This window comes from Anguilla anguilla, chromosome 7 (assembly GCF_013347855.1).
Source record: "Anguilla anguilla isolate fAngAng1 chromosome 7, fAngAng1.pri, whole genome shotgun sequence".
Classification (NCBI taxonomy): domain Eukaryota; kingdom Metazoa; phylum Chordata; class Actinopteri; order Anguilliformes; family Anguillidae; genus Anguilla; species Anguilla anguilla.
In genome coordinates this window covers 8484769-8628947 of record NC_049207.1, presented here as the reverse complement: position 1 = coordinate 8628947, position 144179 = coordinate 8484769, and the positions used below count along the sequence as shown (strand labels likewise).

At 47.8% G+C, this 144179-nt stretch overlaps 3 protein-coding genes across 8 annotated transcripts in view; 2 read left to right on the top strand and 1 right to left on the bottom strand.

Moving 5' to 3' along the window:
* Positions 1-25991, bottom strand: part of exoc4 (exocyst complex component 4) — a 149897-nt gene extending 123906 nt beyond the window's left edge. For both annotated transcript variants that reach the window (XR_004766012.1, XM_035424698.1), the window contains exons 1-7: positions 25857-25991; positions 23614-23803; positions 19626-19820; positions 16343-16536; positions 12511-12623; positions 10066-10303; positions 6138-6312 (exon numbers count right to left, since the gene is read on the bottom strand). Coding sequence is in view for 1 of the 2 variants with exons in the window: in XM_035424698.1 (XP_035280589.1) it covers positions 6138-6312; positions 10066-10303; positions 12511-12623; positions 16343-16536; positions 19626-19820; positions 23614-23803; positions 25857-25936 (1185 nt within the window). In the remaining variant the exon portion in view is untranslated. The remainder of the gene's footprint in view (positions 1-6137; positions 6313-10065; positions 10304-12510; positions 12624-16342; positions 16537-19625; positions 19821-23613; positions 23804-25856) is intronic.
* A 6078-nt stretch (positions 25992-32069) lies between these two features.
* On the top strand, positions 32070-110919 carry chchd3a (coiled-coil-helix-coiled-coil-helix domain containing 3a). Its single transcript, XM_035426178.1, has 9 exons — positions 32070-32309; positions 33377-34457; positions 48230-48323; positions 64590-64758; positions 85619-85633; positions 87664-87747; positions 97932-98002; positions 105658-105793; positions 109867-110919. The coding sequence occupies exons 1-9, from the start codon at positions 32229-32231 to the stop codon at positions 109888-109890; spliced, it is 1755 nt and encodes a 584-aa protein (XP_035282069.1). The 5' UTR covers positions 32070-32228; the 3' UTR covers positions 109891-110919.
* Positions 110920-135214: 24295 nt separating this feature from the next.
* The window catches only part of plxna4 (plexin A4), a 285129-nt gene continuing 276164 nt past the window's right edge, over positions 135215-144179 (top strand). The window contains exon 1 of one of the 5 annotated variants that reach the window (XM_035424686.1): positions 135215-135878. The gene's annotated coding sequence lies outside the window, so the exon portion shown is untranslated. Of the gene's footprint in view, positions 135879-136081; positions 136185-138256; positions 138406-138456; positions 138592-144179 lie in introns of those variants that run through there. The other 4 variants (XM_035424690.1, XM_035424688.1, XM_035424689.1 and 1 more) reach the window with 4 other exon arrangements.

The window sequence follows — 144179 nt, the reverse complement described above, 5'->3', positions numbered from 1 at the left end:
CTCCAGCGGATCGGGGGGGCCTTCATTATCACCACAGGACCAGGGACGACTTCTCCCCGACGAAACCGCTCACAAAGGCCTCCTCCCCGACAGAACCGAAACGTGTGGGAGGTCCCCTTTCAAACGGGGCGCAGCTGAAGTTTAAGGAACGTTTTATTGTGCGCTGAGCGCTGCCTGCTGATTACAGGAAGAATAAATTGGGTTCTCTCAAACGGCAAGAGCTGCCTTTCCGACCGCAAGCCGTTACCGTGGCCCTCAGATGCGATACTTCAGTGTGCAGTAAAGTTCCCTGTAGTATGAGGTCATGCCAGGATATGAGATTATCAAAAGGATTCAGAGGATCAATATATTAAGAAAGATATTTAATGCACCTTTTTTGCACCGCTGTAGTCACAGTCATGTACATCACTGCACTTATTACGTTAAAGAACAATCATAATTATATTTATAAAAGAGATGACAGGCAAGCGTGCATAAGAACAGCTTAGTTTTGCGCATACCTTCCTGTGAGTTCCTATGAGTTGCTTCCTGTATGAAACGTGCTATATGAATAAAATATCTGGTCCTCGTGTTGACAAATGCCAATAACAGACTGCAGGGGCAATCAAAAGCCTAGAATCAAGAGTAGACACTGAAAGCTCTCTTACACCTGCACTAAGGAAGCAGCTGAACACCCTAACTAATCAGAAACACCTGTGAAACCATTTGTCCCAAACATTATGGAGCTCGCAGTACGTGACAGCCACAGACTTCCAAGAACAGTTACAATTAAACTGCAGTGTTTAATGACAATTCAGATTTTGGATATAATAACACCCCATTTTAAACAGTTGAATAACAAATGCCCAGGTGTTCACAATTAACAAATATGAAAAATGGTCACTGGACGTTAATTGCCATAATTTAGACCACAATTATAAAGCAGTTTGAATTCTTTTGAAAAGAAAGGACTTCATTGGCTAGGTCTCAAAAGCACAGTTTGCATTTTTTTTTTTTTTTTTTTTTATCAATGAAACAAATTCCAATACATATGAAAACAAATAGAAAAATGATGCAATGAGTGGATAAAATTGGCGATGCCTGAGACATAAATTAAACAGTTATCGTTCCGATACTGCTTGAAAGCTTAAATAAGAACTGATGACATTTGCTTACGGGCGTTAAATTCAAACGCAGTGCTCAGGATGTAAGAAACCCACGCTATCGGAGCTGCACACGGTGCATGGCAAATCGATGGTCTCGGCGTTCCAGGATTAATGCTCGCGAGCCATAATGCCACGGTGTTAAAATGCATTTTAATTAAAGTGCTTATCAAAGAAAACATTACCGCCGAAGCATCAAGACCGCCAGATTTGAGCTAAAAATATCGTTTTTCGTCCGTGGCCAATAGGAACGCGCGAGGCTTCCATAAATAAACCGACTGAAAAGCGTATTATAGCAGCGTAACTCCGTCTGACAGGCGGCTGTTTGCGCTGAACCCGGATGCTACCTGCGCCGCCGCGAAGAGTGAGCTAATGTGAGCCAGCTCCGGGCCCTCCGGCAACAGAACCCGAATTTCCACGGAGGAACCGCCTCGGTTTACGGGCAGCCGTCGACGCGCCCCAACAACGGGAGAGCCCTGATCAAACGGACCTATCAAAGCGGATAGAGTCTGACCAAGAGGGGCGTCAAACCGGATCAAAGGTTCGATTTAACGTGCCTGTGCGTGGCGAAGGATTCCTACGCCTCATTGCGGATGCCGGTGGCGGGGGGGAGGGGCGGGGGCTGTGGCATTGCTTTTTAATGAGAAACCGTTATAAATCACGCCGAGGAAAAGCTGGAAGTAGGTGTTCATTTAACATGTAAATCCACTCAAAAGCGTGCTTCGCATTGATTACCAATACCGGCCCTTCTGACCCGGCCCTTCACAAGCAATCCCCAGCAGTGGTCAGAAATGCCACGTTTTCTACGAGGCAATAAATCTCCTTCCAGACAAAATATTTCACGATACTGGATTATGTTAACAAAATGAAAAAACCGACTCTGCCAGCGGACGTAAATCAGGGAGGAAGTGAGGTAATGGCAGGGGGTGGAGACTGTCTTACTTTGAATGCAAGTTTCTGTGTTCTTAGTTAAGGCTCATTGGGTCTGGAACAGACCCAAAATCAATTTTTTCCACTTACTTTGTTTTGAATTTGCATTATTAACACTGTTTCTCAATTACGCCTTTTTTATGATTAATACATTTTCTTACTTATTTTACACCAGTTTCAAATGAACAAAAGTTGTTATGTAACTGTTACTAATGCGAGTGATTCAATGTCTCACATTTTCATTGTCAATGTAAATCAGATTGTCGTGGACTGAACTTCAGGATCGAGAAAATACACAGCAAAAGCAGACAGGCTGCACGTGTTGCTATAACTGTGAGAGATCTTCATGTATATGCTAGTAACTGCTCCATGTGAAAATCAGCCCCAATAACACCATTGCGTTTCACTGATTTGTCAAACCCCTGTTGGAGGAAATGTTTGAGCGGAACTTAAAACAGTGCCGGAGACGTATGGCTTAAAAAGACCACATACACGCTCACGTCTCACTGTGTATGGAGAACAAGGGGGGGTGAGGGGGGCAGAACAGCAGTCCCATAACAAAGAATTAGCCACGGCTGATTATCAGGCGAAGCGTGCGCTGCCAAGCGCGATTTGTCACCCACGCTTTAAAAAAAAAAATAAAAAAAAAAAGAGGGGAAAAAAAAACACACTTTCAAAAAGATAAAATCGAGCAGGAAACAATAACATGAGTGACTGAAAAAGAAAAGCTCATTTCACATAATGAGTATTCTAATCAAGAGATTACATTATCTCGCATCTCGGTGACGGGAGATAGGGGCGCCCCTGGCAACCGTGGCTTGGCAACGCATCGGCTCGGCAACGCATGGGCTCTACGGCTCAGAACCTGGTAACTGACTACGAATTAACCACGAGCTCCACAGTTCAATACATGCCCCCGCCCCCCACAGGCGAGGTGTTCATGCTACGTCTTTCACTACCAACGCTGGAAGGAGGCGGGGTCTTTGTATGCGTGTGTGTGTTGCGCGACAGAGGTAACACCTTGGACGACCTTCACCTAAAATGTCCGCTCGTCACTCTAAGCGGTTCAGACACCGCCGCGTCCTTCAGAGCTGCGCGGAGCGCCATGAAACGCTTCTAAAGAAGAAGCCGCTGTAAGATCACAAAGCACAATGCCGAAAGGTCGCGTTTGAAACACCGGGGGGGGGGGGGGGGCATTAGACCGCTGGTTCCTAAAAGCTCGGGCGTCTACGGCGACTTTTTAGCTTCTGGCTAATAGCGCCATCACACAGCCAATCAGGAGTCCTTCACCCATACAATTCCACGGTCAACGAGACGGGCCGTAGTCATTGGCTAGCGCGCGCAGGGCAAGGCCCCGATCAGCGGACTGGAGGCCAGTTAAATGCCCCGCGTGGCCCTGGAAACAGCCGGTCGACCGCAAGGCCCGGTTCAGTCCGAGCGCTCTGGAGAAAAATAAAATGCGATACGGGTGACGGGCGGCCAGAGGGCGCAGTACCAGGACCCGCAAACTCAGGAGGGGCTTGTGCCCCTGATGGAGTAACAAGCACCCCATTTACTCCATCACAGCTTCCAACCCGCTTTCCAACCTGCCATACCCTCTCTTTTTCTCTCTCCGTCCCTCCTCTGTCTGTTTCCCTCAATCCATCTCAAAATCCATCTCTCACTCCACTCTCCGCCATTTATTTATTTATTCTTTACACAGAGTGATGGCACTTTATTTGTATGTCATTAAAAAGCACTTTCTAGAAAAAGAGAAGAAAAACAATGGATTTCAGACACCTGCAATATGACAAGCGCTGGGTGAGTGGAAGAAAATGAGCTGGTATTAATTGTACAACGATGACAATAAATGGTGAGAAATAAACAGACATCTTACCACCGACTATTCTTTGTGGTGGCATCTTGGTCGCAGTCACTGGGACCTCTAAAACTGGTTAATCTTTTCAGTGTATGAAAGAGTAGCGCTGTTTTAAATCAGGTTTTTTTTGTCCTTAAAAGGCCTGCTGAATTTGGTGCATTTACTGCAGAGCAAGAAGATTAAGACTCCCTGCCTCTTCCTATTTTGCTCTTTCTCTTTTGTCCTATACTGATCCTTTCAAAGAAAATTAAGGAAGAAAAGCGTATTCAGGTTGTAAACCAAAGACGAGTAGAAAACTGGGGTGAGGGAGGAGGGAGAGAAAGAGAAAGAAAGGAGAGAGGAAGAGAGAGAGAGAGAGGGAGGGAGGGAGGGAGAGAGAGAGAGAGAAAGAAAGAAAGAAAGGAGACAGAGAGGAAGAGAGAGAGAGTGAGAGAGAGACTTTTTGGGGAAAGCTTGGACCCCACATATCAGGCTGTGAATGTGCTCAATGCGATCAGCTGATTTCAGAGCAGATCCTTCAGTCGTTGGTATTCAGACGAACGGCAGCCTGTGCCACTGTGGGAGGCAGCCCGCATCGGAGCTGTCAATCACACCGCTGTCCCCGTCTCATTCGCCCCCTCGCGAGGCGCGCCTTCAGCAAGCCGGGGGACACGGAGCCAACCGGGGGGGAGCTCAGCGGGCGCGGTTAATTAAAGCCGCTTCTCCCCAAACGCAGATAATGCTAATTCTACAGGAGGCTCCTGTCCGAGAGCTCTGATATTCAAGAATTAGAGGCCCTGCAAACTGCGCAGGCAGACGTGAAGGAAACAGCCACTGCCGTACATGACATGACCTTCGTTCACACACCAAAGCATTACTGCCCGAGCAAGTGCAAGAGGTGCCGAGGCACCAATAGAGGGCGCTCTTTTCTCTGGACCGAGTGAAATCCGATGTTCCAGCTCAGCGATGGGGACACTACGCTAGAAGGTGAAGTCCTACTGCTGAGATGTTTCACCAAAACCCAGACTCACTGCTCTCATTAAAATGCCCTGGAGAAAAAATGGCTCTCGACATCTGGCCTGCAAATTGTCCCTGACATCTTACCGGTTACACAAGCTCCTCCATTTCCTGTTCACTTTGACACTGCTGACACTGCAAAGGAGAACTGGCCTTTTAGTTGACCATCCTGTTGACCAAACTATGTTCTTGAAAGTCCCTCTAGATGAGAGCACCAGCCAAAAAAATAATAATAAACTATTGATAAAAAAGTACAAAAAAACAGAGAAAAAAGCATCTTTGTTCAGGAGAGGGTATGATAGTGTGCTGAAAGATTACCTTCCAACACCTCAATTGCTTTTAAATGACATCCCAATAGAGCAACTACAAATTAAAGAGGGGGGGAAACTGAACTGACAACTGAACGCTGCTAAATGACAACGGCACTCTGGATCCTTCAGTGAAATCCCAGGGCTGTACCGCTGTGCGGCTTCGTTTCTCTTTTCCCCGGTAACCGAGCCTAAACCAATCAGAGCGGAGCCGCTTCACATCGAGTCGCTCCACCCCGGAGCCAAACTCACCGTCTCATTCCAGAAGAAAAGGTCTGTAAGCGAGCCCGTAAACAAAAAAAAAAGCTGCGGATAAGTAAACGCTCGAGAGGTTTTACAGTTTGGTGTGGTTTTATCTTTGCGAACGCTATACATATATATATATATATAAATGCACGCCATTAGCGTAGCGCGCTGACAGCTGGAGATGAGCGAGTGTTTAGAGTACGGACCCGCTGGGATCTGACACGAGTCACACAAACACCTGTTCGCCGCACCACAGTCAGGTAAGAAACCAAAACCGCCAAAATAAACGGGCTGTAATTAACGCTCTGAAATTACACACACACACACACACACACAAAGGCAGACTGCTGGCATTTTCTTTGCATGGATTAGGCGGGAAGGATCAACAATAGTGAATAAACAAAATGGCACGAGAGAACAGTAAGGCGTTATTCAGCCGAATCTTTCTATGTAACAGGGCAGGAAGTGAATGGCGCGTTTATTCAGAACGTTTGGTCATAAAGACCGGGAGAGGGAATCAGCAAAGAGCCGTTTTCCAGAACGTTCCTCAAACGCTCGCGTGCAGAAGCTCCTGGAGAGGCTTGTTACCGCTCCAGAGCGTCTGGCGAGAGGATGGGGGGGGGACAGTCTCGCGTGCCGAGGTCGCGGGAATCTCACCTGGAGGACGGCCTGGATCTTGGCGGACACATCCGCCTGCTCGTACAGCTTGATGCCCTCCCGGGGCCCGGTGGGGGACACCACGATCTTCTGCAGGTGGCCCAGGACCACACTGTGGGCGCTCGCCACCGCGTTGAACTTGTCGAACAGCAGCTCCAGCAGCTCCAGCAGCAGCCTGCAGAGGGCAGCAACGAGCAGAGGTGAGGAAAACTGCTTCAAGCAGAGAAGTTTCTGCAGTAGACCAACTCATTCTGACCTCTTAATACGGGATACACGGCAAATGATGATAACAGAAAAAACATCATCAACGCAGCCAGGGAGAGCCTGCTTCTTAAGAAAGTCTGCAGCTGAGGTGGGAGGGTTTAGGTGAAACATTCTGATTGCGGAGGTCGTGCGCGTCACTGGATTCCCGAACGCAGAGCGTTCCTGTAAAAGGAGAGCTGCTACAAACGCCTCATCACTCTGGGGGGGGGGGGGGGGGGGGACCTCCGGCTGCTCCGCTACCTGTGAGTGTATCATATCCACACACACACAAATACACGCAAAAATAAAATAAAATAAAAAACTACAAACTCACACACATATACACACACAAATACACAAACTCACACTCACTCACACACACACACACACACACACACACACACAAACTCTCACACACACGCACACACACACACCAAGTGTGGTGTCGTACCTGGGCCCGCCCAGCTGAGGTTTTTAATGAAGACCAGTGGGGGCCCTGATGCAGCAGACGGGTCTAAAACAGCCCGTCAGACGTAAGGAAGCGGTCGGCTCCGGAGAGACGGGAGGGGCGCGCTTCCTGGACTGAGACGCTCCGCCTGTTTTTTAATCTTCGAGGTTGTGGCTCGCGCTCTCGCTCTCCATCACTCTCCCAAAAATTCATTTCTCGCAAATGAATTTCCCTCTGAGGGTACGTCTGAGCGCGTCTGTGAGTATACTGCGCAACACTTTGCTAATGGAGAAGAGCCGAAGCAACGTGGATTAAGTATTTGAGGCTTGGGCAATGCTGTGCGGTCTGACAGAGTTTTATCTGCCTGATGAAGGAGACAGACACTAAAACACCTGCATGTACGAGACCTCACCAGAGGAGCCCCACCTTTAAAATAACACGTAGTTACCAGTTCAGCCATTTTGTGTCACAAAGCTATAATTACCATCGACAACACTGCTCTTCTGTCTCACGAGGCGCTGCGTATTTACAATCAACAGCAAAGCTCCGCTGTCTAATTCACCTCTGTTTACGGGAACATGAGTTTTTGATACATCATAAACAGTATCAAAAAAATAATAAATCCCAAGGCTGTCGTGTGAGAACGTTTTTTGTTTAGTTTAGTTTCATTTCTCTCTCCAAATTGTGAATAATTTATATGAAATGACCCTGTCATCAGTTTGACAAAACAAACAAATACTGCAACTTTTTTCCCCCCGTCAGCTGTCTACAGGCTGTTGAGTTTTCTCATAGAGGAGAACTTGCAAGAAAATTTCAGCGACGATGTTTTCCCCAACAAGAGAGAATAATTACGCCAACTTAACAAGGCTTAAAAGCTCCAGATAAAAAGCTGCGAGCTCTATGGTAACGGCAGCTGTAACTCCCGCATTCCAATTAGGGCACGTCTAACCTCTCGAGAAAGCCGTTAAAAGTTCTCTCTCAAAGACGTAATTCCGCTAAAAGCTATGTAATTGCCCCCCACTCATTTGTCAAATGTATATATGAAAGGCAGGGCTGCTGTGGCGACTTCCTCAAAAAAAAAAAAAACGGAGAGCGGTTTTTCCTTTACGAGGCAAATTCTAGCTTTCTTGATTGCGGTCTTATCCCACGCCGCGGACTGCTAGGAACAGTGGACGCAACACGTAGCGCGGTCTGAAAGACAGCGTGATAACAATGCCATCTGCTTCTGTTCACAGCTTCCGATTTCTCTGTGGGATTTATTTACTTTTTTTTTTTCAATCAACGATTTCGACGTAGAACACCGGCGGGGCGAACCAGCCCAAGACGAAAGGCTATGTTTTGGGGAAAACAAATGCTTTTTTTTTTTTAAAACAAATTTGATGAATGTCACAAGCTCCGTCAGCCTTGGGTCAGACACTTTCGTGGCGTTTTGATTTGATAACCAGACATTTTTCCTGGGTCCTAATTTTCAAATGCTAGGAAGGCTGGTTTTCATTAGTGAATTAGAAATTCTCCTAAAATGTATTTGGAAGGTGGAAAGGGGTTTGAAGAAGGAAAGTGTAGCCTACACGGCTCATTTCTAATCCTATAACACATGCAAAATTCCTACATCTACAAAAAGCTAGGACAGTTAGTGACAAACACAGTCCCAGACTCAGCCGTGTGAATCGCAGATCTATATCTTCACATATAAAGCCGAAAAGTGACAGTGAAATCAATACTGGAAATGCTTAAAAGGACAAAGGGTCTATGAAATTCTCTTATCACCTCCGCTGTGCCATCTCAGCGGCACAATCTTTCATCTGCATTATGCAAGACTGCCTCCCTATCTGTGAAGATGTTACCATAGCAACGGTCTCCTACATTAACTTTTGCACCAAAAAAAAAAAGACTTGCACCAATGTACACGTGCATACACACAGATCTACACACGTGCACACTCAGCTTAAAAACAGAAATGAAAGATGGTGAAACAGAGAACTATTTACATGTTTGGCCTTTTATGCTGAGGTAATGCAAAAAAAAGGTTAGCAGAAAACAAGCTACAGCGACTACGGCACAGACTTAACTTTTATCTCTAAAGTCTTGAATTCGGGTGTGCGCGTGCGCGCTCGCGAGTGCGTCCGCGTTCCTTCGGCATGACAGCTCGCGACGGACAGGAGAGACTTGCTAACTTCCCGCTAATGGCCAGGTGCAGTTTTAGAATCGCACGGGTGTTCCTGTTTCGACTGATTCACACTGGGTCTGATGCTTCCAGCGTACCCACAATCCCCCTCTGAGAGCAGCCAAGTCTGACAGCCCGCCTTAGCATTTACATGCCTCCACTCACAGGAGGGAAGCCTGAAGATGAGATAAAAGCGTGTAGTGTGAAGCCAGGGAAGAAAGATTGGTCTGGTACAGAGTAATTGCTCTCTAAAGTGCTCTCTCATTATTTTGCTTTTATTCTCTTCCTTTACTTCTGATTCAAAAAGAAACAGGCTGTAACCTTTGAATATCATCATTTGGAGGTTTCTTTTTACACCAAGGTGTTGAAATCGTGATACCAAAACAGTGGATGATAATCAAAGTAAATGTACAGAGCAAGAGTCCTTTTTCCAAGAATAATTAATCGCAAAAAACCTGGCTGCGGCTACTTGCAAAAGTCACACGGATGCATTTTTAGCATTTTTTAAAAATAACGGTTTATAATTGGTTATTAAATTCCGCACAGCCTGGTGCCGAATTCAGATCGTCCCGGCAACGGCTGTGGGTGGCGTGTAATTGGCTGTGGTGTTACCCGGGGAGGGAGGGCGGGACGTGTGTGCCTTAACTGCACACCAGCGACTGCTTCACGACAGGGACTCACAGTCTGTCTGTGAAAGCTACGCAGAGGTTTCAGGCTTCTCCAGGTCAACGTCTGTGAGCGCTTACCTGGAGAACCGAGCAGTGACCTGCCACCCTCTGGTTTGGAGAGCACATGCTTATCTGAGCTCTTGCTCATTGAAATGTGTCTGATCTGACGTACTTTCTGCTTTCATCATAATCCATTGTATCTGTTGAGCTACTATTAATTCTGCTTTTTATACAAGTACACAATCAGATTTGTACAGAAGAATCTAAAGAACGCTGAGCAGGCAGAAATTAAAGCATAAAGTTAAAGTTTTCACATAAGACAATAACATTCACCCAAAACAGAGTTAGAGAACCCTCCCTTAGCTCCCCCTGCACCCCCCCTCCCCATGGGACCCCATGGCCGACCTGGGCTGGTTATCCTGGGACAGGCTTTCCCCTCGCTGGTAGGCGTGGTCGGCGATCTGAGTGGTGGACCTCTTGACGATCTGCTTCAGCTCGGGCTCCAGGCGCTCCAGGATGGCTTTGATGGTTTCCGGAATCTTCTTCAGCTTGGCCAGGCCCTTGATGAGGATGCCCATGAACTCCCCGCTGTTCTCCTCCGGGTCCACCTCCAGGTCCTCCCTCATCTCATGCAGCTCCCGCACTGCAAAACAAAAAAATCACCGTCCCCATGACAACCGTCAGCGCCAAGGCTCGGGCAGGGGCTCAATTTGGCCCGTAACCATCTGGAACAACGCTGCGGCACCGCTGGAAAATAAATAAATAAATATGACGAAATAATGAAATAAAACAAACACATTTGCGCTTGAAAAATACAAAAATGTATTTTTAAACTTGCGCATCCAGTCCATGATCCATATGCTCCTGTTCATGCATTCCTCGGGCCAGTTTACAAGCTCAGCCAATCAGGAAAAAGGATGAAACCAAGTTGTGAGCTGAGGCAGGAGAAACTCAGAGCGAAGGGAATACATGATACAGACAGAGCGAATAGTCTGGAAGCATGAGCTAATTTAATTGTCCATAATTAAAATGAGAGCACTGGTTTTTGCACCAAACCAATCACCCAGGCTTCATTTTATAAACAGCCTGACGCCGATGTGGCTAGCTGCATTTCACTAGTTTTTACAGGTCAGTGCTTTTCACCATTGCCCTTCTCAGGTGAAACAGCAGACTAGCTCGCTACTTCTGCCAGAATGGACTACCATGTGCAGTGACTTGTGTGCAGGTTGTTTATTCTGAAAATAATTTATGACACACAAATATTAATATTTAATTAAACAAGTTGTCGATAACTATTGACTTGTGTATAAATGGCCTCTGCTTTAATTGGCATCATCATCATCATCATCACCTCCTGTGGCTCCCGCATTGCATAAAAAAAATTAATTAAATAAATAAATCACCATCTCCATGACAACCAGCAGGACCATCACCACCCCCTGCTGCAGCGATGCAACAACGTCCCCATTACTGTGGCAACAAACCATCATTTCCAGCAGCTCCAGTTCCTGCAGCAACCTCACCGTGACGATCATCATCAGCAACACAACGGTCACAACAAGTCGAGTACTACACCACAGCAACCATCCCCTTTACTCTCAGCACCTCCGGCACCTTCGGTCATCCCTAATGCTTTACTTTCCAAATTAAAAGTCACTAGCCACGGTCCCTGCCCCCCTGTAAGCGGAGCTCTGAAATCTTCATCTATACGCGCGGCCTCTGATTCGGGGGGGGGGGGGGGGCAGCATACGCTCAGCGCCGCGGGTCAACCCCAGCGACACGCGGCACTGATCTAATGTTAATCTGACGCGCGGCCCCCGTCCCGCCCCGAACGAGCGCGGCCACAAAGGAGCTAATGTTTATGGCAAGTTAATGGACTTCGCTTTTTCAGCCGCGGCTCCCGCGCAATAATTACCACAATTACGGGCGATGAATGAAGTGCTCCCAGGCCATTAGCCAAAGCTGCACTTTAAAAAAAAAAAAACGAGAACGACTCTCCAACAACCGACGGGAGGAGAGAGAGGGAAAAAAAAAAAAAACGCGTCGGGCTCCGGTGCCACGGGGTGGCATTTAGGCCCGGTGGCCGCTAACCGCAAGCTTTTCACACAAAGCGGGGGGAAAAACAGCAATTAGCGCCGGGCTTTTATTAGCCAAGGCGAACGTTTTGCGCCCGTTTTGTTAAAATTCCACACGCGCAGGAATAATTAAGGGCGGACTAATACGGTAAGAGGTTCGCCGAAGGAGGGGGCGGCGGCGGCGATCTCTGGAGGACTGGCAGACAGCTCTGACAAGGGGGGGGCGATGGGGGCGCAACGTCATTAATTTTCCTGAATTCTATTTCGCTGGGAGAACGGTTCCCTGGAGGGAGCACGCGGGGTGGAAATCAAATAAACAACAAAGAGCTGAACCGCCTCTCACTGCCACAGAGAACTCACCTGAAGGGACAGGGCCACTCGCCCCTGGATATTAATTAATGCATCACACATCTTATGGAAAAAGACCAATACTTTAATGAGCATATCATCTGCAATACAACTGTAAGAGTGCTCAGTAATATAACAGCCGCTTGTGCTACCCACAGATGTTTTTTTCACACGTAGTGTTCAGGTATTATCTGTGCCAGCCTACCCCACCGTCTCCTGCCTCAGACACATGAAGGAGAGGGACGGGCGCGGAGTGAAATGAGCTTTGCCGATCGCAGGGTAGGATCGGCATGGAAACCGCAACTACGGCAGCCGGAGTGCCGCCCCGTTTACCCAGGGGGCCGCGGTGGACCGGCGGCACGCGATTAACATTCCTTTGGCTCCCTTTCAGGGGCGAGGGCGACGGACGGACGGGGGGGGGACTTACTGCTGGAGCTCCCGGGGGTGCTGAACTGGGAGGAGTCGGTGAACTTGCGAGGGGGGGTGGAGAGGGTGCCCACGTCCAGCAGGGGGAGGGCCGCCGTCTCCTTGGCCCCCGAGCTGCGAGGCGGGAAAGGGAGAGAGAACGAAGGGCATCGTCATCAGCCTTAAACATCAGGAGTGATTTATTTAGCGCATGCAAAACTAATAACACAACCAACGATTGGTCGTGGTATTTGCTTGGCACCAATCATTGGTCCGAAACAAAAATATAAGTTATTAGTTCTGCTTGTACTATAAGTTTTGCACATAAAACATACAAGTCTTAGTAAATCAGGCCCTAAGTGCAAAGTCTCCACGGTGTTGTCGCAATGCTGATCAGGGAATTCATCAGTCAAGAGGTGAAAAACCAGTGCAGTATAATCATGGTAAATCAATATTATTGTTTGCTGAGCAGATGGGATTGCACTGAGTACCTTTCAATGCATACATTTTTACCTACTGTCAATTTATATAGCTGGGCATTTTATGGAAGATTTAACGCCTTGCTTCAAGGGCACGTCGAGGGTCAAGATGCTTAAAACACGTGCAGAAATCTTAATCTCTTTTATGTGGGTCAACAATCACTTGTCTCTTTTCCCTTATGAGCGCTCTGTCTTTCAGCACGTTGATGAATGAAAAATGGATTTTACACACGTTTCACCCCACTTTCATGCCCGAGAGAAACAGGAAGTCATGGAAGGTCACAACCCAGCGACAACGGAGATTAACTTTTAAAAAGTACGTAAGAATATATAAGAATATTTGGCAGCAGTAATAATTGACATCTGGCTTTTTGGAAAATACAATCACTTGTTAAAAATCCTTTTTTTTTTTTCCTGAGCAGCTTTCTTAGAAAGAAATACAGCTCCCCCCTGTTTATTATACACCATTTCTTGTTCATCTTTATGCCGGATGCCAATTATTTTCCAACATGCATGTATATACAGTATTAAATATCACCAGGTCAGGAAATGGGATATTCCTCACGGGAAATATGTAATACTCATTTGTACATTTCACCAGCTGGATGAAGTAATATATTTTAAATCAGATTCAGAAAAAAAAATTCTATGAAACATTTTCATTACTCTGAAATATTAACTTTTTGATCTATGCTTTAATTCAGTATTTTCATTCAAGGGTTGCATGACAAAATGGCATATAGCCTACGCGAATATAAAACTCAAACATTCTCAGTTTCTATTGCAATCTGTGTATGAAAAGATCTCTACATTTCCTTGTAATAACTTCAGCCATACTTCCATGGTAACTGGGTAGTTGCACAAATAAACAAAACATTATTACTGCAAAAACAAATTAACAGAACATTAAATAGAATTTTACTAGTTTCACATAATTGAAAATGTTGTATGCTCACAAAAACAACAATGCAATAAAAATAATGTGTCTTTAAAGAAGCCATTACTTTACTGGAACAATGTTCCCCGCAGAAGGTTCTTCCGCGTTCGGGCCTGCGTCTTCCTCCGGGGTGCTCTAGAGCACTGGCACCCCCTCAGAAGTACGCTTCCTTCAAAGCATGGCGGTAACAGATTGGCCCAATCCCAAAAACCACTGCTCGGGGTCTCAGATAGCAGTAATGTGTGCGAGGCTGTGCACAGGGCACATTCACTGAGCGTGATGACACGCAGCGCGTTAGAATCCTGCACTATGGGCATCATGAGGTGACATGGAGCCCGTATGGGAGGGGAACTGTGTTTAGAAGCAGACCCAGGCTGATTCTGAGATCATGTCCAAGTGGCAGAAGTCATCAGCTGGGATGCATCGGCATAGCAGAGTCAGCACAGTGTGACTGTAACTGTGGGACTCCGCAGTGCTCTGTGTTGTGACTGTAACTGTGGGACTCCGCAGTGCTCTGTGCTGTAACTGTGGGACTCCGCAGTGCTCTGTGTTGTGACTGTAACTGTGGGACTCCGCAGTGCTCTGTGCTGTAACTGTGGGACTCCGCAGTGCTCTGTGTTGTGACTGTAACTGTGGGACTCCGCAGTGCTCTGTGTTGTGACTGTAACTGTGGGACTCCGCAGTGCTCTGTGTTGTGACTGTAACTGTGGGACTCCGCAGTGCTCTGTGCTGTAACTGTAACTGTGGGACTCCGCAGTGCTCTGTGTTGTGACTGTAACTGTGGGACTCCGCAGTGCTCTGTGTTGTGACTGTAACTGTGGGACTCCGCAGTGCTCCGTGTTGTGACTGTAACTGTGGGACTCCGCAGTGCTCTGTGTTGTGACTGTAACTGTGGGACTCCGCAGTGCTCTGTGTTGTGACTGTAACTGTGGGACTCCGCAGAGCTCTGTGTTGTGACTGTAACTGTGGGATCTGCAGCATCACAGCTATTACTGGGAAGGGCACCAGCTGCCACTCTGCTGTTCCACCTCCCTCAACACCACATACAGCAAAGTCATTTCACCTGCAGCCACAGACGAGTAGGGGGGAGGGGCTTCACGCTGCCACTTCAGCAAATGGGAGCGGGGCCTGTATCTCTTTTACCCCCGTCGGACACTGGCGCCAAGCGGTAATTAGCGGGGAGCAGACACGGCGACTGAAACGCAGGAAATGGGGGCCTGTGGTCTGGGACGGCAATAAGAAGGGCAGAAAAGCACTTCCAGCGCAGAGAGGTCACGGCTCGCGGCGGCCTGGAGCGAAGCGCGCGGGGTCGCGGTAAACAGAAGCGACCGTGGGCCGGCCGAGCTTCCCCTCGGACGTCGATAACCTCCGATGGCCGTCCAGGGAAAACAGTCATTATGAATCGAGTCTCTCTCGCCCTCATCCCCTGAGCAAATTACTTCTGTTGAACAGAAAGAGGGCCAGCAAGGCCAGCCTCCAAATCTTTAAAAAGTAGAATAATATCAGTGAATGCTAAAAGCCCAGCCATGTAACTGACTCCCCAGGCAGGGAGAAGTGGGGATTTACTGATGGGGTTGCTCCACGGCTGAAAAAAAACAACACACAGTCACCCTCCCTCCTCAGCCTTTCGCCCATCATTCATCATAAGTCCTACAGCAGTGGATCCTGGGTAAAATCTGACTGCTCACTCCCTCCCACGTGGTTGGCTGAATCCGCTTCGGAGGACAACACCATTTTGAGTTTCTTCCAAAACTTCGCTCGGCGAAATCTGGACCAGTCATTACTGGCTGAGTCAGTCTAAATGGCTTCATAATGGACTGTGGCTCCGCAATTTCGCTCCATCAAAGCAGAGCGTTATGGGAAGTGATCAAGCCGCCATTAGCGTGTGTTAATGTACTCCTCAAACTAATTTAATGCGCGCGGCGGAAGTCTAGGTGCCGAGTATCTTCGGGAAGTAAAGCGCGTAATGAGGGCCCAGATGAAATGAATACGTTAGCGCCGTTGCTTCCCTCCCCCCCCCCCCCCACCTGTTTTTCAGACCGCGTCACTCACACGCGTGTTCTGTACTGGCGGTGTGCCACGTTCGGTTTAAAATGACAGTTAGTAATTGCGAATAATTCTCCAAACGGAGGAGTACCTGGTGGTTAGCATAATGAACTTAAATTAGAGACTGAGTGATGGACGTGTCGTTAGCCAGGTCTGGCGCTGTTGGTCTTTTAACTCTGGAGAATTACGTCCTCACACATACTCCTGATTTACTGAGACCGTCAGCATGTGCAAAACCTCCGAGTACACACAAAACTAATAACACAACCGATGATTGGTGCAAAACAAACACCGTCGACCAATCACTGGTCATGTTACTGGTTTTGCGTGTGCTGCAGGTAACCCAGGCGCCCTGTGTGAACAGTGTATACTGAATGGGCGGGGCAGCTCACCCTACGTGCCGGCCTCGGTCCTTGTCCTTGCCCTTGTGGCCCACGCGGCTGGTGGATTTGATGTAGAGGTGGCGGTGCAGCTCGTCGATCAGCACCACGTGGATGTTGAGCTTCTTGCTGTGGAGCTCCAGACGCAGGTCGCTCAGTCCTTCCACCTGCAGGAGGGGGCCCTCCAGCGACTCCACCGCGGAGACCTGGGGACACAACGTAGTATCAATGGAGAACAGGCTTTAAAAAAAAAAAAAACCCAGAGGGGAACAAGAATCTGAATCTGATCGGAGGATTAATAAATACCATAAATAACACCGCATAATTTTACTGTACGGACGGCGCATCACATGACGTATCAGGCACACAAATAAAACCTCCCACACCGAGGAATAATTGGGAGTTTATGAACCTGAGCTCTGGGCATATTTGCACCGACCGGTTTCTTCCAGCGAAGCACTTCATTATGAGCCCACCTCCGAGCTCGCTCGCAGGCGCTCACGGTCATAGAGAGAGGCAGGACGATCGCAACGCAAAGAGACCCTGAGGGACGACGCAAAGGCTACTGGCAAGTCGCTAAATTGCCCAAATTATTCAAAACGCTCACACACACACACACACACACACGTGTGAAACTCCGACCAGGCGCCGCCAACGCTCGCCCAGAGAACTGCCCCCTGCTCCCAGCACACACTGGGCTTCTTATCACCATAGCAACAGGCTCCTTAACAACAAAAAAAAGAAGCGCTGACAACAGCTGCCCAGCGAAGAGCCCCTCTCCTCAGAACATTAGCCTCGCTAGCAAAGCTCGACTCTCTCGCGTTCCATTATTAGCCGCCATGTTTACATTTAATAAATCTTTATGGCGGTAAATGATTCTTTTTTTTTTCTATTAGACGGTACTAATAACCAAATGATGGTGCTCTAGAGAGCCATGTCAGCTTCTTGTTGCGTCTCTGTGGCTCTGTGGCCGAGGAAAGGGGGGGGGGGGGGGGGGGGGGGGGGGGCAAAGGGGGTCGCGGGAGGTGGTGGGGGGGTTAAGGGTCAAGTGTGTGCAGATGCAAATGAAGTAAGCATTATAGCCGCGAAACGCGCTAATGCGATACATCATCCCAAGTCCCAGCGCTAATGAAATAAGTGTGGCGCGTGTGCGTGCGTTTGTGTGTGTGTGTGTGTGTGCGCGCGTTTATGTGTGTGTGCGCGCGCGCGTGCGTGTGTGTGTGTGTGCGCGTGTGTGTGCGTGTGTGTGTGTGTGCGCGTGTGTGTGCGTGTGTGTGTGTGTGTGCGCGTGTGTCTCATTACCAGCCAGGCAGGACGAGGGACGATGGGTTGGTTAACATCGTTAGGGAGCCCATGCTGTCAGACTAATCAGGGAAATGAAGCCTCCTGCACATTAGAGACCCCTCATCAGCCCCCTTCAGCTGGGTAAGCCCAGAGCGCCAGGCGAGTGTGTGCATGTGTGTGTGCGCACATGTGTGTGTGCATATGTGTTTGTGTGTGTGTGTGCGTGTGCGTGCGGGTGTGTGTATGTGTGTGTGTGCATGTGCGCGCATTTGTGTGTGTCTGTGAGTGTGTGTGTGTGTGTGTGTGTGTGTGTGTGTGTTTGTGTGTGTCCAGGTTAGGGGCAGCACACCGCTCAAGCTAGTGTGAAACTTTGTTTTTGACAGTTTGTCACTCTCGTCTCTGCGGTGTGTTCGGCGAGCTCTCCTGGGCCTCCCTCACTGCGGCCGAGAGGGAGGGAGGGAGAGAGGGGGAGGGAGGGAGGGAGGGAGGGAGGGAGAGAGGGAGGGAGGGAAAGAGAGAGAGAGAGAACCCAGCTGACAGATCAGTGCAGTATTGAGTGATGGGTTATTTACAATGAGGAGGGAGAATGGGGGAACAGGAAAAGAAAGGAGAGTAAAAAAAGAAGGAGCGAGAGAGAGTTAAAAAGTTAGAGGAAGGGAAGAGAGACGGAAAGACAGCATGAGAAAGACAGACGGGATGAAGCAGCTCAACCTTTTCCCCTGAAGACACGGACATGGCGTCCAGCCTCCTGTATCTTTAACCTTTCCATCCATCACGGCCCAGAAGTGCTTAGAGCAAAAACGATCTGCCTCTTCCTGCTCAAATCACACCCGTGATTTATCATCATGTTCAAACCACAGCTGTGTGTGTGTGTGTGTGTGTGTGTGTGCGTGTGTGTGCACACGTGTGCATAAATAAGTGTCTTTGACCGTCTTTTTCTGTGTGTGACGTTAACAGGCAATAAAGCATACTCCTCTGCACTGCCAGGGATATCTAATTTAGGCCTGAATCCTCATACGTGTCAATAACCAGAGGAAAATCAATTTGAGCGTTCGTGCCGGTTCCCCCGCGCGGCATTACGAGACGCGCTCTAAAATAAGAATACCTGCGAATTAATTAAAAGGAGGCTCGACTGGGATTACAAGCAACGCTCGGAGCGGCTACACGCGGCGTTCACGTACGTGCGAAACATAAACACACGTTTTCTACAGGGAGACGCAAGACGCGTCGAACGCAGACAGCGGATAGCGCTGTGTGTCCGTTACACGCAAACGCAGCCGATCGACGGCTCCGCCGGCAGCCTTCTTCACGGCAGCCAATCACAGGCGCCCGCGCGAACGCACGCGCGGCGTCGGCGTTCGCGGCCGCCGCGTTAAATATTCACGACCCAATAATCTCGGCCCCGGATCGGAATAATCTCTCCACCGCCGCTGTTGTTTAATGCCAGGCGAAACTCCACGCCACTCCCCAACAGGTCACCTCGTCGGGGGGGGGGGGGGGGGGGGCAGGAGCGGCAGTAATTCCCCCACCCCCCCGTCCCCGTCCCCGCCGAGTGGATCTTCCTGCATTAGCAGGAGCAGGTGGAGTGTTGCCGGGGCGATAATGAGACCGGTAACCAGCTCCATCTTTCGCCGTCAAATCAACACAAAGGAGGGAATCATAATTTCAATTTAAATGCAGAGACCTGAAGCATGCAACACTGTCAGAATTACATCAATTAATCTGAGCGCCCAACAGAGATAACATTTGGGGGGGGGGGGGGGCGCAATGCGCACGGTGAGCGGGCCCAGTACACGGAATGTTTTAATGCATCAGAATTCATTAGGCGGAGGGGGCTTCAGTGGTGGGTGGGGCGCATTTCCCAGTTAGACAGACAAACACACACAAACGTATCGCATGGGTTATCATGGTGGGCAATGCTGTTGATGTTCCTGCATGTACACACACACACACACACGCACACACACACACACACACGCGCGCGCGCGCGCGCACACACGCACACTCTTACCAGCATGTCAGTGGCATGCAGGTAGTGCTTGCTGGACATGCAGGCCTCCAGCTTCTGCGGGACCTGCTTGATGTTCTCGATCTCGTCCAGCAGGTTGAGCACGTGCTTGTGCTCGATGCCCTCGATCCACAGCTTCCTCAGCTCGTCCCGCTTACAGTGGAGCAACATCTTACAGGACAGCAGGTTCTCCTTCACCTGCAGAGAGAGAGAGAGAGAGAGAGTTACTCACTCTGGGCCTCTCTCGCCCCACTGACCGCACAGGACAGGCAGTTCTGCTAAACCGCCACATTTAGGAGGACAGACAGAGGGGCAGCAGGAGATATTAGCATTCTTCTTTGAGGAGGCAAGTGGCACATACAAGCTCTCTAGTAAGCGTCAGTACAGTCTGCATTTTGTTATTATTACTGGTTGAAACTCACGATCGAGTCATTGGTCACGATTCATTTCTTGTCCGTCAGAGTGATGGACAACTTACTTTTTCGGTCAACGCTTCCAAAATTCGGTAAATCGCGAGTAACTGTCCGTAAATGGCAGCCTTCAATGAAGACGCTCCATTATCTCTTCAAAATAGGCGCCGTTGCAGAAGTTTAACTGCGTTTGTCGAGAAACGCTGACCCAAGCTCGAGACCAACAATAAGGCATCAGGTTTGTTATCCGTAGATAATTCCGGTTTCATGTCGGCACTGATGGTTCTGGAGAGCGTGGACAGGCATGAGCGCTCCTCTCAGGCGTGTGATGTCAGCGGCGGTTTTTCACCACGCCGCAGTCGGCGCGTCGGACTCGCGTGCGCACCAATCACAGGAAGACGCTTCGCGTGCGTCGTGCGGCAGGGTCAGGTCGGCCCAGCTGACCGAAACCTGGCCGTCCCCGTAACGCCAGAGCCAGCCGGGCACCGCCCAGCGAAGCTGGAGGTCACAGCTGGCACGGGTGTGGTCTGGATTCAGGGCCACAGCCTGGGGCCCATCCATGCTCTAGAGCAGCACCTTAACAGGATGAGCCACCCAACAGCCCCTAAGTACAGTTTCAGATTTCATTTTACAGTTACGCTATTCAACTGTCCATTTCATTTGCCAGTTGCACCACCTACAAAACATGGCAAAATTTTATTTGCAGCAAAGAAAATGGCTGAACACTTGCTGACTGTCTGAAATATCTGAGCAGTTAAAAAAAAAAAGAAAGAAAAAAAACTGGAGAACTCCATAAAACTGGGTCAAGAAAGTCATTTGTAATTCTGTTTTAATTGGCTTGTACGAATGCCAATCAATACAGGAACACTGCGATTGGAGTGCACATTTTCGACCCGCTCCATCTGCGCTGGGCATCGCCCTTGGCTCGCACGGACACTTACATTCAGTGAAACGCCAGTCAGCAGATCATCTCATCGTCCTGAAGCCTCGTCATCAAGCAAACACGAAGTCCCTGCCAGCCACACAGTTCATTTAGCACTTTACGAGCAGCCTAACAGGCGGAACGGCAGGTGCCCGATCGACTGGGGGGGGGGGGCCCTAAAGAACGGCAAGACGCAGATCCCCGTCAACCGAACCCTCCCTGACCCTGCCTGACGCTCCCGCCAACCATACAACCGCCCAGCAGGGCCTCCAGCCACAGTGAGCACCGATCCGATGCCGGACCGTGGGGGTCAGCCATGCGCTAGACCAGGGCCGCCCAATCCTGTTCCTGGAGATCTATCGTTCTGTAGGTTTTCACTCCAACCCTAACAAAGCACACCTCATTCAACAGCTAGAGATCTCATTGAGCTGCTAGGAGAACCAGGTAAATTAGGGTTGGAATGAGATCCTACAGGATGGTACATCTCCAGGAACAGGGTTGGGCAGCCCTGCACTAGAACAAGAACCCACCTTAACCCAAGCTAGCGATTCTAAAGCAGCGCACTACAAGTTCTGACTCAACCATGACTATATCTGACTATAATGGCTCTAATAACCGATCTGACAGGAGTAAGACTCTGTCGAAGGTCGTTGGACAGGGTGGAATTTTCCACTCTTCACTCCCCACGCTCGTGGGAAAGGAGAGCCTGAGACTGCGTCCAACTGCTGCCAAGCCTGGAGTGCCAGGGGCGACCTTCACGAGACCCTGACGCAGAGTGCGCCCCCTGGAGACCAGGATAATGAACGTGACATTTGGACGGCTCCACATCCTAACCTTTGGCCGAAATGGGAAACTGGTATAAATGAGGCACCGTTTTAAAAAAGCATTTCCCATTTCCCATTTTACACCCACCCCCCACCCCCACCCCCTAAATGGAAACCCCCGGAATGCGCCTTGGGAATTGCCACCGCCTCCAAGCAACAGGCACTGCTGCTGAAGCCTGTTTGCTCCTTCTGTGCAATCACCCTGTAACGTAATGTAATGTACTGTAATGGACTGTAATGTAATGTACTGTACTGTAAGGCAGGGTGATGTAGTGTAATGGACTGTAATGTACTGTACTGTAAGGCAGGGTAATGTAGTGTAATGTAATATCATACAATAAGCCCAACACCCAACAGGACAAAGTCTTCAGAGTCCTTCTGCTCCAGACTGGATGACTCAGCCCAGGAACCAGTCACCTCTACTGCTCTCCCAGCAAGCACCTTCACCAGCCACCTGTTACCCAGGAGACCAACTTATTCATATCTATAGTTTACAGTTAATTACAGTTTAAAGTGATTTAAATCTGAAGCTGTAGCAAGACGTGTGGTGCAGTCCGCAGGCCAGCAGACTCTCAGGTCACATGCGACCCCCCCCCCCCCCCATAGCCCCTCCGCACGGCCGGGGGTTTGATCACCCGCCACAGCGCTTTCTACGCTGTGATCCCTCCACTATCCGCGCGCTCTCCACTTTCTCCCCGTCTGAATAAAGTGAAAAAAGATAAGAAGGGCAGGCAGACTGTCTGCTGTCCCTTTAAGAAAGATAATGTTAAAATTGCATTGTGCAAAGACAGAACATGAGGCGTCCTCAGAAGAATGGCATTTTAAGCAGGCACGAAAACGTATTGCTCCAAAAGAGCTGGAAGCACTTTTTCTATCAAACACCGGGAGACCGTTTTTTTAAAACTCCATCCAAGTTCAACCAAAAAATGTCCAACAAAACTAATGGATCCTTCCAATACTCCAGCAATACTCAGGCAGTGCTATGGCAGGCAGGGTACTCCATCACCAAGTCTAATTTCAAAATGAGTGGGGGAGAGAGAGAAAAGCAGCACTCGGGCGAAAGTGTCAGACGGTTTGTAAATGATGTGAAATTTCCCCTCTCGGATGGAGGATTCTACGCAGGAGCGTAGTGGTTGTTTAGCATTTTGAATGCCATTTTTTCCATTCCCTTTTCTTTCTCCGACAAAACATCAATCCCGACGTTCATGCTCAGCTTGCGCTGCAAACCGCGACGCTTATCCACACAGCCTCTCGGGGTAATGCGATCTCGCTCACGCAAGGCCGAAAATGAACTCGCGCCATCAAGGCGGAACAAAGAGAACAGAGCTGCGTCAAGCACTGTTTCTGCTGCCAAAGAACTCCGCTTCAAAGTAAAGATGACAGCATGATAGAGCCAGAAAGTGATGCCAGTGTGCTTCAGAATTACACTTCCCTATGGCCTGTCAGAGGCCTCCTGTACGGCAAGCGTCCCTCAGATGTACTGTGCGATAGGTTAGCGCTACGTCCAGCTGGCTGGCTGTACCAGGACTGTACCAGGACTGTACCAGGACTGTACCAGGACTGCACCAGGACTGTACCAGGACTGCACCAGGACTGTACCAGCCTGCTTTATGCCTCCTGAGGTCGGGAAACACCAAGACTCTGAGCCATCCTCTGGGTGCTGCCTGGTTGTTTGTGAAAAGTGTCATACTGTGGTCTTTGGAGTTAGGTTCTGCTCTGGTAGGTTTGAACTGAGACGTTTTTACCTTGTTGCAGAAGTTTCTGAGGGCACGGACGTAGACGTCCTTGACCTGTCGTTTTAGATTCCGAGGGTGCGGGGCGTAGACGTTCCTCACCTGCTTGATCTTGTTTCGGGAGCTGGTGATGCGCTCGGTGATGCTCTGGTAGGTGCGGATGGCGGTGGTCAGCTCGGTGTAGTGCTGGACGATCTGCTCGTCCAGGGCGCGGTCGCAGTTCTCGTACGCCTCCTCCAGCCGCCCCTTCTCGGTCTCCCGGTCGTGGACGTCATCGCTGCTCGACAGGGTCCTGCGGGGTGGGATCGAAGCGCACGCCAAACCAGATCGTGAATTCTACGTTTTCACCCCCTGGCCACAGTGGCTTTTGGATCAGAAATAATCACCAGTCATGTTCAACACTTCACCAACCACATTACCTTTTAAAACATAACACAACCCGGGTGGCTACCTGACAAAGTACCTGCTAGAGTAGGAAATATTACCAGCCACAACCAAAATGTTACCAGCATTTGGCTGGTGGCTGGCGTTAATTTTATACCCTGCCAAAATATGACCAATCATGGCCGCAGATTTACTGTGCATCATTCAGGCAATGGCAGATTCCACTTAAAACTTAATGGACAGTTGGACAGTATGCAAAGGGAGAAGGAAAAATTATATTTTTCAAAAGATGAGACATTCAGTTGCAAATATATGTTCAAAACCCTTTACATTCAAATAGTCAGCTTCAGTTTAGCACCTTGTTCAGTGCAAAAGTTAACTGTCAGATTATTTTTTTGTTATCCACCTCAACTTAATAAAATTAACACCTTGTACAACTTGCAAACTAAGAGTACCAACTTCAACATTTTTTAACTTTAACTGGTGAAAAGTTGTCTACTCTAAAATGTGAAAAGCATGATATAATAAATTACAGGTTCTAATGGTTTTTTTTTAGCAAACAATCAGTATCTAAGACAAAGCCGAGCTGAAGTGAAGAGCAGAATGAGATGGTTATATCGCCTGATGATTCACAGAAGGGCGACTGTTCTGACAAGTCAGTAGAAGAGAACTTATTTTTGCACACATTATAATCACAAAGTGAGTCACCAAGAATGCAGACAGCATCAACAGTAGCAACAGCTAGAGTAGAAAAAACTACAAGAACAAGAGAACACATCCACCAAGGACTGGAGTGCACCCAACGAGGTACCTGGTCACCAGTGTTGACTGTTACCAAGTGAGATTACTCCCCTGAACTCTCAGTTGGAGCAAACATTTCTCCAACATTCATTGTGTCTTCATTAACAGCTACTAGGCCTATATGATGGGCTGATCATACCAACACAATGGCGACACAAAATATTCCAATTTTATAAAATCTTTTGAGAGAGCGCCTGGCAAGTCACAGACCACGTACAAACATCAATATTATACTTGATGAGGATACCCGAGGTTTTCTTTTTGTTTGTTTTTTTTTTGGGGGGGGGGGGGGGGGGGGGGGGGGGGGTGGTATAACACCATCTCTTCATTTTTTGACGCCAAGCAGAGAATAATGGAACTGCTGTAGCAGGGGGACTGCATTCAAGGACCCAGTTTATATCCTCAGAGAATTAACCAATCAGATGGCCAATGACAACACGCACGGGGAGAATCTGCTCTGAGGCTGCAGCTCAGAGCAGGATGTGGAAAGAGAGCAGCAGACGCTGAAATTAACAGCACACATGCAATTTCACGCTACAACACACTGGCGTCCTCAAGGCAAAATAAGACATTACAATTCTGTCAGCAACGAAATACAAACTCTGGGCAAGTAATAAAAAGTTCTTAAAATAGGAGGAACATGGAATGCACGGATCTACTACGAAGTCCTACGATTGTACTTCACTCTTAGAACTCACAAGTGGAAAATATTTTTTTTTTTAAATACGAGCTCAGCTTCACATTTAATACCGCGTTTCAGAAATAAAATAGAAACCAGAGTTTCCTCGTTTCAGTTAATTCATGTTCATTACACAAGCCTTTTAGCAAGCTAAGTTAGCAACCAAACTAAAGTGCGTTGCTACTTCGCATTCCGCATTTCAACATGACGGTGACAAATACTGTAGCTAATAACTACCCGGCATTTAGCTAAACTAACTAAGTGGATTATGCATCTAGGTGTTGCGTTTCCATTTCATCTTCATTAGTTAGCTAGCTAGCTAGAAATGGGTGTTCCTAGGCAAAAATGCTGGACACAACAGGATGTGATTCTAAATCCGGGCGACAACACAGCGTATTAAACGTAAATAGATAATATGTGGCTCTCTCAAACATCAAGAATGATGCACTTCAATCCATCCTTAACGACTCGTCCTTCATACCTGATAACGGAGATGAGCAATCCCGAAGGATCCTTGCTTTTACCCACAGCACTTTTGTATCTCCCTGTATCAGCTGCCATTTTTACAGCCGCTGCACCCAAACAGCACGACAACCGACCTTGTGGTTCCGACAGACCAATGAAAAAACAGAAGACTCCCCATCACATGCACACTTCTCTTCCGATAATCACTAGCAGGTGCGGTTGAGAAAGCAGCTCGTGCGTTCAGGGATTTGCCCTTGTAAAAGAGCTTTTTTTTTATTAACAAAGAGAAACATCATTCCTTTTGATCGCAATTTACAGTTACTGAAACGCACAATTCAGATGTGTCTTATTATCAAAGGAAGAATTTATACAAACATAAACGTAGAATTTGATATCGTTTTTGGAGCATGAATATAAACATAGAAAACTATTGTACTAAAAATGAAGCTGAACTTTCTGGTAATAAACACACATTTGGAAGGTTTTGTATAGGCTATATAAACTGATCTACAGTATCAGGTCAGAAGCAGTAAGCAATAGGTGCTCCTCAAAAATACAATTAAATGTGAAAACGCACATCAGCACCTGTCAATATATGAGTGATCTCTTAGACTTAACCAGACCAGAGGTGTCAGACTCCAGTCATGGATGCCAGCATATGCTTTATGGCTTTAGTGTGAGTGAAGTTGCTGGCTGGAGTTCACACACCTCATAAAGTTGCTTTTGTTGAAAGGAAACCACAAAGACAATGCAGCCCTCCAGGACTTGAGTTTGGCTAACTTGATAATATAACTATCATTTGTAATCAATTTTTTCATTTAGGAGTCATAAAATAATAATTACATAATAATAGAACATTACAATAATAAATATAGCCATAGGCAGTAATGTTGGGGACCAAGCACCAAGGGTGAGCCCCAGAGCATTGAGTGAAATTTCTGTCTTTATTGTATTTCAGCAAAAAAGAATAATAATCAACTAAACTGTGCAACTATTTGGTTGCCTTCATATCACTGTCGTTGGCTGGATTTATAGGTTCAAATATGTGCTAAAATATCTTGATTACCTTTAAGCATCTTTGACTGAGGGGGACATACTTCTGAGGACTGTTGGAGGAAAGCTTTCTGAGGGTTCCTACGAAGTTTTGCACAATTTGGCTTCAAGGAGTGGAAGAAATGTGGTGCATATACGTGAAATAGGATGGCCATAATCATTTTTTCAAAGTTTCAATTTTGCAGGTTGTGCAGCAGTGCCACATAGAGTATCAGTTGTATTGGTGTTATGCATGCTAAACATGCCTGTCAAATTTTGTAAGTTTTGAGCATGGGAATGGGGTGAAAAATTCTGAAGAAGAAGAAGAAGAAAAATCCTAGCAAAAACAATAGGGGTCATACACTCTCTAACTACTGTATACTTTCCCTTCTATTTGTGATTTGCATATTTCCAAATTAAGTGAAATTTGTGTGTGCGTGTGTGTGTGTGTGTGTGTGTGTGTGAAATAAATTCACAGTAGCAGCACTAGAAATATGGAGATGACAAATAGAAAGGAATATGCAGTTACTGTGACACTTGCAGAATAGTCTGATCCCAGCATTATGTTCATACACTGGGGGAAATCTGTTCAAGGATTAGTGTTTGGGCAATGTTGTGTTACAGTAGGTTTTGTGTAGGACAGGGCTCAGCATCCATGGTTTTCTCTGACTAAGGCTTTAGAATGGATGTAGAATTTCATTTACTGTACCAAACGGACACGCACAGGTCACATAGTACACACATACAGTATGTATTCAAATGCCCGCAAACAGAGAGAGAGAGAGAGAGAGAGAGAGAGAGATAGAGATATGGTGAAGGTGAAGGTGAAGGTGTTCTATTGGGAAGAAGATTCTGAATAGTGAACAGTGCTGTGTTTGGTGGCTGTCATTGTGTAACTGTTGGAAACTCTGTGGTAGAAGACGAAAGATGATGTCAGACACATCGATTAAGGAGGACCGGTCGATCTGGCCATCAGTATGCTGATTGATGTGGCCGCTGACTGCTGAGATAACATTGTGGCGAGCAGTTCTTTGTGTCCACTGTATAGGAGAAACAATCGCAATGTCACAGATGTCAACTTGTTTTCTAACCAAGGGGTGCTTTCCTGGCCCAGGTTTAATTTTGAAGTTCTTATCATTTTTCCCCCTGCGGTGATTGTCCCATCCTTGCTGATAATCCACCCCCCTTTTTCAATGACAGAGAACAGAGGTCATATATCAGACAGTAATACAACTGCGCTAGCAATTATTTGTCTGGGTATCAGAATTGATTGAAGTTACTAATCCGTGTGGAGGATATTTTTGGCTTTAATACAGTGGCTGCCAAATGGAATCAGCTGCCTGTGACAACACTTCCATTGCAGTCATTCAAATATGTAAATTTGAAAGCAGTGAGTCCTCCCCTTGTTATTTAATGGATTTCATCCCTGTATGAAGCACATGGATGCTTCCACCTTTAATGATCTGGAGGATGACACGTGCAAGTGGTTTAATCTATGTTGCTCAAAGCCTGAATAAGTCTGTCACATAATTCATTATAATTCCTGTCGCATGTAGTATCAAGAGCAGTCACGGCATATTATATCTCATTATATTTTCTCAAACACCACATCTCCGAATGATCTGGGAAAGACATAATTTCATAGATAAACACCTGATTTGAGTTTTCATTGAATACATACATAATACATTCATACAGATAACTACACTGCATACTTATTTTTCTCAACTGTACAGATTAATTACATGTGGTACCAATGCCAAATGACCAAATTAACAGTGATGTAACAATGTATCCTGCTCTGTGTCTTTTGATCTTGCTATCTCAAGAGAATGTGAGCAATTTTGTTGAGATTCATACAGCATATATGCATAGTAAAATTTCTCAATACCGTTCAAACCCCTGCACAAAAATATTTAAATGTATAAAGTTCTATTTTAAATAGACTAAATTATCAATGTTAGCTAAAATGCAAAATATATCTCTATATGGGATAGATTAAGCATTGCCTTGATTTATTCAGTGAATCTGGAAGAACACATTGTTATACCCAGTTGATTATGGTATACTTCTTTCACCCCAGCCCCCCCCCCCCCCTTTTTTTTCTACATTTCTCCCAGTGTTGTATCCTTAATCATATTTGCTGGAGCATCACACATAGCTGCAAACCTCCCCATTAATTTGGGAGTGCACGTATTAGAAATGTCCCTGCTTATTTTCACTCTACGATGTTTCAGCTGAAAAATCAAAAATCACTGCATTGGAGATCCACACTTCATATTGAGCAGGTGAAGGCAAGCTGCTGGAGCCCGTTCGACTTGAGGAATCGCTCTTTAATTACTGTGAGGAGGGCAACGCCTTGCTGATTAAAACCCTCCTATTCTTAGTGACTCCTAGGTCAGTTGCGAAAGCCAACCATAATCTTCGTTGATTATCAAATGTCACAAAGGCAAACTTAAAATTACAAACATTTTTGCTACCCTTAATTAAATTCCACTTAACACACATTTTGTTGCAATACATTTTTTGTAAAAGCTAGCATTTATGTTCACTGTGAACATGGTATAAAGCATACCACTCCATGAAAGTAAATGTACAAAATACTTGCCAACATTATTTGACCCCTTACTTTATAGTACAATGAATGAATCATAGAACAAGCTACTTCTATATAAAAATATGAGGTATGTCATCTGCGGAACAAACCATACAACCCATTGGTAAGCTGTAACCCCAAGCACCACTTTTCAAGTGTTATCTCAATTGGATACTGTTCTTACAGAATGATGACAACTCTCAGTCCTCACAAGCATTGACTGTACTCCTGACCTTCATTCAATACATAACTTAGATCATTATCTCAGCCACTAATAAAGTGTCTTGATCTTTCGTTTTTTTGTGTCTTTCTAGCCGTCCTCTTCTCCTGCTTTCTCTCCTCCTGCTTCATTTCCTGCCAATTACATCATAAGAAATGCTCCAGTCTCCCAATTATTTATTCTCGAGATCAGCCTATATCCACTTCAACCACTATTAACGTCTAATCAGTCCAGCAAATTGCAGGACAGAGGAGAAATAATTACGGTGGACATGTAAGGACGTGCACATGTGATGTTATTTCATTCAACAGAAAAATGTGAAAATGTGATGGCCTTCGTCTCTCTCATCAGTCTAACTAATAATGACCAAAGGATTAATATGATTGCTTTCAGAGATGTATAATTTCTTCACCCAACAAGAATACAGCCTCCAAAAGTACATTGAAATAAAATGCATCTCCTATAATTTCATATGTAAACCCTAATGAGATGTTTTATGATGCAGACAGCTAGTGTAACAATCAATTAGACAATCTGTGCCAATACATGACAGTATGTGTCCCCTCTCAGACATGTTTAGACCATAACATAGTAAGCACACAACTCCAGACTGCCATGCAGAGCGGCCGTTATTGACATACATTACTAGATCCATGTACAGCATGCGGTGATGTCACCCTTACCCGCTGTCATTTTCTGTTGTCAGCTCACCAGTTAAAGAGACTATTCACAAATTACATCAAAATGGCTGTTCGCAAGACGTGTGTTGCTAGCTGACTTTTTCTAAGTAATCACGTGGCATCACAGCTTGTTCCATTAATACTCCAAGGCTTTAGTATACAGCAGTGATCTCTGAATGTTCTCAAAAGCACTGCTTAATGCTAAAATCCTACTATGTAGGCAAGGAATCTTGAGCAATCTCAACATTACCATCATATACCAAATAATAACTATTTTCACCAGCAGAAACCCCCTCTACAAATGAACACATACGCACAACTGTATACTACAGGTGTACACGACAACCGTTGCTTTTATTGAGGAAGATCTGCATCCATCTTCTTAAATGGAAAAAATACAATCTACATTGGCTTTGAAGGCCTTTACACAGAAACCCATACTTCTCACAGAAAGTACACTATCAGAATTCAAAAGAGCTCCAATAGGCCCTCTGTCTCTTTCAAGAGTCTTTCCAACACTTTATAAGGCAAAGGTGTAATATTCAAGTGTTTATTCCGGCAGATTATTAAAAGTACAATTGTATTAGGGCTTTTCAGGAGTAAAGACTTGAAGCTGGCCAGAATAAGTAGTTTTGATATAATATCTCTTTACAAATCTGCAGGTCTGGAGCTAAGAGACTCCCCTGGATCAATGTGTCACAAGCTGTTTGTTATGGCTGCTGCTAAAACCTCTGCTTTGTGTCTGTAAAAAAAAAAAAAAAAAAAACCTATTTTGCAGAGAAGTAGAAAACAGTAATGTGTTTTGTGTTTCTGCTGTGTGTGAGTCAAAGACAGCTGCTTCCCAGCTGTGAGATAATATTTATGCTTCTTTTTTCATCTTCCCTACCTGAGAGTTATTTTCTGCTGGCACAACTTTTCCTGCTGTGAACAGAACAAAAGAAACATGCACATTTGAGCAGCAAAATGTATTCTTCTTCTCTGTACATTATAAACTTAACTGAAGTGATTTGGAAGGCTTGGTGTGTCCTGAATGTGTATACATAGGGTCTATTAATATAATTCAAAACCCATGTAGTATTTAAAAATAGATTGTATGTAAGCCTGTGTGTGTGTCCCTCTGTATCTAAAAAAGATTGTTACAAAATGCCTTGATTTTATTTACACCAATCCTCAGTCTTTGAATGACTTTGTCTTGAGTGAGATGACAAAGATTACTGCCAAATTCAACATTGATATATTTTCTTTTTATGCCTTCTAATATTGTGCTTTGTCACATTTCCTATCAATGAAGCTTTTTCAGGACTATAAATATACAAATACTTCAATCTACCTAATATATATATATAATATATATATATATATGTATATATATATATATATATATATATATATATATTGCATTATACATTGTAACAATATATAAGGGGAATGGTGCTGGTGTGGAAGCCGCCAGCTTGTTGACAGCGACACACGTACGCACGTTATTATTCATAATACAACGTTGGAGGAAATGTCCACAGCAGGAAAAGCGGAAACTTATTTTCCGAGAGGCGAGAACAAGAACACCGATCGTTCACGAACAGCTTGTACCATGGCTGTTATTTTTACTACTGCTTCCGTAACAGCTGGTAACTAACCAATAGATCGCAATGTTCCACAGGAATGTTACACAAACCGGCCAATGGGAGCAACGGTTATTTCATAGTTCACAAGTGGGAAGGGCAGGGACCGGTAGTGCTTTTATACTGTGTGCCGAGGCGTGAGGCCTTGGTGATTTGGTGCAGGTGTTCAAACTGTTTATAGTGTGGATTGATTAACATATTACATTTAGCCAGATAGCTTTCGCGTACTTCTGCAAGCATGGGAGGCAGCAACAGCACCCGCCGCGTCTCCTTTGAATCGGACGAGAATGACAACGTTACGATTGTGAAGGGCATTAGGGTGAGTGAGAAAAGATAGAGTAGACAGATGAAATTATTACTGTTCGGTGTTGTCAACTACACGATCAATACGTTGCATGCATTGGTCTTTGTTTGGTATACTAGCTACTAGTTTGGATCAAACGCTGGCGTCACCCTTTAAGAAATGGCAAGCGTTAGTTTACTACTCCGATACAATACCGCTGGTACTGTCTAGCTAGCATTAGCACATATCTTCTGTCTTGGTGAGCTTGGTTGTTGTCTCCATCGTGGTCACACTTGCTAGCTAGATAATTGGTATGGGAACCGTAAATACACAGGTTGTAAACGCAAAGCCGTAATAACCTTAATAACTGTTAGCTCGCCTGCCTCAGGAATGAATGAACTTGGTAGCTACCCCATTTCTATTATGTAAGCCAGTAGAGCTAGCTAATACTGCCTGTATATCAAAACAGCCCAGCTTTGTTCATGACTGAAATTGAAACGTGAAAATGTTTTCACGCACAGTAATAGTTCTTTCATCGTTGCATCCTGCCCGGGTGTTCCACTGTTGCTCTTACCTGGGTAGACACAAACTAGTTCGATAGCCGGCTAAGCATTGTCTGCTGCCAGCTTTTGGGAGCCGCAGCGAGTATGCATATGCGTTATACATATCCTTGAGCAGTGCCTTTCCCTGCTCCTCTGCTCCAAGGTCAACACATTATGGTTGGGGTATTCACCTACTAATCGCTGTCCCTCAAAAACAGCCTGGGCGACCTTGAAGCAGGTGTCCGCGGTCGTTCAAAATCTGCAGTTGTCACCTCCTTTAGTTTTTCCTCTGATCCTGGATAAATTGATCTGTCAGGGAAGGCATCTTTATTCACGTTTGGTCAATAAGTTTAACTTTGCAACCTGGAACAGTTTTTTGTCCAGCATTTATTTTTCTTTCTGAAAGGTGGAGCACTGCTGTATGAACCCCGCTCCTTGCGTTGTATACACTCGAGTAGCAGCTTAAGTTTAGCTTATACTTCTCAGCCCAGTTCACATCAAAGCTGCAGTGAGACTACATGGGATGGTAATGTTTCTTGCTTTGCTCTCTTCCATTGACAGCTGTCGGAGAATGTCATCAATCGTATGAGAGAGGCCCCCTTTGCGCCAGTCCATCCACGATCGCCACCAAGGGTCCCAATGACTCCACTGCCTGTGGAACCTGCTGCCCCCCCTCTGCCATTTCCTCCCATTCTAGAACCTGTAGCCCCCCCTCCTGCTCCCACGAGTGACATCGTCTCACCACCTCCACCAAAAATTTTGGAAACAGTAGCCCCCATCCCCACACCTCTCCCAGTGGAACCCGTGGCTCCCCCTCCTTCAGCTCCCCTTGTTGAACCTGTAGCTCCTCCACCTCCACCCCCTGTTGTTGAACCTGTAGCTCCTCCAGCTCCACCACCTGTTGTCGAACCAGTAGCTCCCCCTCCACCTCCCATTGTCGAACCCCTGGCCCCTCTTCTTGCTCCACTTGTTGAACTTGTGTCCCCCCCTCCGCCTCCACCACCCATGGTAGAACCGGTTGCCCCTCCCCCTCCCGTGGTCGAACCCATAGCGCCCCCTCCTCCACCTCCTGTTGTGGAACCAGTGGCCCCTTTAACGGTCCTTGTTGAGCCTGTGGTCCCTTCTCCCTCACCGAGCCCCGTGGTTGAGCCTGTTGCTCCTTCACCACCTCTTACCTCAGAACCCATTGTTCTCCCTCCTCCCCTTGTCGAAACCGTGGTTCCCCCGCCTCCCCCTGTTGAAAGCATCATTGCCCCTCCTCCCCCTGTTGAAACCATCATTGCCCCTCCTCCTCCTGTTGAAATCATTGCCCCTCCTCCCCCTCTTGAAACCATTGCCCCTCCTCCCCCTGTTGAAATCATTGCCCCTCCTCCCCCTGTTGAAATCATTGCCCCTCCTCCCCCCATTGAAACCATTGCCCCTCCTCCACCTGTTGAAATCATTGCCCCTCCTCCACCTGTTGAAATCATTGCTCCTCCCCATGTTGAAACCATTGCCCTTCCCACTGTTGAAATTATTGTCCCTCCCCCTGTTGAAATTATTGCCCCTCCCCCTATTGAAATCATTGCCCCTCCTCCTCCGGTTGACCTGCCTCCACAACCTGCCACAGTTGACATTTTTGCCCCGCCTCCACTTCCACCTGGTGAGTCTCTTTCGCCCTGTCTTGATTAATGTGCAATGGGCCTCAGAAGTCTGACGTAACACAGATTAAAACCTTTACCCATATATGGATTTCTGGATCAAAGGGTACTTTCTCTATGGAGGAAATGAATGGGAGTTTCACTTAACCGTCCCTGTCAGTCTGTGGTTTAAACTGCAGTTTAAAACATTTCTCTCTTAAATTGTACTGGATTCACTGAATTCTGATGCCATTTTCCAACTGATATAATTCTTTTGCTAGCAACAAGCTAACACTGCTGCGAATATTATTTTTTTAATTACATAGATTTTTTTTAGATTATAAAAAGTGGGTGAAAATTATTCTTTTTTTCACATACAAAAAACTTCCAAATGTCCAAATAAATTATTTTGAAGGAATTAGGAAAACGTCATTAATTTCTCCCATTGGCCGTCAAATTTTTTGATCCAGAAGTCCGGAAAATGCTAACAAGCCCGAAGAGAATGACGGCATGACTTCTGGGGCCCATGAATTAAACAGAAATGCGCATTCACCCGATAACACTTACTCTGCAACACGTGCTCTCCTAATCAGTTAGTCACACATACCCTTACTGTGTCAAACTAACTCATTCACTCTGACATGTGTGCATTTGCTGTGATAACACTTGTATTAAATTAAATAAACTAGATTTGTAATGCTGAAGTAGGTGGTGGAAAAACCAGTGGGTCACATGGGAACTGATGTATAGAACAATAACAGATGGCTCTGCTCTTCATAGCCCAAGAAAATTTGTCCTCCCTCCTTGGCTCTTAGAATGGTTAATGTAGCTAAATATATCCTGGCAATCACAGCAGAGGCATTCTATATGCACTGGATAACCACCGCTGTCCACAGATATATAGGGCTGCCTACTCCACTGTTGCTATGTCACAAGTGATAATATTCTATCTGCAACTGTGATGTCACTGCTGCTGTTCTGGTAGTTTGGATACTACCTCACTGCCCCCCCCCCCCAATATAAACATTTGCATTATCAAAAAGTAATATGAATAAGGAACGATCAAGTTGTATTTGGGAGCAATGTTGTGTTACAATGTGGCATAGCGGACTTTTGTTTTTAATCTTGTAGTTAATGAATCTCCCAGCATTCATTCATTCGTTTCACTATGCATTATAGAGACTCGTTCAGTAGAGTCAACAGGTCCTCATGGGGGTGGGGGTTGAGATTCTTTAGGCTTTGAAAATCATTTGCTTTCCAACAAAGAAAATAGCATTTTCCACTCAAGGGTAAAGTTTGACTTTTCCTAATGCAGTATGTTTAATACTACTCAAGCTGTTTGGTGCGGTTTAGCATCTGGTATTAAAGGTTACCCAAAAATGGTTTTTTTTTTTTTTTTTTTAAAGAATTTGCAAATGGCAGGTGTGCTTGCAGTCACACTCACTCATAAACACTCGCCCGTTGCAGTCACACGCTCACATATTCAGTGCCCTTCTGATCGATATGGACTGCTGCTCTGGGACACCCTTTCTCACGCCCAGGTTATGGAATTCAGAGCGCTCGAAAGCGTCTGACACGGAGCTTTTAGCAGACATTTTAAAAAGTGATCTGGCCAGTCAAACCGTCGCTTCACGAGAACTTATTTTTATTGCTTTGAAACTCTTACTTCCTGTCGCCGTTTTATAATAAATGGCGCAAGCAAAGTATCCCCTTATTGAGATAAGGTGGCAGATTAATCCAGAGGGTTCAATTGAATTGCATATGCCCTTAAAACAGTCTTAAGTTTGTTTGATCGAATCCGGCCCAGAGACTTTGCAATTAACATTTGGAGCTTCAGGCAAGGGAGATGTGGAAGGGGCTGCTCTCACTTTCAAGATAATGGCGAGAAGATGGGGACGTTGTTGCTCGATTGCTGCGGACAGGGAAGGGCACTCATATACATGATTGATTTTTGAAATCGCGAAGATAATGACTAGCTGTGAGCGTGAATGCTGATGTACATATGTTTTTCCACATTAAACAGGAGATTAGTTCTTCCCAACTGTCATTAAGAGTAATTATCCCAACTTTTGGGGCTCCTAGCTTCTGAAGTAGTGTATCATATTTACTGTGCGCTGCCGTGTTTGCATTGTCAACTAGTCAGATAGTACACACACAAAAAAGATTCTTTGGTGACCTTTTCCTTCAGTTGACCAGTGAATGCTGAGTAAGAGCGGAAAGGGGCGGGCCCTGCGGCTGACGGACACCAGGGCTGGGGACCCCTGGTCTAGCTCCCTCTCACGCTCTAGCCTGGAGTGATTTGGAGTGTTAAGGTTCTGATTGTACTTCCTCCGCCCGGTCTCGTCACCTGCCTCTCAGACAAATGACGTGTGGGACCGGGAGCACAGCGGCGCTAAACGGGTCAGAACCCAGGCTGTCGCGCTGTCAGACCGCGGGCCCTGTTAGAAACGGCGTGTCAGATTGCCAGATGACCTTACTTTGCGGCGCTAACTAGAAGGCGGCGGCTTTAAGAAATAACTGCCTTTTACGCAAGGGAAGGTTCATCACTTAAAAACCCAAACGTATTGGCCAGTCAGAGCGCAGTGAAATCTGATTGGAACAGAGTGCCTTTTTTTTTTTTTTTTTTGCAAAGACTGATGAGTTGGAGTGATTGAGGAGAAGCACCTCTGTCCATAACAGCCAGTAGCCTTTCGCTCATTGGAGATTTCAGAAAGCTAATGAGACTTTTTTTTTCTACTTTTGCCTCCCATTTTTGGCAATCTAAGCAATCCGAACTTTGATGGAGACCCTGGGACTTGCCCTTTATTACTCCTCCTACTCTGTCTTCTACACGGAAAAATGTCCAGTGTTAATTCAACTCTAACAGAGTACATACGAGTCGCATATGGATTTGGCACTAATCATGTATTGAGCTGGATGCCAGAGCAGCTCTCCACCTTCCTGCAATGTGCCTCCTTCACTTTAATGGGTCTTTCAGAATGTATATATATATATATATATATATTTTAAAGTGGAGTTTGCAATTGCGTTCTGAGTTTGCGTTCTGTTGCCTTGTCTGCTGATGATTAATATGATCGGGGTATAATTGCAAATGCCGCTAATGGAACAAATTAATTTGCGCTCATAATAAGTTACAAAGTTCATGAATCAGCGCTGTAATTAAGCGGTCCGTTTGGTCTGGGGGCTGACACTGTTGCACGTTCCCGTCTCTCTGGATTTATGTCCTGTTGGAAGCGGAGATTTACCGGCGCCCGGCTTTGTGCCTGTGCATATTTTACCCTTTGCGCTGATAACGGGACGCGTTTTTCTTCAACCCCCCCCTCCCCCCCCCCCTCCGTTTTCGCGAAAAGGGCGGCTTCACAACAGATTGTGGAGAGCCCTTTTGAAAGCGACGCATGCACGGAAATATGAATGCCTGTCGGGAATGGGATGAAACCGAGGTTTTCAGAGCTGTCGGATCTAATGGCATTTTGATTGCCAGACCTTCTTGATGATATAACCAGTGCATCTACTGCACTTTACGCCGGGCGCTTTGATATAATGTGGCTTTCGGTTCGACCTTTGATTGGTCCTTGATCTTCCGCCGAGAGATGCTCTTGTGTGTCATGCATGCATGTTCCGCCTTTGAGACGTACGTGTGTCCATTTGTTAGCTGGGTTGCGTCTGTAATGTCGCTGGAAATCGCTACCTCTGGACGCTGCCGCCTGCCTCTTCATCTAGGAGTGGAGGAATGCAAATGGTCGCAATAGACTTGATGATTGATAAGAGGGATATTTCCTACAGCTGGATGCAACTTTATATGCATTTCCCATGATTTAGTTTTTTTTTGTTGTTGTTTCTTTCTCTCCCCGTTGGTATATACCAATGATGGCATTCTGTGTATCGCACTTGTGAGTCGCCTCTGAAAGTGTTTAGTACCCAATGAGGGGAACCCTTAGACCGTAGACGGCACCGGGGTGGGACCAGCTTTCCTCTGCGTATGCGAGCCCACGTGAGAGCGTTCCTGCCACTGAAATGGCCACTTGAGGTCACAGGCGCCAGAGAGCGGGCGCCAAGCGAGCGGTACGGCGAGCGAGTGGGAGGTTCGCTTTGATTTGACGGCGCGTTCGCGGTTTTTCCATCCATGAAGTGGCGCAATTAGTGAGACTATTAGAAGCATCCAATTAAATGGGCTTGTGGAACGACTGTGTGCTGATCGAAACCACGGTACAGCGACTCTGCAGTGATTAAAACCACGCCTCCGCACTTTCGCAGGGGGGCTAAACAGTCGAGTGCTTTCTGTTACCTCTGAATTGCGATTTATTTTTTCCTGTTGACAACTTTGTCTTGTGGTTTTTGCCAAAGGGTTTTTTTTTTACTGAACTTCCATAAAAAAAGCCTTCTATTGGTTGATTACCTTCATTGGACCAATAGAAGACTGAACAAAACTTAATCGGAGAGAACAAAACGTTAGCTAGTCCTTTTTAAAAAAAAAAAAAAAAATTACAAATTATAGTTTGGCACATCCCTTAACAATCTCCATCTTGGTATTCTATTTCAATCCCAAAAATATCTGCATTTCAATCCCAAAAATATCTGCATATTTTAATCCAGTAATGTACAACATTGTAACTGTTTTCCTTTAAATTTGTGGTGTATTTGATTTTTTTTTTTTTTTTACAAAGAAAGCCACTGTACTGCTGTCACAGGACTGTAAAAGTGCTTTCTCAGTTCTCTGGCTGTTTTAAAGCTCTGTGAAGCTAGTGGCAGTAAGCCACGATAAAACTTTCAGTTTTAGGCTGTCGGTTTGTATTTGCTGACTTTTTCTGCCAATGTTGAAGTGAGTTCTTGTTGCGCTTTTTTAAGAGATTACAATTCAGACCGCAGCTGATCAGCTGTCGAGTTATATTTACGAAATTTAGAATTCTGAGCATATGCGACTTAGAAACTGTGTTTGTAAAACTGTAGATTACCGCTTGTTAAATTAAACCACATCGTACTGTTACAGCCAAAGAAAATGTGTGAGTTGTCAAAACTATTTTGGGAAAAAAAAACATAATTTTTGAATTCACACATTGGTTCAAAGGCAGGAGCAAACTGACACGGTCTGGAGCATACTGCAAATATGTAGGCCTAAATGCTTTATGAAGCTCTGGTAAATTTAAAACAGGAATAGTAAATTGTAAAATGATGTGCTTTGAACATTGCTAAGCTAGTTCCCATGTGTTCCTATAGACTGTGGGGAATTCAATATCTTACTACAACAGAGAAAAGGTTTGTGTGAGGTAAAGCCCTGTCAGGGATACCAATAACCTTCTGGGAATTTTGGCCAGTATCAGACATTTCCCCTTCAAAGCTTGCACTGTCTGTCCAGGGTTCATTCAGAACTTTTCTGCAGATTTTTATGATGCTGCAAATACCATCTTTTGACTTTCAATAAGTTGTCCTGCCAGGTAAAAAAGCAGCACTCCGTTAGTACAGTGTAGGGCATCTCAGGGGAATGCAAGAAATTTTCACAGGTCTGGGAACGAGTGTTGTAAACTGTTATCATTTTGTCATAGGTTAGCTTAAGTTCACAACTTCAGTTCTATCTTGGATGTGATGAAGCCCCTTTATAAGAGCGTAGAGTTTATCTGAACCTTCTGCATTAAATTCATAAAAGCAGCAAAGATGTTTCTCTCTCTTCATGCAGATTTCTACACTGGAAATGAATGTATTTACAGTGGAGGATATATCTGAAATGAAAAGGCCAAGACATTTTCTATTAAATGGAAAAAGTCAAGCATCTGTGCTGCAAAACATTAATGAAAATGACATACTGCACATAAACAATTTTATCATACAGTCTGTTCCTCAGAGAATTTTCACTTCAGACTTCAGAGATGATGAAAGTGAAACGCAGCGGCAAGCAGATTGCGTTTTTACTTGAATTGCAATTATGTTTTACTAATTTATCAATAGTCTGCAACTCAAGCATTATGAAGATGTAAATTAGGGTTTGAGCTAATTCATTTCTTTCTAAGATTTTTTTTTTTGATGAGTGAGGCACATCAGTTGTATCATTTGCAGAGGTATTTGAGAACATGCAGACCGACCGTCCAGGATAACTTAATTGTCCCTAAGCTTAATTCTTTTCATTGCTTTGATCTACTTTTCACCTGCTCATGTAGGCTTTAGTAAAGCATTCAGAAAGAGCTCTGGGCAAGTTCAGAGGTCAGGAGAGTGTTGGATGGATTCCACACATCTGTTGGGCACGGAATTTTGAATTGGGATTTCTGAATGCTCTGAAGAACGTCTGTTTCCTCAGATGGAACGTGGTGCATGTAGGGCCGTTTGACTTCAGCTTCTGCAAAGGCTAATTCTTGACATTCTGAAAAACGAGATGAGGATCTGCGATTCCAGGTTTATCTATTTGCATCAGAAAGCGTTCTTCACCGAGAGTACGGAACGCAGCGGTTCAGTCTTTTGTGTCCCCGCTCTCCAGTTAATTTCCCCCGTGCCTTTCCCGGCTGGGCTCTGTCGAGTGCGGTGTTGAAAAGCGAAAAGGTGTGTCTGGGTAAAAGCCTTCTTCCTGAATGCGGGCTGATGAGAACGTGGCCTCTCGGCTGAGCCAATCGCCTGGCTTGTTGTTGCGCGAGGCAGGGTCGCGCGGCGGCCGTCTTGATTTCTCCACCATCGCATCGGGGGATGTCTCTCTCTCTCCTCTCCTTCCGACTACGCTGGATCACGGAACGCGTCGCCGTGGCGAATTCTCGTCTTTCCTCCTCCTCCTCCTCGCGTTCCCGCCGTTAGACGACTGCGAAGGGATGACCTCGCGCTCGAGGGGCGCTCTCCGTATGAGATGCTCTCTGTACGACCGCCTGGCTTCAAAAGGAAGTGCACTGGCATGAGGTTGGAGGGGTTTCTCTCGCCAGCCTGTGAGAGGAATTCTTAAAAACTCTTTTGGTCATGTAAATAATCAGTGTGAAGATGTTGAGGCGCAGACTTGCTGTCCATCATGCCTCCGGGAGTGATGCGGGGTGCTCTGTCTCACCTTCAGCCACTCTTGTTTAAATGAGTTCTTCTCCAGTGCACACTACACCTGAAGACATAATGGGTGGGGCCCATTGCCTCGGCAACGACACCTTTGATGCACTATGGGTGGAGTCTTGTGTCACAAAAATGAAAAATCCAGCAGCAAGCTTCCCATTTCCCCATGGCACTTGTGTGCAGCAGTTCAGTTTGGGATTGGCAAACCGTGAACCTTCCGTGGTGTTAACTTAAGATTTGTGTTTTTTTGGGCGGAAAATGCAACAAAAACCATAAGCTACCACTTTTCCATGTGCTCTAATTGGCTACCTTTAATTCACGCATTATCCTAAACTTTGCAAAAGGGGAAAAAGCAAGCACAAGTGGGATTCAGTTGAGACAAAAGATTAGTTTCTCGCTCATTTGCTGTTGTAATTTTTCATTGCAAACAGCACATTGTGATTTATTGTTTTGACAAATGGAAAGATCCCTTCTCTGAATGCTAAGCTGATGTTATTGAATGTGTTGCTGCTCAGTTGGCCTCCAGACAACCGATTGGCGGTGCACAGTAACAACTCTTCAGGGCTGTGACTTGAACATTGAACAAAACCGATGGCTCGATTCTCCATTTTTCCCGGCCACGTTATTTCCTGTGAAGATTTTTTTTTTTTTTTTTTTGAGAGAACGTGCAAATGGGCTCCAATTCAAAGGTGCCTTCCGAGTTCAGCGGTCACAGATCTCATTAAGGAGTCGCTCGGAGATGCCCTGACGCCCGCGGGTCAGGGACCTCAATGCGCTGATTGATTATGCGCGCCCACGAGCCCAGGTATTGGGCGGGACTCTCGACGGCGAGTCCGTCTCTAAATCAGGCGGGAGTCGTGCGTGCGCTCCGACTGCTCCGTGGTCAAGGTTGTGCCTCCCACACGCCTTCTCCCCGAGGATATAAATATTCATACGCAGAGCCCACGCAACGCAACAGGAAGCGGCCGTCCTGCCTGATCGCCTTGCTTCTGGATCGCCGCGCGGGCCGCCAGCGGAAAACAAGGGAGAGAAAAACACCTTTTAAATGAAATCTCGACAAGAAGATATGGACGCGTTTTGGTCTTTTTTTACAGTCTCGAGTGGTTTGGGGGTGCAGCAGAAAAGGATTGATTCATCTTCCAATTTCTTGTTGAAGGTTAAAAGTTTCTAGGACCTTTGAGGCGAAAACCCATATAAAAGTACCAATGGTGCGCCCCTCCTCACTGAATTGGCTGCCCCCCCCCCCCCCCCTTACGGGTTTGGGGGTTGATGAGTGTTTAACCTCGCTCGTCCACTCCTCACACTCATTTCTCCTGCATCCCCCAGGAGGAAACCAACCCCAGAGATGATGTAATGTGATCTTTTAACATTTGCATGGGGCACCTGTGCGTGACGCTGGCTCGGCCTGTAAAGGCATCGTACCGTTATATTCCACGGCCTTTCTGCTCTTCAGGGGGCCGCTGAAGGGGGGGGGGGTTGGGGTTGGGGGGGGGGGGGGGGGAGCGGTGGGGTGGGGTGGGGGTTTATCACCTGTGGGTTTCCCCCCGACTGAAACATCTGCTAATGGAGGTGCTGCAGAACGTGACGCGTTACGGTGTGGAAGCGCTGTGGAAAGTGCCGCTTTTAGAAGCTCGGTATTGCGAGCCCAGGGGGGTCACAACAGCACACTTCTTACGGCTGTGAGCCTTCTCCAGACCGTTCGGTCCGTTCGTCGGCCCGGATTTCGGCCCGGGGCTGGAGTGTCAGTGGCCCACTTGAGCGCACGGCCTCCTGGGTAAGCGTCCAGTCGCGTAGCAGCTTGACCTTACCGCTGCCCCCATCGTTGCCGTCGGCCACTGCTCCAATTCAGCCGGGGAAGCACTCGGCCAGCAACTCGAATCTTTTCAATTCCATCACTGCGATGCTTTACAAAAAAATATATATATACTGGCTTTTATACGTTGCTGTGTTGCCGTAGTAATGCAGGCCATAACCATGCGTCTTTCACAAGACGTTTTATGTATCTTTGAGAGCAGGCACACCGGGTTTTCTCTCTTTTTTTCACTCACTGCACCATCTTATTGAACAATCAACAAGCGAAAGTAATATATAAAATCTGCCGAATTGCTGTCTGCGGTCGCTGTGTGGATGTTCTTTGATATATACTTGGCTGAATTGGATGTGACAGTTTTTTGTATGGGCTGGTTTTTGTACACCACTCCGTAATGTCGAAAAGTGGGGCCCTGTTGTAGCCTACATTCTGCCTTCCTGCGAGTGCTCTGACACGAGCATTCTTTCTGCTTGTCTCGGTCTGTCTCTGTCATCCATACCCAATTTTTTCCGTCCTCTTTTTCTCCTTCCTCTCTTGTTTTCTTTGCTTCTTCGCTGCCTGTTTCCCCCCCCCCTTCATCTCTCTTTCTATCCTCTTCCCTTTCCCTTTGTTTCTCTCCTTTCGTCCGCCCCCCCCCCCCCTCCTCCCCAAACGTTGAACCCACTGTCCACAGATGAAAGATTCAGCCGTGTGGGAGAAGTGCCAATGGCTGTGTGTCTCTCTCTCGGTTGGGGGGCCGGTGGGGGGAGAGATGCGATTGATTCGTCCTGCGGCCAGGAATCGTATGCACTGCGTTCTGTGTTCCATTTCTTATCGCACACTATCTTTTAATTCCCTTTTTCCTTTTTTTTTTTTAATCAAACATCAACGTCCCGAAGAAGACGCATGGAATAGCGCACCCCGGCATTCCTTACCCAGAATGCCGAGTGATTAATGCGCCGCCGGCCCCCGTGGTGAAATATACTATCGGCCGGGGCATCGTCGCGGTAACAAGCAGATATCCGCGGCCTTGGGCAGTGGCGGTGTTAAATATGGCACTCTGGCCCACGTCATTACTTAAAGGGCTATTTTTCACGCGCGGGGTTTGCAGGAAGCGGGCCGGTGACGTTTGGAGGGGAAGGTCGAGCCCTCTGATGGTTCTGACCATGCTCTGGGAAAGGCAGACCTGTGCTCTGAAGCTATGGTGCTGAAAGATAATTAATACTGTGGAGGATGGTGCCGACGTGCTGCGGTGTACCCATTTTAATAGCGGGGCCAGAATGGCATGTTCCCGGTCTGGGACACGTTCAGGCGCATCTCACTGCAACGTGGGTGTCGGGTATTTAGGTGCAAAGTTTATTTCGCCTCCCAGTCCCGTTGGCAGTGATCTTCCTTCTGGGTCGTCTTTTTCTTGGGTAACTGAAAACCGTAATCGCCATCACACCCTATTGCACCATTATATCGCATATCCCTCCCCCCCCAGTTAAAAAAAATTGCAAAAAATTTAATTAAGAACAGCCACCATTTTATATTCAGAGAGCCTGGATGGGTTCCGAGCCGTGGAGGCTGCGGTGACATAGGTTTATTTGCACACGTTAATTAATGTGTCAGATGATAATTCCCCTTTCTGAACCCTGAGTTAATGGGAGCTTCCGAATGGCGAGATTTTATTATTTTTTTGAGGTCGTTATCTTCCTTGGCTCCGGTCGAGCTCTGCCGTAAACGTGCCGGGAAGGAGCCGAAAACGGGGACAAGGTGATTACGCCGAGGCCACCGCCGCCCTCAATCTCCCGCTCCGACCTCCGACCCCCGCGCGCCGTGATTTGAATCGCAGCGACGCGCTAATGCATGTTGTGACGTGAGCCTCGGGGCCCTCAATGATAAAGGTTTCGGGGTGCGTCGAAGCTTCATTTAAATGCGCTGACCCCAGAAGCCCAGACAAATGTTTTCAAGTTCGCTAAGCAGTCCGTTCACGCTTTCCAAATAATTAAATTGCACCTTTTTGGTGCACCATTTGATGTAGTTTAAAAGCCTAGAGCTTTCGCTTTTTCTTGCAGTTACAGATATATCAACAATAGGAAGCGTACGTTCCAAGATCTAAACTCCTTGCTTCAGGGCAGGAATCATGCGTAGGTCAAGTTAATGGGGAGCCCCATGATGCCTCTGTGCATTCCAAATGCAAGCTTCCTTAAAAAGTTCAGTGTGATTGGTTGAAGATGAGCAGCGGGACACTATACTTGGTAATTCCCTGAGGCGCCCCTGCTCATGGTGTCACTTGGGAAATGTCGTCACCACTTGCACATCTTACTTCCAACATATGGACATTTTCCACCCAGCAACTGCAGTTAATTAGTTTTTTTGTTATTAATGGAAACGGGTAAATTACCTTACAACTAGAGATGCTAATGCCCATATGTTCAATGGGGTTGGTAACAATTTTCTTTACATTTAGTTTCTTGGCATGAAGAAAAATATTCTTTGTTTTGCAAATGCTCGGAGAACACCGTAAGGTGTCCACGGTGCAGATTCCAGTGCGACTGCAGCAGGTCGACCAGATTGCCTCAGTGTTGGTGAAATGCTGGGAGGGCTGCAGGACGGCTGTATTCCTGATTGGAAGTGAAATTAGCAGAGACAGCTTGAGCACCATGGTTTGAGAACATTGATCCAGGAGGCAGGGAGCAGAACAGAAGAAAGTGGAATCCGATGGCCAGTGCTCCGGGAGAGGAAGAGGAGCGCATCCATCATCCCCCGGCCACTTCTTTCCGGGGCTGGTCGGCGCGTCTGTTCCAACGGAGATGGTATTCCTGTCCGATATCGGACATGTCCATCTACCTGGGTGCGGGGGTGCCGGGGGGTTGGGGGTTGGGGGTTGGGGGGTGGGGGGTGGGGGGGGGGGGGGGGAGGGGGAGGAATGCCTGAACTGCCCTGGGCTCTGAGAACTGTGTAAGGCCATTGAATTTCCTTTAAAATCCATAGCTGATCTATGCAGCTGGAATTCAGCTGCTATTTTCAGTTAAAATAACTGTGTGACTGCGTTCGGTAATTGCAGTCGGCTCTTGGGGGGGAAGAGACGTTCAGCTGTGGCCAGCAACGTACTGAACCTATTAGTATAGAAGTATAGAGGAAAGTAGCCAGGCTAGGACATGTATGGGCTCCGGGAAAAAAAAAAAAAAATAGCCTCCACTCTCATTCTAAATCCGGTCTGTTTGTTTCCCAGCATTCCTCAACACTCAAGTCGATACAAAGATGTTTAATTGGGCTGGTGTGAGCGCAGCTCTGTGGGATGGTGTCATTTTCGCAGGCGTCTGAGTGGAGCTGAGTTGCCCTGCTGAAATGAATCGCTCAGGCGGTTTCCGCTTGTGCGTGGTATTTTACGACTTGTAGCCCTAGAAATAAAAATATTTTGGGCTTTGTGTGATTTTGATTCGAAATGGGTCTGGGCGATGAAGACCCCTGGCTTGTGTGAGGGTGCAGTAGGGATTCAGCTGGTGAGTTCAGTCACCTTCGTGCTGTTGGTCTGCTGTGAGTAGCCAACAACTCATCTGCTAGCTTGAATAATTGTCTAAGTTCACAATGAGCCAATTTTCTGTGTAATTTTAATTTTAATTTTTCCTGGTTGAGCCAGAACCGTAATTTCGGCTGTGTACAAATTCATTTGTGTAGCCTGGGGAAACGCCAGCTTCAGGTTGGCGACGATGGAGGCTGTATGAAGTACCTGTTTCAGAATCCATATATGTAGGCATTCAGGTGTGTCTAATGGCAGCATACCTCATACTTCCTGTAAACCTTTCACTTTCCCTAAATTTGCAGCTTGCGCAAGTATTGACTAACACAAAGTAAATTACAGTCAAGAAAAACCTATGCTTTAAGTGACAGAAAGAGTTGTCCGTGTTTAAAACTGGACATGACACTTCAGCCGTGTCATGACTGATCGCTCCAATAGCACAGGCTGCTCTTCAAACATGCATAATGGGTTTTTAGAAGGTGGCATAGCTCTATATCAACCTGACACATGGGCCGTGACTGTTTATAATGTATTCTGTTATAGTGTGTGTCCTTCATGTTAGAATCTCGAAGTCTATTTCCTGAAATTCTTGTTGATATTCAGCGATATGAAATCCTGTAGAGGTATGCGGTGGGACAATGCCATAAATTTACTTTTGAGCTTTACTGAAGTATGCTCCACTGAAAAACAGATTTCTTTAGATGGGGGGGGGTGTGAAGCACTCGGTGATATGACTCTGGTTCATTTGCTTTTTATCTTGGATAAGCTAGGGTTCTGAATTCAGATCTGAAATTCATCTGCATTCGACACTGATATTGGTCAAATGAGGGGGGTCGGGGGTTTCTGTCTGAGTTACCCTGCTTTTTTGGCATGGTGAAATTTTACTGTCCCTTAAAACTGTTTTTTTTTTTTTTTTTTTTGGTCTGTAATATGGCACACTTGCACACCCTCTTTCTCGAACTCTCACTCTCTTTCTCTCTCTTTCACTCGCTCTCTCTTTCTCTCTCAATGCCTCATGCCATACATGCAGTCTTAGAAAGTCTGGGCAGTGCAGTGTTTCAGTTAAGAGCACACCAGGGAGCACCTTTTCAGAAAAATCAGTTTTCCTGCGTCAGATCGAGGATGGGTGTTTTAACCACTCCAATGAAAGACTCCACGTGAATCGCTCATTATCGTCATGACTCTTTACATTTACAGAAGGCTTTCCGGACCAGATAATCTTGACAAGACGACCGATGGCTCGAATCGATTTCTGAGAAATGTAATTGCTCGGTTTTCAAGCAAAGCCTCACCTTGATTCAAAATATTCCCTTTGCTCTACTCCATCCTCACCGTCGGTACAATAAACAGTGTTTAACCTCCCCCTGCGACAGGTATGACCTTCTGTGCTCCCGCATAATGAGTCCTGGGTATGAACATTAATGCCCCCATTAGGGTTTTCTGGAACATTAGTTTCCCTGAGGAAATGTTTCTCCTTTCTTTCTGTTTTTAAGTAAACGAGGAGGACCTGCGGAGGAAGATCGCCGAGGAGCTGCAGCGCGAGCTGGACCAGGAGAGGAGCAACAGGGAGCTCGAGATGCTCCAGCGGTGAGTGGTCCAGGGCCCTGAGTTATAGAGTCAAACCACTCCGCTCTGAGAGAGTCCACCCTGAGGTTCAGCACAGAGTCACACACTCAGCCCAGAGTCACACACTCAACCCTGAGGTTCAGCACGGAGTCACACACTCAGCCCAGAGTCAGACACTCAACCCTGAGGTTCAGCAGAGTCAAACACTCGGCCCTGAGGTTCAGCCTAGAGTCAAACACTCGGCCCTGAGGTTCAGCCTAGAGTCAGACACTCGGCCCTGAGGTTCAGCAGAGTCAGACACTCAGCCCAGAGTCACACACTCAACCCTGAGGTTCAACATAGTCAAACACTCGGCCCTGAGGTTCAGCAGAGTCAGACACTCAGCCCTGAGGACCCTAAACTCTGAGGTTAGGTTCAGTACATAGCGACACTGACCTAAATATGGAGCATAAAGCAACAAAAATCCCTGGTCTTTGGGTTCTGCTGAGAACAGTAAAACAGTACTGAGGGGGAAAAAAAAAAAATCATACAGAGGCACTCCCAAGTCCTGAGGCGTTATACGAAATGAAACGGCGGGTCCCGAACAGCGTGGAGAGACCAGCGGGACAGCGAGCTCCAGCAGTTCCCCGTCGCACGCTTACGGCTGACATTTCTGAGTGACGCATTTGTGCGTTTGCACCTCTGACCTGTGTAAGTAGGAGATTACATTATGTTCCGGTACACACGACGTGAAAGAAAAACCACCTTTGCGGTTTTACTCGGATACTTTCTGAACGTTTACACGGTCACATGACTTGACCCTCCACCGGACACGGATTCGTCCACAGTGGATTTTGGTATCCCTGTGCCCGCCTCCTCTGGGATCTCCTGTGCTACGCCCACACCTGCCTGCCTTTTCCCCCCCCGTGTGACAGTAACTCTGCTGTTGAAGGGCGGCAGTTATTTCATTTGCCTGCTCCAGCGTGCGTATGAGGTCATGACGGTCTGCCAGCCAGAATTAGACGTTTCAATGAAGTACGTGGCTCCGGAGAAGCAGTTGGAGGGATGATGTCATGTCGTTTTATTGAATAAAAACAAATGCCATATTTATGGAAGCATTTTGCTTAAGCATAATATAATTGCTTACCCCACCCCGCCCCTCAATACTTTTCTTAGACCAGTAGGTTATGGTATCAAGGGCCCAGGCAAGCTGCATTTTACCTTTGGCAGTGAAATGGACAGACTGAAGGTCAAGGCAGAGATACTTCTGCATTTGATCCTTAGTTTAATCGTAGTACAGTTGCGTAATATTGAGAGTGCGGTAATGATGTTGTGACTGGCTGCAGGCAGGGATTTTACCAATGTAAAACAGAAATAATATTGTGAATAACTACCTCGTCTTGGGTGAAACTCTGATTTGTGTGGCAAGGCCTTGAGTGGGACTTCACAGAAAGCTTTCAGAACAGAAATCTTACTTACTTCTGATTGGCTGACGGAGATGAGAATGTGTTGGTCTCCATGGCAACTGCTCTGAAAGTAGCCCTTCTGATATGATTTTTTTGATGAGCAGATGTCATGGGACTGAAGTGAAATTGGTTTTGCTTCGCCGTGATGACATCATAAGCACACCGCCTCTCTATTTGCTTCCTTTTGTGGAGATGTGAAGACTGATGGGAAGACAAATGACACGTTCTCAGAGGTAAAGGGTCTTCTGACAGGGCATGGAGCCGCCTGTCACCGTTTAAAGTGTGACATTTCACGGCGAGGAGGGATGTGGTTAGCACCTGTCTGCTCCCCTCCGTGGAGAAAGAAATGAAGGAAGATAAAGATGTCGCGTGTGAAGGGAAGGGAGAAGCAGAGCGGCCATTTTCTTCTGCGGTGTGCTTCACGTAGCCTCTGCTCAGACCTGCCTTTCTTCGCTGACCTTTTAATTAATTTGTGGTAACTTTGAGAACTGTTTTAAAAGTTACAGATTGTCGTGGATATGTGCTGAAGATGACTGATCACTGTGCAGTTACCTGATTGCACAGGCTAAAATTCTTAATTTCTTCTACCAATAATCCTTGGGGTCTTGGGTGGTCCTCGTGTCCACCAAGTTTTAACGCCTCCTACATCGCCAGTGACCCCTTACCTGGTGGCCCTTAAATTGAACCACCTCCTTCAGTTAAGTGTGAAGTGTTTCTACCACACGTCATCTCTCTGACTGGACTAGTCTGAAGAGTCCACATTAGACATATTCCACATTAAGCCTTTATTTTGTCCAAATGTGAAGCGCGTCAGATTTTTCCCGCCGGCCGCTCGCGGCGATTTTCACACGGCCGTAATTTACCGTCTGTGGAACATCTGCACGGAGACGTCGTTAGCGGCAACCATCTGCGGAGGAAGCCGCGGGAGGCGGGTCGCACCAGCCGGGGCTGCTGATGGCGGAGGAGGCCGAGGAGCTGGCGGAGGTGCGGTGCGGCTTCTGTCGCCGCGGCCCTCGCCGCCCGCCGCTGCGTCGGTTTGCGTGTGGCTGCCGCGGCTCGTAACCGACGTGGCGCTTGGTGCGCCGCCACCGTGGATACGGAGAACCGCGCTGCTCTGACGTGGCGTCTCCGGTAGAACCGCGTCATGCGCAGTACGAGGTGAACCAATGGGAGGCCAGCGGACCTCTGGTCTTTTTGGGACCGTACTGCCAATGTCCAATTGCAACCATTTATTGCTGACAAACGAAAGATATTAAAATGGCGTATTATTAAAATGGCAACCAAATGAAGAAAACCATGCAGCTTCGTGGTTAACGTACCTGTCCTAGAACCTGTTCAGAGGGCTGCCCTTCTCACACAGCCTTCTGTAGCAGATTTTTGCCTGTGTAATGCCTCACAGCCTTTTGTAGCAGCCCCTTCTGTAGCAGATTTTTGCGCAGTTTCGGCTGTCATGATCGAATTCGGCGACTCTTGCGTTCGCAGTTGACTGGCACACGCCCGCAACGCGTCCTCATCCGCCTCAGAAGGTTGTTTTGCGGATCCCATCCCGCTCTGATATAAGTGTTTCTGTCGCGCCCGGCGAAGGATATTGGATCTTTCTCGGTAGGGCCGCAGGTCCAATCAGAGGCTCCTTTCAGTGCGGATCTGCACGGGGCTTCAGAGGGAGGGAGAGAAATCGCCTGGACCGCTGACAGCGAAACTGTTTTTGACAGTTATCATTTCGCGTCTTCAGAAAGAACAAGGCCGCTGATGTTACGGCGAACTCCTGCGGTGAAATTTTTGGGCGATTCGTTTGCCGCGTGCCGTCTGCTTACGTGCGCCAGGCTTCAGAGATGAAGTGAGGCGGCAAATAAACTGATGCAGAGACCGTCTTCATTTTTAAAAACAAAAAACGATACGGCCCCTCATCACTGTAAAGCACGCCGAGTGTGAGAAAACCGCTATATTAATGCAGTGCATTATTATTATTATTATTAACTAAAGCCACGCCCTCTTCTTTTCCACCCTTCTTTGATAGGGCCACTTCAGATGCTGTTCATGATAAATACTGAATACTGTATATTTCAAACATATTCAGCAGGGTATCATTAGGAATGTTTTCATACTAGTACCCAAATGGTGTTTTCAACCTTTAAGTTAACATTTCTGCCTTTTTCCAATTTTATTTTTCACATGCTGCTCAAAACGTGTTCAGAAAAATCTACATATTTGCCCTCTCAGGCAAAAGAAATGCCAGACTTCAACCTTTAACAACTTATTGCCTTTTTTTTGTTATTTCATTACATAATCATTCTAGCATTCGCCTGTTAACGTTAGTTTTACTTCAACCTAATTTATTCCTTTTCTCTAATTGCCTCGTCAGCATAACAGAAGTACTCCTTTTTTTTTATTAGTGACTGAAAGCAAGGCTAGTATTTACCACCCACAGCAAATGAAAACAAAACTGGGGTTACTTTCAGACTTGTCTTTGCTGTATGCCTAGGTCTGTAACATAGGCACTATTAAGCTACCATTACTAGACAGCTTTATTACTGCGAGTGTTAATACAATCTGAACACTATCCTACTGTCATCTTCATGTTAGGCTTTTTTAAAAAGAAGAATTGAATTCCTTTTTTATTGACAGTTTTAGTTCCTGTTTACAGTTTGGTTTCTTCGGCTAAGTGGTGCAGCGACCGGTTATCACGCACATCTCAAGCCTCATTTAGTGACCGTCCACACGATGAAATTACGCGCTTTGTTAGTTTTATTCCTCTATTTACAAAAAGGGAATGAAATGGCCTCCTGAATGACCGAGCTGATGAAGGCACGTCATCCGGGTGCTGACTCTGTTGCCGTGACGTCCCCAGGTTGTCTGGGATATGTGGGCTAATTGGCTAACCGTGATCAGGAGCCGATAGCTATGGGACAAAATTGGCTTTGTCCCCCCACCCCCCCCAGGGGGTTTGCGGGAGCTTATGTTAGCCGCAGTGTAGCATTAAGAAACTGGGCTTCTACCGTAGAGCTTAAAATCCCAGGCGGGGAAGCTGCTGTTGTGTCCTGGAGCTCTAGGTGCTGAACCTGGCTTGCTTCAGTCAAGTATTCAGCTGTATCGATGAGAATAGCGAGTATGTGTCACTCAGTGTAAGGATGTCCACCAGGTTAAACGTAAATGAGGTAATGTGATGTCCTGGTCAAGGTGCCTTGGGTTACTGCTGTATCGGCGCCCTCTAGCTGCTCAGCGGGCACCTGACAGCTTGTGTTGTGTTTTCATCGGACTGAGAGATGTGCCTGTCAGCCAGTCAGTGCTAGTTCTCCTGGTGCACGCCGTGTTGTATTGAAGGGTTGAAAGTAGTCGCTGCGTTGTCAGTGAGTGTGTCAGAAAGAAGAGTGGATTCATACATGCAGGAGGACACGAGCGCAGCGTAACTCTTAGCAATGGCAGAAAGTATGCTCAACCAAAACAGAGTTGAACCGTAGAAATGAGCGTTTCTCTGTCTTGGCTCTTGGTTTGTGCCCCCTCCCCACTGCATTGAGTGTATTAAACAAATTTTTTTTTTTTTTTTTTTTTTTACATTTCTCACAAATGTAATCCTGCTTCACGAAAGGGCTTCATTGTGTGTTAATTTCCTCCTCCGTTCTTCTGTGAAGGAGCCGTCCCGTTGGCAGTGCGCATGATGAATGATGAATCAGGCGGGCATTGTGTCTGAGTAACAGGTGCAAGCCCCTGTAGTGGAGCTGGGGGGGTCTCCGTTCGTCTCCAGTGAAGGGGGACTGCGTTCAGAGGCCCCCCCCTCTGCTCAGCGTCGAGCGAAAGGCCCGGCTTCACAAGTGAATCCTTCCTCAAGTCCATTTTATTTGAGGAGGGATCCACTTATGAAGCCACTTCAAAGAAATTTTTTTTAAATATAGGAGAGCATTTTTGTACTATTTTTCTTCTGAGTTAACTGAACAAAAATGAAGAACGACCCTGGATGTTGCGTGGCAGGGGAGCCTCTGGAGCGGCTTTTTACTCTGAAACGGTGTCCGTGAGGCTGGCCTGTGCGTGGACCTCCAGAGGGGGGGGGGGATCTCGGGAGTCTCCTCCCCGCTGGAGGGCCTCTCCGGTCGGGCGCCTGGCTGAAGCAGCGGGCCTGGGCGCGGTCGCGCGCCCCGCTGTAAGAGGTCGAATCCTCGTCGTGCCAGCGCGGGCCCCTGGGGGAGTCCCGCGTGAGTGGCCCCCACCCTCCTGTAGCTCAGGGAGGGCTAGGGTTTCAGTTGGTAAACCCCCCCCCCCTTTCAACGTGCGAGAGTGACTCCTCTGGGGTGCCTGCGGTCTGCCTGCACGAGTTGTCCTTGAAGTGCGGCCCTCTGGGACAGTAACCCCCCCCCCCCCCCCACCCCCCCACCGAGAAGCAGCGGCTGGTCAGAACAGCACAGAACTGTGAAGTTCCTATTTCGTGCAGACACAAACGTTTATGTAGAAGTGTTATCTCGATCTGGATGTTTTGTGATATGTGATATTTTGTGATATTATCTGTATCACTCACTTGCCATCTTTCTGAATTGCTGGCTTTCTCTCGCTCCATTGTGCGTGCTCTCTCTCAGTAAGTGTGTGTGTGTGTGTGTGTGTGTGTGTGCGCGCGCGCACATTACAGACATTGTGTGTATGGTGACTAGGCTGTCCATAATGCAATAAAGCATTCACAGCCTTGTGAAATGGCAAAGTAATTGTGGCTTTGTTGTGGTCTAAAACAAAAAGCCTTTTTTTCCCATATCCCTCAGATTTAGCTAATTTAGCTGGCTGTGTTAATGAAACATTTAGGCACATTCTGGATGAAATGGGGATAAGACCAAATTTAGGTGTAAAAATTCCCTGAAGTGCTCATTGAGATGTGTTTGTTTATTTATTTATTTATTTAGCTGTTGTTCCAGATGCTTATGTTGCACAGGATCTGCATGAACACATCGACATCAATGTACAAAAAAAAAAAAAAAGGCCAGTCGTGCTTTTTTTTTTTTTTCTTTTTGAAAAGCAATGTTTACCAATGAGTATTGATTTAAATAAAATTTACACGGCCCTGCGTAAGCTGAATCAACTCCCCTCCAGCCCCCCTTCATAACCCCCCATCCATTTTTTTTCCTTTTGCTTACGTTAATTAATAGTGGCGTAGAAAACAAAGCGGTGGTACCGCGACCGACGGAATTTCTGCGGTATCGATGACCTGATATTAACGGCCTCGGGGGTCGCGCGTGTCAGAGAGGACCGCGTCAGCGCTATCTCTGATATGCGTGAAAATGAGAGAGAGAAAGAGAGAGAGAGGGAGAAGTATTTGCTTATGGCACGGAGCTCAACCAAAGCAGAGGAACACACTTGTTTGTGTTGGAACGCGCTGCTTCGGTGCAGGCATTCAGTCCACGAAATGGACGCGGTGAAGGTTCGAATTTTCGAATTTAACTCTGCATTACAAAAATCCTCTAGTGTGTGTTACGATGTGTGCTGCTTTAAGAAGTAATCAGGTCAAAGTGAATGATTAACTGTCGCATGAGTAATATATGCTTTTATACCAAGCTGCCGCACCTGTATGCGCAGCTCTATGAAATTGGAGAGGTGACGCAGGTATTCGTGTAGGACTTAAAGGTAGTTTTGGACGACGTGGTCCTTCATGCCCTCCCTTGCTAAACGTGTCCCAGAGAGGCTGCGTCACCGATGCCTTCCGGACTTCCTCCTGAGGAGGTTTGGTCTTCCAGAACCGGTGCTTAATTAGCCTCCTGGGGGAGGCAGCCACCACTGAGAAGTCAGACAAGTCAACCTGCCGGCCTTAGCGCCTTCGCTGTGACCTCTAAACGCCCCTGAAACTTCAGGGGCCTGCTGCTCCAAGTAGGCCGTTGCCAGCGTTCGCAGTTCAGGCGTAACCAGCTGATTCACGGGTGAGAACGCTCGCGCTACGGCTGTTGGACAAACACCGGGGTCCAGAGGGGAACTTCGCGTGTACGTTTTGGCTATGAGTGACCAGCAGGGCTCTGGTTTTTCAGGGCCTGGTCTTCTGACCCAATGGAGCTGTTATGTGAGACCCCATGCCATGCTTGGTTTCAGCAGAATCGCCAGGCCTCCACGTTTGGGGTTGGCCTGGTGAGCGTCGCTTTGCTTAAAAAAATTTTTTTTATAAAAAAGGCGGGAAACGATCTCTCATCCTTCGGCTCCCTTTCCAAACTTTCCTCAGTCCGATTCCTGTGTGCTTCACACTGATCTGGAAAAAACGTTGTTGATAAAGAGTGCATTTTGTGTTGGGCTTTGAGGGAGAGCGTGGAATGTGCCTCTCGCTTCCTCAGGAGCTGTTGTTGAGGCCACGGAAGCAGGCGATTCGCCCCCATGCATCTCCTAGGCAACGTCATGAAGTGGCAGTGGGAGCTTTATTGACCATGATGTCGCGCTTGGATGGACAAAATCAATATTTCCCTTAATGCTGTCTTCCACTTAGTCCTCTGCTTTTTTTTTTTATTGTAATCTGTTTTAAACTGCTTTTGTAAGAGCATATTTTTGTGTGTGTGCTTTGATGTGTTTTTTTTTTTCCCCCGCTCTATTCTTCCTTCCATTTTGGTGACTCACAAAAGTGCTTAAGTACCAGTGCATAATGTGTCCTTTTGTCAAAGACCTGATGTGTAGATTATCGATGCCTTTTAAGGGGAATTAATGGCCATAAGTGACCTTCCCGGCCAACTAATGGCATTTTAACAAATGAATTAATTGGCGACATCCGCCTGTAGTTGCGTAGGGTCAAGGGTCGGTTTGCGAGTCACTTAGAGCTCGTTCTCAGACCTGCTATTGGTCGCTGGAGTTTCGTGCCTTTTAAAAAAACAAAACTAAACAAAACAAAAAGACATTCACGGGTATTGAAACTTGGGTGCCATTTGCTTTTCGGTGCTGCCGTGTGGCGTGTGCAGGGAGGGACTGAGGGGCGGTTGCTGTACTTTTATCTGCGTGTGAACTGAGCTGCAGACCCTGGAAACACCGGGGCCTGATTTATGTGCCGCATGGAGGCGAAGGGCTCGACCCAGAGTGGGGGGGGGGGGGACTGGCTGGTTTTGTAGGGATGGAGGGAGCTTCGCTCGTGCCTTTTCGATTCATCTCTTCCATGTTCTCTTCTGTTTTCCTCCTATTTTTTTTAGCTCTCCCCTGTCTCACTCTCACTCTCCTATTCTCTCTCCCCGTCTCTCTCTCTTTCTTTCCTCTTCTCTCTCCCTGTCTCTCTCTCTCTCTCTCTCTCTTTCTCTCTCTTTCCTCTTCTCTCTCTCTCTGTCTTCTCTCCCCGTCTCTCTCTCTCTTCTCTCCCCGTCTCTCTCTCTCTCTTTCCTCTTCTCTCTCCCCGTCTCTCTCTCTCTCTTTCCTCTTCTCTCTCCCCGTCTCTCTCTCTCTTTCCTCTTCTCTCTCCCCGTCTCTCTCTCTCTCTCTCTCCCCTCTCTTCTCTCTCCCGTCTCTCACTCTTTCCTCTTCTCTCTCCCCGTCTCTCCTCCTCCGTGATGAACGGCCCAATCAGCCCCTCTCTGGCGGAGCGGCGGCGTTTCCACGGGGCTCGGCGGCGTTTCCACGGCGCTGCGCGGCTCTGCGCGGCTCTGCGGGCGGCCCGTAATGGACGCCATTAGTCTGGAGCGCGCGGAGGCGTCGGAGCGATTCGAAGAATCTTCCGCAGCACCGATATATTTATGCTCCGCCCGAACAGTTACACACTCCATCCTGCTCGGGTGTGTCCTGCCCTCCACACTACTGGTGCAGCCGAATACACCACCTTACACACATCTGCCTGCCAGTTACACACCATCTAGCACAGTCACACTGTGCCCTGCACAGTTATACTCTATACAGCTGTGCTGTTAAATACCTGCACAGTTATGCTGTGCTTAGCGCAGTCATATACAGCTGTGCAGTTATGTAGCTGTTTGCATATACTATGCTCAGCACAGTAATTCAACACCGTTGTTCTCTGTGCTTTTTATATGGTACTATACAGTTACGTAGCAAAACAAGGACGTTTACATAGCTATGCTCTTCACAGCAGCTACAGGCCTCCTGCACAGTTTTGGTCTGCCATGTACAGTTCTGCCACGCTTTCACACAAGGTGGTTTGGGGGGCGGGGGCGGGCAGCCACGGAGGGGTGCGGGACAGAGCGGGGAAGTGCGGGGCAGAACGGGGGGGCACGGGGCAGAGCAGGGAGGTGCGGGGTGGAGCAGGGAGGGGCTAGGCAGGACGAGCTTCGGAGGGTCGAGGGGCATAATGGAGGGGTGTGGGACAGAGAGTGGGGAAGTGCGGGGCAGAACGGGGGGATGTGGGACAGAGCAGGGAGGTGTGGGACGGAGCAGGGAGGCGTGGGGCGGGGCTGGCCTCTGTTTGGTGGGGCGCGGGGCTCATTGGTAGGCGGCGGCTGTAGGGAGCAGATTTGCTGAAGGCTCCTCTGTGAGGCGGCGGAGCGGAACGGGACGGGGCGGCGGAGGAGAGAATTAAAGCAGCGCGCTCCGCTCCGCCCCGTCAGCAGAAAAAGAGCGCTAAGCTCTCCGGGAGAAGAAAGGAGCCCGCGCCGCTCCGAGCGGATTACACTTTCGGGAGGCAGGGGGGGCGGTGTGGGGGGGGTGGTGGGGGGGGGGGGGGGTTGGTGTGTGTGGAGGGCAGCTCATTCAGGTCTTGCTTTCCCTCACCGCTTCTGTCTCGGAAAAGCCAAAAAGCCACGACCGTGCCTTTCTCACCCTCAGCCCCGGTGTGTGTGTCCGTCCTGACCGATGTCACCTGCGACGCGTGACTAACCCGACTCCCGCATGCGGTCGTACCTGCGACATGCGGCTGGTCGTCTGTCACGGTAACCCGCCGTCCGTCACCGCAGCCCCTCACCCCCCCACCCCCCCCCCTCGCTGTCCAAGCAGCCGTGAAATTCTCAACCGCACGCGTTTGCGTTTCGTCTGTTTGCCGTCCTCGCTGTTAATTACGTGTCCGACTCGCACAGGTCAGAACTCTGCAGCTGCTTCAGATCGACCCTCGCGCAGATTACAGGAAGTGGCGTGAGTGCTGGAAAAACACGTACGTTTGCGTCAGAAACCCTTCCTGTGCAGGTGTCGGCTCAACGCGTCTTTTTTCACGCGCGTTTGTGAGCGACTGACGCCCGTAGCTTTACCGCGCCGCCGCTTGCAGACGCCGCGTGAGCCGCTGATGGCTCTGACCTTCTCCACGCTTTGATTTTTGCGACGGCCTTCGAGCGAATAAAATTCTTTATTTTCGCTCGTTCCAAAGGCACCCGAATTGTGTTTTTGTTCACTTGATTATCTCGCCTTCCCTGCTGTTGTTGTGCATATGTACGCGTGGGGGTGTTGGCGGAGGGGGGTGGGCGGGGGGGGGGCGATTGGGAGTGGGTGGATCTCAGTCTGAAAATTGCAGAGGAGGGAGGGGAGGGGGAGGGGAAGGGGGGGAGGGTGTAGTCGGCGTTCTCCCGTACGGCTGACCCAAAGTAACTGCGGGGTGGAAAAAAACGCAGCGCAATTTGCAGCATTTTCGCGTTGATTGTGTAACAATGTAATTAGAATATGCAAACGAGACCCCTTGGAAGGGCCCGGATTCGTGGAAAGAGAGAGAGACGGCAGCCGCGCGGCGGGTGGAGAAGCGGCCTCCTGGCGGAGCGTCCTGGTGGCGCGGCATGGTTGCGACGTGGCGCGACGCGGAGCTCGCGATGTTTATGCGGTCCTCGGGCGCTGGGTCTGGAGATAATTTCACAGCTGAAGGGTTCGGCCGTGTTCTCCTCTCCGGAGGACCTCCTGCGTGTCTTTCTCCCTCTCTCCCACTTCGTAGTCATCGTCAAAATGTTCTGCTTAATGCTGGGAAACAGTCGCTCAGATTGGGAAGATGTTTGCGTATTTATTTTTTTGTTTTTTTATTAGTTTATAGAGATGTTGGGCTATGCGTTGGCTTAGTTTTCTAAAGCTGAATACTATCTGCTGCACTCAGATGTTAAAGGGTTTTTTTATTTTAATTGGGACTTAGTCATGCTGTGAAATGTATGTCAGGGATATGTTTGGGTTAAAATTGGATGCACAGCCTTTTTTAAAAACGCATTAATAAGCAATTCGTGTTCAATATTGTCTCCAACTTTCAAATTCTCTGTCTTCAGGCTCAGAACATTGCAGTATATTTCCTGAGGTACTGTAGTATATAGGAGTATTTGGCCTGAGATACTGTAGTATATGGTCTGAGATGATGTAGTATATGGGAGTATATGGCTTTAGATACTGTAGTATATGCTGTAGTGTATGGGAGTAGATGCTGTAGCATATGGGAGTATTTGGCCTGAGATGCTGTAGTGTATGGTCTGAGATGCTGTAGTATATGGGAGTATTTGGCCTGAGATGCTGTAGTGTATGGTCTGAGATGCTGTAGTATATGGGAGTATTTGGCCTGAGATGCTGTAGTGTATGGTCTGAGATGCTGTAGTATATGGGAGTATTTGGCCTGAGATGCTGTAGTGTATGGGAGTATTTGGCCTGAGATGCTGTAGTGTATGGGAGTAGATGCTGTAGTATGTGGCCTGAGATGCTGTAGTGTATGGCCTGAGATGCTGTAGTATATGGGAGTAGATGCTGTAGTATATGGCCTGAGATGCTGTAGTGTATGGTCTGAGATGCTGTAGTGTATGGGAGTATTTAGCCTGAGATGCTGTAGTATATGGGAGTAGATGCTGTAGTGTGTGGGAGTAGATGCTGTAGTGTGTGGGAGTAGATGCTGTAGTGTGTGGGAGTAGATGCTGTAGTGTATGGTCTGAGATGCTGTAGTGTATGGGAGTAGATGCTGTAGTGTATGGTCTGAGGTGCTGTAGTGTATGGGAGTAGATGCTGTAGTGTATGGTCTGAGATGCTGTAGTGTATGGTCTGAGGTGCTGTAGTGTATGGGAGTAGATGCTGTAGTATATGGGAGTAGATGCTGTAGTGTATGGTCTGAGATGCTGTAGTATATGGGAGTAGGTGCTGTAGTATATGGTCTGAGATGCTGTAGTATATGGGAGTAGGTGCTGTAGTATATGGTCTGAGATGCTGTAGTGTATGGCCTGAGATGCTGTAGTATCTGGTCTGAGATGCTGTAGTGTATGGTCTGAGGTGCTGTAGTGTATGGGAGTAGATGCTGTAGTGTATGGTCTGAGATGCTGTAGTGTATGGTCTGAGGTGCTGTAGTGTATGGGAGTAGATGCTGTAGTGTATGGTCTGAGATGCTGTAGTGTATGGTCTGAGATGCTGTAGTGTATGGGAGTAGATGCTGTAGTGTATGGTCTGAGATGCTGTAGTGTATGGGAGTAGGTGCTGTAGTATATGGTCTGAGATGCTGTAGTGTATGGCCTGAGATGCTGTAGTATCTGGTCTGAGATGCTGTAGTTTATGGGAGTAGATGCTGTAGTGTATGGGAGTAGATGCTGTAGTGTATGGGAGTATATGGCTGAGATGCTGTAGTGTATGGGAGTATATGGCTGAGATGCTGTAGTGTATGGGAGTATATGGCTGAGATGCTGTAGTGTATGGGAGTAGATGCTGTGGGGCTGCTGTGTGCGGTTCAGGTGTGAGCGGTTAGCAGGCTCGTTGTTTATGTGCAGATCTCCGAGCCCCGCAGACGTGCGGCGCATGGGGCTGGGAGGCGGCCGCCGCCTCAGAGGAGAGCAACACCTTTCTGCGCATCGGCCCCCGGGGTTAAAAGATGGCAGCGGAGAACACTTCCCCCTGACAGACCCCGCACCCTCCGCTAATTTTTACTCCGCTCCCCGTTCCCGAAACCTCCTCTCTTCTCTCGCGGCCCCGCCTGGGGGGGTGGGGGGGGACGGGGGACAGGGGGAGGGGGGATGGGGGGGGGGGGGGGGGCGAGCGCAGCCTCCCCTATTAAATATTCATCCCGGCATATTCAGGTCCATTATTCAGCCATTAATACTGCATGGCGCCTTTTTAAGCCGCTTTGTTCGGCTGGGCCGTCGGGCGAGTCCTTCGTCGCCGCGCGTTTACCGCGCCCGACGACGGTACGCCACGCCCGACGACGGTACGCCACGCCCGACGACGGGCTTCGCTGACCCCGCCGACCGCCCGCCCGCCGCAGTGGCGTTCTGGGGCCCCTGTAGCAGCTCCGCTCGCGGCTGTCTGGCGGATGACTTCGCGGTCCTCGGAAAGTCGCACGAGCGACGCAAACTGAAAGGAGCCCGCCATTTCATCGTCACGGCGGCGCGGCTGAATCGCGCCACAATCACGGTGATTGTGGTGCGATTCGGTGCGCAAGGTCAGTGTGCCGCGCTGGATATTTCTTTGACGGCCTTTGTGCAATAAAAAGAATTATCTCCCCGTTTCCCATTTCGATTCAGACTTTCTTGTCCCTGTAGAGAAGCGCCATTACTGCACTCAAGGATGCCCGCGCATGGTCTGAGGGAACTTGCTGTCTGGGGAACCTTTTAAATGCACTGTTTATTTAGACGGAGAGGAACACAAAGTGATTGGCCCTCTCGTATCGAACAGAACATTCCCCGGATTAACTTTTTAAAATAAATACTGATTTTTATATCGGAGGAAGTGGGCGTTTGCACCCAGTTGCCGATAGCCACAGGACGATTAGCAGATCTACAGTACGGAGTGTTCTCCAGGCAGAATCTCGGTTAATTTGCTGATGATCCGCTGTCCTTCGAGGCATAGCCTAATCCTATCAAAGAGCAGAGTGTAGCAGACACGTGGGAAAGTCCACTGTGTTACATGTCCCACACAAACTTGCTCTTCCTTTTGGACCTGGGTGAGGATAGCACGTTCCATACCCTGAGTGTCAAGGTAAACGCTTTGAGAGAGTCACGGTCTGCCCACTGCACTCAGTATATAAGAAAAGCACACGGAAACGTGTAGAGAGAACACGGAAGTGTGTTTTCACTCCCCCTTCATCTGTGCATCTTCATTTCAAACCTGGCAACCTCCCACCTCCCATGACTACCTCCGGGGTGCATATAATGAGCATTACTGCACAGCTCCAAGATCTAAATAAGCAAAGTCTTATTATCACGTCCTTTAAACACACATTAGCGGTGTGTGTGTGTCTCTACGTGTGTGTCTACGTGCGTGTGCGGTCGTGCATTTGTGTGTCTACGTGTGTGTCTGTGTGTGTGTCTCTGTGTGTCTCTACGCGTGTCTCTCTACGTGTGTGTCTACGTGTGTGTGTGTGTGTGTGTGTGCGTGTGCGTGTGTGTGTGCGTGTGCGTGTGTGTGTGTGCGGTCGTGTGTGTGTGTGTCTACGGTCGTGCGTGTTTATCAGTGTTACGGCTTCACGGTCGGTCATTAGTTCTGGCGTGAAGACCGAGGGGCCTGAGCGCTCTTTCTGTCTCCGTGACCGTGTCTGCTGAGACCGTCGCGTGCCGTAGAAACACAGTGACCGTGGCGTAACCGCGCTTCAGAGGAAATGGCTCCCGCTGAAGGAGGGCCGTCAGGCCCCTTGTTGATTGGCCGCTGTTTAAGATGCGTCGAGCGGCCCGTCTCCGTACTTGCGCCTCTCGTTGGGAAGTCTGAACGCGGGAGCGCGCGTTTGTCACCAAATCAGCGGCTTTTTTAGGCGGCGCTGAAAATGTCAGCGTAATTACAGCGCGAGCGATGACGGGACGCGCCCTGATGAATTATACAGGGGGACGCTCGGGTGCTGTGATTGGGGTGAATTATTCATCCCGTTAATTTGACTCGCGAGGTTCCCTCCCCGAGAACCGTCCCAGACTGGGACGCCCGCGGCTGCCTGTCCCAAACTCATCGCCTCCCAAACAACCCCCCCCCCCACCTTCCCTCGTCTGTCACCTGGACGGTGGCATGTCACAATGCACCACATGTGACCCAAACTTCTCACCCTCTAGTCTAGCCTCTGTGTGTGTGTGTGTGTGTGTGTGTGTGTGTGTGTGTGTGTGTGTGTGTGTGTGTGTGTGTGTGTGTGTGTGTGTGTGTGTGTGTGTGTGTGTGTGTGTGTGTGGTGGGGTACAGGGGTGTACAAGTGCTCTTTAAAATTTGTTTTTTTTTTTCTGATGAAAAACCAAGCATTGGGCATTGTAGTATAGTATCCACTGGCTTTACCCCAGGAATCAAGGTGCTTGGATGAAGGCAAAGCGTGTTGCTAAGCAACTGCGAAATCCCTGTGATAGAATGATCCGACTGCCTAAACCCTGTTGAACAGTTTCTGTTTTGATCTAAAAAAAATAACAGTAATTTAAAAAATCACAGCTTGGTATTAGATTATGCTGCTTGTACCAAAATATTTCAATATGGATGTATTTACATGTTTGTTTTTCTAATATCGCATCTGAAAGTCCTATTATTTCATATCCTCTAACGGCCCAAACTCTGCGGGTTCCAAACATAAATCTCATTTCCTTTTAAAATGACTTTCGTATCTGCTCAAATTTGGCTAATAGGTAGTACTGTCATTTTAAAATGTCACCATTTAATTTAGAACCTGCAGCCCTTCCTCCCCCCCGTGTCTGTCCGTGTCTGTGTTAATCCTTGAAGAGAAAGCTGAGGTGTGTGTGTGTGTGTATGCGTGCTTGTATGTGTGTGTCCATGCATGGGTGTGTATGTGAGAGAGAGCTTGTGTGTGTGTGTGTGTATGAGAGCGCTTGTGTGTGTGTGTGTGAGAGAGAGAGCTTGTGTGTGTGTGTGTGTGTGTGTGTGTGTGTGTGTGTGTGTGTATCGTTTTTCGGGCTAGACGAGGAAACCACACAGGTATGCTGCTATCTGTGGTCTACAGGGTGGAGGAGCAGACCGCCATGGTTGAATCCTGTTTGTGTGCCTGTTTGCTGTGGGGTAACGGTGGAGACAGCCAGTTTTAAACCCTGCCCGTCTGTCTGTGTGTCTGTGTGTCTGTCTGCAGGCTGGATGAAGAGAAGGCCCAGGTCAAGGCGCAGGCCGAGGTGCGCATCCAGGACGAGGTGGGGCGGATCCTGGACGTGGAGTGGGCCGCCAGCCAGGAGTCCATCAAGCGGGCCGTGCTGAAGGAGCGAATCACCGCCGAGGACGAGCGCCTGCGAGCCCAGCTCTACGTAAGCCCCGCCCCCGCCCGCCGTCTGGCCACGCCCACTGCAGAGACCGTTATGAGCAAGGCCGAATCTCACACGTCTACCCAGAACGTCTTGACGCTGAGAACGTAGCATGCTTCAGGAAAAGTCGTGTTATTCCTGAGAGGTCTTACTCTTCCAAACAATACCAAGATCTGGAATTGTTTATTCTCCTCATTTTAGAATTTCTGGGTTTGGGAAGAGAATAAGCATTTGAAAGTTCAACCCAAGACTGGTATGCTGCAGTCTTGGGTTGAACTCGGGATGTTAAGCCTGCACAAAGATTTGCAAATGTTTAGAAAAAGTCAAAGCAAATTCCATGTTTAATTGTTATTTGCTTGGAGAAGTGCACAGTAGTGAGGCTAGATACGTGGCAGGAAGAAGTTTAAGCCAGTTCAATAATCAGTAATTAAACACACATACGGTGGTGTGCTAAAGTGTGGCACCCCTAAGTTTTTTTTCTTACTGTTAAATTCAGCATATATATTTTTTTATGAGTTCCTTGCAGTGTCAACTTATTTTCACTTGGCGATTGAACAAAAAATGCAGTTTGACCAGGGGTGCCCAATCTTTTGTGAACCACTTTATACGCATGTCCAGCACCAGGCTAACCGAACAATATTTAACAAAAGATGTTAGAAAGTAAATCTCTAATATGAATTTTTTTTTTAAATGACACCCCTCTGGTGGCCGACCGCCCTTGGTTTTGTTTACGCGAGTGAAGTCTTGGCTTCGTCAACTTATGTTCGCAGCAAAATCTAAGCAGATTTCTGAGGACCGGATGATCTTTGTTGCATGACTGCTTTCAGAAGATTTCCAAGCAATTGCTCTGTTCCTCATTAATATTCAAGGATGTCTTGTCACGTTGTGACCTTCTACTCTGAAGAATGCTCGTTACACAATGGAGTTTGGATCTTTCAGTCTGCCATTGCAGCTATGCCTCTGCTGTAACTCTTACTTATGGCCTTCCCTAACAATGGTTTTTATGCTGCTACCATTTCAACACCTGTACATTTTATGTGCACCAACGTAATAAGGTTTGTACTCGTATGTGTTTTCTTTTTGGTGCTGCAATGCCTAAGTTTTGGGTTGCAAAGTTGGGGGGAGGGGGTGATTTTGGGTAAATTTCTACATTTAATTACCCAATGACAAAGTAGTTCTATGCCTTAAACTAGCCATGTTAGCAAAATGTTGTTATCTGAAAAGTAAAGCTTTGTGTGTCTGGGGAACTGGATAAAGCACCTGCTGTACACTACATGGCCAAAAGTATGTGGACACCTGACATCCAACGTCATCCAAAATTATGGCCATTAATATGGGGTTGGTCCACCCTTTGCTCTTATAAGCACTTCCACTTTTTTGGGAAGACTTTATACTAGATTCTGTTCCAGCCAGAAGAGCATTAGTGAGTTGTTGCTAGATATATTACTTTTAGTCTGGGGAAATGAAAAATATTGATATGGTGAAATAGACTGATTTCTTTCATGTGTTTACAATAATGATATCGTACTCAAAAGAGAAGTACTCGCACTGCAGCTGTGGACTGCTGCTGGCACGCCTGAGCTAATGTTTGATTAGGGTGGGAATTCCCCGAAATTTTAGTTCCTCTCTCCTGTCAAAATACTAATCGGCAATTTTGTGCGGTTTGGAACTCCCCGCTGCCTGTCCAGTGAAGAGAGAACCAAGGTCACACAGCAGATGAAACGTGTGATCTCAGATATGACTTTTGTAAACGGTGTTTATCCAGGGCCAAGGCAATTTTACTGGTCGTCCCCTGGGCTTTGATGCCTGACAGCTTGGTGGCCAGAGAAATGGTTGTCCCAGGCGTTGGCTTGTGCTACCATGTTGAGCTGTCCCCAGTCGTACATTTGTAAAAAAAAAAACGACGTGACTTTGTGCGAATTATAGAGAATGGCTAGTCACTGTACGGTCTGATGTTCGCAACTGTTAATCAATGCAAATTTGCTTGCTTGTGTACAAGATGTATTGAAGCTAAGCAGTTTGCTGTATTTGTATGTATACACATGGCTTCCACGAGCACGCCCATGGCTGTTTCAGCAGCGTGCTGGCAACTGGAGTGGGCAGAAACCGGTGGTTATATCCGGGGCAGACCTGAAACCGTCTGAGCCCAAGTGCAGCCTGAGTGTGACGCAGAGGGGGAAGCGGCTCGCGAGGCGAGTCGAGTCGAGTGTGCACCTAAACCGTGAACAGGGACTCTGAGTGGGCTCTGGCTGCCGTGACCTTCAGCTGGAGCCTCTCACTCTGTTCAAGCCTTTGTCTCCTTTCTAGACATTTTCATTTTGGTCTAACAGTTTATGCAGGTTTTTAAAAAAAAAATCTGATAACAGAGGATAAGAGGGGAAAAAGGGTATAAAACGTATAAGAACGCATTAGAAGGCAAATGTGTAGACGTATGAAGAGTACATTAATTCTGATGGAGAGAAGAGTCGGAGAGAAAAAAGCGATCGGCATTAAAAGAATCTGTTAATTTCACATGCATTCCTGGTCATTCTCATACATTCCTGGTTTATTTAAGTGGAAGTTCCCCGTTTTTGAAAGTTCCACAGTGTTTCGCATCCCTGCCCAAGGAGAATTGTGACCTTTTTTCCCAGAAGCCCCAAAGGGGGAGTCTAAATGTAAAGGGCTGAACCCCTAGAGCTGGAGTGATAAAGCAGCCATAACTGGCGCGTTGTTGATAAGCCATACCATGATCCTTCGCTAAAGAAGAAAAAGGACTATTATCAGGAAAAAGTATTTTCTGAAATTCAGCTGTTCCCCTCCAGTTCCCTCTGTTCGGGGGCGTGCATCGCACTGTGTGAAATGACTGACAGGGCCCCAAGAGATGCTGCACTGCTCGTTTCAGAACCCTCCTTACATTTCTCCTTCAGGTCCAACACCTTGTTTGACACTGCCTCACACCCCCCCCCCCCACTCCCCAACCACTCCACCCCACACGCTGTGTTCGCCAACCATGGCCCCAACCCTCCCTGAGGCAAATGTCATGAGATGTCTGGCCCTGGGCAGCAAACCGTACTGCAGCCTGGACTCGCGCGCGTTTCCGTGACCCCGCCCCTCCTGCTCTCGGCTGCCATTTTACAGCCTCGTGACGCGGGCGCCCGGACCGCCGGCCTTCCGGAACGAGCCGCCATTGCACCGGAGCCAGGCCGCGGCACTGTGATGGAGGCCGGCGCTCTCTCTGTGGCTCTATTCCGCCCGGAGACCGGCGATGTCATAATGGCGCGGTCGTAGCGCGTTCGATAGGGCACTCCGGTTTAATCTCCGCGGCGTTTGGAGAAATGTCAGACCTCGTTTCCCGCTTGACCCCCCCGTGGTTTTCCCGGCAGATCCGTCGACCGGGGGGAGCCTGCCGCGTTCCCATTGGTCGCCGCGTGAGCCGAGGATGTCCGTGCGAGCCTAGCTGCGTTTTCATTGGGCGTTGCGTAAGCGGTGTCACTGGGCGCCTGCCCTGTTCCTGTTGGCTGATGCCAGAGCTGCAGCATCGCTGTGGGACACTCGCCAATGATAAAGCGTCTCATGGGGAGACCATACGGGGGCTGTCTCCAGAGCAAGAACATTTGCATACTGCAAAAAAAAAAAAAAAAAAACATTAAGGCAAGATTGATCTCAGAGCATTTATTCTGGGGAGAAATATAGAAAAGCTAGGTCCCTAATTGTAGTTTCTTTTCTTTTTCTTTTTAAACAGCCACCAGTATGACTGTAAGGGTTTTTTTTTCTTTTGCCAGAATTGATGCATTTGGCATTAATGATATGCACCGGGTTGGGATTCGCGAGATGAAAAATCCTTTGTCAACATTCGTCAGCCTCCGAAGTGAGCGATGTCCATGGATGCAAGACGAGTTGGTTTAACAGCATGTTCTGCCCCCCTGTCCCATTTCCAATGAGGTGCCCCTGCAAACAAACTGCAGAGGAATTCTCTTTCGCTTTATCAGGCAGCAGATTAATCTGCACAAAAAGCAGAGAATGCATTCCCCGGAGAACGTAAGCTGTGTACGAACACGCGATATTGATTATGTAGCTCATTTCACACGGTCGTCCCTGTGATAGGAAAAATTAATCATTTTCGTGTGACTGGGAGACGGGAGGGGTGGGGGTGTGGTGGGGGGGGGGGGGGGTTAGCGGAGGGGGAACGTGGCGGCGGCGGAGGAGAAAGCCATCAGTGCTCCGTCACGTGGAACCCTCGTCAGAACCGCCCCGCCCGCCCGCCGTGCGCTTTCAGCACTTTTTTCAACGCGCGGCTTTTTGACAAATGCGTTTGTCCTTCATTTGTTTTTAATTTGATTAAGTCTCCAAAGGGGGGTTTGTTCTCTGCCTCTTGTGCTTTCTCTATGCAAATGAACGAGGCGTCTGCCCTTCTGCTATTTACATACAGTCCTGCAGATTAAAATGATCTTTATTTGCATTGAACGCGTGCTCTGCTGTTAATAACTCTGACAGCGTGGAGAAGTGGTGGTCACTGTAGCAAGTGTGGAGTGGTCTGGGGAACAGTGGTCTGAGCAGCAGTGTGGAGTAGTGGTCAGAGTAACATTGTGGAGCAGTGGTCAGAGCAGCAGTGCGGAGCAGTGGTCAGAGTAACATTGTGGAGCAGTGGTCAGAGCAGCAGTGCGGAGCAGTGGTCAGAGCAGCAGTGTGGAACAGTGGTCTGAGCAACAGTGTGGAGCAGTGGTCTGAGCAACAGTTTGGAGCAGTGGTCAGAGCAATAGTGTGGAGCAGTGGTCAGAGCAGCAGTGTGGAGCAGTGGTTGAGGAACAGTGATCAGAGCAGCGGTCAGGGGAGCAGTGGTCAGAGCAGCAGTGTGGAGCAGTGGTCAGAGCAGCAGTGCGGATCAGTGGTCAGAGCAGCAGTGTGGAGCAGTGGTCAGAGTAGCAGTGTGGAGCAGTGGTCAGAGCAGTGGTCAGAGTAGCAGTGCAGAGCAGTGGATGAGCAGCAGTGTGGAGCAGTGGTCAGAGCAGCAATGCAGAGCAGTGGATGAGCAGCAGTGTGGAGCAGCAGTCAGAGGAGCAGTGAGAGAGCAGTGGTTGAGGAACAGTGAGAGAGCAGTGGGTCTCTATTGGAATAGAAACATTTTGGAGGCGTTTTGTGATCCGCCTCTTTAAGAGCCCGTGCTGTGTGTGCGCAGCAGGTCTCTTGACAGTTAGCATCTTTTTAAACTGGAGCAGCCTCCAAGGGGGACTCAAACGGGGTGGGAAAAATCAGACGGTTAAAAGAGCGCGGGCGTGTGCGCATTCAGGGCACGCACACGCTCGCCCGCTCCGGAAAGACGAGGACTTCTTTTTTTTTTTTTTTTTTTAGGGTGCGGAGCGTGCGATTATTTCCCCTCTGTAGACTTCCTTTAGAGTGGTTCAGTTTAATAGAATTCTGAGGGTTATCAGGAGCCTCCATGCGGCTTTACGCGTGTAATTGTCAAGCCTGTCAGGTCTCTCATAATCCCGCTGTTCTTTTCAACTGAAAATGGGCTTTTTTCCTTTTTAAGGACGCGGTGCGCCGACTTATTTTTGGTGTTAACTTGGGAATGGCACTTTTCTGCAGTTGTTAAAGCAGTTTTTCGTCAGCATTGATGTCGGGCAGTCCTGATTTTGAAGTCTTTTTTTTTTTCTCTTCCTCCATTTATTAATTTTTTTCCCAATCAGATTGCGTTTATGGCACGTTTTGAATTATGCAATAAAATGTGTATTACCTGTGCAGTTTGCATTATTATTATGGGGTATAAGCGGAGCTTAATTATTAATAGGTCAGCGTAGGTGCTGTAGTTTGCCGTGTCACTGCATTTTGGCATTAACTGCTGCAGTTAATAAGCACCTGTGGTCATTAGCATACAAACGATCCGACATTTACCTTGCATGACAACAGAACACGTTAGCCTAATTGGTTAGCTTAAGGTTAGCAGTTAGCTTGAAAGGTTTTTGTTTTTGCGAGCCAGCCTCTGGCCTTGAACACTAAGTACCCCTTTGGAGTTCACGTACGAAGCGGAGACAGAGGACGCGTTGCTCCGACGATTCGATCGGTCTCTTGCTTACCGGAAGCCTTTTTTGTTTCACAGTGCCCGAAAAAAAGGCGAACGGAAAGCCGTGCGTCTGGCTCGCGCTGCGGCGCGGGCTCGCGGCTGGCTAGCCTCTCTTTAACGGGCCTCCGAGACCGGCAGGGAGGCGTTCGCTGCGCGCGTTTAGCACATTTAGCAAAGACCGGGAGTGAGTTACCGTCTGAGTCCGTCCTCGCAAACAGTAGAATTGACACCGTAATACCGATGTGTCCAGGGAGGCGGCTTTTTGAGGCACGTGGGTAAAGGGTTTGTGTAAAGAACGAGCGGCTGGACGGAGTGGGAATTGTGGGATAGCTGGCGGAGTAAGAATGGCAGCCTGTGCGCTGCGGTTTTGGGATTCAGTGAAGCGTTGATCCGGCTTCCCTCAGGACGCCCTGTGACCTTAGTCATGCTAAAAACTGCAGTCTAAAGGTCCTGCTGCACATTGCAGTCTAAAGGCCTGGATCATGCTACACTTGCAATATAAAGGTGTAGATCAGGCTACACTTTGCAGTCTGAAGGTGTAGATCATGCTACACTTTGCAGTCTGAAGGTGTAGATCAGGCTACACATTGCAGTCTGAAGGTGTAGATCATGCTACACTTTGCAGTCTGAAGGTGTAGCTCATGCTACACTTTGCAGTCTGAAGGTGTAGATCATGCTACACTTTGCAGTCTGAAGGTGTAGATCATGCTACACTTTGCAGTCTGAAGGTGTAGATCATGCTACACTTTGCAGTCTGAAGGTGTAGATCATGCTACACTTTGCCGTCTGAAGGTGTAGATCATGCTACACTTTGCAGTTTGATGGTGTAGCTCATGCTACACTTTGCAGTTTGATGGTGTAGCTCATGCTACACTTTGCAGTTTGATGGTGTAGCTCATGCTACACTTTGCAGTCTAAAGGTCCTAGGTTCTGTCATCTTGTGCGCTGAAATCCTCGAGCTCAGTTCCTCACTTAGCTTTGAACGGCACGTTTTGTTCAGTGGAACTGTTAGGCACGTTTATGATGCCTTTTCTTTTGCCGCCGGCAACCGTAATGTAATCAAGAAGTTATGTGAGAGAATCACAAGGAAATTGCATATTTGGGATGCGGACCTTTCGCGGCCCGTAGTCATGGCAATGTCATTATGGAGCTCGGTCTTCCTACATTATTATTGCTTTTTTTTTTCAGATGCTCTTATCCAGAGCAACTTCTAGAGTCGCTGTGGTCGGGTGCATTAAATCGGTATTGACAGCGCTACAAGAACGAGGTACACAACGGCTAGTAAAATGGCGACAGGGAGCGAGACTGGGGGGGGGTGGGGGTGGGGGGGGGCGGGGGGTAACTGGCATATTCTCTTCGGCGATTATCCCTAAGAGCAATTCATGCATATTTTAAATAATGTGCAAGCAGTAAGAGCCGCTTCATTTTATGTCACGGTGTTCGCATAGTGCCAAACAATGATCCATAAGAGAAATATTACCTGCCATCTCGTGAACATGCTCATGGATTCTGTTAATGGCCTGTAAATGCAGCATTACTCTGCGTCAGATTCCACGCGGGGTTCGAAGTGATCACGCGCTTCGATTTTGTGCGACTGAGTTGTGAATAATTTTGCGAAATCAAGTTGTGACCGAGGTTATTGTTGCTGAAGGACTGGGTCACTGAAGCAATAATAACGTTTCTCTGAAGGAAATATTATTATTATTATTATTATTTCTGTGAAGGAAATATATAATATAATATTGAGATCACTTTGTTTTGAATCCGGCTAGTGAACAGTTTTCACCTGTCTGTGGAGATATCTCGGACCAGTGAGCGTTTTCCCTGTAAGCGGGGTACGTTTGTTTTGCATAGATAGATAGAGTTGATGGCTGATTGCCATGGCGATGGGTTGACATCCAGGTGCCGATCCCTGTGTGGCCTGACTCAAAGTATGCGGACACCTATAAGCCTGAGCATGGGAAAGGTAAAAAGGCTTGCTTGTTTTTGGTTTAACAGTGAGAGGGAAGTCTGTGGGCTGAAATGACAGATAATTACAGATTAGCCTTAGGGATTCCTTCTTAATCCTCACATACACACATCTTTAATATTATTTAAATTCCATAGCACACAGAATATTGGATAACACTGCACTTGAACCCTTTGACATAAGTCTGGCATAAAACTATCATACACATTACATAAGGGCTGTCGGCCTCATCTGTTATAACATTTCCCGGCAAAAGAGATGACAGTTTTATGTCGTTTGACAATACGCTGACATCATCTGTCATGTCATCTTGTGACAGCTGTTATGTCATGCGTATGACAGTATTACTTTAGCCTTATGTCAGGGGGTTAATGTAAAATGTTACCGAATATTGTTTTCCCGGGTAAATAGTTCCATGTATACATACATTGACATAAGCAGTCATAGTCATGTTAATCATTTACAGGTCTGTCCCTGTGCTTCCTTAACCGCAGTGCCCTTTGCTGCTGTCTCCATGAATTCCTTTGTTCCTTTAAAGTGGCCTTTTCTCTGCGCGTGCTTCTGGAATGCGCCATATTCACAGCCTTCCTGTTCGCCCGTAATGTGGCAATTCAGAGGCGGTAAAAACATTTCCCCTGAGTGCTTTTCCGTTTTTTTTTTTTTTTCCTGATTCTGTGATTTATTGCGTCCTTTGTGTTATTTCCCATCTAAACTCTACCTGTGTCCTGAGACAAACGCATTCTCTCTCTCTCTTCTTTTTTTTTTCTCCCCCTTGTATAAGTGCACAAAAATTGTGACCGCAAAAAAAAAAAAGTTGAAGATTGAATGATCCTGATTGCCTGCTTTGCTGCAGTCTTAGAGGAGCTCATAGAGGCACTGGATGAACAAATGAATTGTTAGCTGGAGGGCCAGTTATTATTTACATTGTGCATGGCGTTGACTCAGGACTGGGCATGGAGGTACCCGGCTCCCTCGGTCCACCTGAGCTCCTGATTGCGGCAGCGAAATCGATGTCATTTGATTACACGAGTATTGAGTCGATGAGGTGTTTGATTGGATGAGCATTGAATCGGCGAACCGTTGGGCCCGGCGAGTTTGACCTAGCGTTCCACTCCTCTGGTCTTGAAGGGCAAGGCGGCCCTGGTTTTGTGTTTCACACGAAATTGAATTCACCTGCTTGTTTGACTGGCATGTGGTCGTGGTGCGATTTTTCCACCAGGAACCGCGCCCATTGCACAGAAGACAGATCTGTAAAAGCCCGACCTTCGGAGCCGAAGTAGAAATTCATCACTCAGGGCTGGAGTGGAGTCCATTTGCCCTGTCTGGTGTGCGGATGTAAGGAGACATCTAAAATGCGGATCGGACTACCCTGTCACCCTGGACTGGAGTTCCCCCTGCTCTGCTCCGACCGAAAAGAATAAATCACTTTACGGCTGGAAAAAGACTCCCTTCCCATCATGCTCGCTGCATTTACAGCATCATCCCTCTTTAATGAAGTTATGGAAGGGGCTTTTGCCGGCTTTTTGACTGATTCTGGCCTTAAGGCGGAAGCTCCGACGGTCCGACACTGAATCAATCTCAGCCCAGATCATCTCATTCAGACTAAAGCAAACCCAGAGGCAGACATTTCAATCACACGTCGAGTCATCCATCTCCCCCCACACTGACCGCCGTGACGCCGCCGTGGCAGAATTTATGATTTGGGGGGGGGTAATGGAATCCTCGTGCTCTGAAAATGTGCTTTTGAGAAGAGCGTCTGAAATGCAGCTTGTATTTTATCACTGCTGTAGCCTGAAATCACGGGTAGCCTAATAGACAAGAGGTATCACCGTCTTGTTCCGCAGGTGCATCGATTGCTTAATTTTTGTTTTATTTATTTAAAAAAAATTTTTTTTTAATGATTTTACCCCCATTTTTCTGCCTGTTTTGGAATGCGGCTGTAATGTTATGACTGCTCCCTGGTGCAGCCTCTGCTGTTGATATTTGGGGAGTGTAGACAAGCGTGCGCGTCCCCCTCTAGAGCACGAGTCAGCCACCTCCGCTTATCTCACCACAGTCTGGGAGCTGGAGGAGGACATCTTGTGTGCTGCCTAACGGGCGCATTCGCGGGTGCCCGACAGACCAGCAGGGGTCGCTGGTGCGCGGGGAGACGCTGTTAACCAGGCTAAATCCCTCCTATCCGCGGGCTACTGTCGGCACTGCGCGGTCCGGAGTGATTATCAGTCCATGGGGCCCATCCATCATAAAAAACATGCTCATCAACTTGGTCCATTCCCATTTTGGAGATGAGCTGCCAGTCCCTCAGTGTTCATCACTATCCCTAAGCATAAACACCCTTCTGATTGGCTGCTAATCGGTCAGACGTTTTAAGCGGATGTGACTTCCTGTCACATGAGGTCCCAGATCATCAGTGGCTCAGCCAGTCCTTGCTTTTTCCCCTCTGTCTACATTTTGAATCCTCAGACTCCCATCAGAGAAAACGGGGCAATTGGAATAATATTAGGATGGTGTGCAGTGAACTAATGGGATGACCTCCCTTTGAGTGCCTCAGCGTTTTTTAATTCAGTTTTTTAATCCCACGCCGAGCGGCTTTTCTCCGCGGGGGAGTTTTTTTTTTGCAGATTAAGGGCTGATCAGAGATCAGTCGGCGGCTGGTTTTTATCAGTCAGAGCAGCCTTTCTCTTCCCGACCTGCCCTCGGCAGTGACGTCATCCTTTTTTTTAAAATTTCAACAGAATTTGACATTTACGCCGCGTGGTTTACTTCAGCGGGACGGCGCGCGACACTTGGCGTAGATTTTAGGAAACGGACGTTGGCCTAAAGCGCCGCGGCGGCCGGCGTTACGGATTCGGTGTCCGCCGGAAAAGGGCAGGCCTGCCGCGGAATAAGCAGAATTTACCGCACCGCACCGCACCGGCGCCCGCGGGCTGCACGGCCGGCTTTATGGAGAGGGATGAGGCGTGGCGTCGCTGCGTCGTGCCGGCACGCCGCCCTCAGGCCCTGCTCCCTTGTCAGGGCGGCTGCATACTGCGCACATGAGATTAATCTGCCGGCCTATCAGCTGCTCCGGTTTCCCCCTGGCCTGCTCTGTACTCCAGTGGTGCCTGACGTCTCCCAGCCAGTCAGCTGCTCTGGTTCCCCCCCGGCCTGCTGTACTCCACTGGTGCCTCGCATCTCTCGGCCAATCAGCTGCTCCGGTTCCCTTCCGGGCCTGCTGTACTCTACTGGTGCCTTATATCTCCCGGCCAATCAGCTGCTCTGGTTCCCCCTGGCCTGCCTTACTCCAATGGTGCCTCATGTCTCCCAGCCAGTCAGCTGCTCTGGTTTCCCCTCACCCTGCAGCATTCCAGTTGTTCTTCACGCTAGTTTCTTCCTGAATCCAGGGTAGCTCCATTTCGCACGCCTCCACCCGATTTTATATGGCTGGATGTGGAAGATGCTCCGTAGCGAGCCGTGCCTGGAGTTGCGTTTGAAGCCTCCGTCCCTTTCAAGGTCGAAACCGCCGTCCGCCGGGTTTCAGACGGTCCGCGTTTGAATGTTTCAGTAAGATCTGGCACCCGTCATCTTGAATCAAGACTCGTCTTCGCGGGGCCGCGTTCCGTCCTCCTTTGTGATTTGCATACTCATCCCCCGGCTTCCCACCGAGACTCGGCCCGCCGCTTCGTCTCTGAAACGCGGCTCTGGATCGGTCAAGCCTGGGGAGAATCCTTTTCTTCGCCGCGACTCCTCTGAAGGAGCGACCTGTGACGGCTGTTTTCCTCAGACGCCTGCACCCTAAAAAATCAATCTGTTTGGTAGTTGCGTTTATTTTTCTGAGTTTTGGATTTGGGGGGGGGGGGGAGGGAAATTACTTCAGTAAGGCTTCAAATGAAAAGAAAATAACCACCTCCTCCTCCTCCAAAAAATAAAAAATAAAAACGCCTCTTGCAAATCCACGTGCTGTCAAACGCGCCTTTTTAGATTGAGTGGACTGGGCCTGTCTGATAATGGCCCACAATTTAATTTCCCTGGTATTAAAGGAACCTCGCTGGGTTGTGAATTGGATGTACTTGTAGGTGGTATTTGAAAATAGCTCCCCTCCCGCCCCCCCCTCACCCACCGCCCCCCCTGCCTCCCTGAAACTTACTGTAATGTGAATTCACTTCATGTCTTCAGCTTCAACCAAGATAAACAGGAATGTTCTTTATGGATTAAAATGAGTGCAGATAAGCTCGTAAGACAGGCCTTAACCCAAGGAAAAAAAAAAAAAAACAACCTTCTGAAGTATTCATAAATTCTGCCACGGTTTGTCTCTCGTTTAGAGAAAGGGAAGCGAAGTCATTCAGTCGTTTTCCCCCTGCGCCTCCTTCAAAAGTGCGTCTGAAGCGGCCTCTTTTCGTCTCCGCAGACCCTCGAAGCTCCTTTCACCGGCCGCGTTGGCCGCTACAGCGCCTGGGCTTGAATCGTGATGCGTTACCCCCCCCCCCCCGGCCTCATTAACCGGCTTTTCCTGTGGTTTTCAGGTTGTCTGCTTCTGAAGGTGCGACGGCCGCCTTTCTGTGAAGGTCTCCGCTCATCTGTGAGGTTTTTCCCTGGGCTGCGTTTTACTGGTTTTCTTCGGTCTTGCTGTGAAGCCTTTTCCAGTCTGGGAAGTTTTCTGTGAAGTGCTCGCTGGCCTCCATGACTTACATGTGTGTGTGTGTGTGTGTGTGTGTGTGTGTGTGTGTCTGTCTCTGTCTCTGTGTCTGTGTCTGTGTGTGTGTGTGTGTCTCTCTCTGTCTCTGGCTCTGTGTCTGTCTGTCTGTCTGTGTGTGTGTGTGTGTGTGTGTGTATGTCTCTCTCTCTCTGTGTCTCTGTCTGTCTGTCTGTCTGTGTGTGTGCGAGGATCCCGTGAACTGTTTTATTCCGATGCGACTCGCCCGCCCGTCGCGGGCTGTAATTGGCCGAGCTTCCTCCTGGCACGGGCGGTCCGCCTCACCCCCGGACTCTAATTGGCACGAGCGGCCGGCGGCCTGCTGAGATGTGTCCGATTGCGATTGACGGGCGGACGCGGGCGTCGGGGAGGGAAAGCGGCTCCTTACCCGGCCAGCTTGTGAAGTCAATTTACCTCCCCGAAAGCAGCGGGGGTGTGAAGGTAGCGCGCTAACGCGGGAGCTGTTTTTAAGGGTTATTTTAAAACCTGGGCCCGGGAGGAGAGAAGGTAATCGCTATCTGCCCTGAGGATGGCGGTGATAGGTGTTAATAATTTCATGGAGAGCAGCCGCGATTAATCGTTTTAAAAGGGATGTGTTCATCAGGAATTATTTTTTTTTCCCGGAGCTTGTCCTGAGATAATTGCGCAGTGAGGCGGTGGTGCTGTGGGGGGAAAAAGCAGTGGAGTCGGGCGCAGGGGAAAGAGGAAGCCATTTTGAAGTGGGCCTGTGTTGCCAAACCTTGTTTCTGCTCTCCTGAAATCGGGGTGTGGGGGCCACGGGGGGGGTCAGTCCGCACTCAAAGGCAAAAAGTTCAGGGTCATGTGACCCCGTCAGAGCAGTCACTGAGCAGCTCTTCATCACCAGGATACGGTCTGACGCCCCCCCCCCCCCCCTCCCCGCTGTTACTAAGGGACACTGAAGAGGTGTCCCGTCAAATCTCAGTGTTGTGCAGGTAATAAACCACTGTACTCGTAGGCTACAGTTATCTAAGTTTTACAAACGGAAATCCTCCTCGTTTCCTCCGCCTCGTTAAAGCGACCGTGTTCGCTGGTCTCCTCGTGCCGGCGAGCGACAGAGAGGGGGAAAGGCGGGTGTAATTTAGGACCAGTAAATGACAGCCTGCTCGGCAGAGGGACTTGAGTTAAGTGCCTTCACACACAAGCCCGATGAGGCGCTGGCTCCGTTCTCCAAGTTTGGAAGATGGGGGGTACCCTAAGGTCACAGGTGCATTCTGGGAGAGCTGCTGCAGAAACAAGTTTTTTTTTTTTTTTTCTGCTTCGTCCTCCCTCGCTCTCTGCAGTGCGTTGTTATTAAGAGCATTCCCACACGCGCTGCGATCAACCACCGGCTCAGTAAATCCTTCATACAAGTGGCACCTGTGCATACTGATTTGGGTAAATGTCAGGGAAATATCGTGTCACACTCGTCTCTGCCCGGTTTTTCCCTCCATGCGGAGAATCCGCTCCTGCATCAGGGTTTACTTATTTATTGTCGCACGGTGTAAAACATGGATTTTGCTGACTCGTGGATTTTTTTTCTTCCCGCTGCATCATAAAAGCTGCTTTGTTTCCAGACTATGAGGGTTCTTTTCAATGCGGATCCCAAAGCGGGTAGTTATGTGAGTACAGTGGTAGAGTTGACCAGTCTAGCAGTTCTGCGTCCTTGATTGAGCCACGCCCCTCCGCTCCCTCGCCCGTTTCTCTGCACGTCTCCTCTTCCTCCACCGCGGAAAATCGGAGAGGAAGTGAGGCGCGGTTCGCCACGGTCGGAGGAAGTGGCCACGCTGCGTAGCGGAGCAAACTTCCGCCAAGGGCAGTCGGCGAGGGTCCCGTGCCCTGGAAGAGCTTGTCAGGGTGGGGGGCAGGGGGGGGTAGGGATGAATACGCCTGCCGGGTGCTTGCCAGCTCTCGGTCGGGACGTATGGTGGAGTTTAGTACCTTCACGCGGCCCCAATGTCACAAGGACATCCCGAGGGCATCTCCTCCCTCCCTCCCTCCCTCCCTCCCTCCCTCCCTCCCTCTACCTCTCCATTGTGTTGCCCGGTCCCTGGGGGACTCTCCATTCCGCGGGCACCGGGGGAAGTTCCCCCCGGTCATGCAGAGGCCCCGGCGTGCCGCATTATTCACCAGATCCCCCCTCCCCGCCCGGCTTTTGTGTCGTCTCTTTGTCCTCCTCGGTAAACAGAGGGCCTCGGCGGCCCGAGCGTAATCAGAGCGCCGCGCGATTCGCCAACGCCGCTGCTTTTGTTCTTCGAAAAGCAACGGATCGCCTCCAACTCCGTCAGGCGTTCCGAAAGACGGGCGAAGGAGAGATAAAGGTGACTTTTCCTTTCCCCCCCCCCCCCCCCCCCCCCCCCCCCCCCCCTCGATTTTTTTTTTTTTTTTGTTTTGTTTCACGCGGTCGTTAAAGAGGGAGCCTTTCGCTCCGAGATGATTCTGCTTTATTGACCTGCTTACTTCTCTCTGCCCTCTTCATCTGGAGAACCTTGGGCCTCCCGCGTTACATTTCCATCGCGCATTTCGCTGTATTAAATCATAGGGAAAAGCGCCGGGCCAGATTGAAATCGATTAAGCGCAGATGAGACACGGGCTTTTTCTGTCCAGAACACGGATGTTGTGCTTCTGCCGTAAGTACCAATGTTCCCCCCCGCCCGGCGTTTGAAGTCAACCCTTTTACCTTTAGATTTCGCCTCGAACGTAAGTGCCGTAAGCGTTTAAAAGCATGTTCCCCTCAAGTCCTTCATACGTTTCATCAGCCCGTAATGGCCCACGTAAATATGACCGGCTCTGCGCAAGTCATATTTATTTATTTCCCCCCCCCCCCCCTCAGATGAAGCCGGTCAGGTGAAAGTTCAGTATTGACCCTATCCGCTAAAGTCAATTACGTGCTGAGTAATGGATGGGGCCTTAGTGTTGAGGGTGGGGGTTGGGGGTTGGGGGTTGGGGGGGGGGGGGGGGGGGTGGGTTTGCTCTGACATAACCGTTAGTAGTGAAGGACGGCCGTTCAGGATCGGTGCTAATTTATGCTTCGCGTGCCCAAAATGAAGCCGTGTCTGAGAGGGACAGTTCATTTTTTACCACTGAGGAAGCGCCTTAAACAGGAGCCGCCCCCCCCCCCCCCCCCCCCCCCCCGATCCCCCTGGTAGGTCAGCACCTCTCCGTGTCCCTCCCAATTACTCAGTGACCTGCCCTGTCAGAGCTGCAGGGCCTCCAGATGCGCCCGCTGTCCCGAGCTCTTCCCCACCTCCGTGCGCTTCTCTGACTTTGATTGGTTACCGGCCCAGACGCATTAATCTTCAGTATTCCCTTTGATTTGATTGATGGTGCTGAGATGTTGACACTGAAACTACATGTACAGTGCACATTGTTTTGTTTTCTGCTTGGATCAGAGGCTGGCTCTGAAACGCTCTCATTATGAATGCGAGATTGTTATCTGTGTTCATTGTGTTCGCTCACTGAGAGTGGATCATTAAGTGTTATTAAGTGTTATTTTAAACTGCAGGACAATTGACAGGCTTCCAGTAAGGCAACTTTGTAGAGTGCTGAGGAAGAAAAATGCTTTTGTCAGCATTTCCAATTGAAATATAACATGTAAATGTATTGTTTGTAATACATGATTTACTGCATTTCGAGAGAAAATATGTGGTATAATGTATGTTGGTGGTATACTACTTTTGAAGTACTCGTGGAGACAGATTGATGCTTCATAGACCCCAAGTAATGGCCAGTGCCGCACTCTGTTGTCCATCATCGACTAGCTTGAGGCAGCCGATTTGTATTTTCTCCGCTGAGCAAAATCGCTATTTACGCGTTCCAGGTTCTTTTTTGTGATGGGTGTTTCAGTTTTGGCGTACATTTTCCGTAAAACCAGAATTCCGCCCCACGGCCATCGAAAAGCAGGCCGGTCATCAGAAACATCTGTAATCTTAAATATCCTTGATCACACAAAAACCGAAGTGATATAACGGCATCAGAAATTAAACTGTCACTTCAACAGCAATATTTCTCATTGTTCTGGCAGACTGGCCAAGTGATCTTCTGCTTGTGTGACACTGTGGTCTGCTGGGCTTATAAAGTCTGCAGGCGTGCGTGCGTGAATTTGTATTACATTTTGGGCTTTTGGCCAATGCTCATATCTGGAGCATCTCATCAAAGAGCTAACCAAATTCAAAACCAACTGTAGTAAATGCATGAACCTTCCACATAGTAGGTGCTAGAAGGAGCATGGGGATGCATTGCTTTTTGTAGCAGTGGGTTTGAACATATAGTGTGAGACAGGGCATGGGCAGTGGATGTCTCTGCTGAAAAGGATGATGGGTCATTAAGATTTTAGATACAGGGTTGATAAATGGCTTTCTTCACCTTTAAGGGAATTTGTCATTTGTTATTTTAATGGGCAGATTCTCCTTTTATGGATTTGTGAGAACTGACTTTGTACTGTACAGTGGTACAGACTAGTATAAGGATAGGGTTGCATGACATAGGTACCAGGACGACATGTATTTGTGAACAATGACAATGATGCATAGCGCATCCAGGTTTTTCAACACCTATAATATCTCTCTTGCAATTCAACCTTGACTTCATAATAATTAAAATTCACTTGAACTTTGACCACTTGGATTTGACCGCCCGATTGCATCGATATTAGTTTTTCAACTGACACATAAATCTATGATGTATGTGTATTGCACAGCAACTCTGACCCTATTATTCCAGTGCTTTTATTGCACCTGACCTTTGATGGCTGATTATCACACCGTGCAGTAGGGGTTTGATTGAACACTGGACTCGATGCTTAGTGACATCATTTGGAGGATTTGGCTGATGTGAGTGGGCAGCGGGTTGAGTACGTGGTACTCTTGGTAAGAGGGGTAGTCATGGGGATGGAGCAAACGGACCCATTGCGTTTTGTTTGCAGGCTGACCGAAGTACGGCTGTTCCCTTGTACCTGCCCCTCTGCTCCGGGTATTCGATTTCTTCGCATCGCCCCCACAAGTTCAGAAAAGCTCCCGGGGTAACTCCCCCCGTCCTCCTCTTCCTCAGCGCAAACTGCCGCGCTCAGCTAATTAGAAGCGTGCGCTCTTAATTATTCAGACCCCGCTAATTGATATTCAGTACGATATTTTCCCCGTAAACGATTCTTTTACTTTAACCATCAAGTCTCTTTTTAGTGATGCCCTGTAAAGAGTGGATCTCTCAATGGAAACTGAGTGGGAAAGCGTGGCGCAGCGAAGAAACTTTTTATTTATTTATTTATTTATTTATTTTTTGAAGGACAAAAAGGTCACATTTTGCATTATTGCCCTCTGCGAGCGGTTGGACTCGGAGAGTCTCGCGTCCCTCCCTGTGGACCAGCGGCCGAGATTCAGACCCCCTGGCAGGGACACTCGTCCTGCAGAATAGCTGCAGCTTTATGATAAATTGCCTGCATTGTCCTTTTTTTTTCTTTTTTTTAAGCTTGCTTCCATCTTTTTTTTTTTTTTTTTTTTTAAATACAGCCACCCTCTTTATTAGTAGAACAAAGGTGCATAATTCGGTGTAAAAGGTTTGCTTTTGTTCGAGGTTAAATGTGATTAGACTATCTCGCCGAGGGGTTGGATGCGTTTAGTCAAACGGCAATAATACCGACGGGGCGTGCGAGCGAGCGAGTGAGCGAGTGAGCGACGCCGTATGCGTGGCGTAATTCCTTGTAGCGGTGTGCCCCCCCCCCCCTCCCCCCCGCCCCCAGCATTGAAATTCATTGGGGAAAGGGGAAAAACACGGACGCAGCACTGCGATCTAGCGAGGTGAGCGGTTTTTCTTTTTGGTTTTTTTAAACACGTCTGTTGTGTCGCGGCTCGGGGCCAGCGGCTGCGGCTGCCCCCGCGGGGGTGGGGGGGGGGGGGGGGGGATGGGGGTCGCTGCTGAAGGTCGGCGAGGGAAGCGGCCCGATTTGTCACGATAAAGGCCGGCGCAAAGAAAAGGGTCGTTGACTGATTAGCCGCGATCCTCTTCTCCCCTCGAGGCCTCTGATTGGCCCTTGAACCAGGAGGGTGTTTCTGACAGCGGGGGAAATGGGGAATGGAACAGCCCAAATGCGCGAGTGCCAGCAGCTGTCCTCCGTGTCCTCTTAAGCACTTGGCTTGGCACACCTTTCATGGGAGCTGTGTACAGGTGTGTCCTGGTCCATTAGAGGGACATCATCCAAGTCCCTCTCTGTAAATGTGTTGTTTCAGACATTGGGCAACAGAGAGCCCCATTGCCCACTTTGCAGTGAGTACCCTAGGGGTAACGGTGGTTTATTCAGGCTGGAATTTTTAGAGTAATCATTTTGTTCATTTTTGAATAGGGTGCAGTTATTATTGCTTGATAAAGCTTTGTGAGTTGCATTGTTTATGCTAGAAGGTTTTTTTTAACATTTTGTAGACGTGTTATCAACAAGGAGACAAGGGAATTGTGAAAGCACAGAAAAAAGTACTGTTGCAATGTTGTACATGTTCCCAGCTCTGCAGTACATATTTACCTTGTGGGAAACATTTCAATCTGGATACTCTGGCAACCTACATTGTAGTACTTATTCTTATGTTTATTCATGTTCAAATAACCTTTAATGGTGTGTGTTTTTTTTCTCTTATGATGCAGTCGGCTATAATTCTGTCCCTGTTTAAATGGTTCCCTCCATTTTTTTTCCACTCCTGAATTTATAATTGCTGATTGTGCCCACCCTAATTATAACGGTCACCTGCACTCGAACCACGGGCATTGTAGCCGAACGTTCTACGCTTGCTCGTGTGTGACGGTGGCTTTTGCGTGTATCACAGAACGCACAGGGCAACAGGGGGACGGCTAGTACTAATCGGGGGAAGGGCACATCACGATCTGGCTGCTGGGCACAAGACCCGACTGTCACATGGCACTTTTGTTAGGAAGTCATGACCAGAACCGTCCAATCCCCAGTGGTGCTAGGCCAAATGTTCCACCACTGCGCACTCCTAGTCCTAGTTCACTGCCTGTGGAGTGCTTTTCCTGGCTGAGTATAAAGAACGTGTTTTATTAAGCACTTATGTCTCTGTCTCTTTAAGTGTTATTGTTTCTCAGCCTGTCAGTTGTAATAAAGTCCTTGTTATGACTAGTGTGAGCAGCACAGCCCTTTGTTATGACTAGGAAGTGGGTTGTAATAAAGCACGCTATTAGTAGTCTGTCTGTAATAATGGTATTTGCTGTGGATTGTAATGGTTTTTATGGCTCATATGGCTTGTAATAGTTTTTTGTGTTTCGTATGATGACTCATTTGCGGTTAGTAATAATTTCTGTAATGCTACGAGCTGTGCTTTATCACCTGTGTATTTCATGATAAACTATAACCGTGCATTATTCCTTCCTCTACGTAGCTTCTGTTTGTGCGCATTTCCAGAGGAGTATTTAAATTATGCACCCATATAAATGGCACTTCTGATTCCTCATTATTTTGCAAAGCTGCAGATTTTAGGGGTGTCAAGTCGTTGAATAAGTAGGGGCCTCCTGGTAAAGGAAGATTTACTGCACCCCCCCCCCCCCGCCCCCCATCTCCTGCTATTACCTGAAGATGCTTAGATTGGCACTGCCACCCTTAGCACTTGTCGTGTTGGTGGGCGGCAGCTAGACACTGATGCCTTGTCTCCACAGGTCAGGTTACAGGCTGACTCTAGACTGGCTGATTAATTGTGCATCTCCATTGCCACTCAAGGCTGCCTGAACCTGTCTGTTACATCACAGGCAAACCTGTCTGCGGGGGGCGGGGGGCGGGGGGGGGGGGGCATGTCTTAAATTAAACCCTTTAGTTGCATGGATATAAACGGTAGGATATAGCGGGGTTATAAGGTTGTCCCAATGACAGTATCACCCATTCAACAGCCTATTTCAATTGAACATTTGACTTGTCAACAGAAATAATAAATGGGGGGGGGGGGGGGGCGGTAAGTAGGTACCAACTGTGCTGGGATGCCACCCCTTTCCCATAGCAGTTGACGATGGAGAGTGTTCCCTAATCTCTTTGCGACCAGAGCTGTCTTGTTTGGTTAAGACCGGGCACAAGCGGCCCGGGGTAGATGAGCCATTTAATTCCTGAGCACCCCTGGAAGTTCAAATTGAAGAAATTTAACCGCCTTCTTTCTCTCTCTGTCCCTCTCTCCTTTTTTCTTTCTCTGCTCCTTCGCTTCAGGAACTGGAGCGTAAGGTAAGGTCGAAGGAAGGGGGAGCCTGAGCTGATCTCTCTTCTGCATGCACACCCAGCCTTCCTTTCTTCATTTCTTCTTTTATTTTTATATGCCCTTCTTTCTCATGCCATTTTTTTTTTGTGAACTGTCAGATTAATTTCTAGTTTACCCTTCTGCCTGTCAACGAGTTGAGCGGGTCCATTTGTAATTGAGCTAGCCAGGTGTCTGTCAGTGAGTCAACTTGTAGCTTGAGGTCCGTACGCTAGCTTGACAGCGTTGAAGATACGCGTTCTGACAGCGCGCTATAAAACCTTTGACATTTTTTTAAAAAGTAAGCCGCTTTTGCTGGAGAGTTCCACCATGCAATTAGCGCTAAATGAAAGCAAAACACTAATCCACTATTCGATAATTAGCCAGTTTGTGTAATTCACTAATGATGATACCAAATGTCAGCGGCAAAATGGACCGTTTTAATGCGTTTCAGTTTGGAGTTTTTGAATGGAGGATGATTAGGGGGGTTCGTTTCGCGACTGCGAAGGCAAACCGAAATCACAAAAAAGTCAAGTGCATTATTGAGCAGTTAAAAAAAAAAAAAAAAAAAAAAGAAAAACACGGAGATACGGAGCAGTAATAAAGAGCACGGAACTCCTTATTGTTCGGGGGCCCGTGTTATCCCATCTCACCGAGCCCTGTGCTCCCGCGCCGTGACACAGGAATGGCTCGGACGTCACACCAATGAAGCCATCGACGAACCCGCTGCCCTCGGAGGCACCGGAGAGCGAGGCTCTCGAGTGCTTTTAGCTCCTCCCGTCTCCTCCGGCTCCGCTCTCTCTCAGCGGCGAAAGTCACCCCCTGTGCCCTCTCATTGCCACATGACAGAGTAAGGGCCTGGTGTACAGTGCCAATTACTGTCCACTACAATAGGAGAGGGGGGCAAGACCTTTCTGGGCTCCATTTCTTTTTTTTTTAATGCCTTTTCTCCCCCCTCAATTTGGGAATGCCCGGTCGCGTCCATCGGCGCTCGTTGCTGCAACCGCCGCTATCGACAAGCAGACGAGCGTGCGCCCTCCTCCAAATCGGGTGATGTCAACCGCCACTTCACAAGGCAGCTATCAAGTGAAGACGAGGCAGAGGAAGATGGCCTTGGGTGCAGCTTAACGGGCGGACCTGCGGGGTGACCCGTTGAGAGGGTCGCTGGTCTGTCATCACCGCCAGCTGAATGCCTCCCTTCCCTGGGCAATGTTAGCGCCAACAAGCGGTACCCTGCGGGGCTGCTGGTCATAGTCGGCACTGGAGTGGTCCAAATTCGACACCAGACTGCGGGGTTTATGAGGTCGAGAGCAGTGCCTCAACAGCCCAGCCAATCCCCGCTGTGCTCCATTTCTTAAACATGACCCCATCCGGTTCCCTCAAAGGGCTTCGGGAGTTTGCCAAAAAGAAAAAAGTCAGGATGTCATCATTTGAAAAGTATCCGTTTTGAGCTTCAAATGCAATTTCTGGTTCTCTGGGTAACGCTTGGGTTTTCGAAAAATTGTACCTGGGAAAACTGAGGTCCCAAGCAATGACCCCAAGGAACGGAGCCTTTGAAACATATTTGTAATACAAGGATGTGAGTCTTTGAAAGGCAAACTTAGTTTTCTTGACTTGAAATAAACCTGAAGTCCCAACTTTAAGTCCGATTTGGGAATTCACACCTGCTGGAGGCTGTATAGGTTTTCTGCAGTTCACTACCGGTTCCAGCCAAGCAGCGTGAAGCATTTCACCGCTAAAGACATCTAGACAGCAGGGAGGCCATAGTTCACATCCACCCCTTTTTTTTTGTTGATGTACTTTTTACCGATTTTATGTTTTACATGTGCCAGTGAATTTAATGTATGAGTATAAGATGTTCTTAGTTTTTTTTTTCCTTTAGTTTTTCCCCCCACATTATGTTTCTTGAATTTTGTAATTGTATGCGTGACAGATGGTTTGACTGGTGCTTGTGGAAGTCCACTGTGATGCCATGGCTGTATCACAGATGGTCTGAACGGTCTCTCCTCTCCTCCTCCAGGCCCATCAGCTGGATGAGAAGGACAGGGAGCTGAGGAAGCAGGAAGCCTTCTACAGAGAGCAGGTGGCCAAGCTGGAGGAGAGGGTAAGACCTGTGCTACCACACCAAAGCCCTTTCCCCATACTAGATCCATACCTCACCGAATCCAGGTCCCTTGCCCCCTCCACCCACACCACCCCACACCACACCACACCACATCAAACATACCACACCTAATTCACACCCAAGCCCCTCCCCACTTCACACCCAAGCTCCTCCCCCACCACCAATACCAGTTCCACACCACACCCAAGCCTCCCCCAACATCAACCATACCGCACCCAAGCCCCTCCCCACACCACCCACACTCACCCACGCCTCACCCAGAAAGAGGCCTGTGCATGGGGACACGGAGCAAGGGACAGCAGAGTTCTCCCTATATTTCCAAGGACAACACAAGGGCGGACTCATAAACGGGAATAGATCATTCCAGTTGCTCCAGCTTGGGCGTCTTAAGCAGAACAGGCCTTTCGCCATTACTGCGGACATGTAGGTCACACCTGAGAGAGCTTATTGATTACCCGTTAATGGAGGAAGCAAACAGTAATGGCGCTGGGTTCAGTCTTTTAGGGTTGCAGCAGAAAGCAAAGCCACGCATAATGGTAGATAGGTCAGATGTTACCATGGATGGAAAAAATGAAACCATGTTTCTACAGTAATGCCATTTGGAGGGGAAAAAATCCATTGTCATTCATTCATGCGCTCTTTTGTAAGCTCTTATGAGCTTCCAGAGGCACAGATAAATACCTATGAGCTATTGTGGCTAGATCTGCTTCAAACACAGGAGAGTCACACCTACAGTAATGAGTCTCAAAGCCTGTGGCAGATCAAATGACTCAGCCAGCATTCCAAAAACAGCTGGGTAAAGTTTGATAACGTTAAGTTTAATAACTCTCCTGCTGGTTTGAATTCTATGGCTGTTTTCGTAAATCTCTGAGTCACTCTCAGCCAATAGGATGCAGCAAACACTGCTAAAGTCCTGGGGCAGGGAGAAGGTCATGTGGACCAATCAGAGGGTGGGAGAGATGATGATTGTGTCCTCCATATCGCTGTATCCCATTAGACATTTCCTGACTGTCTTCATTCTGTCACTCGCAGTTTAGGGGCAGGAGCAAACAGAGCAAACACCAGGCCTGATAGCACCCCCAAATAGCAGGTACATAAGGTAAAAAACTCCCAGTGGGGGGAGATCCCTCAAACGACCGTGAGAAAAAACTCTCCATTGGGAAGAAATCTCAAGAGGATTTTCTTTAGCAGAATGTGATCTTTTCTAAATATTATTATTATTATTTTTTTTAATCAAATCAAACCTATATTTGTTCTTACCACATTTTACAACGGCATTGTCAAAATACGCTTCACAATATGCTAGTGTTGACTCCCATTCTGCATTGTGGCCACACATTAGATTCGTTCATTCGTTTATTTATTTATTGATTTTGCGAGTGAGCCTCGGCATCAGTGGCCTGACTGCGCTTGTTGAGGTTGCACCTCCCCGCTTGTGCCGAGCGTGCTCTGGGAGCTTCTGTTCGGGGCTCAGGAATCGAATCAATCGAGATTATTTTCTGGATTGCGTTTCCGAGTTTGTGCTCGGAGAGGTTTTATTTCTTTCGTAATCCGCCGGCCTGCGCTGAGACGGATCTCTGGCCCCGCCGAAACGCTGCCCCGGGGCTGTGTTTGTGCAGGTGAGCCGCGTGACTTTCAGTACCGCTCAGGAAGGACTTTCTCTTCCCCCCCCGTGGCCACACTCTCGATTTGCAGGGCTTCATGCCACGGTGTCTGATGGAGTCGTTCTGTGATGTTCATGCTCCTTTTTTTTCTTATTTCTTTTTTTTGGATATGGATGAGCATTGAACAAGTCTCTTTCTCAGACAGGCACACACACACACACACACGCACGCAGACTGAGTTTACACAGGGGTCTGGCCAGTGACAGAGAGTGTGAGGATGAAGCTCAGTGTATATTACACGTCTCTTTCACTCCAGCCTCCCCATTCATCACTGAGCTCTCCCTGACAGCCCTCAGCAGCCTCTGAGCGGCCTGCACAACCCCGCTTTCACTGGCCAGCCTGACAAATTACCTCTGCAACTGCACACACACACACACACACACTCTCTCTCTCTCTCTCACACACACACACACACACTCACTCTCACACGCACACACACACACACACACACACACACACACACTCTCTCTCTCACACACACACATTCTCTCACACACACACAAACAAACACACACATACACACACGCACACACACTCTCTCTCTCACACACACACACACACACACACTCTCTCTCACACACACACACACACACACACACACACACTCTCTCACACACACACACACACACACACTCTCACACACACACACACACGCACGCACACATACACACACACACACACACATACAGACACACGCACGCACACACACACACACTCTCTTTCACGCACACACACACACTCGTTTCTCACACGCACATGCACACACACACACACACACACACACACACATACAGACACACGCACGCACACACGCACACTCTTTCACGCACACACACACCCCTACACACACTCATTCTCTTTCTCTCACACGCACACACTCACACACGCACGCACACACCCACACACCCACACTCCCACACTCGCGCGCACACGCATACGTATACATATACACACACGCACACACACTCACGTACGTATGCACGTGCGCACACACGAACACACACACACCCACTCACGCATGCGTGCGCACACATACACATCTGTATATGCATACACACACACAGACACACACACACACATACACACACACACACACACTTCCACTCGCTCTGTGCCCGGTGTAAAACAATCTCATACTCTTCAACGCCCTCAAAAGTTTCATTTTGTCCGCAGTTCTGGAATCTGCCCCTCCCCTTCGTTCTGCTGGCAGAATTAGATTTCTCTCTCGCTCCCTTTATCTCTCTCACTCTTGCTCGCATTCCCTCTCCCTCTCCCTCTTCCAAGACAGATTTTTCAGTGTTGGAAACAGAGCTATACCTTCATGTTCAGAGAGAGTCTGAGCTTATAATTTTAAGCAAGTGAGTGAGTATTGGGTTTTTGCCTCTCTGTTTATGGTTTTTTGCATCACATGATGTAAATGCAGCAGGTCCTAAGGTTGGTGTGAGTTTGTGGGTTTGAGCCCGTGGTGAAAACGGTGCCCTTGCGCTCAGACGATGTCCTCACTCTAGCCGAGCTAACCTCCCGAAAGTGAGAACGGCGGAGAAAAACAATCCCACGAGGCACGGCGAGATCTCCAAGCGGCCCGTTATCTCTGAGGCCCTTGAAAGACGCGGCGAACGGCGGGGGGGGGGGGGGACCTCGTCTTCACGCGCAGCGGCCATTAATTTAATTAGCGCCTCTTAATCAGCGCGGGGGTGAGCCGCGGCCCATACCCCTCAGCCGCGCTCCGCGTTAGCGTGCTCCGCGTTAGCGTGCTCCGCGTTAGCGTCCCGCGCTCGCACCGAAATGACTGTAGTGTTTGATGAGCCACGGCTTCTCCCGAGCCGGGGTCTGAAGCGCAGCTCAGCGTTTAATAAACCTGGCCGAAGATGGGCAGCTCCGACGGGCCAAGGCCAATAAAAGCAATAAAAAAGTTCGGAAAGCCTGGATTTATTTTGAGATTTTCGGCTTGCCTCCCAAAATTAGGTTACGGTAATCTAGCCCCATCCTCTTAGGTACACACACACACACACGCTCACAGACGTTTGGCTCAGCAAAGATTTCCGAGAGCTGCGGTCATTGAAAGTTACGTGTGCTTTAGTTGTTGTGTGCTGGTACGGCTCGGAGCCATAATGGATCTTGATCGGCAGAGCCGAAATGGCGGTTACACTGTAGTTTCCCCTTTTTCACCTGCCCTGCCCTGTATAGAGACTTGCTTCTAACGAGTACTCCCTTCTGCTAGCACGTTCGTGTGGGGAATGCATCGGAGAAGGCTGAAAGGGAGTGTAGTCGTAGAGAATGAGTGACTCCGGACTCGCTCAGTGGATGGTCTCACGGTTCTGTTCTGCGGTGCCGTGGTCGTTGTGTGGTCACTCTGCGGTCAGACCGAATTCCCACAAATAATCCTCCTTTCAGCTCTCAGGCTGTGATGGCTGGATAACTTCATACGGTGCATGCTTACCTTGTGCACCCATTCGTGCAGCTTTTAATCCCCTACTGGGGATTTGAACCCAACACCTTCAGGCCCTTCTGAGTCTGGTGTCCAAACCACCACTCCAAACACCCCTCCCCCCCAACCACATGGCATAGCCCCACATTCTCTACGTCGCTTCCATAAATCTTGAACCCGTGTCAAAGTGTTTCGTGAGCAAATCTCTCTTTTTGCTATTAAATATCCATCTTCTTCTTTTTTTCCCCCCGCACGATTAGTGTAATGAGATGGTAATTGTTTCCTCATTAGAACTCATTACATAATAGGCGTGCTACCCAATTACACCCTCGGCTCCCGCGCCGCGCCGCGGCACGGCTGGGGAACATGTCGGCGCGTCGCGCACGCTAATCCGCCCGTGCCGCCAAAAACAGCTGGGAGAGGAGTGTGTGTGTGTGTGTGTGTGTGTGTGTGTGTGTGTGTGTGTGTGTGTGTGTGTGTGTGTGTGTGTGTGTGTGTGTGTGTGTGTGTGTGTGTGTGTGTGTGTGTGTGTGTGTGTGTGTGTGTGTGTGTGTGTGTGTGTGTGTGTGTGTGTGTGTGTGTGTGTGTGTGTGTGTGTGTGTGTGTGTGTCTGTGTGTGTGTGTGTGTCTGTGTGTCTGTGTGTCTGTGTGTCTGTGTGTGTATGAGCCCGTCACACACATTAATCCATTCACCTCACCTTCTGCACCTCTGGTCGGAGCGAGCGGGTGTATTTATGCCACGAACACCCGGTAAAGACTCAGCGGTGGCCGCAGGCGGGTAGAGTAGTCCGATTGCACAGGGGAGTATATCATTTTCTAATATAAGGTAATAAACGATCTTTATTGCCCTGTAGGAAATAAAGGAAATTGCTCAATGATTGTGTTTTTATGTAAATTTTTTTTTAATCATGTAAAATTAGGGAATGCTAGGATAAGGTTGATCTTCTGGCTGTGACGAAGTGGCGGGCCGCTATCCAGCGGTTTAGATCGCCGCTATCTGGTGACGGGGCGCGATGGGGGGGGGGGGAAGGACAGTGAACGAGAACGTTAAATGTTATGCCTCCAAATTCAGAGGATTTAATGAAAGGAGCTTTGCTTGCAGTTGCAGGCTCGTGATTCTAAGTGGATTCATTGATCCGAGGGCGAGGCTCGGGGGCGGCATTGATCTCCTCCTCCTTTGTTCTCTAATACGCCATCGAAAATCGGCGGTGTAGGTGTCGCATGGGCGTGCAACAAAGAGGATCATCTCGCAGCTCAAACTGCAGAAATGAACCCCCCCCCCCCCCCCTCCCCCAAGCACTGCGACTCTCGCCTGTACGCACTCGCGGTCTCGTACGCGGTCTGTCCGACGCGCAGACAGGAGCGTTCGCCCGAGAGGCCGAGGGCCCGGAGCATGCCACGAAATGCGGCGAGTCACTTTGCTAGGGACCGCCGAGAACAGACAGTTTCCCCACCCACCCCCCCCCCCCCGCTGCGTGCTTCGGGTTCGGCCGCAAAGCTGGACGAGAACAAAAAAAAAAAAAAATGTCGATATTGGACAATTTTATTCCGAGCGAGCGCCCAGTCTGTCCGTCTGAGGAAATAAAACAGCGGACACTTTCCCTAATCACAGGCAGCGACATCACAAATAGCACAAATTGTGATGCGGGTTTCGCCGTCCTCTCTTCCCTGCGATGATCAAAGCCGCCGTGTCCCTTGGAAACAGGGTCGGATCCGCCGCTGTCTGTGGACTTTCTGAAGCCTCAATTTAGTCCAGGGACCATTATTTATCTGGGGGTTTATCGAATCTCGTAATATTCCAAACGCAAACGCAAGACTTCCTGGCTGTTTCGTTGCGGAAATCACATCAGACATAGCTTTAACTGTCATTTGGACCGCAGAGCTCGATATGCAGCTTTTATGGTATCGGAGCCCTTGCCAGAGGCTTACGTTTTCCAATAATGAGGTGGATTGTTGCGGTTCCCACAAGCCAATCACCAGCAAACATGAAGTCTTTGGTCTGTGTCGTTTAGTGTGCAGGGATAAAGTGTTTGGTCAATTTGGAAAGTTTTTCAACTTTTTCTTAAAAGCCTAACAAGAAAAATAACAACGTAGCCAGTCTCACTTTTTATCTCAGTCACAAGGAATGTGTCTTTTATGTGGTCTACAAAATGGCCAGTGTGTGATGTTGAATATAGAACATATAGTCTTTGTAAAAGGCCTGTCTTTGGGACCTGCCTGTGTGTATGCGTATGTCTGCACGCGTGCTGCAAGGGGTTGAATGCACAAAGCCTTCTGAGCCTTTTCCTGCTTTTGTGAATATTCATTCTCCCCTTAACTGTCCTGAAAGAAAAATGTGTTTTTGTTTCTCAGTATGTTGTTATAATTGCTTTAAGTTCAGGAAGCAGCACAAGCCTCTCACATCAGAGCTTGAGCTGCCAGTTTCCACAGTTTGTTTACTTGATGTTTTTGTGTTGTTAGTTTTGGAAGGTAGGATAAGGCACAGTGTGGTGTAAAGGTAAAGGGAGCTGGGTTTGTAGCTCTGAGGTTGTAGGTTTGAATCCCAGCTTCTCAAACCGCTGTCCATTTGAAGGGGAATGTGAGCATTGCGATCTTATGAATTTTCCTGTGAGAAAATGGGCTGTCTTTTTTCCACAACCGCAGCGCGGTGTACCTGCGATAGATTGGACAGTCGCTGTCACTCGCTTTAGTAAACCTATTGATCAAGACGTGCTCCAGCTTTCTCTGCTGCAGCTGCAGGAGTGCAAGAATCGAAACAGCGAGACCATGAGAACATTTCCCTGAAATATGCTGATAGGTTTTCATTGAAATGCAAAGGTAGTTCTGTAGGCAGACGCAGGCTAGCGTGAGATCTTAATAGTTTTTTTTTCTTCTTTTTACTAAAATGTATTTCAGAATGAATTTGGCAGACTTGGAAGATGTTTTTCTCATCAAACAAGACATCGGTCTTGCTTGTTGGAGGCCATTTTGCAGTTTTGAGCCCCTCAGTCACTGCTCCTGGCTGTTATATTCTTTGTTTGTTCTTTCTCCCATTGGATAAAATCAAGGCCTTCGTGTCTCTCCAGAAACACGCCAGCTCCCTGTCATTGGTTGGGGTATCGATTGCTTCTAGAAAGAAAAGGAGGAAACGAGGAAAAGCCTTTAACAGAGACCCTAAAATGGAAGCCTTGCAGGCTTGAAGGCAGCACCACGGCTGAGGTTGACCGTCGTCCGGTGTTCTCTTCCTCGGCGACAGCGTCGGAGATCTTCCCTGCGGCCCACGCCGCCCGGGCGAGGGGCTTGCGCCGTCCCGAAAAAGGGGAGGGTCTGTCCTCCCCCCCCAACCCCCCCCCCCCCCCCGCCCTGACGGTCTGTCACAAACCCCTTTAGCTTTTTTTTTTTTTTTTTTTACACGCCCTCTCGCCATGAAAAACGACTATTGATCCCTTACAGTTGTTCGGCTCATTTCTATTGATTGGATAAAAGAGAGATAAATGGAGGTTCAAATGTAATTACTTGACAGACACGACTGGACAGGGGTCAAGGAAACGAGAGAGGCTCCGCGTACCCTTCACAGGGGCGACCTCCAGGAGGCGCCGATTGAAGCCTGAACGGACGATCCCAATCCTTGCGTTCTCATTTGCAGAGGAGAACCGTTGTACCCCAGGGGCAGCTAAAACGAGGTGTATAATGTATGCGCTACAATGTGTCCCCAGCCAAACTCTTTATTTGGGTTAGTCTGCGTCTAGTGCCCGATGGCACGTCCCCCCCACCAGCAGTATTCCGCTTGGGATTTGAACCCGTAGCCTTCAGAGTGTTGCCTCTACAGATGACTTCCCCTCCGCGTTGCTGCTCCTCCTCCTGTGGCACCGTTCGGACTGCGGTCTCTAATTTGTTGCAAACCAAACTAATTGAACAATGTAATGGTGTCACGCCCTCAATCTCCCTCTCCCTGTAAACTTCTGATGGAAGTTGTAGTTTTGTTATGAAAGGTTGACCCCGTTATTCATTTGCGGAGTGCCACGGAAACAAAGCAGCACCTCCTGCTAAATTCAGGCCGTCTTTAGACACCCTGTTCATAGCCAGGATGAACAAACCAGCTCATACCTAGGTAACTCAGGTGAGGAGACTTTAAGGAAAATTATAGAAAGTAAAGTTGGCAAGCCATGAACATTAGGGTTGTCCTCTACACGGTTACCTCGTTCGTGAAGTCTAAAAAGAGATTTTTTTTTCCCGTGCCATCTTGCCATCTTTAGAGATGCTGTAGGAGCTGCAGTAGAATAAGTTTAAAACACGTGTCCGAAATTGTCAGGCGTTTTCTATGTGGGTCAGGATGAGGAAACGTAACCATAAAGGTTTTCAATCAAAGCTCTGTTTAACCACCGAAGAACCCAACATTTTTCAGCTCTGTCTTTGCTTGCTGTAATGCAGGCTACTGTGGAATCATGAGGGATGATGGCAGAAGTCTTCAGACAAAGTCCTTGGACGTTGTAAAAATCGTTGAAACTCAAAGATGGCAACAGACGAGGTTTTAACATGGTAGTTTTCTGATTAAACATCGCAATCTTGTCTCATCTCGTTGCATCTTTGATCTGAACTGGGATTAGAACTACAATTACCAGATGTCATGGAAGAAATGCTGCTTCTCCTACAATAAGTACATAGAAATGCATATAATATAGTGGCTCTTTAATAATTATGCTTGCTAGAGGTGCAAAAAACGCACTTTCAAAATGGCTCATTATCTTATCAGCTATAATGGCGGCAGAACAACTAGCCCTGAAGATGAATGCTACTAGGACTGTAGAGCTAAGAATAGGAGCGACTGACGTGACCTTAGCCAAGCCGATTACTCGAACCCTGCACTCAAAATATAGAGATGAAAGGGAAGCAAATGGGCCGAGATTTAATTCCACTGAAAAACACCACCTTCAGCTCTAATTTGGGCTATTGGTGCAAATGTGCGGGTGAGTTGAGGTTGGTTTCGTTTTATATATCCTGTATTTCGTCCCCTGCTCTGGTGCTCAGTTCTGGGATAACGTTTGAGCCTGCAGTGTGGCCATGTTCTTCGCTTAAATGGTAGGCTGTTGCGTTCAGCCGTTTTTGCTGGGCTGGTATCGTTCCTTCTTAAAATGCATATTACTACAACATATTTCTGCACTCACTAGTATATTTCTAAATGCCAATATGAAACATCGACACACGTTTAGTCTCCCCGGAAAATCGAATGCCAATCAATCACATTGATTCTGCCACTGGGCCTGTGCAAACTGGAATAGTTTGGCAAGCCAGTTAAATGTTGCAGTGAATATTTCACCAGGATCTTGGCAGTAATTATCACCGTTTTGCTCGTTTAATAATTGAGGCACTGGTCCTTTTTTTTTTTTGTTTTGTTTTAATAATTGATATGTGAGACATTGTTCCTCTACCTCCCCCTCCCCAATAAATAATGAACAGGTCCTGACCCTGTTCGGCAGTGGAATATTTGGACAGGCAAAGTCCCTATCATCATGACTGTTATTGATGATTTGTGACCTTGACACCCACACGCAAATACACCTGGGGAATAGGGTGGCTATGTCTGTCTTACAAACCATTAAATACACCGGTGAACACCGATACTAATGATGCAATAGCACAATGCAAAAAAAAAAAAAAAACGTGCTTGAAATTGACTTTATTCGGATTTGGACGATTTGATTTGGGCTTAGAATGCATTTTGATCGTTTCCCTTTTGGGACAGTCCCAACACATCCAGTCTGCCGTTTTGGGCAGCAGAAACATCACGAAATGCGCTTGAGGGATGTTGTGTTGCCGTGAGTGTGTGGTGTCATTTCAACCTTACTTCAGATCTGCATTTTCAGGAAAATTCAGTTCTATAAGCACGTAGGCTGATGGCAGATGATTTTGATCATTTATTTTCCTGCATTATTAAGTATGTAGCTCACAGTTGTGATGTAGCTAACTGGCTTCACAGGTCTTGGCCAGGAGCCCTGTAATAAAGGTAATAATAACCTCATTGTTACGCAGAGAAGGTTTCATAAGGACACAGCATTTACACATCTGTCTGTCTGTCTGTCTTTCTTTTCCAGAGCGCCAAGTTCTACCGCGTCACCACGGAGAACTACCACAAGGCTGCCGACGAGCTGAACGCCAAGTTCCGGTGAGTTCCGCGGCGGCGCTACGCCCGCGCGCTCCTGGGAGCGTCCGAAACGCTGCCTCCTCTGAGAGGGTCGCGTGAGCGTGGGGCTTCACGGGGGCGGGTGTGTGTGTGTGTGTGTGTGTGTCAGTTTACGCTTATTCAGGTAAGGACCGCCTTCTCTCTCCTCCTAAAAACGTGGGAAGGGTGTGCAGTGTGAGAACTGGTCGGAAGGTTTGAGAGAGTCTGACCTGGAATGGGGTCAGTCCTGGCGAACGCCCAAGCCTTACATACCCTGTCACTGCAGAGCATAGAAAAAAATTGTATTCCTTTGTTTTATGTGTATTCCTGATTATTTCCTCGGCTGTAATTTGCTAAAATGTTGGGTGTCAGTTCTCCAGCAGTGTCTCAGCTTCTGCCTGATTGATCGCTTTGGGGTCTGGACTCTGCTAGCTTTGCGGTACCAGCTTTTTGCCAGCTTTTTCTGTTTGAAAGTTGGCCCGTGTGGCGGTGTTTGGTGCTGGGGTTTCAGCCCAGAAATCCTCACTGTCAATAAGAAATGGCCGAAGTGTGGTGGTTCCAAAGTGTTTCGAGGTGACATGTTTATTTTATGAATTCATTTATTTATGAACCTTCTGTTCCCTGGCTTGTCTTCTGTTTGGAGTAGAGCAACACAAAACATCAGTAACACCGTACACTACCACATCCGCATCCAAATCATTTCTCCGATCTCATATAGCTGACTGTGTGCATGTGTGTGCACGCGTGTGTGTGTGTGCGTGCTTGTGTGTGTTAGAAAGCCAGGCAGGTTGTGGCTTCAGCAAAAGCTCCTTTTCCATGTTGTTCAGTTATCTCCTCATTGGCTTCTCGCACTGCACGCCTTTACAGTGGCAGGCTTTTGATTGTGTATCAGAGACGTACGAACGCAGTTTCAAAAGATCACTTCCCTCTGATCAGTTATCGTTTGAATACGAGTAAAACCTACACCACAGACAAGCGATTAGGAGAAGACTATCTACACGTCCCAGCTGTAGATCTGAAGTCAGTGTAAGTTAGGTGTGCCATCTCGTTTCTCATTCGACCGTCGGGGACCGCTTGCCAAATTTCGGTGAGGCGGCCGTTCGGCTTGCCGGGCGGGCGAGGGGTTTGGCAAGTGTCACTAACGGCCAGCGGAGGGTTTGGGGCGAAAGGCTTTGGCGCACGTTGATGATGTGTAGCGGCTTCAGGAGGCCGGGCGTGCCCGTGTCAGTTCCTGCCTCGTGCTCCACGCAGACGCCCCTGGTGTCTGTTCCTGCCTCGTGCTCCACGCAGACGCCCCTGGTGTGTGTGTGTGGATCTCCTAACGAGCTGAGCAGCCACAGCAGGGTTCTGGCTGAGTTTGAGAGAGCTCCAGGACACATTACAGCCCACAAAGCCTTTAAACTTTACTGCGCGTCGCCTGCAGCACACGTGACCAGCCTGCCGTGAGTCGGTGAAGGGGTTTTTTTTATTTTTTTTATTTTTGACATTTGGTGCCAAGAATTTGCCCTCAGAACTCGATGAAAGCACCGTGAACAACATGACTTGACCTTATCATGTGAGGGGAAGAGCCATCAGCCACATGCTTCTGGCTAAAGTGCACAGCGGCTAAAGTGTGAGAGTGTACCTTCAGCCTGTACAAGGCTGAATCCCAGAGACGTGTATCTAGCTCAAGTGCACAGCGGCTAAAGTGTTAGCGTACCTTCAGACTGTACAAGACTGAAACCCAGAGACATGTATATAGCTCAAGTGCACAGCAGCTGAAGTGTTAGCGTACCTTCAGTCCGTTACTCTGTACAAGGCCGTCACCGAGAGAGAGAGGGTTGCTTCTGTGGAAACGTTACGGTGGCGGACTGGGAGCTGAGAAGGGGGTGGAACCGAGGGCAAATTTCAGGAGTGGCCGGGGGCACGAAGATTGCATTAAAATATCATTAACATGACTCTTGTCTGTGCTAACATGGGCGTCGTTCTCTCTCTGCAGAAATGCCAAAAATCGATCGGCGGTCCCGGGGGGTTGGGCTTAAGACACCGGGCGCGCAACTGCATTAAAATTGAGTTAGCATGCCATTAGCGTGACACGACCCCGCGCGCTAACGCCGTGGCTCATGTGACGGGCGGCTGCATTACAAGGGTTCTGATTGGCTGATTGGATTACCCCGGCTGCATTACGAGCGCTCTGATTGGATTATGGCGGGGGGAGGAAGATTTGTCCGTCCGTTAACCGAACCGTCTACGTGGTCTGATGTTACAGGAAGAAGGCTCGCGGAGAGTGCGCTTTTAGGCTAATCGAGTTTCATGCGTGTATTGTGTGCCCTGTAATTGAAGGGGTGGGCGTTAGCATGTACCGTAATAGCAGTAGTTGTGTCTGCTCCCTTTGGATATTACAGCTACGGATAGATACCGCAGTGCCATGGGTAAGATGCTATCGCGCTTTAAAGATGGAAAGCAATAAATTAGATGTTTAGTCTTTGTGTCTCCAAAGTGCCATAAAGTTGAAACAGACACTGAGATGATAAAGGAAAATGGACTTCTTTGACAGATTGGACATGATCCGATGGCCCTAGTAAAAAAAAACTGCATTAGCGTAGTTGAGGGGGAAAAAACTACGCTTGTTCTGTTCAAAAGTTAGCCATTCCAACACGATTCATGTAAAAATGCTTTCTGTATCATCACTGTTGCCTTGTTCTGATGGTTAGACGTCAGCATTTATTGTTTGTTGCTGTATGAGGTCATTCTGTTTGAGGTGTGGGTACGGATGGTACCGTACCCTGTGAGATTACAAGCTGGGCTCACCGCAGTTGTCTTGGCCCCAAAATGGCGGACATTGCACCGTTTTGCTCCTAATTACGCTGCCCTTATTCCCCCGCCCCCTCCGTTTGCAAAACTTCTAAAAAAGGGGCGCTCGTGCGGACCCGCGCTCGGCCTTTCATCACGACGAGCCGCGGGCGGTAAAGCGCCGTGGTCTTCCTCGCCTCGTTACCGCTAACCCCGTCCGTTCGGCGCGGGCGCGTCGGCTTGTTTGAGCCGGTCCGGCCCCCCCGCCGTGCCGTGCCGTGTCGTGCGTAGGCCGGCGCGGCTGTTTTAATTGGCGCGGCCGACTGGCCCCGCTTTGGTCCAGCTCTGAATTCCTTTAAAGGTACAGACGAAGAGAGGAGGAGGAGGAGGAGGAGGAGGAGGAGCGGGCGGCGGCCTGCCGGCTTGAGTGCCGGTGGAGGTCAGCGGCGGGCAGTGTAGGGGGCGGGGCTTGGTCGGTCTCCCTGGAGTTCATGGATCTGCTTTAGCAGTTGGATTTCTGAACCATTTTTCACCCTCCCTCCCACCCCCCCAACCCAAACCCAAAACTGAACCGCATTGGATCATTTGTATTTATTTAGCCTTCTCAGACAGAAAGCCCTTCGGAGTGCGGGAGTTTTTCTCTCTCTCTCCGTGAGCCCCAGCCCTCCGCCAGGTCGTTTCATAATTCCATTATTCTGAAAGTGTCTGTAAACAATGACAAATAGACTTGCGGGTTATCAGGGGCAGGATTTGTGCTCACTTTGAAGCTCTGCCGAGAACATCAAACAGTTTTCTGGAAGATTGGACTGGAATTGCGTCACCGCGGAGACTAGGGCTTTCGGGGGGGGGGGGGGGGGGGAGATTTGGGGGATGCAGTGTAGCCTCTGAAAAGCATGAGATCTGTCTTTCTCTCTCAATCTCTCTTATTCTCTCTCTCTCTCTCTCCTGCTGTCTCTGTCTCTCTCCCTCTGTCTCTATCTTCCTCTCTCTCCCTCTGTCTCTCTCTCCCTGTCTCTCCCTCCCTCCTCCTATCTAGCCTTTTCCCCTCTCGCAACCTGCATCCTTCCATCCATCCATCTCTCCCTTCCCCCCTTTCCTAGCAAATCCCCCCTCCCTCCTTCACCTCTCTTTCGCTCCCGCTTCTCTCCATCCTGCTGCTCTCCGCTCTGCGTCCCTCCTTACCCGATTACCATCTCGTCCTCGCAGCCCATTCTGTCATGTGTCTCAGATTCTCCTCGGCCGTATGATTTATGAGCGGGTCCAGCGGTCCCGGTAGGACCAGCAGCCGTTACGGCACGTATGAAAGGGGCGTCAGGCACGTCAGCATGAAAGGGGGGACCCCCCCAACCCCCCGTCCGATACGTGCGGCGTTCAGCTGTGTGGAAGCCCGTTGCCGTGGAGCTGGCCATTGTTACCGTGACCCCAGGGTTCTGTGGCCTGGCCTCGTCTGCAGGCTAGATTTGTTATTTTTCTGTCTGTCACTGTGATGCAGGGCGCATAGACTGGTCTGGAGGTCTGGAGCCGGGGTGGGAAGAGGAAACTTTAAGCAGAAAAGACTGTTTTAAAGTAATAAAATGTCAGAGAGGTCTCAAATTGTGTACCGATTTTTGAAGGTGATTGTTATTCAGCAGCCGAACCACACACCCACACCCCAGGCTGGGGAGATTTTGTGTTCTGTAATTTGATGACCTTGAGAGAGGTCCCCCCCCCCCCCCACTCCCTCCCACCATCATCAGCATCGTTTATGCGTTTGCGTTTGTCTTTACTATTTCTTCTGGGAAAACAAAATTTGAATTATTGTTGCTGTTCCTGTATGACAAAAAAGAAGTTTTAAGAGTTTAGCGAAACGCAATAAATTCTGAATTTATATTTGTGAGACGTGTGAGCCTCGTCTGGGTTCTGCGGCGGTTTTAAGGCCTTATCCTGAGTCTCAAGGGCATGCTGGTACAGAGAGCCGAGCTTTGATTGACAGCGGCCGCGTTCGACGTGAATGCGAATACCTTCGCGGGGATGTCTCCCGCTCGGTCCGCGGTCTGAGCGAGACTCCGCAACCGCAACCGATTCTGTTTACGTGAGGTCATTCTTTCCCCAGGCCCTGAGATTTTTTGAGAGAGATCCCATGATTGTGTTTCATGCGCTGTTTGTTTCGGGGCTGACCGTTGTGTAAACCTGCGGTTCAGTCAGAAGACCGGACGCGGTCTGAAAGCCTCGCTCGTTTTTCAAAAGCTCTCGTTCGGAAGCGCGCGTTTCAGACGGAGCGCCCGAGCGGCTTTTCTGCGTTTGCGAGTCCCTCGGGGAGGTAAACTCGTTGTTTACAGACGCCGGCGGGCTCCGATTTCATGGGAACGGGAGGATTTCCAGAAAGCAGTTTGACCGGATTCGTGCAGCCCAGCTCCCCCGTGGGGATTTGGTCTGTTGCAGTGGTGCGGTGCAGTAACCCACCTCAGAGACGAGCAACATGAGAAGAGCCCCAGAGCCTCCCGGCTGCCTCCTGGACTCAGCGTCACCGTCCTCACGCTCTGCGAAACAGATACAGCCAGGAAAACCGTTTTTTTTCTTTCTTTTTTTTTTTTGTGCAGCAGATGTTCAAACATTGCTGCTTGAAAGACACCGGAGGGGTCCCGGTTTGAGTGTCCTTGGGCTTTGCGCGCCCTCTCCCTCTCTCTCCCGGGGAGATTATCTTGTGTGGGAGGGGGAGTGGAGCGTACCTTGTCCCCGGAGCTGATGGATCGTACCCGGGGCTGGCTGTCCGTGTGCTGGCTGCGACGGGCTGGCGTTTGTGAGTTTGGGCACGGGCCCCCCGGTCCACCAGCGCTGCTCTCGTCACAGCCGACGGGTCTCGGGGGAGGCGTGGCGCGTCGGTGCAGCGCGTCACTGGCATACGCGCCGCACCGCCCTGGCTGAGCCGCGCTGCAGTCCCGTCCCGGGCTGGGGGAACCGACGGCGAGAGAACGAGGGACCCAGAATCCGCCATCTGCTGAACGAAATGCCGCAGCGCGCGGCTCGTAAAGGGTTAACTCTTCCTTTAACTGTACAACGGTGCCCTCCCACCCCCACCCCCACACGCTGCGTGCGGCAGTCGGAGTTAATGTCGTATGACAGATGTTTTGGCACGCGCCTGCGACAACACTATTGTCCCTGTGAGGAGAGCAGTCCCGCCCGCTTCGTCCCCGCGGAAGGGAAAGCTGGAGTGCGCGAGATTTTAAACGCGAGACGAGTCCCTTTTTTCCCCCCTCAGACCCTCAGAGACGAAGGACAGCCGCCGTCGGCCGCCGCGCGCCCCTGATAACATCAACGCCCCCCCCCGCGCGCGGCGCTAGCGCGAGCGGTCTAAAAGCGCTAAGCGGCGGCCATTTTCCCCGAGGGTTCTGAAGAATAACGGGTGATAATAACGTCTCTGTTTAAAGGCACCAGAGCTCCTTAATGTCTGCTTAAGCAGGTTTTTTTATGCGTTTACATTTGGGTGTTTAGTGCACGCTTTCCCAGAGCGATGCCTGAGCATAGAGGCTTCGACGACCAGCGGAGCCAACGCCAGGTCGGCAGGGTTCTGGGCCAAAGTATTGATTAACACATATACCAGCAGCATTAAGCTGAGTGTCGTAGGACCTGCAAGAGAGAGCTGGGGAGTGTAATGATTTAAGCAGTGGCTAGGTGTGAGGGTGCAGTGTGGGATGTCACACTGGCAACCCACCCCCCCCCCCCCCCCCCATCCCTGCTGCTACCCTAAGCGGTGCCCCCCCCCCCCCCCCCCCCCAAACCTCTCTGACCCATGGACTATTATGGCTCAGCACAACTGCTCTAGCTCTCCTGTCACATACTTTGTGTGCCAGTTTATGAGGTGCTTACATTTTCACACTTTAAACTCAGATTATGCTCAGTATGCAGTTCCCCGCAGAGGGCCTCTGGGTGACTGATTGGCGATTGATTTGGTTTGCCGCAGAAGTGGGGCAGTAGGGCAGTGGGAATATCAGCCCCCTTTTTTTGGCAGCGTGCCCCCGCCCCCGCAGTGCACCGTGGGTAATGGAGCGGGACCCCGGGCCTCTGTTCTTCATACCCAAAATCAGAGCCAAATTTCTCACCTGGGAGGGCAAATCAAACACACCGCCTCGCTCCCCCCACCCCCCCATCCGAGGTTTAAAAACGCGCTCATAACTTCCTTCGGGTGGCGCGGGGAACACGGGGAGGGGCGGAAACGCCGGAGCCGCCGTTTCGGTCGCGTGCTGCGCGCCCTCGGCGCGCCGCGTAGCGTGATGCTATCCGCGCGGCGCGGGCTCTGTTGTTTCAGCGCGGCGGCGTGAGCTACAGCAGATCGAGGAGAGTCGTTTGAGCGCGCCGGCCCGGTACGAGTCGGGGCGCTCGGCTGGAGCCGCAGAACTGGCCCAGTGACGCTAGCTCCGTAGGAGCGGAAACGCTTGGTCTGGTGCCGCGGCTCGCTGGCTCGACGCAGACAAGATGGATGTTCCTGCTCCCGAACGCGCTCGAAAGTTTTTGGCGCAACCGAACTTATCGAAGTTAACGTACTGTAGTTTGCTGTAGCAGGGACAGATTCAGTACAGCGTAATATTTTTGTAAAGGTCAGTATGGTGAGGTAATGTTTTTCAGTCCAATTCAGTGTGTTTGGTGTTGTAGTAACTGTTAGGTATTGTTTGATAACATGCTAAATGTATGATGTATTGGTTCTTCCAGCACGGCAGTATTGGCTGATAAACGGTTTCATGTTTTTGCAGTAAACGGCATTGTGAGAATACGTTTCATGTGGTCTGAAGTTCTTGTGGCAGCCCTTGCTATTTTATTAGCATTAATAATCTTCATGATGTTTCCAGGGCTTTGCTGGGGTTTGTGTAGCAGGCTAACGCGGCTCATTTCTACCCCTCCCTCTCTGGCAGGCGCTACGAGATAAAGCCCGTCTGCGCTGACCTGCAGGGGCAGATCCTGAAGTGCTACCGGGAGAACACGAGCCAGACGCTGTCCTGCTCCAGGATCGCCTCGCTCTACCTGCAGTGCGTCAACGATGCCAAACAGGTGAGTGCGCCACTGCCTACACAATTGTTGGAGGGAGTGTACGAGTGTGGGAATGTGGGAGTGTGCAAGTGTACGAGTGTGGGCGTTTAGAAGTGCACGAGTGCACAAGTGTGCTAGTGCACAAGTATGCAAGTGTACAAGTGTGCGAGTGTGGGAGTGTGCACATGTATGAGTGGCACTCCCCTTCATCCAGCTGTCTGTTTCGGATGCAGAGGGCGATGCATTGTCGTTTTCCACCATGCCATTTGTTTTCCTTCCATTAACCAGAACCCCAAGCTGGACCAGCCCCAGCTATGGGCTGCACACATGTGAGTTACACAGCCTCGTGTCCTCTTACACATGTAGAGGCATTAGACGCATTAGCGCAGTGCAGTCTGTGTTTGTGTCTTTGTTGTGTGTAATTAAACGTACGTTCGTGGGCACGTGTGTGTGTGTGTGCGACTGTGTGTGTGACTGTGTGTGTGTATAGTGGAGGTGCACTCCAGTCACTTCACCAAGCCCTGGGTTTTGACCACAGACAGCCTGTGCGGGAAACTCATGTCTCCACGAACCCCCCCCCCCCCCGCCCGCCCCAGGCACCTCCAGGCCCTCTATAAATTACCAGCCCCGTGTGAAGGTCCATTTCCATAATGACTGCTGACACTGTCTGCCGTTGGTACTGCATAAGCCTGTGTTTAATGCAATAAGGAAAGGCTGGGCAGAGCAATCACCATACTTTTGTCTTTTTTATTTCTTTTTTTTATTTTTTTTTTTAATCCAAGTAATTTTAAAGCGCTTTGGCCTCGGTGCTTATGGTAATGGTACTGGGCAGAAGGGGTCCAGGGTATTGGTGGCTGTAGTTATTCTAATGCCGCTGTCACCTGAATATACAGTATGGCTCTCAAACCATATAGTATTTACATTCAGATGAGTATTTTTTATTAGATTTCTTTCCAATCGTACACTCTTCTGAGGAATCTACTCTGTTCTTCTCTCAGGGGTATTGGTGTAAAAACAGACTTTCATTACCTCATCTGAGTTGGATCCACTTGTTTTAAGACTGTACATCATGTAAATGCCGGTATGTTTTATTCATGGTCTCTGTGAAAGCCCACCTGTAATCTTGTTAATATTCTGGCATGCTTCTTTGCGAGCCATTATGTGCCCGTGAATTCAAAATCTCCCTTGATCCGCAAAACAGACAATACATGCAGCCGTAGAGTAATCTATTTTTTATTTTTTATTTATTTATTTTTTTATATCAGTTTCCTGCAATCAAAATACAGGGAGAGGGATTGTCCTCCGATAAAGATTTAAAAGCATGGACCGCTCCTGGAAACGACGCTTTGAGAGAGTCGAACAAGAGACGACCATTAAGATATGAAAGATGAGAGACAGACTAGTAAACAGTGAGAGAGATGTTACATCTTGATTATGAGGGATTCAAGGTGAGACCATATACATTATGAAGAGTGTATTGTGGAGATGTTAGATATTAGGAGAGAAATGTAAGAAAGATATAAGTTGAGAAACAAAATGGATATGCACACTCACTCACTGGTCACTTTGGAGGTACACCTGTCTAGTACCAGGTAGGACCCCCTTTTGTCTCAGGAACGCCCTAAATTATTGGTGGCGTGGATTCGACAAGCTGCTAGAAACATTCCTTAGGGATTTTGACCCATGTTGACTTGATTTGGCCACACATTCATGATGCAAACGTCTTATTCTTCCTCATCCCAAGAGGTGCTCTGTTGGATTGACATCTGGGTACTGTGCAGGCCATTGGAGTAAAATGAAGTTACTGGCATGTACATGGAACCAGCTTGGGATGCTGCAGGCTTTGCGACATGCTGCATTATCCTGCCGGAAGTGTCCATTTGGGAAAGGGGTAGACCCTGGCCTCCTGTTCATGGCTGACAGGGGTGGGGCCCACCGTGGTCTTCTGCTGCTGTGGCCCATCCTCGTGAAGGTTCAACACGTTGTGCGTTCAGAGATGCTCTTCTGCTCACCACTTTTGTAAACAGCTATTTGAGCATTTGTGGCCTTTCCGTTAGCTGGGATAAATGTGCCCGTTCTCGTCCGACCTCTATCATTAACAAGGTATTTTCGGCCACAGAACTGCCACTTACTGGATGTTTTTTTTTTCTTTTTTTTTTTTTTGCCTTTTCTGTAAACACTAGAGACCGTAGTGCGTGAAAATCGCGAGAGGACAGCTGTTTCCGAGATGCTGGAACCACAACGTCTGGCACCAACAATCATGCCAGTAATACTTTGGTCGAACAAAAAAACTGAACCTCAGGTGTATTTTATAGTGGCGTGTGTGCGTGTCTGAGTGCGCATGTGTGTGCACGTGTGTGTGCGTATTTGTGTGTGGAGATAGAAGTGAGTTATATGGAGAGAAATTTTAAAAATATACCATCTATGAGATGGATGTTACTGATGAGTTATGACATGAGGAGAGATGTGAGGCATGGGGGATAGAAGGAAAAAAACTGCTAGAGATGTTAATTTATGAGGAGTGAGATGTCACCAATTATAACCAATTGAGAGATTGCAAAATACTGAGAGAAAAGGGGTACAAAAGAGACAGCAGTTTGGGCAGGAACACCGGTTCTCTCATCCGGAGCGTGAGTCTCGTGACAGTAATTACAGCTAATTTATTATCGGAGTGACGAGATAACATTCAGACCCGACGCAGAACTTTCCCTTTCTCTTTCGGCGCTTTGCGAAGCCCCGGAGCGGCGGAGGTGAAGCCGATTTAAAACCCCGGGCAGATAAAAAATAAAAACTCCCTCTTTCCGCTTTCCCCGCCTTATTTATCACGCGAGGCGCAGGTGCCCCAAAAGAAGAACGCGGGCGGGCGTTTGCCACCGCCTATCTGGGCCATCGATCAGTCAGTCAGGTTCTGCTAAACAGGGTCCACAGGGTCACTTATCTTACCTCTGATCGCGTCGCTGAAAACGCAGGACGAGGAGAGGGAAAACATTTCCTTTTTGGAAAGCGGGAAATGCGAAGTCGCCATCGAATGCCGCTTTTTTTTTTTTTTTTCTGGTGGAATTATTATCGTCATCACCGGAGGTAACCGACAGGACATCTGTGGCCCAGGTAATTAACTGCATGCTTCCTGTGCGTTGCCTTTGGAAATTTAGCCTGATGCGGCCAATTCGTCATCATTAGAATGCGAAGGTAATAGATTTATCATTGACGTGATTTTTTTTTTTTTTTAATTACAATTAGCCCAAATTAACTGTTTTTTTAATTTAACCCAGTCGTCTTAGTCAGGTGAAATGGGAGCCTAAGGATTCTAGGAAAGTGTTCATCTTGAGTGTGTCGTTGATAAAGGCTTGCTTCAAGTGTCACTTCCTGCTTCGGTTTCTGTGTTTTTAAATGTGACATGAACCGCGTTCCTGCAAGACTCCCTCTGGAGCTCCTCAAGGTACACGCAAGGGGACGCCAGCAGGGTCCCGTTTATTTCAAACCTGTGACCGTGGTCACGGTCAAACGGTTTCTTAGTAGTGCTTCTGTGGTCAGTGTCAGCGTTGTATAAGGAGTTCTGTCATCCTTTGGCTCTTTGCGTATCTCTCCACTAAGGGTTTTTATGAGGCACGTGTGGTCATTCAGTTTTGCTTGCTTGTGATGGCTGCCCAAGTTGTGGAACACTGGGTCCATCTCAGTGAGGCTGAATTCAATGTTGAGGTTGCAAATGAAGTCTTGTCTAGGAGGGAAGATGGTGTATGAAAATAATGATAGCAGACTCATTTCCATTTTTTATGTGCTGTCTTTCCATCATTCCCCACCTCTCATTCTCCCTCCGCCTCCCCCTCTCACTCATTTCACATTTTTCCCTTATATTATGCCCCTTCTACTGCATCCTCCCCATCCCAGTGCTAAGCATTCTGGGAGTTGTGTTCCCTGATATCAAATGCAATTGCATATATCTATATTATATGAACAGGGAGGCAGGTTTGCCTTAGTGACCGTGCTTGCGTACAGAGCGCACTCTGCCCCCTTCTCCTCCTCACTCACTCACTCGCTTCTTCTCTCACACCATCCATGTTCTTTCTGCTTTTTTCTTTTTTTTTTCTCTCCAGAACAAGATGAGGACGGGAGGCTAACGTCCCGTGCCGCAGCGAAGTAGCCGTGTTTTTGTGTTGTCTACGGCGATACGGACCCGGAGGTGAAGAATCATGTCCAGAGACACAACCGACCCAGGAGAACACACCAGGAGAACACACCAGAGACTCAGACCGCAGCAGCCGGAGAGAGGGGGGATCCACTCTCCAACCGTTCCTACAGCACCTGGACGGAATAGGTTCACTACCCACTGGTTCCTGAATACCTCTCCTTACATCGCCAGGAGGGAATAGGTTCACTACCGAACTGTTTCTGAATGCCTCTCCTTACATCGCCAGGAGGGAATAGGTTCACTACCGAATTGTTTCTGAATGCCTCTCCTTGCATCACAAGGAGGGAATAGGTTTACTACCCATTGGTTCACGTCTACCTCTGCCTACCTCCCCAGGAGGGAATAGGTTCACTACCCATTGCTGGTCCCTGTCTACCTCTCCCCAAGTCACAAGATGGTTTGTAGGTTCACTTCCTACTCTTCTCAGTCTACCTCTCCCTACTCCGCAAGATGGTTCCAGGGTTCACTGCCACCACACAGGAGACCAGCACCGCAACAGGAAGAGCTGCTCCGCGAGACATCTGGGATCAGACCCCCCTACCTCTGTGGTCTGGCCCCAGTGTTCAGAGAGCAGCTGCACGTTTAAAACGAATCACACGGATCTGGCCCGCCGCCGCCCGCCCGCCCGCCACAGCGCCTCCCGACCGGGTCGTGCGCATGCTCAGCTTCGCTCCCTCGCCACGCGTCGACAGTAAAAAAACAAAAAAGTGCGTTCTCCCGCCCGTTTCCCTTCCCGCTAACGTGACCGCCCCCCGCGTCCTTCCGGACATTTCTCCCTTCATCTCGCTCTCCGTACGCGCGTAGAGTCCAAAGGCGCCGCTGCTTGCTTTTGTTTTGGTCTGCACGAGTCTCATCACGTCTGCCGCACCAGGAAAATAATGAAAATAAATAATGAAGATGCTGTAATTGTCGCCGATCATGTCCTGTCAATAATACACTTGCTGCACATGCACCAGTCTCTGAGTGCCTGTTGTTTTTATTGTGGGTGGGTTGGGGGGGGGGGGTGTGCGCTTGTGTGTGTGTGTGTCTGTTGGGGTATCTGTGGGGGTGTCTGTGTGCGCCCCGTGTGTGTGTGCATGTGTGTGCGGGAAAGTCTGTGTTTGGGTGTGTATGTGCGTGTCTGTGGGGGGTGTGTGTGTGCGTGTGCATCTGTGGGGGTGCGTGTGTGTGTGCATGTGAGTGTAAATTCTCTCCAGAGGGCCTCTCCTCATCTCCTGTGTCTGTGCTGAAGCAGACCTTACAGATCCTAAAACTGAGAGGGGCAAAGTGTGTCCCTCCCTTGGGCTCCATCTTAAGTGCTCTTATCACACTCCTCCCTCCTGAAAGAATTGAGGTCAGTGCTCAGATCTGACCCAGCTGGCACGCGGGGACAGCGAAGACGTTCGCTGCGAAACCCGAGATGCCAGGTCCTCACAGCTTCACTTCACACCTAGCCTCTGTTCTCATGGTAACATATGGTGGATATGCCTCCTCTCTGGTAATTGTTGAATATCTTTTCACCGTGATTTGACTGTGCAGTGTGTGTGCGTGTGTGTGCTCGTGCGTGCGTGTGTGTGTGCAGATCTGACTGAAAAGCCTCTTACAAACACTCCATGGGTCCATCGGTGTCACATCTGCCTGGAGACGCTCTCTAACAGCATGTAGTCATTTGTCATAAATAGTGCAATTAAAGCTTTAAATAACTGCAAAAGAATGCAGTCACATACGGATTATGGCAGCTGTATCACGACCCACGTGTATGTATTTACGCGATGTGCACATTGGAAGCATCTCTCTTCATCCTTTTTTTAGGGTCAGCCTGGGGTTTAATTTTATGGTTGTCATACTGGATTGTCCCTTGGAACTTTTATGGACACTGTCAGTCTCCAGGTCTTCTGTGACATATGAGAGGGGTGCAGTTCTTACTGCTTATGGGGGGTAGCAGCGTAGTGTAGCGGTAAGAGAATCGGGCCTGAAACTCCAAGGGTGTAGGTTTGATTCCCTGGTGTGGTACTTCTGTGGAGTCTTTCACATTTGTTAAATGTCCAGGAAATGGATTTTATTTAATGGATGTACACGGTACATCTCTGTGGATAAGAGAGTCTGCTTAGTGCCTAAATTGTATATGTTGGGGTTGAGTTTGTAGACTGTCATTACTCTTACTGCCTGAAGGGGGCGAGCTTGCTGTCTGTCATTACACTCACTGCCTGAAGGAGGAAGTCATCATACCTGTCATTACGACCCCTACCCAACGATGATGAGCTAATCTTCCCTGTCATGACTCACAGCCTGAAGGGGGTACTCACTGCCTGAAGTAGGTGTGTTCACACTGCTCGGTCTAACTCACTGCCTGAAGGGGACAGTCTCATCCTGCCTGCAGTGACTGTCTCTGCCTGAAGGGGGCAGACTCCCCACCAGGACCAATGGAGCCCTGTGAGTCGCGCCACTCTGGTGTGAGTAAACTATGCAGTGTGAGGGTCTCTTCGTGGTCTGAAGGGGGGCCTAAATCCAGGAGCTTGAATCGAACCCCCTTCCCCATTATCACAGTATGCGTGTGACTAGCGTGACTATGTTGAACAGGGGGTGTGATTCGAGCGCGAGACGGCGAATGGTTAAACGTCCGCGCGGCTGGTCTTCGCGTTGACGCGAGAGGACGGCCTAACGAGGGCGGTCTCGCCGCAGCCTCTCCCGTTCCTGCTCTGAGTCACCCCGACCTCTCTCCTTCCCAGAGACGGCTCATTAAAACCCGAAACCGTGACGCCCGGCCGCCGGCTATTCCGCTGTGACATCACCTCTGTGTAATGAGGCCAGAGGTGGGGATAAGTGGAATTTTTAATATTACTAAAAAATACATACATATAAGCAACTATAATGCAAAAAAGCTTGCATGCCTTTTGTATAATGAAAATATCCAAATGCTGATCCCAGCAACTGTCAAAAAAATGGATTGGCGGCCTGTCCAGGGTGTATTCCTTCCTCTCGCCCAATGCACGCTGGGATAGGCTCCAGCACCCCCCATGACCCTCCCAGGATAAGCAGGTATGCATGATGGATGGATGGACAGATGATTCCTGCAAGTATCAAAACTATCTGAATACAATTTCCAGAAATTATATTTCATTTTTTTTAGACCTCTTGAATACAAAGGATTTGAGAACTGAAATGTCTATACAATAGCCATAATTATGGGATAGAAATTATCCTGGATTCAGTGATGGTTAAAAATTGTCTCCGTTAACCTTTCTGCTCATTTCGAATTGTTCTGAACCATCTTGGTGCAGTGAACCACTGAATAAAATATACATATATATATAATATGCTAAAATCTAAAGATTAAAATATATATTTCAAATTTTCTGTTATATACTTTAAAGAAATATTAATTTTTAGGCCATGGACATTTTAATATGACAAATATTTACTTTAGTTAAAATGTAGCTGTTTTTCACCCATTTCTGATGAAGGCAGAATCCTCTCACTGCAGACACTGAGCTGAGCTCTCACACCTGGGAGCAACGCTAATATTCTAACACACACACACACACACACATGCCACCGCACACACACACACACACGCACGCGCACTGTCCTGTTCATGCGTTGCCTGTCAGCGGTCCTTTTTTACCAGGTGTTATGAAGTGTGTGTGTGTTTCATTAACTGCCGGGTGATCATTGCAGCTCGTGCGGCTGGCTTGAATGCAAACGACGAGCAGCCGTAGATACACAGATAGAACTGGACATGGCCTAAAACGTGAAATGTACAATAATCTTGGTTTTCGTGTCATGTGACAACCGTGAAGCTAAGCTTTAAGTTCTCCCACCTCTTAGTCATCAATTAGTGAGTGTTTTCCACTGCACCCACAACTGGAGGGAAATGGAGAGGATCAAATCATAATTAATCTATAGCTTTAAAACAACTTTTTTTTTTTTTTTGTTTTGTTTGATACTAGAAATCTATGTATAAGCAAAGCCGTCATGACAACCTGTTAGCAACTGCTAGAACACCTGGCAACAGTGAAAATGATCGTGAAGCTGCTGCTTTCCTTCGTAAAAGAGCAGGACTGTACTGGCATACAGATTCATACTTTTGCTCTTTTCAGGTCAGTGTGGGAGAAGCAATTTGGATTCCTGCAACAGATGTGCGCTGTGAGTCTCTGTGCGTTGTTATTATTAGCAGAACCGCTCTAATCTGTCTGGGGATAGGTCTCTTAGTCCTGCGGTGAGCTCGTCTAGCCGGTTCGATCTGTCTGAAGTGGCCAGCGTATCAAGCAAAAAGTTCCATGCTGAACACCAGTGCCCCTAATGCAACAGAACAAGTTTAGAGCTCATTAAAATTGACAAGTTTTGGTCATTATGATGAGGAAAAGTTAGGCGTGGTATCCTGGTGGAAACACCGCCTGCTTGGTGGCTCATCCTGTTGAGGTATTGTGCCTGTGCACAGGTGGGCCCCCACTGTCTGGTATCCAATCCGAACTGCATGCATGCTATAAAAGGCTAAAGTAGCTAACTAGTTTCCTAATGCTACTACTAAAGGCACATTATGTTATAATTATGTTATAATCTAGATGTTATAATCACAGGACTAAAAAGTCTATATATATATATATATATTATTTCTAGGATTTTTTCTGGAATACCTTTGCTATTTTGGATGATTTTTTTTTAGTATCAAAGGAGTTCCTCCCCCTCTGGAAGTTGTCCACTTCAAGACACCCTGTGACAATTTTATTGCGTTGCACGGCGTGCCAAGTAAACCTCAGCCGCTCGCTTGATTGATGCGAGGCAACGAGCCAGGCGCCCGGAACATTTGCAAAAACCGTACGGACCCAGCCGGCCCCCACGACACCGCCTCTCGCTCTCTCTCCGAGCCTCGCTTCTGCCGAGAGCTCAGGCTTGTCATTCCGCACAATCAATCCAATCGGCTGACACAATGGGTCCCCGCAGAGTGGAGCGGAGAGAGAGAGAGGGAGAGAGGGAGAGAGAGAGAGAGAGAGGAGGTCGAAGAGTGACGCACTGTGCCTCTGACTGCTTGTCACTGCTCCTGGCCCCCGTGTATCTAATCTCCCCCGTATCTCTCCCTTTAATTTTTCAGCCGGACCCCTCCGCGCTCTTCAATTTGACTGGGGCAATCGCCAGACAACCGGCGAGGCGTTTAAAGGGGACCTCCTGTAATCCCTTCTCCCCCCCCTTCCACCCCTCCATCCTTCTACCCCAGCACTTCTCTCATTTTCCCCCCTCCTCTGTGTAATCTCCTATTCTTCATCCATTCCCTCTGGTTATCTGATCCAGAGCCAGGTGCTTATCTCTCCTGCTAGCCCCCCCCCCTTCCCCCTTTCACCTCCCCTTTCTCTCTCTCTCTCTCTCTCTCTCTCTCTCTCTCTCTTCCCCCCCCTCCCCTTCCTTTCTCTCCCGCACCATTATAAAGATGGTATCGGTAAATCAAAGGTGAATCCTTTTCTGGGCTCTCTTATGTAACGCTTGCACCTTTCATGGCCTGAGCCTTTCCCCTAGAGACAGAACGGTTAAACCAAAACGGCACATCTCCCCATCTTCCCCCTCCCCCCCACACCCCCTTCTATCACTCTTTCTCCTCCCCATCTCTCCTCCTCCTCCTCCTCCTCCTCTCTCCCTCTCTCTCATTCTCTCCTCTGATGATTGGTCTGATTGAGGGCCGCTGTGAAAGGGCTCTCCTCTCCGCAGATTTGTCCCTTTCTTTTCCCCCGGAAATCGATGCGAGCCACTTGCTGAGGGGAGGATTAGGAGCCCGGCTCTCCAGCGCCGGGGGAGTCCGCGCCGGCTCAGGGCCGAGCCGTTTGCAAGGCATCATGGGAACTCCTAATCAAGGCCCCTCGTCCCTTTTAGCTCCACGTTTCCCCGACAGCCGTCGAGAGGTCCTCCACAGACGGCTTCCTCACATTTTCAAGTCTGTCGCTGCGGTGTGCGGCGCTGCTCCTGAGAGGCGGGACCTTCGACTGAAACACTAGTGTGAACACAAAACGTCTTAAATATACCCGAAAGCGTGTGGTGTAGTCCATACAGCAACCCATGCTTGATCCTTAAGCAAATACAGCCACACAGGGGGGTTTCGGTCTCCTGCCTTGCCGTCTTCCTACCTGTGATCCCTTCGCTGTCCGTTACTCTCTCTGCTGTCTGCCTGTCTGAATAAAGCCAGAAAAGAAATGAAGAGGACTTACAGCCTGCTCTCCTTAAATAAAAAAAAAAGCAAAATGGACTGCTTGTGTGAGTGGGGAATAAAGCATTAAGAAGTATAACACATTAACATCAGCGAAATCCCGGGATTCAAAGTTATATCCCTCCTCCAGTACGCACAAACACACACACTCTATCTCTCCTCTCTCTCTCTCTCTCAGAAGTGAGAAATGGCGGCGTCTGCGGGAAAACCTGTCGAGTCGGCACTTTTGTCCCCGGGACACGGGCGGGCATCGGAGGCGGGGCCGCGAGAGTCGCTCGGCGACGGCCAATGAGCTGTGAAGCGTCTGTTCGCCCCCCCCCCGCTCCATGCTCCGGGGGTACACCCCGATACCGGCGTACAGGAAATCCGTTTCCCGCCACGCCCCGCCCCACGCCGATCGGGCGCTCCACGCCGCGCCGCGTCGGTGCGACACGCACTTCATTATTTTAACGGCGAGGCAGATGGCGGCTTCCTCTCGCGGCCGCGTTAGCGTGATGGCTCAATTCATCACCCCGGCAACGTCTTCCAGCGTCTTCCTCCAATTATTTATAAACTGCAGCGCTTTTTTTTTTTTTTTTTTTTTTTTTGCCCTCTTCCCAGCCTGCCTCTCTGATTGGAACTCTGCTGCCATTTGAAATCTGCCTCAGAATAATTATCGCGCTGCGCCCGCGTATGGAATTAAAGCCGCTTCGATACTGCGAGCGGGACACACACACACCTCGCTTAAGTAATCTCTACCCCAATTTAAGGCACTTTGTAAATTATAAACTTCTGTGATTGGTCCTCTGCTTCCACATAGAATCTGCATTAGAAGAATTATTCAGGTAAGCCAATGTACAACTTGAATATCGCAAGCAACTTGTATACTTAATCTCTCTATGTTAGTGGTGTTATAAACTTGTATTAGGCTTTTTTTGTTTTGTTTTTTTAACTCTCAAAGTTATTTTTTACTGACCTCTTAAATGTACATGCAATGTTAATTTGAGCTAATGCATATCTACAGAAGTAGTGTGCCATTAAGTGCAGTTAAATAATGACAGAATCAAAATCTTACTTTCACGAGGCAGGCCCAGAGGGAGGTCGTCAAGAAGAATGCGTTTCCTCATTTGGAGATGAGGGGAATGGCTGCACTGACGGGTAGCCTTTTGAACTGACAGTCTTATCATTATTGAGTATGACCAGTTCACTGTCTTCGCAAGCCAGCTCATTACTGCTGGGGCTGTGCTGATTACTTATTTATCCGTTCTGCCGAGTCTTATTGAGCTGCGGATATTTTTATTCAGGTTGCACGTCGTAACCTGCAGTGTAATTGTTTTCACCGCGCAGGTGGAATAATGTACCGCCTGCACCCGCGAAGGCCTGGCAGTTGTATTGGGCATTGACATGCAAACGGCTGAAGGGAGGCCAAAGACTAAAATGGCATTAGTAGTCATCCTGTCTCTCGTGTGTTACGAAGGTGTGCGCCGGGGTTAAAGGTCGGGAGCCGAGACGTTTATCCGCCCCGCGTCTCGAGAAACGATGTGAGCGCACGGGGCGAGGCGCACGAGGCGAGGCGCGGCGCGCGGGTCCAAATGCGGCCTGGCGAATGCACACGCACGGACGCGGGGGGGCTCGCACGCGCCCCAACCTGCGCTTCCTGTGCGGACCGGAGTGGTGAGTACGGGCGATCAATAAATGCCCCCCCACCGCCACCCCCCCCCCCCCCCCCCCCCCCCCGAGATAAAAACGCAGTAATGAACTTCGTTGTCTGGCTGTCGTGACGACAATCGGTGACCTTGAGGGCGGTTGGCACCCCAGTTGAGTCGAGTTGAAAGTCTGTGTGTGTGTGTGTGTGTATGTGTGTGTGTCTGCCTGCCTGCCTGTTTGTGTGTGTGTGTGTGTGTGTGTGCGCGCATGTGTGTGTCTGTGTGTCTGCCTGTGTGTGTGTCTGTGTGTGTGTTTGTGTGTGTGTGTGTTTGTGTGTGTTTCTCCCTGTGTGTGTGCACGTGTGTGTGTGTGTGTGTGTGTGTGTGTGTGTCTGCCTGTGTGTGTGTGCGCGCAGACGTCCCACTGATGGAGAAAATGGCTTCCATTTAAACCCACTACTCTTAAAGCATCCTTTCACCCCATGGCTTCCATCTCCCACGCTCCAGGCCTAAAACAAAAATATAAAAAAACATTGCGCACAACTGACCTATGACTCCGGAAATAAATAAATAAATAAATAAATAAATGCAAACATGCTATAGGTCCGTACCGTATTAATCTTATAAGCCAGTGAAGCCTCTAAACCTGTTTAGAGAAACCAGCAGAAACTCATCCATCCAGAAAATGGGATCCCAGTTCACCTGATCCCCATAACTGTGAAAAGATTTTTTATTTTTTATTTTTTTCTCCTTTTGAGTGGCGATTGGAATGATTTTGCCCCGGGGCGGCAGTCTCTCCCGCCTCTCCGTAGCCTTCATGTGATTCTGGGTTTCTGACACCGCGGCGCTGGGCTGAGACGAGCCACACATTCTTTCTGTCCTCAGACAGTGTCACATTCTGGGATATAGACCTCCAGCATCCAGAAAAAAAAAATATTAGTGTATTTAAAAAATGTGTCATTTGCCACCCTTAAAAGTGCAGATTTAGCCAAAATGTTCTATGTTGCTATCAATTATGTTTCGAGGCATGATGTTTGTTCAGAAACACATTTTTCATGCTTTATGCTCAACTATATGTTGGTGTGTTATTTACGCCAGGGCTTACACACATTTATTTATCCTGTCTCTATTCATGTTGGGCAAGGTCTCATCTAGATTTCTGGACAGTCTCTGGCACAGCGTCGGGAATAAGTAGCTAGCTTTTGCGGCATAGAGTTGCCACAATGAGATTAGTGGCAGATCTTTGCCATTTGATTCGGCTGGATGGAGCGGTTTGTCATTTCAAGCATCCATCCCAGAGAGCTCGTGTCCGACACTCCTCCCTGACTTGCGCTTCCCCTTATTTTGTAGTTTTACAAGAAAGACTCAATTTAAACCAGTCGCTGTGAATTATTTTTGTGGGCCAATAAAGAGAGATTTACCACAATCTCTTGATGCAAGCTATCTGGCTAGCTGACGTGTTGTTGTTATGGCGCTACCTTTATCGCTGATCCTTGTATTTTAACTTGTGCATAAACACAAGTCAGTTTCAGTAATGGGTTTGTTTATCATTCCTTGTGGCTTGCTAGCTTGCTGACATTTTTTCCCAAATGTCTATTTGCCCTTCTTTTGACCAGCAGTATGGGAGGTGTGTGTGTGTGTGTGTGTGTGTGTGTGTGTGTGTGTGTTAGGGGAGGGAGGATTCTACACATCTATGTAACCACAGCAGTCTGGGAAACAGCCATTCTTTGTGTGCTTGTTTAATCAAATCCCCCACAGCGGTTATATATTTCCTGCATGAGTGAATGCTTTATGGAGTCATAGGACTTCTGGTCACATCTGGAGTGATGTTTTGCATTTTCAGCCTGAAAGCGGCAGTGAACTGCAAGCAAAGACTTGGGCTTGTTTTGTGTGAACATTATTTACAGCGGCACCACCCAATAAAGTTTTGGTTTTCAATCACCGTATCCTGTTGGATTTGCACCCATGAAGGATCATTATTCATTAGAAGTAAAGTACATCCCCAAACCTAGGTGGAGTTTATGCCCCATTTCTCAGTGTAATTTGCCAGGCTTAAATATTGAGATATGAGGCTAGTAAATGTCTGGACCTTTGATGGTCATGTGAAACCCCGTTAAATGAACTGGAACCAGGCCGATCAGTCAAAACAAATTTAACAACAAAAAAAAACCATTTCAGTTGGCCACGACGGCAGCAAAGCTTAACCTGCCGGCTCATTGTAATCCACTCGTCACTGAGGACAGACTCTTGACTTCAGAACAGAGAAGAGTGAGATGAATCGGGGCGGCGGGGGGGATGGGGGGTTTGGGGGGGGACGCAGACGCGGTGTCAGGGCGTCTCGTCACCACACCCCTTCCAGCGGCAGACGAGCACCGCGCGTCTGGTTCACCGACACCAATCTCGGGGCGTGAGACGTTATTTTGAGTGGGGGGGTGGGGCTGCGACGGCGAAGTGCGTGCGCGGGCGGGCCGCCTCGGAGGGTTCATTAGGCGGGCTGGAAAGGATGCTCCACTCGAGTGAGATAATCTGCGCGAGAGCTAATCAAGGCTCGCCAAGCCCATTGTCTGTCCTCAACGAGCCTCCTTCCTGATGACTTAATTACCTGTTCCTGCAATGGTAATCACGGTTAAATATTTATGAGGGGAAATCTTTTGTTTAGACTTGACCTTCTCTAGGGCTAATTAACATCCAGTTATTAGCTTGTTGTTCCTTTTTTTTTTTCTCTCTCTCTCTCTCTTTCTCCTGAAGTGATTATTGATTTTGATTACGACAGCGTTTCGGATTCATGGTCGGCTCCGTGAATAAATGACATTCCCTTATCAACGTTGTCGCCGGGGCCCGCGTGCCTTCGGGGGCTTTGCCGACGGGGGCCCGGGGAGACCGAGCGGAGCTTTATCTGCATTCAACAACGCCGCCTTTAATAGACAAAGAAATGTGTTCATTTTCACCAAAGGGCTCTGGTGTACCTTTGTTTTACAACCCCTCCCTCCATCAGTGACCGGAATGATTGGATTTTCTTTCAGTTGCGCACCACCTTCCCTCTACACACATATACGCACACACACCACACACACACACACACACACACGCACACGCACACACATGCACACACACCACACACACCCGCACCCGCACACGCACACACACACGCACCACACACACACATACACACACACACACACTTACACATGCTCACACATACACACACACACGCACACTACACACCACACACCACACACACACACACACAAAACACATAAAGGCATTTCATGTTAAACTGGGGTGCAGCAAATCCCCCTCAGGCAGACAATCAGAGCCCACTCTCCTTCTGTGGTTATAGATGTTTTAATGGAGAGCGCATTGTTTGCATTCGCTCGTCCACTGATCCAGCAGACTGACTGCCACAGCGCGCTGCCTCTTCCTGCTCTAAAGCCTGCTGGAGGCAGGAGGCAGGCTTGGCCATTTTTCCCATGATTCCCAGGGAAAACCATAGCGCGTGCACACACTGCTCACCGATACTGTTGTTAGATTATTTGTTTATTTGTTTGTTTTCTTTTTCTTTGCCGCCGAAAACGTTTTTTCTGCCCTAGCCTACACATGCGTAGAATTCCCACATGAGTCCGAAAAAGTAATGTGCGTGACTGTATACGTACCGCGATTCCCAGAAGCCCATGTCCTGTATGGACCTGTCACTTCGGAGTGTTGCAGTAAATTGAAAGGGATAACCTCCCACCCTGAGTCCTGGGCTGCTCTGGAACATGGTGCTCCCCATTAACCCTCAAAGACATTGTGCTTTCTTCCTGAAGTAACCCCGCCCAAAATCGATATGACACCCATCACGCTGTGCGGCACGGTGCGCAATGTTAGTAGCCTGTCAGGAGGGAGGTGGAGAACACGAGAGAATTTTTAGAATGACACACAGGGCATCTTGCTATTACAGTTCTAAAGCCCAACACTGGTTAATACACAAGTCTGACATTCAACGCCGTTGCTGTCGCGGTTCAAATTTAAACCACTGATTCGACATCACTGAGCTTTTACAATTGGAAATGCTGCCGTTATTCCTTTTATACATAACCATAGTGTTATTACATATTGTCTCCATAAAACAACCGTGCTGCTGCTTTACCTCTTAGGCATTGGATAACTGCTCTTTGCAAAACATGGTGTATTGCTGTGCTCTAATACACAACATTACTGCTATGACAGATCTAATAAACAACACTGCTGCTATTACAGATCTAATGTACAACACTACTGCTCTTGCAACTTTATTACACAACACTACTGTTATTACACTCTTGCATAACACCACTGCTATTACAGCTCTATTACACAACACTACTTCTATTACACCTCTATTACACAACACTACGGTTATTACTTATCTAATACACACCATTACTGCTATTACAGACTTAATACACAGAGCTTATAGCTCTCCTACAGCTCTATTACACAACACTGTTGCTATTACAGCTTTATTACAGTTCTACTATACCACACCTCTAATACACCACACGGCTGCTGTTACACATCTAACACACGCCATATTGCTGTTATTACAACTATATTACACTAGAGTGCTGCTATCACACCCCACATGCTGCGGCTATGCGCTTAAGCTGCTGTTATAGTTCTGATGCGCAAAGCTGCAGTTATTTCTACCTTCCGTGGTGCATTACTGCTGCTGCGCCCGCGACACACGCAGCACTTTTGTTCTTCAGAAGCCGTCGCATGTACGGCGACCCTCCCGCGTTTCATGAAAGCGCTGTCGCGTGCCCCAGGAGCGCGTGCCTGTGTGCCGGCACGTTTCTCTGAGTGTGCGCAGTTATTACAAGCTCAGGTGGAGAGGAGGAGAGCTGCAGGGGCCTGTAATCTGAGCCCGCAGGACCGAGGCAGCCACCCATAAATTGTATTATCTACTTATTTATTTCTTCTCACTCAATTGACTCTGGATTGCTCACAACAACCTCCTGGACAGCTGCAGAGCGTGACGCCACTTTATCCCCATTAACATGGACAGGTGCCCCGGATAGGCGCTCCACTCTCCGCTCTCTTCAAACCCAGCCCCTCCTCCTCCTCCTCTTTCCACCTTCCCTTTCTCTCTCTCTCTCTCTTCATCTTCTCTCCTTCACTTCCCCTCTCCGTCTCTCATTCCCTGCCTCCCTCTCGGTCTCTTTCTCAATTCTTTGCTCTCTCCCCTTGCCCCTGACTCCCCCCCCCCCTTTACAATCTACCTTGCTGCTTCAACTCTTTTTCTCTCCGTCTCTCCTCTCCCTCCCTCTTCCTCTCTTTAATGCTTCCGTTTTCTCTGAGGGAGGCAGAGTGAAATCAGCGTATCTTTTGTTCTGGCAGAATGATCAGGATGAGAAGTGCCTCAGGTCATGGAGTGGTGCTGCTCTGCCCGTGAAGTGTGTGTGTGTGTGTGTGTGTGCATGGGTGGGTGCATGTGCTTGGGTGTGTGTGTGTGTGTGGGTGGGTATATGTGTGTGTGTGTGTGTGTGTGTGGGTGCAGGGGGGTATATATATATATGTGTGTGTGTGTATGTGTCGGTGTGTGAGACCATGTGTCTGCATGTTTGAATGTATGAATATACACCTGTATTTGTGTGTGTGTGTGTGCGTGTGTGTTATCGATGGGTTTCTGGCAGAAAACTTCTACAGGGTAGCCATATTAAAGCACAGCAGCCGCTTAATTTACACTACAGTTCCCAGCAGTACCAACTAGAGCAGAGTACCACAGGATACCTTTGACAGAAAGTCAGTGTGCGAGCGTGCTCACCAGTGGACTGTGCTCAGTGATACAGAGCTTAAGTGTGAGCGACAGTGTGAAAGGTCCTCATTTCAATAGCAGACTTCAGGAGATGGGGGGTGGGGGGGTGGGGGGGAACAAAATGTGATTGGTGGATTGATTATTGACAGTTTCTCCGGGGTGTCAGAAGGCATTAGCAAGGGTACAGGGGTATCTGGGGGAAGAAGAAAAAAAAGCACTGCACAAATTTTTCCACACTGCCTCTTTTTTCGGCTGAGAATGAGCTAGAATCTCAGAGCTTCACATTAGTTATGTTTCATTTATTCTCTGTGGGGAAGCGGAGGCAAGATGGAGATGGAGAGAGAGATTACACCGAGCCAGGAAGATTGGAAATAAAAGGAGACTTCACATATTCCCCGATATTTTATTTACTGAATGGGAAGTAATCACATAAGAAATGGAGATGAAAAAGGGTTACACATTTCCAATTACAAGATCAAATATGTGCTCACCCAGAACCTTTTAATATATCTATAGAATCAGTGAAATAAATCAAATTTTGCTAAATGAAATTTGTACTGTTCAAGGCTGCCTACTAAAAAGGAGACTCACTTCGCGCAGACTAACTAGTCTATTCTGCGGTTAATTTGCATCGAAATGAAATGAATTCAGAACCTTATCGAGACTCAAATGTTGCTTAAAAAAAAAAGAAATTAAGTCTAACGGGAGAGAAAAAAATTTAAATCCGTCGCAGTCTCGATACACACAATGGGTCAATAAAACAGAAGAGAATCGCTCATTAAGAGGAGATACTACAGCCTCGCCAGGCATGGGAGAATCAATAACGAGCGCTTGATTTAAGCAGCGGCTGCACGCGCGCGCGTGAGGGTGTGTGTCACTGGAGCGAGCCATCGCACAACCCCATGAGTCACGTGCGTGTCTGGGTCCATTTTTTAAGAGAAACAATTAGGCGAAATTGATTTGTCAACTTTTTTTAAAAAAAATGAATGAGCACCTGTTTTTCCATTCACTCTTCATTAATAAAGTGTATTATTTTTGTGTCATAAACAATAACTTGGCAAATTGATATTTCAGTGTATTTCTGTAGTCGTAGCACTCTGGGCGATTTTTCCACCCATCTCTTATCACGTGATGGCGTGCACTCTGATTTGAAGGGCATTTCTTTAGCATGGAGCCCCCTTCAGCTGGCCCCTGTTCCAGTGCAGGGTTCTGATGTTCTGATAATGCCGCATGTCCCCCATTGCCCCCCCCACCCCCCCGCAATGGTCCGCACACACTCTACATGGCTAGTATTTCACCCACAATTGTCTGTTCTGAAATAGTCTGTCACAGATAATGAATACATTTTTGCTACATTCTCAAGGGCTTCCTGCGTGTGTGTGAAATTCTTTGTAAAAAAAATAAATAAATCTCACCGTTGTTTCAGAGATCAGATCCTCTTGCTGACACATACTGGGAAGAGCAGTAAAGCAGTGCGGGACAGCTGTTTTCTCACCTCCCGTATCGCACCTGTCTTATCGCTTATGCTAATGCGCTGAGTCTAGTACTACTGTATAGCCTTAGCCGTGTAGTCTGGAGGACAAAATACGCAGTGTCTGAAATGTAAAGCATTGGAAACAAACCCTTTCAATGAACATGCAATAATGATTATATAGATTTATACGCTTCTAGATTAAGTCAGAAGATCCATTTTCCCTTCATTTTTACAGCTGCCCAAACGGTTAGCCCAAAGTGATAATATATTACAATGTATGATTCTGAAGCTTTGACCGAGTACAGAAAAAAACTCACTGGCAGCTTTACCTGAAAGATTTGCTCACAAGAAATTTCACCTGAACGAAGCAGACTCTCCCCTGAAAAACTGGCTGGACTGAACCTCATCACCTCAAGCTTTACCTGAACACAACGGAGACCAAATCACCTGAACATTTTCCTGAACATGACAGACCTAGGCACTCACCTGAAATGTGAAACTCATTTTAGGGTAACCACATCGCCTAACAAAGAAGTGGTAACCAGTTCCAATAACAAGACCACCCAGAACCTTTAATGAAATCTATAGAATCAGTTAAATAAGTAAAATTTCGCTAAATTATATTTGTGCTGTTTGAGGCTGCCTACTTAAAGGAGACTAGTCCAGATAACTAGTCTGTTCTGTGGTTAATTTTACCTGAACACAGCAGACTCTCATCTGAAATATTTTTTTATTCTAAAAGGAGGATAGCAGGACAGTCCAGCCTCTTTTGTATTTCTGCGTTATTCGGACAGGTGTGAAGCAGAGAGGGTATCAGATAGAGAAGTAACTACAGCTGAGATAGCGCCCTGGCGGGGAACCTCCACCCACACAGAGGGGGGAAATCACACACGGCTTTAAAATCAGCTGCTCTACAGGCAGCCATCTCCCTCATCACCTGCTGACCACAGCACAGTCTGACTCACCTGAAACCTGAGACTCGTTTGACACTTTCTCTAGAGCACTCCAGACTCATCGCTAGATTACAGTACCTGAAGCTTTACCTGAACTTGGCCAAAGACCGCTCGTCTGAGTCTTGCCCTGGAAAGTGCACGGACCACACTGGTCCAAGTACTGTTCACTTAACTTCCGTTCCCTTTTACAGAACCTACACACCCTTGTGTATGCATTTTATTTTCCTCTGTCTTCACAGCTATCCAGTTCTGGACCTGGTGATGTACACCGATCAGCCACAACATTAAAGCCACCTGTCTAATATTGTGTAGGTCCCCCTCGTGCAGCCAAAACAGCTCTGACCCATCTAGGCATGGACTCCACCTCTGAAGGTGTCGTCTGGTATATTTGGACTTCTGTATATGTTTGTATCCACTGTATATTTGTATCTGATATTTTGTATCTACTGTAAATTTGCATCTGATCTTTCTTGTCTTTGATGCTGCAACAGTGCAAATTCCCCCGGGGAAGTACACTACTACTGCTACTACTACTACCTATTACATTATTGGTTTTTATTACTTAAAAAATTTGAAATGGATTACATCATTGGGAGTTGTTACACTATTGGTAGTTTATTACATTATTAGTTGCTACAGGGCTATAAAAGGCTAAGATATTGTTAGAGGGTGAATTATTTCCACATGATTTTAAAAACTCTCGACGGGTCAGAGCTGTTTTGGCGGCACGAGGGGGACCCGCACAATATCAGGCAGGTGGTTTTAATGTCTGTGGCTGATCGGTGTAAACGGGACATGTTGCTTAAACACACGGACAACAGTGTGGGGGGGTTTTAAAAGGGGTTTCGCACAAAGCAAGGAACGGTTCACATCGCTTTGCAATGGTTTCCCTTGGACACGGCTTTCCCCCCAGCGCTGTGCAGTGTAATAAATGCCATTGTGCCCCCCCCCCCCACCCCCAGCCCTGTTTTCCCTAATTAATCTTTAACTCCTGCTGAGCCCTCATTCAAATAGGCTGCCTAGCTCCAATGGAAGCAGCCGCAGCAACAACAACAACAATCCATCGGACGACGGCTTCTGTTTCCCGAGTGATTAAGGAACTCCGAGGCGTTCCGAGCGTCCCGCTCGGGCGACGCCTCTGTTAATAATCCCCGTCGTTTTAATATCCCGTTTTTTTTTCTTTCTCTTTTTTAAATCTTCGCCGAATCTTGATTGGAATTCCGCCCATGCCTGCAAGTCTATCCTTAATGGGTCTGAAAGCAATTTGGAGACACACTGTTAGGAGTGAAAAATTATCCACAGCTACATCCACAAGCAATGGCCTGTCTATTAATGCCAGCGTAATATAATAAAACACGGAGGGGAAATAGATTATGATCTAAGTAGAGAAAGACAAAGGAGATCATATCTCCCCCTTTGATCGATAGGGAGAGATTCTAATAGTCATTGATTGCATTAAACTCTTGATCCCAAATCACAAATGTGATTATGTAATGGGCAGCGCTGGCACTTTATTGAAAACAATGAGGCAGAGGAGAGGAGTATTAATCTTTCTGTGTTGTTTTTTTTTTTTTTTTACCGAGGGCCCGGCTTCTCCCCCGTTTTCGTTTCTTTTTTTTTAGCGCTGTGGAAGTTGTCCTCGGCTCGTTTGCCTGCAGAGAAACGAGCGGGTCGCCGCGTTAGCCCCGCCATCCGCGGCTCAGGTTCCCTGTCGCCGCTTTTTTCGGGAACTCCCCCCCCGCGGCTCCTGGCAGACGGCGACAGACACAGACAGAGGAGCGGCTACGCGGTTAAGGGGCGCCGTCGAGCGATCCCTGCACTGACCCCCCCCCCCCCCCCCTCCCCGACCCCCCTCCACGACCCCCCCACCCCCCCCACCCCGCAGGTGCACGGAGCGCGTGGCCATTACTGCCACGGAATGCGTTTCCGCGGTGACGTTCGCGATGCATTCCATCAGTCCCTGCTTTTTTTTCCCCCCTGCGCCGCTTTTTGAAAGCCGGTCGCAGAACAGAGAGTCAGAAAGACGATGCCGCTCTGATGAGAAGACTAGATGGAGAGAGTAGGCCTGTAGTGCGGTTAATGCAGAATGAGTGGAGCGAGAGAGAGAGAGAGAATACGAGACCTCGAAACCCTTCCGGGTGATGAATTAAAATAATAATGTGAGTTAAAGTGTGTAATTCATGTGGCAGGATAAAGTACCCCATCCACTCCAGCTGGAGAACGGCGCTCTTGTACTGTACACTGCTGAGAAGCTGTGCTGCGTTTCTGTTGCATAAAGCAGAGCTCAGCGAAGACTGGACTTGTGGGAACCACAAGGGGATGGTAGCTCAATCACACAACCACAACCCATTGTGTACACGTATGTGTGTGTGTGTGTGTGTGTATCTGTGTGCACGGTATGCATGTGTGTTTGTGCGTATGTGTCTCAGTTTCAGAAAGGGATGGGGAGGGTCAAAAACAGGCATGCACAAAATGGGTAGGGTTCAAAGGGCATAGGTCAAACCTAAACAGGACTTTAGAAGAGTGGGAATCAGGAAGCTCTAAAAATATTGATACAAATGAACATCAGAACAATGACAGCAACAGCATATGCACAACTACTAAAATGGGAATATGATATTTTTAATTGCTCCTCTCACATTTCACCATAACTGCCAAGTGATTGTAATGAAGTGATTGTAATTATTCATAATGGAAATGGAGAAGGTCATATGGATAGTGTGGAGATGCCTGGCTGGCAAAGAATGATATCAGGTATCAGTATGTTTCTGGCAACAACATTCATATTCCCTAATATGACACTAAAACCTCATTACATTTTGAGAGAATCAGTATGAAAATCACTTACAGTGCAGTTCATGAGCATTTGGACAGTGACACAATTTTGGTTGTTTTTGCTCTGTACTCAAGCACATTGCATTTGAAAACACTGAATATGAAGCTAAAGAGCAGACTGCCAGCTTTAATTCGTGAGAATTTACACCCACGTTGTGTGAACCATGTAGCATTTACCACCCCTTTTATACACGGTCCCCCCATTGTAGAGGACAAAAAGTAATTGGGCAGTTGAGTGCTCAGCGGTTTCTTGGCCAGCTGTGTGTTGTTGCATCATTAATTCATGCATAAGAAAGCTAACAAGAGTTGATTCTAGGAGTGGAATTTGAATTTGGAGCCTGTTGCTGTCGTCTCTCGACATAAGGACTAAAGAAGTGTCAATGCCAGAACAGCAGGTGATCATGAGGTGGACAGATCTGAATAAACTGATCAGGGACATTGCCAAAACATTAGGAGTGTCAAAGTCAACTGTTTGGTACATCGTTAAGAAGCAAAAATGCACGGGCGGGCTCAGCCTGGTTGACCACTGGATGACCGAAGTGGATGACCAAAGAATACATTAAACTGCAAAGAAGAACTGTCAACAGATCAACTGTCAAACAGATCAAGAACACTCTCCAGGATGTAGGCAAAGACTAATAAAAAAAGGAAGACTACACCAGCATAACCTCAGAGGGTTCACTGCAAGGTGTAAACCACTGGTAAGCCTCAAGATCAGCACGGACAGATAGAGTTTGCTATAAAAAAAAAAATAAAATAAAAAAAGTACATTAAAAAAACTTATGAGTTCTGGAACAAACTTTTATGGACAGATGAGATGAGTATGGACTATGGAGTGATGGAAAGAGGAGAAAGTATGGAGAAACAAAGGAACTGCTCATGGTCCAAAACACACACACCCCCCCTCCCCCAGTTGTGAAACCAGCTCTTCAAAACTCCTACGCTTCTTTCTCAGATTCTTTTCTCTCTTCCACCGGTCACATGCCAAACACATCAAAACCACACTCCATCCACAAATCAGTCCTCTTACAAACCCACCAGCACGACAGAATAACTACATTATGGTTATCATAGTAATAATAATTACAATAACAATAATGCTGAAACACACTAATTATAAAGCAAAGACGAGGGAAGAGTGTTAATACGAGCCTATTTGTGGTCCTGTCCTGAGAACCGTCATAACAAATAATTGTTGATAACGTGGAAGATTAGAACAGAAACCTTGCTTGAATGTTAATGTATTTAATATCGATGTACACTCATTTCCATTATGTGATGAAACCTTGATAGCTTTGACACGATGCCAGTGGACGATTTTCTCCAAGGACTGTTTCCTTCTGCATGAGGACGTTATTGCTAGTGTTTCTCCTTTGATTTGAATGGGATGGCAATCAGATTCCATAGAGACCGAGCGATGAGGAGGAGGACACTTTTATGAAGACAGACAGCTTAAATCCCAGTTCCCTGGACGGCCCATAAATTATACAGTCCCCCACCCCCACCCCCCACACCTCATGAAATTTTACTTGTAAAATGCGAATGGTCTTAGCATAAACATTTGCACACATAATGTTGTGACATACATACATACATTGATGCGCTTTACAGTACATTAGTGAGTCTGATGGATGTACGTCACATGGATGGGAAATACCCTGACTGAGATCTCTGAGGCAATGCCCCCTTGAACCGGTCCTTTAGCCTTGCTGCCACTTCCTGTCCCCTGCTGAGCATCGCAGTGCAGTTGCTTTATAGAACCGGACTCGCGGCCACTGGGTTTAAAGTTTTAAACTTCAGAACCGATGTACTTTGACAGGACTCATAAAGCCATTTATGGACACCGAGAGCCGGCCAGAGTCTTTCTTTCCGTTAAAAAAAATCAGGAACGGCGACAGGAACGAACGCCGGTGGGACTTGTGACGGCATCGCCGTCAGGGCGAGGAAGGACGCATCTGCCGTCTGAAAGCCGGCACGTGAAGCAGGATGTTCCAAAAATCTCTCGAGAAGGGCCAGAAACCGAAATCCCCCCACTTGTGCCTCTCGAGTGAAGCACTCGGTATTGTGGTGAAACGTACAGCTGTGGGAAACAGCCATTCTGCAGACTTTGAGCTCTGGAAGTCACCCTGGGTGAGAACACAAAAAGACTAATCACCTGCTGGGACATCACAGAGTCAGCTGCCACCCAAAAAAAAAAAAAAAACCCCCGAATTCACCTCCACTCAGCTCTGATGAAAACGCATAATTACTCTCTGTCCCGCTGCGCCTGTGCTACTGGGTTCAGGATTTGCAAGACAAATGAAGGCAAGCCGTGAGTCTCTTCCTACTAACTGATAAGAAACAAATGGCAGGTCTGCATCCTTTCATTTCAGCCAATCAGCACCGAGCTTAGGGCCGGCGAACACATAGTTCTTCAATGTCTGTGCAAGAGGAAATGAGTCTGCTTCACAGACTGTCTCCTCTATGGTGTTTGTCTCACTTAAGCCCATCTCGGTGTCTGATCAGAGCCAAAATGGCCGGGGTCACTGCTTGACTGGAGCCTGAAAACGAGGAACAAGGTTCTCCAGAAGCTCGAAGGGTCTTTCTGGACTGCGACCTTCTTGCCAGACCGCTCACCTGTGTGTGCAGGTAAGACGGAACGCTGCATCCCCGCTCGGTGCTTCGGGTTGACAGGATGCCTGGCTGTCTGAGTGAGATGTCACTTGATGTTCCTCTCTGAGGTTGCTCGAGGCTGTTAATCCCTTGATAACACACGGTGAAGTCTTCATTCATGTACTAATTCCTCTGCTCCTTGCATAATGCTAGTGCATGGCAATGGTAACTTAAGTACATTTGCAGTTTTACAGAGGGGGAAAATGTTCTACAATTATATTTAATTTTTAAAAATACTACATATGCTTGAACACAGACACACACACACACACACACACACACACGTGCACACACTTCATCAGGTGTGTTATTGCCTTTCCTGTTTTCATTTTGGAGGAAGAACAAAGAATTGGTGAAGGACTTGGAGAAACTGAAGAACAGTATCATGCAATGTTTCTGCAGAAACACCAGCGCCTGCTTGACCTTCGTGCAATGTGAGGACCGTCTGTGTCAATTCTGAACTGGGCAGAGCACGCGATTACTGCAGGGTGTAGTGACTGCTACTGAACCGTTGTGCCCATTTTTTGTAACATTATTATAGATTTTTTTTTAAGATGGCTGAGGTGACTTTGGCTTGGTGTTAGAGAGATAATCCGGTCGTCCTTGGTGCTGACACAAGTGGCAGTGTGTTACAGGTCAGAGTGGCTGGCCTTCAGGCTTTTAGGCCGATCACTTTGCATTAAACAGAGGTGCCAGCAAACTGCACAATGATTTATTGCCTGAACGTTGATTCGGAAAATAGGATCAATTTTTCCGCAAGTTAATATGCTTCCCCTAAATAAACCCGTGCATGCCCAAAATATTATGCGCATTTATATTTCTGCATTTTCTGTAAGCTCACAAAATGTGCTTTGATAAGGCTGTCTTTTGATAAGAACAGCGGTAACTACACCTTGTGAAGTTCAATAAGCCTTAATAGCATGCACCTGCCTCCAATGTGTTCTCCAGTCTAGTTCATATTAAATCCCAGATCTTTGCCTTTGTGGCACAGTTTAGATATAGTGCCATTAACACATTTTGCCTTCACATCTCCTCTATTATTACATATTTGTCACACTGAATGGCTTTAGATCTTTAGATAAAATGTAATATTAGACAATGGGAACCTGAGTATACACAAAACAAATTTTTTAAAATTATTATATTTTTTTAATGAAAAAAATTAATCAAACACCCATATCAGACATGTGAAAAAAGTAACTGTGCCCTTAAACTTAATAACCGGTTGCACCACCTTTAGCAGCAATAACCACAGCCAAACGCTGCCTATAATTTGATATCAGTCTTTCACATTGCTGTGGAGGAATTTTAGCTCACTGTTCTTTGTAATATTGCTTTAATTCAGACAAATTGGCAGGTTTTCAAGCGTGAACCGTTTGCTTCAAGTCCTGCCACATCATCTTTAATTTTATTTATTTTCAGCCATTCAGATGTGGACTTGCTTTTGCATTTTGGATCATTGTCTGGCTGCATAATCACATTACTCTGCAGCTTCAGCCCATGGACAGATGACCGAAACATTCTCTTTAAGAATTTTCTGGTACAGAGCAGAATTTATGATTCTTTCAGTAATGGTAAGTTGTCCAGGTCCTGAGGCAGCAAAACATTCCCACACTATCACACTACCACCACTGTTTTTCACTGCTGCTATGATGTAGCTACTGTGAAATGCCCTATTTGCTTTATGCCAGACATAATAGGACCCATGTCATCAAAAAAGTTTTACTTTTGACTCTGAATCTGTATATAGAACATTGTCCCAAAAGGCTTGGGGATCATCCAGGTGCTTTATTTGCAAATATGAGACGAGCATTTCTAGTGGTCAATGGTTTTCACCGTTCTATTTTCACATCCATTCCATTTTAGTCCAGTCTTTTTCTTATTGTGGAGTGATGAACACTGGCCTTAGAGGAGGCTAGTGAAGCCTGCAGTTGTCGGGATGTTATTCTGGGATCTATTGTGACTTTCTGGATGAGTTGTCGCTGCACCCTTGGAGCAATTTTGGGAGGCCGGCCGCTCCTGAGAAGATTCACCACTGTTGCAAGTGTTCTTCACTTGATGACTTTTTTCATTAAATAAACGAAATCATTTTTAAAATGTGCTTTGTGTTTACTCAGTTTTCCTTTGTCTAATATTACATTTTGAAAAGATCTGAAATCATTCAGTGCGACAGACAAACATGCAATAAAAGAGAAAATCTGCAAGGGGCATGTACTTCTCCACAGCACTGTACCAGTTTTTGTATTTCGTACACGTGTGATGTAGTTTGATGAGGCCTCTAAGAAGTCACGCATTGATTACTCAAACTACAACCAAATGATATGCTTTGTTCTTATTTACGTTGTCTGAACAGTTTGAAATTCGAGTTTCCACTTTCGTAGCGGCCAGTCCCGAATTACTTGCAGTATTCTTGGAGAGTGTCTTTTATCATAGAGTCAATTGCTGTGCCACTGTGATGTTAAGTATCTCGCCACTGCAGAAAGAATTTCAACAACCGTTCCTTCCACCGTTATTTAACTGCCCCTGCTATTACGAGAAGATGACTGCCAGTGAAAATTTCTGTTGAAAGACTTACTCGTTTCAGCAAATTAATTCCCAGAACGGAGCTTTCCTTCCCCTTGTAACTTTGTGCAGTCACCCTTGCGGATCACATCAAAGCAACACAGGTACTTGCAAAACCCAAGGGGAAACTCATTAATTCGTGTAAGTTAGTCAATACCATTTTTTATTTTAAAATGGGAACACATTCAGATACAGAAATGCCCTCGAAACAATATTGTCAACACGCAGACAGGGTGAACTTCATTTGCATTAAGATGTGCGCTCTGAAAACTGCAGTGCCCATTCAACCTGCAGGTGGGGCTATAATGCAGATTTTGAAGTTTGATGCTGGTCGTTTGAGTGTCAGGCGAAAGACACATTGCAATCGTACCCAGAATTAAACTCCACACGTTTGTCCGTAGTGCCGATGAGCAAATCACATCTAGTTATGGCCCAGAGAATTATTAAATATCCAGAACGTAGGCAGGCTGCTACGTTACGTTTTCGATTGACCGCATTTCCCCGGTTCATGGGCCAGTTCCTGGCTAATGACAGTTTTGTCATGCCAAACAGGACGTTCCATGTTGAAATTTACAAATTATATTTAGAAGGCTGACAAAAGAAACCCACACTACAGATCTTAGAATAAATGTTTAGATATCCACAGTCATTTCCAGCTTATATACCAGCTACACTAGGCGCCTGGACCAGACCGAGACCATTCATATTCCAAAAACAGTCCACACAATATGTGTACTGGAAAAACTATTTCGTTTCACTATAATTAAATTCGTGGAAAGCGTAGCCTATATTTGACGGCTAACTAAAACGTTAAAAGATGTTCCAGTATAATAATAATAATAATAATAATAATAATAATAACAACATAGTTGTGGAAATGTCCATATCAAACTATATTATAATGTAGTTTTACACGTGGACCAAGTATTTGCGAGTATTTTATGAAAAAAAATATATTTGTACACTAACCTTAATTTAAAAATCCATTGATCATATATTAAAATCCTTCTATAATTTCCCCGCGTTTGTTGTATCCCCTCAACCCCCAAGGCATTCCCGAATCCCTTTAACGCCGGAATGAATGCATTACATAAACATAGAAATACATTTGCCGTTTGCAAGCTTCAGCATATGTGTCTGGAATCTTTCGAAGTGTGCGCTACGTCTGCTAGCAGTGAAATTTTACAATTAGCCCAATCAGCGCCTAGATTCGATATGTCACTGCGGGCGAGTCAGAGTGGTTGGTAAAACAAGGCAGTCGGTCATTGCGATCTGGCAAAAAGCCGCAGATACGGATCGCAACCAAGCTACTTGGCGTTCGCCGCGAACCTGAAAACTTAAAGCGCTCTCTACGCTCTCGAAGACGCAGAGCGTCTCAGCCCGCGCGGAGACCCGCACTGACCGACAGCACTGCGGAATCCTCGTGCAGCGATTACATCTTCAATGCGAGAGAGAGGGAGAGGGAGAGAGATAGAGAGAGAGAGAGAGAGAGAGAGAGAGAGAGAGAGAGACGAATGGGATGGGAGGTGTAGTGAGGCCGCCGGGTCTGAGAGTCCTCAGAACGGCGTAGTGGTTGAATAGGGACTCGCTGATCTTGAGCTTGGATGGAGATCTGCTAATGTTTTTTTTCATGCGCTGGATTCGCCTGCATATTTGTAAACTTCGGCGTTGCAGACGGGATTAAAATACAAACGTGACGGAGAGGAAGAGCTGAAAAACCCACGGGATTGGTTTAAAGCGCATTCTTTTTCATGCGTCTGGCGATAGTAAATTTGGAGTATCAAGGAATTGGAATTCCTGTGAACAAGCTCATCATCTGCAGTGTCGATGCGGCTGCGGCTGTGAAGTGCAAAAAGAGACGATTACAGGTAAGCGGCTGTCAGAACGGGATATTTTATATGCCGGCGGTGGACGGAATTTACAGTTTTAGGTTTAAAATGTTATGCTTTTGAGGATTGCGCCTGACACGCTAGTCCAGGTAAGCCGTGTTACCTGTTCTGTAATTCCGCCCTATCGTTTAAAGCACTGCACCATCTTCGCTCTCTACGTTTGGGATTTTCTTTATAAAAAAACATCCCATTTTCTCGCCATCGCTAGAACTACTGATCTCAGCTGCTGTCATTGCTGTATGAAGCACTGCTATTTAGACCTGAGGCGTTTTACTCCAAGGCGTTGTAAGTACCCTATAATTATTCATAGTGTATTAAAACTTGATTCGTTTTGACCGTTTCTCCCCTTGCACTCGCGTCTGTGTTTGCTACTGTTTGACTCTATTGGGGCGATGCAATCTCGAGAGAGCCAGGATCTTGCAACGTGAGAGTAATTTTCCCACCTCGGAGCAGAACAGTTCTCTGCAGTATGTGCGATATTGCACAGCATGCAATGTAAATGCCGTGTTAGCCACCACTAAATATTGAGCTCACTCTCAAATGATGAATGTAAAAATAATTAGCCTACCAGGAAGCATAAATGCAGTCATAATGGAATTATTATCTACTTTATGCGTTTTGAAAGGCAGTCGGTGTAGCATAACGGTATCAGTCTTTAGAGCGTTTTATACGAGTGATAATTCGTGGAAAGCGCGCGTTGCTTCATTCAAAATTAATAATTACCCGAAATGCCCCAGCTTTCATACTAGGCGACTACGCCGATAACTTGTGTAATTCGTGCACTTGAAGCTGTTCTTTGCAAAGGTTTCGGAACAGTCTCTGGTCAGAAAACGGAGGCTTATGAAATAAGGCTACGCTTTACGGCTTTCACACCGTACGTTACGGTTTACATTCTTGAAAATCGCACACGATGTGCCTTGAATCCTTAGTTGCGCGTTCGTCAAACTGCGGAACCAATTATATATGGAACATGTCACAAAATATCCGTCATATATTTTGAACATGCGTTGATTTAAAAGGTATATGAACGAATGGCAGTGGTCGCGCCAACAAATGGATATGATCAATGTAGTATGCCATTAAAATGAATTTTATCACCGTCTCTGTGCGTAAATCAACGAATTGCGGCAAGCCTCTATCTGTTAGTAAAAAAAAGTCACTTGAATATGCATAATACCTGCTTAGCCATATTTTACACAATGCACAACACGTTTATGAGTAATTAGGTATGATATAACAACGTTATCAGCCCTACGGTATTAATCGGGTTTTCAGCATTTTAGAACCGATGGATATGATAGCCTACATATCTGTCCAAACGATCACCTAAGTTATGAGTAATTTGATTTGGCACTAACTTGCGTTGTTGTTGTTGTTAAATTATTTTAAGAATTCCGCAGGGAAATAGAGGTTCCGTGGATTACAGATGAAAACACTCAAACGGAAGGAAATAATTCCACTACCGCTTACTGCTTGCATGTACGCCGTGCCTCACACGTCCACCGAAGAGATCCCTGCTCAGTTCAAGCCTACCCGACTACGGTTCTTCGGGTATTGGAAATATGAGAAATATATGACCATTGCTTTCGGGTTTTAGATTTATGCACTAGTCCGTCAGCGCGCAGGTGACTGCATCAGCCAGCCACGCCGACGGACAAGTGTCGCAGCCTCAAATTCGCCAATTTTCTGTTTCTGCGGAGCTTTATTCAGCGAAAGCTGCTCTCGCTTGACGCTGGCTCCGCACACCTGCAATACGGCCGTGGGACCGCACCTGCCTGGTGAAACGGCACGCAGTAGGTCCGCGCAGCTGACTTACTGACGTACATTAGGATAATATACGTCTGAAAATAAAACGTCCCGAAACATGTCACGCGACGCGTTTCAGAATTGTGCCAGTTGTCTAATTACTCTGGTTGGGGGTGAAACGGCACCAGGAAATGTGTTCAAAACCAGCGAGCGTTTTTGTCGATGGTACGGATACAATGGGCAGAAGTAGAGCTCGAGTCGGCGTGCGTATGTGCACCTGCAGCACAGCCTGCGGTGCGGTGCGATCATCACATCATAACATCAGTACATCACACGTATGATTTATACGTGTGAATTATGCAGTATGATAACACGTTGTGGGTTTTGTTTAAAACATAATAATGGCACTTTTGAATAGCTTCATATGGTCGATGTCTGTAGTGTTCTGCATTGGTCATGGACAACGTGGGCAACTGGAAGGTGACTTTAAAGCCCCCCCCCCTTTTTTTTTCTTTTTTTTTTTCTTAAGGAGAGTGGAACTCCAATGTGCAGAGAGCGCAGATGCAGGGATATTGAGGGGAACAGAGTGCCGTGTCTGCAGTGTAGCCTACAGTACAGTGAGCTCTCGGGCCTATAGATTTAGACTGACTATATCAGTGTAAATTACAAATTTGATTTGCATAAAATCTGTCCTGTCCAATGAGGGTTCCTGGATGAGGACACACCCACAGGACACAGCTTGCTGACATTCTAGATGCGGGTAAGCTTCAGTCTGTAGTTAGGCACCGCATTTGAATTTGAATAGAAATTACGTCTCCACGCTTATTCCAGTTATTGCTGCGTGTCTCTCGCTCGCTTTATCTCTTGCCAAGGGAATACTGAACGACGTTGACTCATTGCACGTTTGCCGAGATGAACATGCAGTGACGCGGTTAAGGATAGAGAGGTAACGCTCAGGTTAACGCCGTGTTCAAAGATACGAGTGCGGCTTCCCGCACTTCGTTTCATCCCGTGCCTTTCCAGTTAGGGGTCTGCCTCCTTAAACGATTACTCCATTCTGCTGCAGTTTTTTTTAAATAATCGGAGCCACGCTGGTAATTCTGTTTATATGTCCGAGGCCCACCACGCTCCCTGTTCTGGCCGTGGGTGGAGGGGTATGTAGAACAGCTGGGAGAGGGTGGTGGCTGTGTCCACCGGCTAACGGGGACTGTTTGTGGTCTGCTGAAGCGAGCTGGACATGGGTGGGAGGGTATGTGGAACCGGGGCGTGATGCGAGCACTCGTAGTCCTTTCCTGCTTCAAGGAGAAATGGTCAGACCCTGCTCTCTCCCCGATAACGGCTAGTTATCTCCCTTACAGTCCACGTGCCGGTCTCACGGCAGCCTTGGGTCGGTATTGGAATGAGAGGCCGGCACTTGCTGGCCTCCGCACTGACGCTCAAATGCAAAACGGTTCAGCATGGAGGAATTCCACATATGTAGAGTATACCGTTATGTTGTGACTTTGATAATGGCCTTGTTAATGTTATGGCTTTCTAATAACTGCTTTACACTGTGGCCTTTGTTTTAAAATAGTTTCGTAGAAAAAATAGGGCTAGTCCGTGAAATTGTCTGTAATTAAATGATACATATATTTTAGCAAAAATGTGAAATATATCAAATTTTATGTATGTATTGTCTGAAATTTACCCTGTGGAGATATTAACATGAAAACATACCAGCTGCCAAACTAGTCAATTAATGAAAGTTGGTTTATGAATGTTCAGTACAATTCATCAGCCTCTTTCCCTGTGTCTGTAGATGTTCTCAGGATATTTAAAGCAATATAAAACACGTTTTTGACAATCATTTCAAATGTAACAGAGAGCAGGTGAGATACAGATGATACAGTCTGAGCTGAGGAAACTGCAGCGTGGCAGAAGTGGTCAGGCTGAGGGCTGTCTGTGAGCATATGAATGCATTTATCATCCTCTGTGTGTGTGTGTGTGTGTGTGTTAGTCTGTGTGTGTGTTGTGTGTGAGTCCAGGTATGCAGTCATGTGTGCGTGTGTCTGTGTGCCCGTGTGTGTGTGCTTGTGTGCAGACATGCGTGCGTGTGTGTGTGTGTGTGTGTGTGTGTGTGTATGTGTCCGTCTGTCTGTCTGTGTGTGTCTGCGTGCCAGTGTGTGTGTTTTGGCCCCACTGTGTTGTGTAGGCTACCAGACACAGTTGCCGTGTGTCTGTCTGAGTGTGAGGGTGGTGGTAATGTTAAGATTGGGGACTCTCTGTATCATCACTATGTCCTTGGTTACTCTAGAACTCGCTGTTGGCACAGATATATCACGTGTTGACTGAAGTGGAGAGGGATTGGTAGAAGGGAGGGAAAGTTTTTTGTTTTTTGGGGAATGGGGGCTCCGTGTGGATGTTAACGGCTGAGGGGAAATGCAGTGTACCCCTCGCCTCCTGAAGGCACTTCTTTGCTGTGTAATGCTAAGAAACCAACTGTTTAATATATCCCTGTCTGTATACCGTACAACAGGAATATCTGGTAATTTATACACGAGGGCCTGTTGGGTCTACAGCTTAGAGCAAAACAACAGCTTTCTATATTGCAATATAACTGAATAGCTTCCTGAATTCAGTCTGAAGAAATCAATGTACAATAGTGCTGTTTAATGAGCTACTCGCCCACTGTTCCTTTAGATGTGGTCTCTCACAGACTGTCTGTGTTTATGGGTTTCACTGCGTACTGCATGAGGATGTGAGTTTGTGTTTGTGTGTGTGTGTTTGTGTGTACGTGCGCCCTTGAGTGTGTATGTGTCTGTCTCACTGCATATTGCATGATGCTGGAGGTTGTGAGGAACATGTGAGATCTGTCATGGAGGTACGGAGAGGTGTCACAGCCATGTTAGAGCTGAACGTTGTGAAAACATCCAGAAAGCAATAGGTAAGAGACGTGGCGAGTGTTTCTGAAACGACGTGTCTGCAATATCGCGCTACTATAATGATATAGTGACAGAATAACAATATTGCAATTTAGTTTGGAAGCTGATGATGGGGTAGCAGACAATACAAATGATTGTGTCTGTGAATGGGAGAATGTAGCCTGTAGTTGTCTTGTTTTTGTGTGATACGCCGTGCTCTTGCGTGTAGTGTGTCGCACACATTGGAATTTGTTTTGCCGAAGCACAGAATACAGTTTCTGACATTCAGAGAACGAACACCCACCTGGTTTGAATATTTAGCTTTACAGATGGTGCAGACCTCACCCATATTTTTGTAGGTATTGCTTTGGAATGAAAACTTTTTAACAGTTCCTTTGCTGCTGTTAATCGAAGTAATTGATTGACTGATGAATGAAGAATGGTTATGTTTGAGACCTTCAGAATATATCTGTATTCACTGAGCGTCACTGAGTGAAAGAGAATACACAATGACCTTACAGGTTAAATAAAGGACTCATTTAAAAAATAGATTAAAATAAACGTAGCAACAATATGAACGGTGAACATTTTGGATCAGATTTGGAGATCCTTTGTTTTCGGTGTTGTTTCGTGTAGGACGGGAGTGCATTACCATGGACCCATGGGTTGCAGGTTTGAATCCTGTAGGCTGAAAGCTGTCATTTAAACCTGGACTAGGCTGTTTACCTAAATGGCTGTGGAAGAATGTCCAGATTTATGTGTTAATCATGAACATTTACACAAGTTCTGCTAGTCGCACTCATCCGCTGGGCATAGTAAATGATGCTTTGCGTTAAACCAATACAAGTTAATACGGGAGCTATTGTAACCATAAGCCTTCCAGGGCACGTCATCGCATATAGTCTTAATACAGCATTCTGACCCCTGGATTGGGTACGCTGGCTCCTCCCACGCACGCTCCCCGGCGAGCCGCAGCCCAAACGGAACTGGGCCTGGAGGAAGAGGGCGAGCTGGCCGCGCCTCCGTCGCCCGGGCGACGACAATGGCGGCGGCGGCGCTTTGAAGGCGGGTCGTCCGTTATTCGCTCCCGGAAGACGGCGCCGCCGGGGGGGGCGGCGTTCCTCGCTTCCCCCCCCCCGCCGCCGCGCCGGTTCCCGCGGCGATGTGATTCAGACGCGCCGCTCAGAAGCCCCCCCCCCCGGCCAATGAGCGGGCCCCATAACTCGTCGCCGCGGCAATGCCCGAGCCGCGGAGAGGCCGTTTTCCAGCACGGCTGAGTTTTTTTTTTTTTTTTTGGCCCGCTGGCGGTGTTCCTTAAAGTTTGTTTTATAGACACGGGCGATAGATCTTCCCTCTTTTCATTTTGGCTCCGCTTTGTTGAAACCGGTCACCCAGTTGGCGCGGCTCGTCCCCGGAGCGGGTCTGCAGTGGCGCAAGCCTCGTTTCCGCCGCGCCTTTTGGACTAGCGCTCTGGGACTGGCACAGCTGAGGCCGCTCATTACCTGGAAAAGCGGCATTTAAAAAAAAATTTTTTTTACGGTGGTGCTAACTCAACATGTACCTGAAACTGAAGTTAAAATAGTTATCTTTTAAAACAAACAAACAAACAAAAAAAAAAAACTCAATTTGTGATAAAGTTTTGTGTGTTATCAACATGTCCACAAAAGTGCTTTCTCAAAAAAAATGTATATTTTGAGGGAGGAATTGTCTGATCTGCATGACACTCCAGTCGTTGATATTATTTGGCTTCAGTGTGCTGCGGTATGGATCAGTTTTCAGAGTAAGATCCTTGGTTCCCTTTGGAAGTTCCTGTTTCCATGTGGCCTTCCCTAGACGCTGATGAAAGGGAAGCTAGACTGCCTCCTCATTCCTCTTCCCCCGGTACGCATCACCAGATGGTTTACCCTGCCATCTTGTTTTATGTGTTCATCTATTTTGTGCTCAATATTAAATCTTTCTGTCATTGCCGCATGCTCGGGCCCCTCTCTCGCCCACACAACAAAATGGGTTCCCATGGCAACATGGCGTGTTAACATGCATCAGCGTGGACTGCTCCCGTCGTCCTTGGAGCATGCTAGGGGGCGCCAAATATTCTATCACCGCGCCATACGCTGTGTGTGACATTTAAGTTGGTTTTGGAATCTTGTTCAGTGGAACAGCTGAAAAATGTGATTAAGAGTAGGGCAATGCTGAGTTTGTGGGACTGAAGTTGAGGAATTTCCGCAACCTCCTTCGTACTACACACACACACACAAAATGCCCATGTGCCATTGTCCCCACAAACCTGACTGTCTGCTTTGAACACACACAGGCGTGCGATGAACTGGATGTCATCTAGACCCGGCCTGTCGAGGGCACGTTTTATCGTTCGCTCTTACTACAGTAAAAAATGACTCATGTCCTCATCAATAGTACTCTTGAACTGTAAGTTCACCTCATCGTGTGAGTGCTTTGGAGGTTGCAGCCTGAGTTAACTGTTCAGTTTCAGTGTTGCTTCAAATGCCATTAAATTATGAATGCAGTGACACGATATACTGATATTTTTTTTCGGTATGAAGAACAGAGTGAGGTCTCAGAATTTAGTGAGCACAAAATTCCTTCCTGCAACCCTACCGGGGTCTTTTTTTCCCTCAGACGGTCTCAGGTTGAGATTTTCCAGCTCTGATCAGATAGAGCGTGGTGGGCAGGAAGCCAGCCACAGTCTGGGAGAGCTCAGCCAATGAGCGGAGAGACACTCTCGGTACAACTTCCTGAAACAGAGTCTCGCCGCTGGGTCGGATTTGAAAGTGTTACGCTGTATGAGAAGTTATTTCCAGTTCTGCTCTGTCAGGGCGATTCTCGGTGAAAAGCAGTGATGTAAGGCCCAGTGGACATTGTGTCAAACCCACAGCCAGGCTGCCAATGGGGGCGGGGGGTGCGCGGATTCATCATTTGGAGGATAACGGTAGCGTACACAAGCAGAAAATATGACCAAACAGCACAAACAGCTGTAGATACGAAGGCTAGCTGTTTCGGTCTCACATGGGAACTTCCATATTTGTGTCACTGACTCATGAAAAAGAAAAACACAAAAGAATACTTCTCCTTAACCGATCCCAGCTCTCTCCTGAAAATCAGCGACTGTGAGGAAGCAGGGCTGAAAACCACAAAGACAAACACGGCGTCGCAGCGCTCTTGTAAAACGGCGAAGCTACGACGTCGTTTCAGCTTCCGCGCGGCCCTTTGAAAAGCTGTGAGCGCGCGCTACGTTGTAGCGAATCACGCTGTGTTCCTTTAAACGCCGTTGTTTACAAACCCAGTTGCCAGTGGCTGCAGAAAGTTCTGTGGGAGCGAACTAGTTGATATGCAGAAGCGGAGACACGTGTGGTGAGCTAGTGGTTTTGTTATTTCAAAGACAATGGTTTATTTCACAATGTTTGTGTCTGTCTGAACATGCACTGGTTTGCTCACTTGCTTGGCTGTGTGTATGGGGCGGGGGGGGGGGGGGGGGGGGGGGGGGGGGGGGGATTGATGCTTGTGTGTTTGAGTTCGGGTTCGGTGGGTGTGTGTGTGCGCGGGGGGAGGGGTTCTGTATGAATGTTGTGTGTTTGTGTATACGTGTCTGTGGGAGGGTGGGTGGGCGTGCTTGTGTAGC

Excerpts from the sequence above, each read along its gene's own strand:
- chchd3a (XM_035426178.1), top strand. The coding sequence starts at position 32,229 with ATGGGAGGCAGCAACAGCACCCGCCGCGTCTCCTTTGAATCGGACGAG. Across the intron at positions 48,324-64,589 it reads GAGCTCGAGATGCTCCAGCG|GCTGGATGAAGAGAAGGCCC; the intron begins GTGAGTGGTCCA and ends GTCTGTCTGCAG. Across the intron at positions 98,003-105,657 it reads GAGCTGAACGCCAAGTTCCG|GCGCTACGAGATAAAGCCCG; the intron begins GTGAGTTCCGCG and ends CCTCTCTGGCAG.